The sequence below is a fragment of the Lytechinus variegatus genome, chromosome 4 (assembly GCF_018143015.1).
Source record: "Lytechinus variegatus isolate NC3 chromosome 4, Lvar_3.0, whole genome shotgun sequence".
NCBI classification, from domain to species: Eukaryota; Metazoa; Echinodermata; class Echinoidea; order Temnopleuroida; family Toxopneustidae; genus Lytechinus; species Lytechinus variegatus.
The window spans coordinates 12061948-12206126 of NC_054743.1; the positions used below are offsets into that span (position 1 = coordinate 12061948).

Sequence of the window (144179 nt, forward strand, 5' to 3'; positions counted from 1 at the left end):
CCATCCACAGTGTATGCATATTCATGACTATTTATGCATATTCATACACCAACTTTGGACGGTGATGATGTACAAGTCAATTAAGATGCGCATTAGTTCCCACTCCCCACGTCAGTCCCATCCACATATTCATGACTGCTTGTAGGTGATGATGCACAAGTCCATTTTGATGCGCAGATGTGCCCCCCCCCCCCCCCCCGGATCCACTAGTGACATACACACTTCATGAACGTGACTTGGTGCTTTCGATTCTCTTTCAAAAAGAGTTTCTAAATATTTACAATTTTATTTAATACAGGGCTTATTAATGATTGCATGATACAGGAACTTCAATGATTATCCACTTAATAGGAGGGATGTGAATGGGAGATTGGAAGTTCAGAAAACATTGATAAAATCCAGAGCAAAATTCATTTTGATGTCCACACTTCTTTATTTGAGTTTGTTTTCCCCGATCGCATATCATTAGATTGGAGACCGTCTTAGTAATATCATTTCTCAAATACACAGAAATAGAAATAGATTGTGCAGATTTGTCATCTGTTGTGATATGATGATGATACTAAGTTAGATGATACTGGAAAATATACAGGCACGTGTCTGTATTTCGATCTCACCAAGGAGATATCACCTCTATTACAGAGGTGATATCTCCTTGATCTCCTAGTAGTATTCAAATGAATCTTATTAGATCAGGCCAAGACAATGATTGTATGATCAAGATCATTTTTGAGATTATTCCTGTGACCCTCTTCTCCAGATGGCCTTTACAAGTATCCTTGTCTCCTAGATGAAGAGCTTATACATGCAACAGAATAGATCTAATCGCTGCACTGCCAAATAGATCAACACACAATATGAACTTTAACATTTCAGTTGTAGATGGATTGACCCATACCAAGCCAAACTACATGTACACTCAAGATGCATTACATTAGAATTGCCTGGGAGATATAAGTTCATATCTCAAAATAATCTTTGAGTTTTTTAATCTTATAATTATATCTATTTTAATTTTTATGCTGAATTTGATTTAAGATGACAAGCCAATCAAAGATACCCTTTCTGTGGAGTACATATCTTTCAGTTTTCTTTTAATGAGATCTTAATAAAACATTTCAAATCCAATCAATACAAAGTTATGGACAAATAAACTCCAAGCTGGAGTGATGAACTTCATTGAGGACATAAAGTTCAGTTTATTTCGCAATTCACGTATTCTATCAATTCATACCCTAATGAATGGTGGTCGTAAAAATAGAAACTCATTACTTCAGCTTCTCCCAACTAACATGCATTGTAAACAGAGGGAAAATTACTAATACAAGGCAGGTATACAGCAAGTATATTACCAATTTGTATTAATGATGGAATGGGCATACTACAGAATACAGATGGATGCTTCCAAAATGAAAATTTATATGTTTATAAGAAAAGGGCCTCCCATCGCAACGGTTTAAAGTAATGAGAGGCAATTTGCGAAATTTTGTAGAGGAATCTGTTTGTGGAGTACCAACATGTAGCTGCCATTCACCTGTCAGGAATAATCATTTTTTAATGTCATAGCAGTGAGGAAGAGATAAACAGCAGGTGTGATATGTTTTACTATTAAACCAAACCAAACATAATGGCTTCCTTAATTACACAAGCGTTGCATGTACTTTATAGCGCATACATTCGTAATTCTGAAGCTTCGTTATTCCAAGGGACCGTATATCCGAAGGTTCGTAAGTCTAAAAACAAAGTGAGGTTCGTAATTCCGAAGGTTCGTTAATCCGAAAACGATATGAGGTTCGTAATTCTGAAGGTTCGAAAACATAATGATTAACAAACCTTATTTCGTTTTCGGACTAACAAACCTTCGGAACGAACCTTATTTCGTTTTCGGATTAACGAACCTTCGGAAGAACAAACCTTATTTGGTTTCGGACTAACGAACCTTCAGAACATCGAACCTTATTTCGTGTTCGGATTATCAAACTTTCGGAATAACGGACCCTCGGAATAATGCCACAAATATTCAGATTAACGAATCCTTTTACGTTTTCGGATTAACGAACATCGAGGTATAAGCAATTTACCTGTTTCGGAATTACGAACCTTCGGAATAAAGAACCTTCGCAATTACCAAGTGTAACCCTTTATAGAATTACCATTAACAATACATGCAGGTATGTGGTCTATACATGTACAACAAAAATGCACAAGAGATTAAAAATCGGGGCTTTCACGACATGGTGTAGTCATCCCTTTGGATGAAACAAAAGTAGTTGATTGTACTTATGGCGTAATAAGTTATAATAAATACATACTATATTTATTATCAATATTTTTCAATATTCAATTGCACATTTACATCCAGGGTCCTTTTTAGCAATATTTTTTCCACAGAAATATGTAAAGCTCGTTCAATTCATTTTGTCAGAGAGTACTTTTTATTGTGATGGATGAAGCCTTCCCATTATCACTCAAGAGGAAAGTGATAAAGAAATTTTGGTATTCAGCCCTTGGGCATCAAGAGTCTTTTTGTGTGTTGTTCGTTTTTTGGCAATAATTCATCAAAAAAGGGGTCAGTTCAGATCAGTGTACATGTACATTCCTCCCTCTAAGCCATATTGCCATTCCTCCCTCTATTCCTCTCTCTTCCTTCCTCACCAATAACCTTTCACAGCCTCTCAGGGTATGCATTGCATTCTAAGCATCTCTGCTCAATTCATGATTTATCAACTGATTTCTGACAAAACTTTTCATTCACTCGATCATTATGACCAAACAACACTGTACTTTTATGTGCCATGAGCGGTCATCTCTCTCTTGCATTCTCTGTCTCTGACCTATTCAACCTACACATGTACTTGTATACATTCTTCTTCTACATGGCGTTCCTGATTATAGCTTGTTTCTTCACAATTTCTATTCAACTCTCTGATATTCCAAACATACAGTACATGAGCACAGCTACATGTACATGTACATGGAGAGTTAAGTACACCCTGTTTCTAGTTTGGACATATCATACCACAAAAATATTCCTTTTTAAAAGTTACTAAAATACAAAACTTTGTTCATTATGTATGGTTGATGAATACATCATGTATGGTAGGTTATATTCATGAAATATCGAACAAATGTCTGATATTCTTTATGAAAGTATTTTTGCAGTCGTTGTGTAAATGCATACTTGATTCAATAAGAAATCTTGCTCGAGGGACCCTTTCTTTTATTCACACAAAAATGATTAATTGGATTTATTCAGGAGTTACTTCAAATCAAAGCACATTTCTCATTTAATATAATGATCTTTCTTCACCCGCCCCCCTGAGTGCAATATCAGGAGATCACTCTTAAGGCCTGGCCACACCGCCCGAGCATTATTGGAGCGGTCGTGGAGCGGAAGGGAAAGAGAGTCGAATTTCGCTCACAAAATTGGGGGAAAAAATCGAAAACAAAAAACAAAAAATGGTGAATGGTAGCGAGCAGTGATGATTTTTTTCTCTCCGCTCCAACAACGCTCGGGCGGTGTGACCAGGCCTTTAGTTTCATCTTTTACTCCCCCATCTATGCCTATGCACCTGTTATAAACATCATACCCACTTGAGCCACATCAACACTGAATACAAGCTATTACCCACCACATCAGTTGCTAAATTGAATTTCCAAATCCTCAAATCTATCTCTGTCGAACCACACTGAGCTAGATATCCCATTGCCATTTACAGTTAATTTCTAAGAGTGCACTGGACATTACAAAAATACTTTGTGGCTGTACTTTACAAGACACAACAAGTCAGACCTAAAGGACCTGTCACATCTATGTTGTTCTGTTCAAGCTTTGCATGTGACTTGTTTTGTTACCCGCAGGTCGCCCGCAATGACAGTATCTCGCATGTATCCCACATGCAGTTACCCGCAGAAGCACACGCAAACTGTCTGATTAGCATGAAGAAAAGTTTTGAACATGCTCAAAACTTTCTTGTAAGTTGCAGGCAATCACCCACAGCTCATCCGCAAGACTTGCACAGAACAATCATGGAACTGGCCTCGAAGGATTATTCTTTTATTACTGGAGGTGCTGTTACAATGCTCAGCACTCCCAGTAACAATAGAATAATCCTCCATGGACAGGGCCAAGAAGACAATGAGACAGGGTCTTTACATTCAATATTTTTAGGGCAAGGCCATTTTTTCATGGAGCACACTGAATCTCCAAGACCAACGTGAGGGGTGTCAAGGCAGGTCAACAGGGCATCTACAGCCATAGCCTTTGATGGCCTTGGATGAATAAAAATCCTGCGGCCATTTAATGAAACTTATTATAATAACAAATTTTTTCCATGGAGCACACTAAATCTCCAAGACCGCCATGAGGGGTGTCAAGGCTGATCAACATGGCATCTACAGCCATAGCCTTTGATGGTCTTGGATGAATAAAAATCCTGGGGCCATTTAATGAAGTTTACTTATTATAATAACAAATTCGTTGCAACAGTTTTAAGCTTCTGAAATCTTACAATCTGATTGGCTGATACTTGTTATAGAAATTGTGAATTTGATAACAAGTAGATGAAACAGGACCCTGATGCAGATGGTTAATATATAAACTATACATAAACTATCTCATAGATATTTAATCAACAATATAACATCTACAGTAGATGTGAATGTATTTTCAAAATTTCTTCACCTCCACCCGCTCCCCCCCCCCCAACCCTTCAAAATTGCCCTGGATTCATTATCAGTGTGCTGAATTCATGAAAAAAAAAATATTAAACTTGACACAGTATGTTACAACAACTGTCAGCACTGATATGACTTGATATTGGACAGAGATTGACATGTACTCCAATAGGGGGAAGGGGGATGAATAGGGGAGGGGGTTCCCCTTGAAACCCCTGAAAAAAGAAGTCAAACTTGTGACAATGGTCAAATTATGAAACATGGATAATGGAATATAAAAAAAATGGATCTGCCAGTTTTTTATCTAAAGATTATTTAAACAGGATTTTGTATATGTTTGACTGGCAAGTATCCAGTGATGAATAAAAATATCAAACAAAAATAGCATACACAAAAAGTACTGACGATGAATGAATTAGGACAAAACCAGCATTAGTCTTGTACATGATAATGTGCAGTGCACCATGTTTTTTCATCATCTGAACTTAATTAAAAGGCTTTGAGTATATATTTACCTCTAATTAATAGAGCTCACTGGGGAAGTATACAGTACTCTAATTAATGAATGATGGGTGCAATTGAAGCATATCATGATTTACATTCTGCTTATAAGCCTACTTGGGCATTTAATAGTCTACAGGAACAGACCCAATTGAAACTTTGATCAACAAGTGGGTCTTCACAGAAGAATAGCACCAATACAACTTGCTGGACATCCTCCTGTACACAAGTTTATGGCAGGGACTTCATATTTACACCTCCTAGACTCGAGTGAAGGGTTGAACTGCTGATTAGATGTCCAAGGCCCAATAACACAGAGATTGGCAATTTATCTTTTATGACTTATTTGACAAAATAACCACTCTAATCACTCACTCTAATCATTTGCCAATGTCAGCTCTGTATTAATCAATTGTTACATTTGCATTTAAGTTTTGTGTTTACATGGCTCTAAGGATTGGTTTACACCTTTGCATCTTGGGCTAGCAATCAACAGCAGGGGCAGTGGAAACAAAGGGGGTGGGCCTACCCAAAACCATAAAACATAAAATTAACCATCTGATTTGGCCAGCCCCCACTTTCAAAACCATTCCGCTGCCCCTGAACTGCGCATTGCCTGAATGAAGACAATTTATGGATATCATTCATGTCTTCCAGCAAATAGCTTTGCTGCACTGAATGGCAAGAAGGGTGGCAATGTCTAAAGCTAATATTTAACAAATTATGTGTAATATCCAGCTCAGAATTTTGGATCATGGTTGAAGCTCTTATATCGGCAGTCAATTGCTCAAGCTCTCTAAACATGCTTCCTTGACTTCGTAAAATGATAAAAATACATGTAAATCTACAATTTGAACTTACATGTATTACCCTCAAAGGGTTTGAGCAATTGGATTTTTGTCACATTGAAACATCTAAAAGATGAAAACCATTGAGAATATTCAATCATGATTCGACACTTGTAGAAAATTTATAAAATTCTATCTTAAGGGGATTAGTACTAGAAGTCAACTTTCTAGTTTAACAACCATTTTAATACATCCATGTAACCTTCAGCACATGTATCTACACCTAATCTGACTGGGCTTTGCCGTTTACCCTGTAATTCACAGGCAACCATCTCTAATTCAAACATTAAAAAAAAGTTATAAAAATCTGACTGGGAGTGGCCGTTCACCTACAGTTTAGGGGGCAGGGCCCGGTAGGCACATAATTCACAAGCCACCATCTCCCAGCCACAATGTTCTTTAAATATGTAATAAAGTCTACAACTGCGCATGGCTTTTCACCAATAACTCAAGGGGCAAGGGCCTACACCTACATAATAAACAGGCCACGATCTCCCAGCGAAAAGCTACGTGTACCTTACTATGTAAACTACAAAAATATAACTTACTGGGCATGGCCATTCACCTAAAGTTTAAGGGGCAGGGCCCGGTAGGCACATAATTCACAGACCACCATCTCCCAGCCAGAATCTTCCTAAACTATGTAAACTATAAAAATACAATAACTTACTGGGCGTGGCCGTTCACCTACAGTTTAAGGGGCAGGGCCCGGTAGGCACATAATTCACAGGCCACCATCTCCCAGCCAAAGTGTTCTTGAAATAAAGCTACAACTGGGCGTGGCATTTCATAGTTCAAGGGCAAGGGCCTATACGAACATAATTAACAGGCCACCATCTGCCAGCCAGAAAGTTCTTAAATTATGTAATAAAGCTACAACTGGGCATGGCTTTTCACCAATAACTCAAGGGGCAAGGGCCTACACCTACATAATAAACAGGCCACGATCTCCAAGCGAAAAGCTTCCTTACTATGTAAACTACAAAAATATAATAACTTACTGGGCATGGCCATTCACCTAAAGTTTTAGGGCAGGGCCCGGTAGGCACATAATTCACAGACCACCATCTCCCAGCCAGAATCTTCCTAAACTATGTAAACTATAAAATACATAACTTACTGGGCATGGCCATTCACCTACAGTTTAAGGGGCAGGGCCCGGTAGGCACATAATTCACAGGCCACCATCTCCCAGCCAGAATCTTCCTAAACTATGTAAACTATAAAAATACATAACTTACTGGGCATGGCCGTTCACCTACAGTTTAAGGGGCAGGGCCCGGTAGGCACATAATTCACAGGCCACCATCTCCCAGCCAGAATCTTCCTAAACTATGTAAACAATAAAATACATAACTTCCTGGGCATGGTCGTTCACCTACAGTTTAAGGGGCAGGGCCCGGTAGGCACATAATTCACAGGGCACCATCTCTCAGCCAGAGTCTTCCTAAACTATGTAAACTATAAAAATACATAACTTACTGGGCGTGGCCGTTCACCTACAGTTTAAGATGCAGGGCTCGGTAGGTACATAATTCACAGGCCACCATCTCCCAGCCAAAGTGTTCTTGAAATAAAGCTACAACTGGGCGTGGCATTTCATAGTTCAAGGGCAAGGGCCTATACAAACATAATTAACAGGCCACCATCTGCCAGCCAGAGTGTTCTTAAATTATGTAGATGCCTATGCCCCTTGAACTATACGCAAAACGTCTCGCCCAGTTGTAGCTTTAAAGGCTACAATTGGGCGAGGCGTTTCACCTACATGTAATAATAGTTAAAGGGAAAAGGGCCTTTAGGCACATAATTAGTAGGCCACAATCTCCCAGCAAAAAGCTTCCTTACTATGTATATCATAAAATTCTAATTTAACTTATGGGGCAAGGCTGATTACCTACAGTTTAAGGGGCAGGGCCAGGTAGGCACATAATTCACAGGCCACCATCTCCCAGCCAGAATCTTCCTAAACGATGTGAACTATAAAATACAAAACTTACTGGGCATGGCCATTCACCTACAGTTTAAGGGGCAGGGCCCGGTAGGCACATAATCGCAGACCACCATCTCCCAGCCAGAATCTTCCTAAACTATGTAAACTATAAAAATACATAACTTACTGGGCATGGCCGTTCACCTACAGTTTAAGGGGCAGGGCCCGGTAGGCACATAATTCACAGGCCACCATCTCCCAGCCAGAATCTTCCTAAACTATGTAAACTATAAAATACATAACTTACTGGGCATGGCCGTTCACCTACAGTTTAAGGGGCAGGGCCCGGTAGGCACATAATTCACAGGCCACCATCTCCCAGCCAGAATCTTCCTAAACTATGTAAACTATAAAAATACATAACTTACTGGGCATGGCCGTTCACCTACAGTTTAAGGGGCAGGGCCCGGTAGGCACATAATTCACAGGCCACCATCTCCCAGCCAGAATCTTCCTAAACTATGTAAACTATAAAAATACATAACTTACTGGGCATGGCCGTTCACCTACAGTTTAAGGGGCAGGGCCCGGTAGGCACATAATTCACAGGCCACCATCTCCCATCCAGAATCTTCCTAAACTATGTAAACTATAAAATACATAACTTACTGGGCATGGCCATTCACCTACAGTTTAAGGGGCAGGGCCTGGTAGGCACATAATTCACAGGCCTCCATCTCCCAGCCAGAATCTTCCTAAACGATGTAAACTATAAAATACAAAACTTACTGGGCATGGCCATTCACCTACAGTTTAAGGGGCAGGGCCCGGTAGGCACATAATTCACAGGCCACCATCTCCCAGCCAGAATCTTCCTAAACTATGTAAACTATAAAAATACATAACTTACTGGGCATGGCCGTTCACCTACAGTTTAAGGGGCAGGGCCCGGTAGGCACATAATTCACAGGCCACCATCTCCCAGCCAGAATCTTCCTAAACTATGTAAACTATAAAAATACAATAACTTACTGGGCGTGGCCGTTCACCTACAGTTTAAGGGGCAGGGCCCGGTAGGCACATAATTCACAGGCCACCATCTCCCAGCCAAAGTGTTCTTGAAATAAAGCTACAACTGGGCGTGGCATTTCATAGTTCAAGGGCAAGGGCCTATACAAACATAATTAACAGGCCACCATCTGCCAGCCAGAGTGTTCTTAAATTATGTAAAGGCCCATGCCCCTTGAACTATACGCAAAACGTCTCGCCCAGTTGTAGCTTTATTTAAAGCTACAATTGGGCGAGGCATTTCACCTAATAATAGTTCAAGGGAAAAGGGCCTTTAGGCACATAATTAGTAGGCCACAATCTCCCAGCAAAAAGCTTCCTTACTATGTATATCATAAAATTCTAATTTAACTTATGGGGCAAGGCCGATTACCTACAGTTTAAGGGGCAGGGCCCGGTAGGCACATAATTCACAGGCCACCATCTCCCAGCTAGAATCTTCCTAAACTATGTAAACTATAAAATACATAACTTACTGGGCATGGCCATTCACTTAAAGTTTAAGGGGCAGGGCCTGGTAGGCACATAATTCACAGGCCACCATCTCCCAGCTAGAATCTTCCTAAACTATGTAAGCTATAAAAATACAACAACTTAATACTGGGCGTGGCCGTTCACCTACAGAAAAATCTAACAGGCCATTTACCATCAATTAAAAGGTACAAAGCCCAGTAGGCACATAATTACAGACTGCCATCTCTCAGCCAGACATAACTATAATGTATATTTAAAAAAAATCTGACTGGGTATGGCTGTTCACCAATAGGCAAATACATGTAATTCACAGGCCACCATCTCCCAGCCAGGATCTATACTATTATGCATACTATTATAAATATGACCGGGGGAGGCAGATCATCTACAGGGTAAGGGACAAGGCCTGGTAGGCACGTAATTCTCGGCCACCATCTCCAAGCCAGAATCAATTAGTACTTAAACTATGTTAACTACAAAAAAATACCCCGGTATATAAAAATTCGACTGGGCCTGGCCGTTCATCTACAGTTGGAGAGAGAAGGCCCAGTAGGATAATGTAAATGTCATGATCCCCGAGCCAGAATCTAGATAAATCATGTAAACTATAAATTTGTAAAAATACATAAATCTGAGCATGGTCATTCACCTACTGTTTAAGGGGAAAAGTGTTCCTACATGTAATTTTCTATAAAAACAACAAAGCCTATGGGAATGACAGAATTCGGTATATTGCATTTCCATTTTACTGAGAAGTACATGTAGCTGATAGGACTGTCCGCTTTCAAAACCTGGTGACTGTTTCATAAAGCTGTTCGTAAGTTAAGAGCGACTTTAAGAACGACTGGTGATCCTTTCTTGTGGTAAATGGTATATTCATTGGAGATGGTTACGCGCAAAAGAAAGGTTCACCAGTCGTTCTTAAAGTTGCTCTTAACTTACGAATAGCTTTATGAAACACCCACCAGGTAGTTCCTGTATTACACAGAATTCAGCAGCCGACAGTTTATCCTGTAAGCTGCACCAGACTTTTCAGCCAGTTCTTTCATCTGGGTGGCTCATAAATACCCCTGTGGCAGATCATTGCCACTCGATTAATCATTCCCTCCATTCCTTGCATAAAATCCTCATTCATCAATTCAGACAAGTTTTGATTTTTGCTATATTTGACGAAATGGGAAATTCATCTCTACTTAAAAACAAAAAAAGGGGAAGGGTATATACCAGACACTAGAGTTTGTCTGCCATAATAGTCCTCTCAACAAGCCACTTTAGTCACCAAAATATTATTCTTTTTTATATTTTGACCTTGTATCAGTATGCAATATTTCTGGGGAGCGTTTCATGATAAGACTTGTCAGACGTCTTATCCGACAAGTCCTGTTTTATCTGACAGATACCACATTCAATCATAATCAAGATAAGTTGTCAGATCTGACAACTTGTCAGACAAAAATGTTGATGAAATGCTCTCCTGATGACTGAATCCATGTATGAATTATTCATTCAAACCATGGACCTAACTAAGAACAGACTCATGTAGGTACACCTCTATCTTGCCTGATTGAAAATACAAACTGAAATTTCTCACTAAAATTGTACAGACTACTCGACAGGATATATCATTTTTGATTTCCCACTTGAATGCAGAACTACTCAAAACAAAATATAATATTAACAATTTGTAAAAAAAAATTGCACAAAAAATGATAACCATTGGACAATGACTCAAAATTGCCATTTCTTCAACGTCATGATTAATGAATCAAAATTATTTTGAAAAGAAAAATTAGCTTTGCTCTTGATTTTTCTGTGGTTCTCTTTATCATTTAATTAATCATACCTATCGTTTCGGGAGATCAGAGTGAGTGTACGGAGCTGCGGACGGGGCTGGTGAATGGACTGCGAATGCTAGTTGACCGAAAATCATTTGGATCGACTCTGCGTGATTCATGTCTTTATTATTGTTTCATTTTAAACTTATATGTTGTCATCTGCAAATATCATTGTTGAAGATATTTTGGGAAGAATTCTTCTTTGGTCCCCGGCCTTTTTTGTGTGTTTTGTGATCATGGAAAACGAACTTTGCTGTCATCTGCTTGTGCAACGCTCACCCGGCCAACGCCAGCGCATACCGTCAGTGCGTAGTGCATATGCAAAGCGCATCGCATCGACGCAAAAACAAAAGACTAAATTTTCCCCGCCTTCAATATTCGATGCATCGATGTTCGATCGAATTAGAGCTGTCGAACACCGGTTTTCAAAATAATCGATATGACTCAGGCTTACTTGAGCCGTTAGACCCTTTTCCAAAGTCTACCATGAAACAGATAATTCAAAAACTATATTATCTTTCTCAGTGATGTAAAAACTTAAGGTCTCTCAACTACAGCCTATCAATGACACTGGAAATATTATACATAAAAGAAATACATGTAAATGCAGCTTTACGACACCTCACTCTTTATCAATAAGAACAATAAGAACAATAAGTCAATAACCCTTGCTTTTATCAACAAATAACGATTAAACATTTACAAACACTATCACCAGCTTTCCCCAACAAGAAAACATCTACCTCTACACATGTACATGTAGGGGAGACCAGGGTTACCGTAGTTGGAACATGGGGTAAGTTGAAACATTGTAATTTTCTTGAACCCCTGTTAAATAAATTCATGCAATAATGCCCTCAATTTATTGCAATAATAATTCAACACTGTTGTATTATCAATGGCAATAAATTGAGGGCAGTATTGCATAAATTTATTTTACAGGCATTAAAGAAAATTATAATGTTTCAACTTACCCCATGTTCCAACTAACCCCGGTCTCCCCTACTGTACTACTGTGTGTATTGACATGTACATCACAGGTACACCAAATCTTAACCAAATAAATGAGCCCTATTTCATCTAAGTGCCTTTCAATTTCCAGGTAAGCTGCCAGTGACATCTTGCTAAATAAGCATTACTTCAAATGGACATGTCGGGAGTGAACTCATTTACTCCATTAACGACTTGATTCTGTTCATACAGCTTGCACTGTACACACGTGTGTTCACATTGCCAACAAGGTTCAGTCAAATTGAAGTGAAAACTAGTCTATTAAATCAGGGCACAGCACAGGTTCAGAAAAATAATATTCCAATAATAAAATTTGATGGATTCATGACTGCACTTTCATGTAGTAAAAATATATGCCTCTGTTTTTGCCGGATATAAAAAAAATAGTTTATTCCTTGTACATGTACAATGATCAATGTGACCTCATGAACCTAAAATCTGATTAAATCATTGTCACTCTCACTTTCAACTTAAATCAATATTACAAATAAAACTTCCCAGAGAATACAGTACCAAATTTTAATCACTTTGAAAATTAGAATCATTGTAAAATAATTTACTATTGATCAAAGCTGATTTTGAAAGGGTAAACATTGCTACTGATCTTCCAGATCTAAATCTGTGTACCTTGAAACAATCTATACATGCAGATCATAAATGATGAACAGGAATGGAGATTCTCTATGAAACAACAATGAGTACATTTCTTTTGTATTGTATTTTGCCAGAAACTTTCACACACAGAAACACATTTGCCCTTGTGTATTATTTACAGTCCTGTGAGAGGAGCTGTCCAACCCTGTATTCCAGTCCTAGAACCTTAATTGACTGGGGCAGACAGTTGGCTATGAGGCTGCTGGCTTAATTAGGAATCAAGCCAGGATTATAGATTAGACCGACTGGTTTGTTGGACAAGGAGTAACGGGGAGGGAGAAGGTCGAAAATGCTGCGTGTATAAGCGCTGTGACGCAAGTATCGGGTGGTATGTCAGCTATCTTACGAAGACAGCAATTAGTATGGAAAACCAAGGATGTGCCTACATGTATGTTTTGTATGTATGTGGGTGGGAGCGAAGGTGTACAGTCACGAAGGTTGGGCCTTCTTCTGTATAGTTCACACTGGTTGGGCAATATGATACTTGCCACTACACTGTAAAAGTATCAGAAATACTCATATAGTATATGACTTAATTTGATTCTTTAGTTGTTTTTTTTAGTGGCGAGTTCTTCTTTCTTTCTCTCTTTTTTTATTCACAGAGAGTCTGAGGCATCGAAGAATACAAACATTTGTCTTCTCAGTTCCATATATACGTATTAATGAAAAACGTTGATATAAATTATAAAATTGCTTTAATAAGTCTAGCCTTCTTTAAACATTTTCAAAATCTAAAACAGCATAAAATATATTTAAAGAAAATATGTATGAAAACAAGCAATCTTCAGTTTTTAAAAATGGTGAAAGTTTTTGAAGTTTTCTTATTTTCAAAAGATTCAACATACATGTATTTAAACCTGATCAATAAAAACAAATAGGGGACATTCTCATTTAAGTACATTTAAAGGTCAAGTCCACCCCAGAAAAAATGCTGATTTTGAATAAATAGAGAAAAATAAAACTAGTATAATGCTGAAAATTCAAAATCAAAATCAGATGAAAAATAAGAAACAATTATGACATTTTAATTAAAGTTTCACTTATTTTTTACAAAACAGTGATATGCAAATGAGACAGACAATGATGTCCCTCACTCACTATTTCTTTTGCATTGTTTATGAACCATAGTATTAAGCAATGCTAATTCCACATGTTCAGTGAAGAATTGTTCTTTCACTTTGGCAATTCATATTTCATATAATAAAATAAAAAAGAAATAGTGAGTGGATGACATCATCGGTCTCCTTTTTTGCATACCGACCAGGATGTGCATAACTGTTTTGTGAAATTAAGCAAAACTTTAAAATGTCATAACTTTCTTTTTTACATCTGATTTTGATGAAATTTTCACTGTTATACATGTACTTGCTGGATTTTTCTCTTCTTATTCAAATCAACTTTTCTTTGGGGTGGATTTATCCTTTAATAACTAGAGAAGCATTGGACATCTATGAACCCTCATTTGAAGGCTGAATAGTAGCACTCAGGAATCAGAAACAATATATTGTTTTGAAACAAAGACACTGTATTAATTAGCAAAATGAAGTTTGCTCAATGGTGTTGAAACTAATCCAAATGAGCAACACCATTTAGCAATTTGTATTATCCCTCTTTTAATACCATTAGCAGAGACTTCCAGAGAGGAAAGAGAGAATACACAATATCAAATGTGATTGCAAACACCACTGCATTAATCAGTATTGTTACCAGATACATGCATTTTCTAATAATGGAAATTAAACAGCATGATACCATGTCCAATATTTATCCTCCGAAAATCTGTAGGCATACAATTTGACTTTGTAGACTCAAAATAAGATAAGCTTATGTTGGTATCAAAATCTGGGCATATTGTTATGGTCTCATTGAGAAATCAAATACATGTACTGATCTGATTTTAAAAAGACAATTTGTGGTCATCCATAATAGTGCAAGAAACTGGCTCACAGTGATTGAAAAATTCATATTTAGTGTATATTGGACGATTTTTTAATCACCAAAATCATTTTCAAAAAAGCAAACCCTATTCTGTCATAAGCAGAGCAGTTCGTGCTTACAATGTTCAGTCCAAGAGGTTAAAAAAAAAGAATTACAATGTACCTTTTGCAGTAAACCTAATACTCACTCCCCTCCCCCAATTTTTCCCCACAACTTTATAATTCCCTGCACTTGAAAAATAGGCTTCTCTTCCTAACATTTTATCATGCATTTTCAAATGACTGCAGGTAAGGGTGATTTACACAGCAAACATTATCATAGTACATGCATCACACAAATAGTTTACATTGACATTAAACAGATGCTTTCTTCAATTCATAAAATATTAAACATCCAGTCAACTTTCACACAAACTTACATGTACTTGTTTATTAAATGGAAAATGAGTTACTGAATGGATCACTTTGGGTTTGAAACTATTCAAAGCAAAGTACCATCAGAAATAACCAAGAATATATGTAAAATGTGGTTTTTCCCCATTATTTTTCAAAGCTTTAGGTTTGGGCAATGTCCAACACCCCCCCCCCCCCCCCTCCTCAAAATTGCCACCAATTGGCCTCTTGGCCTTGGGTTACATTGCCAATCTCAAATAGCTATGTATGTGCCTCAAGCCCAGCAAAGGTTGACGTTTCTTACCCATCAGGTAGAATGCTCTTTGAATCTTTCCTCTCCAATGATTGATTTCCAGAAGTCGCTCCAGCACCAGCTGCAGCAGCCATGACTTACTAATCTGCTGACAGCGCAAATAAAGAAAAGTGCAACAAATACGTCGAAAATCAAAATTACCAGAGGCGCATGTGGCTTCTCCTCAGCAGTTCAAAGTGTGACCTTAAAAAGGTTGATGTAAATTTTAAAACAGTTCAACAGTCACAGAATGGCTGAGATTTGCCCGAGATTTGATGTTGAACTAAAAAAGCTGGCGCAGCCTTAGCCTAGCTAGAGTCGCTAGACTGTGACACTGACAGTAAGACGAGTCAAAGTTCAATTAGTCTAGATCTGCATCTGAAGATCTAACGTTAAACTTTAACTAAAAGTTAACTTAGCCTACTTAAAACGTTAGTGAGACTGGGGCCTGGGCACTGGCGGAGGACTCAGAATTTGTTTTGTTCCCTCTCTCCTAAAAAGGGTCGACTCAAGAAAAACAGTGAAACACAGTTTAACTTTGTTCAGACTTTACTTGTGTTGTGACTGTGATGAAGATCACATTTACAGGAATACCATACAGAGTCAGATGAAGTTGGACTTTGAAGAAGACGGGTTATTCTGGCTCACGCTGATCAGATTCAGCTTCCATTTCATCCAGGCCAGCGGCAGCAGTGCGCTGAAGCGTCGGAATAAGCCCGGCCCAGCCAGGTCTGTCGGAGTCCGGAGGCGGAGCGGAGAGCTGCACGTCCACTAATCCAAGAACCAGTGAGCGAACAGCTACGACTACGAGTACCGGGGTACGATGCGATTTCTGAAAATACTCTGTTCTGAGATTGAGAATCTGACTGTAGACAGTTGATGTGGCCACTCAACAAATGCAGCCTTCGTCTTCGATATGCAGGAAAACGGCGGACTAGGCTTGCCCGAGTTCGAAAATGACTGTGCAAATACCACACTGAACAAACGTCCCATTATCAACCATAAACCAAGCCGCGTCTATCTTTATGCTTCTACGTAGCTAATACAGCAGTAGCACGGTCGTTGGCAATCGCGCGTACCGGTACCGTACGCGTACGTACGGGAACGTTACGGCAGAGATGACATCTCATTCATGGGACGGCGAACCGAGTTGTTAGTAGGGATCACTGTCTGTGGTAGGGATATCACGGTACGGATAATGGGTGAAGTTAGTCGATCATTAAGCCATGCATACTGGCGTTGTCGTGGAGTCTTCGATATATCTGGTGTAAAAGAAAAAATATTTTATCAAGGCTGGAAGATATAGCATGTCATCTGAATTTTTCTAATTTGAACTGAAAGGGACATTTACAGACCTTTTGAAGGTACTTGTACTTTTAAATTTTACAAATTTAACAATTTAGATAATGCGAGTTAAATTTCTTTTATGTTCCTACCTGAAAACTTGACATTTTCATAGCAGGATATGTATGTCTAATTCTTTTATGCTGATCCGAAAGGGAAATGTTGATAATCATTTTCTCACTTGACTAAATAAATAATCGAGCATGAAACCTTAGCTCAGTTAGCTGATTTTATTAAATCAGATTTAGACCTTAACTAGGACTTTCTAAAAAGGTGTACTCTTGTTAGATACTATACATGGTCTGAAAAAAAAATCCCATTTGATTCTACTTTAATTGGCTAATTATACTTCCTATTACTATTGGAGTTGATTTTTATATGAATAGGTTAGGACATCGATGAAAACAGCTTTGAATGAATGAATAAATAAAAACATACATACATGAACAAATTAATAAATGAAAACACTTTTTGTAATCTTGAACGATAAAAATGCGAGTGCGATGCGCAAGTTGAAATCTTTGATACAAAAGAAACTGTTTTGATAACTGTTTGCAGCTGGTGGGCTATAAATTTATAAAATGAAACGGCCTATAAAGTGAAAGTAAATCATCAAATTTATTGCGAGCGCGAGATGTGCGAGCTGAATATTTTTCATATTCAATCCTCACAATTGGATATTAAGCAGTTTGTGCCAATATTTCTCCGTCCCTCGGATAGGATGTTAAATGGAGGCCCCGTGTAGAGGAGAGTCACCACCTTTGCACGTTAAGAACCCACTGCACTATTCGTATAAGAGTTGGGGGAAGCCCCGGTGTAGTGGTCCACCTGCATTCCCCCCAATCAGTTATATCGGGAGGAGAGACCTGCGGGTCACAGTGATTCAGTTCGCTTTTCGCCTCCCAGGCACAGGTGACGCCAAACAAATAATAATATTTTCTCGCTACTAAGTGAGATCAAGCACGGAGCACGAAGCCCAAACTGAAATTTATAATGTAGGCCTACTACTCTCCTGAAAGAACTGTTTGAATTTGCATTTCACCGCGGCCAAAACTGAATGCAAGCGCGAATAATGTGATCGAGAAGTGTAAATTGAAACTTGTTGGTATTTAGAATGCTTTCCTATTTTCAATTTTTCCTTCGCTTATTTTACCAAGACAAGTTTATTCTTCCTCATATTTTTATTGTATTCTCCCCTCGAACCGCAAGTTGGGGGACACAGACTCTAGATTGCTTCATCCGAACTTTTATGCTTATTTCAAATCGCATGTTTGCGTTCTTTCGGGTTTTGTTTTATTTGTCACCAAATTTAAAGCAAACTGAATGATGTCAAATTAAAGACTAATTAACTCTCTGATTCGCAAAGTATCGCCATAATATAAAAATAAACATCTGCCTTTTAAGCACTCACTGCAATGATATTTTGCCTTCATATAACAATGGCATGTAATCTCCATTATTTCAAATCTATACTGAAAATTTACTTTATTGCCATGGCAAAAGACCAATCTATCTATAAAAACATATCAAAACATATCCTTAAAAATATATCAACCATTCATTAGAAACGATTATACAGATTCCACTCATATGACGGCTCTCCCTGCTTATCGACAGGATTTACGTCACTATAGAGAAAATATAATGAAACTTTTTGGCCTTGCAAAAATGAAGACATGCTTTGAAATCATAGGTCCCGGAATTAGAACCCCTTAGTCGTCTCTATTTTAATGGATACTATATTTCTAAGCTTTGCAAATCACATCTACATGGTCTAAGATTATTTTCCAGTATTGTTGTAGAGTTGTATGTAAGCGTCTGGCTGGCTTCTTTACACTAAAGCGCCCAACTCCCGCCCCCCCCCCTATAACAACAAACAAACACAGACTCATATGTGTGGGTTGCATCATACTTTGCGGGGAAGGGGGGGGGGGAATGTGGGTTACTTTGCGGGAAAATAAAGCTGGTTTGTTAACATATCATGGAATACTGGGGAAAAAACTTTGTGAAAAAAATTATCACAGACACAGAGGACATAGAATTCTATTCTTTGATAAATGTACCATTATTAATGGTTGCCGTGATAATATAAAACTCATGATAAAACCAAAGAAGCTTCGAAGGACCATATTACAGATACCATACAAACGTTAATTAATCTAGGGCTAGGCCTACTGAAATAATGCGAAGGGAGCGGTTAGGTTAAAATTAAATGAAATTAGTAGTATCTAGGGGTATATGTTTGCACCCTTTCTTTCTCATAAGAAAATAGGATTTGATGGCGAATATGGAGTTGAAGACTGCCTATGGATTTAATGGAAACAATATATTATATAATGGTGAGCATGAACAATAGTCACGCATCGTTAACCGTACCGTATGTTTATGTAGTCCCACACGCTTCAAAATTTGTATTGCGTCTTGATTCTTGTAAGCTTCGTGATCGCACTTTGTTTTGAGGAGCATCTCGACTATTCTCAAGGTTCCAACTCGGGAGTAGTGTGCAGGAAAGTACAAGGCAAAGCACCTGCAAAACTAGTGGTACTATGATGTTTACTCCCAAACCCAAAGAATAAAGAAGAAAAGAAATACCTTTTCTTACAAATAAATAGAGTTTGAAATTATAATTTTTTCTAATGAAACGGGGGGAATCAAATGAATGAATAAAACTGAAAGCAATCACCATTAAAAGGGGAGGCCTTGTACATTGGATGAGTGGAGAAAGTAAGAGAGAATCTTGACTATTCTTGTTTCTTTCATTTTAGCTGTGGATCCTGATCTTGGATGTGTGTGGACTGATGGAGAACGTGTTTATCTCGGTACAATATCAGACAGTGAACCTGAGATAACGTCAATGCATGAGACAAAAACACTTGGAAAATTCAGGTAATTTTAAGAATGTTGAAAATGAAAAAATAAGACAAGGAAACATATTTGATGTCCCATAATTGGGTCAGACTGCTGCACATTATATTGATAGAAGAATAACAAGAATTTGATTTTCAATGCAAATTGATAGAACTACTGAATATGTCCATTTCTGTTTTTAGTTTAAATTGTTATATTTAAACTATTCAAAATTCATAGATCCAAGCATTCTTAGGGTGACCATAGTCTATAGTTTTTCCCTGTGAAATGGTCTTCTATCTCTCCGCCAGGCTTCCATCTCTTCTTTTAAACAATTACTTAAAACATGTCTTTTCTTCTTCACTTGTATGTAACTGTATTTTCTTTATCAAACTCTTGTAATTTTTTTTATTTAAGTCAGTCAAATTAATAACATTAAAAAAAATAAAAACGGACGGAATTCACGGAATTGGCTGTTTGAAACGGAAAGTGGCTTTTCAAACGGAAAACATGTTTTTTCTCAAAATGCACAAAAAAGCAACAGAAATTAATCCCAAATCCTCAACAAAATACGAATATCAACTGAAAAAACACGATCTCACTTTGCAACAACAATCATGACAATCAACACATCGTAACTACACTCGAGCCTCTCCATCACTCGATCGTATCCAAACTAGTTTACACTTACGTCCGCATAGAAGGCAGAATCCGGCCGTGTGTTGCTGCCCTCTACGTTCGGTCATAATATAATGATCACGGTGATTCATCAAATCCAAAATGGCGGATATTCGGAAGTCGTCGACTGATCAAAACGATGTCCGAAAAGTCCCCAAATCAGCGATAAAATCCCATTTAACAATAAAATAATGCTAATAATATGAAAGGTGAGAATATATTCATGTTGATTATGTTTCCCTAAATATTTTATGAGCTCGAATCTCTTCGATTAATATGGATTTTAAAGCGATGTTAGTACATTGGGAGATGCAAATTTTGAGCAGCGCTAGCATTTTGACATCGCTACTCGTTGCGTATTGGTTTTCTATGTAAACGGAATTGTCAATTTTCTTGTACACAAAGTCTATGGGGAAACGGAATTTCCGTTTTCAGACATGCTGAAACGGAATTTGAGATTTTCTGAAACGGAAAATCTCTGTCCCTACATATGTTTTGATATTTCATTAAAAAAAGAAATGTTTCTGTAAATCATTCTAAGTCATGTCTGTCTAAAATTTCCTCCAGTTTTTAACTCTGTATCATTATGTTTGAAAGTTTGTATGTACTTGAAATTATAAAATGTGAGACAATTTTTATTAATGTCATTGATTTTTATGATTGTATATAATACCCTGAACATCATGCCTGACAGATGTTTGCACTTTGAAAAGAATCCACCATTATTATTATTAATATTATTATTATTAATCGGCCTTATGTCTATTTTTTAACATCATAGAATTACTGTGAGCATATTTATTTATTTATTTTTTATCAAAGGTAAAAAAAAAACTAAGCTGTCTTTTCATATATTTTAATGACTCATTTCTTTCTTTAACCAGAATTGTAATTGAGTATGAGACATTGAAAGTAATACAGTACAAAATAAACCAATTTTTTCAAAAATAAAGTCTCAGGAAATTAAACTAAAGTAATTTTTTTATATACAAAACCTACCATGAGTCCATGTAAATCCAGTATGTTGTACAGGTGAATGACTACCAAGGTTCCAAATCCCACAATTTTCAGAACAATAGTTTTTTAGATTAAAATTGCTGCACTTTATATTTTATCCGTAAATATCTGAACAAGTTAAAGGACTGTTTTTTTTTTAATTCATTTAGAGGAGTAAATAGGTTTCGGTATTAAAACTCTCAATTTTGTTACATTTGTAGTGATGTTACAGGATGTTCATGGAGTCCATGTCAAACAATGGGAACACACTTCCTAGCTGTGCAGCATAAGACACATGCAGTCATCTGGGCAGTAGAATCAAGGTCTGTATGTGTTTCATATGTAATGTTTTATTTCAATTTATTTATTGAACCATCATCAGGTACAAAAAATTACACTAAGTACACAGGTGCAACAGCCAAAAAAGGGGGAGGGGGGCTTTTCATGAGATAAAAGCAAATAATTGACTGAAGGTTTTTTTTTAACACAGGTTAATAATTTTCTGATAAGTCTCTTGAACCTAGAAAGAGTTGAACTGGATTTTCATATCAGAGGGGAGATTATTCCATAACTTAGGAAAACAAGTTTTAAAGGAATTTAAGTGTAAGGGTTGATGAATCTGATTGCTTTGATATGTGATTCAATCATAGTTTAGGGAAGTGGTTGGGGGATTTCAAGTGCTGTGTTGACAGCAGGTGTATTCTGGCTGGTGGTGGTGTTTAGTGTACATGTAAGTCTGACTTTTTATGTGCTGTAACATTAAGTGCTGTGTTCAGAGCAGGTGTAGTCTGGCTGGTGGTGGTGTTTAGTGTTAGTCTGACTTTGTATGTGCTGTAACATCAAGTGCTGTGTTGACAGCAGGTGTATTCTGGCTAGTGGTGGTGTTTAGTGTTAGTCTGACTTTTTATGTGCTGTAACATTAAGTGCTGTGTTGTCAGCAGGTGTATTCTGGCTGGTGGTGGTGTTTAGTGTTAGTCTCACTTTTACACCAGCCACAGGACTCACTTGTCTCACCTGTACAAAGTTTGGCAGAGACCTACAATGTAGTAATCGCTTTTCCTGTTGGTTTGTTCGAACAATATTCAAGTTTTTGTTCAAATTGCGTTCATTTCTTTATTTCTGCATCACATATAGTTCAATCTGTGTATCTATTATGTACTGTTAATTTGATATGTATGCTTTTGAATTTCATTTCTTTTACATTGCATTCAGTTTTTCTTTTTCATTAATTCTGTAATTGTTCACCACCGCATCATGACTGTTATATGTATTTTTATATGTGCAGGGCCCTCTCAAAAAGCAGTTTTTATGCACTGAAGAGACCACCCTGTCTAAAGAAAGCAGAAATAAATTATAAAAATTAAATAAATATGTCCATGAGGATGATGGGGTCATACTCATAGGTCATCTAGAGGTCAAAAGATCATATTGCATGTTTTATTGATCTCAAAATTAGACAAGACTTGTGGTTTGCAAACCACCTTGTTAAATGCCACTGGTGGTGGAACTGATATTACTAGGTTTTTTTTTCACAATCAATGATGCACTTGGTATCTGTTATAGTAACCAACATTAAGTGCTTGAGCTAAGTTAAGCTGTCCGATTCATGCTCTCGACACCAAAATCCATCACCAAACTTGAAGTGAGACTGTTCCTAGAACTGACATCACTATGTGTGATATCATCGAATTGAATGATAGAATTTTTATAGTTTTATATTCAGTGTTGGAACTAGATTGATTCATGCTCTTAACACCAACATCAACTCTGAAGTTCAAATGAAACCGTTGGTGGAATTAATGAAGCCAGGTGTTGATACTGACAAACTAGTCAATCAATTTATATTCAATTACGAATTTTATACAACAGCAGTTTGCAGACGAAACGTCGCTTTCCTACTACGTTTATTAGAAAAATTACTGATCAGTATATTACAATTTGGAACTCTTTGATTTAAAATGAAGATAGTCAATACTAGAAATCAGGATATGGGCTACATAATTATCCTGGAAGTAACCACATCTAAGTGCACACGTATATTCCTATTACAGCTCCTATTTTAGGTTATACTTTTCTTTCATTTAGGACGTCTGTCAGCAATCCTGAGTTCAAGAAGCTACACACAATAGAGCACCGAGAGCATGGAAAAGGTAGGCTTTGATTACATTAAATATTTCTATTGTGGTTCTGATTGAGACAAGAGCATCTACCTCTAATTTCCACCTCTCATTTCCCCAAGCCTGGTGGGTGTTTCATAAAGCTGTTCTTAAAAAGCTATTAATGACTTTACACATTACTGAGGGTCTTGTGGTATTTGGGTGTAACTGGTGTGTGTATATGGGTTCCTGTACCTGGCTCTTACTCACTAATCTCTGTGCATCTCAGTCTACCAATCACACACCCACACCCAAATTGAGTGCGGGTGTGGGTGGTAGAAAAAGTTAGAGAAATGAAGAGAGATTGGGGAAATGAGAGAAGAAAGAAAGATTCGAAAGAGAGTTGGATAAAATTTTCAGCATTTTGCTCTGTTTACCAGCCCGGAATACCCCTTTACTTTAGCTGGAAAGCTAACCTTCTAAATCCAATTCATAAACCCCAATTCTTGTGTGTTAACTCCATGCAGGTTGTGTATGGCACCCAAATCTGCCACTCATTGTAGTCTTCACTAAGTCTCAGGTAATCCTCTTCAGCATCAAGAGTGGAAAGACCAGTACTGTTTTGGACGATGGACTGGACATTACTGCTGCATGCTGGACACTGGATGGACGTCACCTGATTCTGTCTAATGGTAATCAACTCAAAGTGAGTATCTTCATTTGGAGGCAATTTTGTTCCATTTTTTGGTGTTTGTTGGACATTCCATTCCCTAATGGGAATTTTTAAAGCTATTCTGTCTTCGAGTCCGTATGAAGCATCTTTTTCTATGGTCTCCCTTCCATATGTTTGTGGGCCTCCCACAAGGTTTCTTCTCGTGACTTTAATTACTGAAAACCTTTTTGTTCCTATCACGTATCCTCTCAATTCAATTCTTATCCATGATGAAGAATAATAGGTGATCTCAAATATTTTAGGGGCCTTTTTCCCAAAAAAAAATGCTTAATACTTTTAAATGATAGGAATCATCATTTTTATCTACCTGTGAAACCCCAATGATTTTTGTTGTCTCCTCATCCTGTCGACTGTTGTTTTCCATTGGCTTCATGTGTGGGATCACCTGGTTCCATGGATTCATTGCATCAAGTTCATTGTACCACTATCATACCTCATACAATACATCCATCTTATCTTTCACCCTTTTGGGAATTCGTAAAATTATATTATTTGATTTTCTTGCTTCCTGTTCTTACAGATATATGGAATGAATACTGAATCTGAGGCTGTCACAAGTATGGAGTCAGTCTTCATGGAAAGGTATGCTAATCTCAAATAAAACATACAATCATCCCTGTTTTCTGGTCAATGATATAAACATGTACAAGATCATAGAGTATTGTTTGATAGACCTCATAAAGCTCTTCTCAAAATTGTCAAATTTAAATTATTGCTGAAGCGAGTATACATAATTTGGTCGCCAATGTACATGTCTAAACCATTCACTAATTTACATGAAGAAATTAAGTCATGAAAGTTATTATATATTAGGATGATTGCATTGACCATAATCTACCATTATAACAACAAATGATAATGTAAAAATCAGATGTAAAGTTTTGTGTTACAGGATTGCTGATTCTTATTCAATTATCATCATCAAAATGAATTTGTCAATGAAGATGAATATTGTGCATAGATGATAATTTAAGCAAAATCTCTCGCTCATACAATTTGCATCTGTATCTTTTATCTTTGTCTTATTACAGAAACCCTGGTTCTGTGTGCTCTCTGATGCCCATCTCAAATCACATCATTGCCATAGCAACAGAACTACCACTGCAGAAGATAGTCACCGAGCTTTCCCCTGACCTGTTTTCACCAGAAATTTCCAGGAATGATTTCCAGGGGAAGGACATTCCTAAAACTTCTCATTCTGTGATTGGTGAGAACAGGTCCAGTTTGCCTCTTAGTCCCAGCCATTCCAATTTGGACTGTGAGGTAAAGAAACTGAATGCAAATGGTAACCTTGAATCCTCTCATACCAAAGGAAATAAAGTAGATTGTTCATCTTCCACTGAACTAGATACCCATGATAATTTATTGCAATCCCCTAATCATAGAGGTAGCCATGGCAACTGTTCTACAGAAGATGGCAAATCTCTTGCAAGCAGGATAGTGGAGGAAGCATTGAAAAAGAAGACAGGGCCGATAGACATGATGGACATTCTGGCCCTGACCAAAGAACGTGGAGTTGGTAATGTTGCCGATACTACAACTAGGAATGTTGAAAGGCACATGGAAAGCAACAGTACTACTCTCAACAGTACTAATTCGGATGAAACAAAGGATCGTCCAAAGCAAATGGCTCCTGCCATGAACATCCATCAGGTCAGGACTAGTATCTACCAGGCTGAATCCAGTGATGAAAAGCCACACTATCACTTAACCAAAGACTTGAAATCAGAAAGTACTAATGGATCTCATGTGATTACAAGAGAAGGTGTCAACATGAAAGGAAGCAAGATTCAGTTTTTGAATGGTAGGAAGGAAAACGTGTCTTCAAATGACAGTGGAAACAAAATGGTGGATCTGACTCACTTGAAATCACATGGTACATTCAGAGTTCCCCAGTTCAAGCAGACAAGAGAGGTAGGACTATTTCAACATCTTAAATTTTCTGTTAAGCTTTCATTTTTTTAAAAGAATAAAATCGTGTCTTTGTGGAAGGGTTGTCTTTACTGCAGTGTAATATGAATTTTTTTGGTATAGTAGATTAGTCTCAGGACTTTGAAACTTATGAAAAACATTGATGAATATTCAATGTCATTAAACATTGAGTTGAAGAATTTAAGATGATGACATACATTAAAAATACCCCCCCCCCCTTCCTTGAATTTACATTAACCACTGACTTTCTGGAACATGTAAAGAATGGGGAAAGAACGAACATGAAATTATATATTTAATAATTATCATGAATTGATATCATACTTATTGTCTCTTTTCATTTTATTTGAGCTAGCCTGGGGCAGACAGCTGTGCAAGATTAACATTACTTGATGTGAAGAGCAAGAAGTTTGTTTCTCATATTGATCTACATGGTATCATCACACCTTCTATCATACATTATCAGGTAAGTCTTCCTCTTAAAGGACAAGTCCACCTAAACAAAAAGTTGATTTAGGTAAAAAGAGAAAAATCCAACAAGCATAACACTGAAAATTTTATCAAAATTGGATGTAAAAAAGAAAGTTATGACATTGCAAAGTTTCAGGTATATGCACATCCTGGTCGGTATGCAAATGAGGAGACTGATGACGTCATCCACTCACTATTTCTTTTGTTAATTTATTACATGAAATATGAAATATTCTTATTTTCTCCTCATTGTCAAGTGAAAGAGCGATTATTTCTCCCTGAACATGTGGAATTAGCATTGTTTAATACTATATGATTTAGTCAACTTCGTCCTTATTGTCAAATCTGTAAAAAATGAAATATTGTATAATTCAAACAATAAAAAACAACAGAAACAGTGAGTGATGGACATCATCAACTGACTCACTTGCATGACACTGAATTTTGCATATCACTGTTTTGTGAAAAATAAGCGAAAATTTAAAATGCCATAACTTCTTATTTTACATCCGATTTTGATGAAATTTTCAGCATTATGCTAGTTTGATGTTTCTCTATTCATTTAAATCAACATTTTTCAGGGGTGGACTTGACCATTAAGAATGATGATCAGCCTCTCTTCACCTCCAAACCACCCTGCTGCACCCCACACATGGACTTTATGCATATGACATCATAATCTCATAGCGCCCTCCCTCAGAGGATATAGGAATACACATAAACACAGTAGTCAGAGATGCGCCAGCTGTAGATCAGCAATGCATGCAAGGCAATGGCTACAGTCTAAGATGGCAACTATGGCGGCTCGGCTATGATGTCAGTGCATAAGGCCTATCGCTGATTTTATTCAACGATTCAATCAATGCATCATCAAGGGGCATTAATTAAGTAAACCAAAACATTAATTCAACTCAATAGCACCTGTGTTTATTTTATTTTTCAATACATAAGACATTAAATTATGGTATCAGTAACATTGTTAGAATTTTTCTTTAGTATTGACACACCTATAGATGTCTCGCAGTGCTTAACCCAGTTTTGCAAATATATTTTCCTGTACTTTACAAACTTGTTGCCTTCTGAAACCAGATACTCCTGTACAAAGACAATGGAAATAATAGAAATCACTTGTCAACGAGTTAAGAAGAATGTACGTTAACAAACTTTTAATACAGCAATGTAAAATAACATTAATTGTTTGTGCAATTCAACATTCAGTTTAGATATCTATCTGATCTTTACTCACAGCCAAATAGAAGAGTAATAGTCATCGCTAGTCACAGCAAAAGAACACTCTCCCTGTATTCTTTCAATGAATCTACATTACAGAGGTTGCCACAAACAATTGTAAGTATAATGGTATCATTTTTAAAATTTTTTTGCGGGGGGGGGGTGTGGCAATTAAGGTAATTATACGATGATACTTTTCACTATTCAAGCAAGAATAACACAATTTATGATTCAAAGTCCAGTTATTGTGAAATATATCAATGATTCAATCTGTTGGTAGTCTCATTGCATTTATTGATTTTTTTTTAAGCCAAACATTGTGAAATAATGAAAACTGGCTGAAGTGAAAATAAAGAAATACTTAAAATGTGCTGAAAATCACCAACATGAATGAACACACGTCAGGATGTATTATGAAAAACCTTGGAAAAAAATGTAAACTTATTTTCTTCCTGAATCATTTGGCAAATATTATCCTATGTTTTACTAAAAAAAAACACCTCATGGTCATTTTCTTAGATTCTGTTCAAATTCATTCATGATCTTTTTTTTAAATTGGTATTTATCTTTTCAAAAATATCCCACAATCATTTTGTTGCATCTTCATGACTACCATAGACACCCCTTTTATATATACCAGGAGCTTGGTGAGACTGAGAGGCCTGTGGGAGTGTGTTCCATACCTGACATAGAGGGCAGTATTCTAGTCGCTGTGACAAAGCCTATTTCAGATGATGGTTCTTTCAGGGGTTTTCTTCCATCTTCTTCTCAGGAGAAAAGGCTTCTATCTCTCAAGATTCTTGATCTACCTACAGGCCAAACTACAAGTGCCAAAGGTATTACCAAGTCCTGAGTTTTCTGCAATACAGAAAAATCTTACAGTATTCAAGATCACATAAATCAAGAAGGTCGACAATCTGAATTACCATGATACAGGGCGCGTCGTGGTCTAGTGGTTCTGACACTCGCCTTTCAAACATGGTCGTGGGTTCGAATCCTAGCTGTGGCGTGTTTTCCTTCAGCAAGAAACTTATCCACACTGTGCTGCACTCGACCCAGGTGAGGTGAATGGGTACCCTGCAAGATTATTTCCTTGAATGCACTAAGCACCGGTGATGGTAGCTCGAGCTAAATCCAGGGTAGTAAAGCGCCAGCGCTTTGTATCCTCAGGCAAAAAGCGCTTTATAAGTCCAGCTATTATTATTATTACAGATAATTTTTTTTTTATAATAAAAAGCAATATCTGATAAAACAAAATAGTTCTTCAGTTAAGCATCTGCCAAACAAATTTGCATTTGTTTACCAAAATTTAACTGCATACAACAGTCCATGTATTCTATAACTTAAGATTTTCACTTCGTACAATTTCTCTATTGTTTGTTTTTTACATTTCACCAAAGAATACATAAATTGATGTTTAGAACACAGAAGAACACACAATGATGATGATGATTACTATTATGATTGCTATTATTTTGCAAGCTTTTGTTTTTATTTTTCATTTTACAAAAGCTGTTGATAGCACATCATCCTATGATGAAGGAGCAACCTCACATCCAGGAGATGCTGATGATGATGGTCTCCAAACACTGCTCCTACCTGGAGGATTGCCTTTCAATGCAAATGGAAAATTCCTGGGAAAGAGGTTGGGGATTGAAGTGCTAAAAGAGAATAATGAACATGATGATGTATCTAAAGACCCGTTAAGTGGGCGGAAGTTAGACGTGCCTACGAAAGAAACCCACAGTTGCTTGTATCCAACTCCTGAAAATGCTGGTATGTATTCACAGTTTCTTTTGTGTCTCATGATCTTATATTCTTTATCTTTCTGTTGTGCGTCTGCTTTTTATCACTTATATTCATTTCCTTTTTAATAGATCATCACTTTATCATTGGATGTTTCTTGTATGTGGGACTGATATTTAAACATGGAACCAATGGATTGCTTGATAAAGAATTTGTGAGGCAAATAATCAGATCTAACAAGATTCCTTGATTTCTGATCCATTGAAAAACACAGGTGTTGATTGTTACAAAGGTAACCATTGCATAAAACAAGCTTTGTCAGATATACATCCTATAATTCATTTCATGAAACGCTCCCCAATAAGAAAAGACTCAAGGCTCTGACGTTTGACTTTTGAATAACAATGATAATGTATAGAATTTATGAGGTGCCAATTTTCTAGCTGCCTATTCAATGGCACTCTATTTATTATCCTGCCTATAGCTTCAGCTGCTAAATGCACTTGGTGATTTCAAGGAATTAATCCTGTAGGGTTCCCATTTACCTCACCTCAGTTACTAACTTTTGATGTTCAACACATAAAAGCAGCACCAATTCAATTCAATTCAATTTATTGACCATTAAAAAGACATCAAAATATTTACAAAAATAACATGATACAACAAATTCAAAATATAACAGGTTACAAGTTTCTTAATGGTCAGGACCCCTAAGAAGCAAAGACTGCTTATAGCCGGGGCCCTACTTACTACTTACCCTACTTACTGTACAAACCTATCCTCCACAAAAAAATAATAATGAAGATATATGTATGTCCATAAGAGGAAGTGGTTGGAACTGTGGTTCCTGAAGTGACATTGGAATATTATCTTTGGTCACAAGACAGGTTTAGATCAATCACTTGTTCAGATTATCATTATGATGGATATAATACAGGATATCATAAGACCACTTTCTTATTTCTCACAGCATATGTTACACTCAGGTTAATCAGGGATAGTCAGGTCTTCCAGAAATGTTTCCTCCTTCAGTCCGGCTTGCTTCCTCTTCAACCAATACTTGATGTCTTCCACCTGAAACAGGCTGAGTTCAATGTTGGTGAGTAGTATTAGAGTTTCAGAGTAGAGTTACATCTGAGGTTACTATGCCATTATGGTAACTGTTGTGGTAAAAGGAATCATCAGCCAATCACAATTAAGGTTTCCATGGTAGTTACAATAATGGTTTAATTACTAAAGTTTTATGTCTTTCTGAAACAGACACCTGGGCCCCGTCTTACAAAGATTTGCGATTGATCCGATCAATCGCAACTATGGACGGCCAGCAATGTCAACATATAAAATGAATGTTTGTTCAAAAGATTTTCTAGATATGAATGTATATCCATGAATTCATTGATTTCTTGACAATTTGGTGTGTTCTCCTTGTTTACAAAGGACATTTTGCAAATTTCCTGTATAAAAATTTATGACACTAATGGATTTCAATAGAGTTACGATTGAGTGCATCAATCGTAACTCTTTGTTAGACGGGGCCCTGGTAATCAAAGCTTCATCCTATGTTTATCTCACGAAGATTTAATAAGTAAAATATTACCATTATGAGAGCTATTCTTCTTTTTAAAAAGGGAAGCAAGTAGTAAAAGAGTAACTTGCTTTGTCGTTACAAAAGAAGCAAGTATTAAAAGATGAATTTTCTGTGTCCTTAATTTACATAAAACGTAAACACTTGTATCTCATACATGTAGCAGGAACAGTATTTTATATGTAACCTGTACAATAAAATTATATGAAAACTCAAATTTCTATTCATATGCAACTTGCTTCCTTTTGTCAAAATAAAGGTCAGCTACAGTAATGGTTCAAGGTCGTTCTCTTTGGAAGGTCAACTCCTCCAGTAATTCAGAGTCATTTTGAATGAGTTATTGGTTAGATGACCTTGAGGAAGATATTCTCTTTGTGATACTGTCTTCCAATGTAGATAGATGTGCTCTTGGGAATTGAGAAGCTGTCCTTGATGTTATTAAATATACTGTCATTTGAGTCTTGCTATGGAGTTATTTCTAGAGGCAAACTGATATTCCCATTGGTCTTTAGGCAAAAATCTTAGGTGAGATCACACTTTATTGAGAAATATTAGTAAATTTAGATTGAATCAACAACTTGGTCAGATGAATAAAATTTACAAGATATTTCTTTCTTTTCTCTTGAGCTTTTTAAATATCTTCTTTTCATTTGCTTTCTTTGTTTTCACTCCAGGATCTCGCTGGATTGTGCTTTCAGCAGACAAAGAGGGTGTAGTTCCTCTTAGATTCAATGCAGGATCATCCTATGATATCCGTGAAGCTGCTCTGTCAAACTCATCAAGATAACACCATCTTTACCATAAAACAACATCATCTTTATCATTTCCCCCTTCTCGTTATAAGAATTGAGATATAAATGTGAATTATACATCACTGTATAACTTTACATCAGATTGAGGAATGCTATATTGAATGCAATTCGATTTCAGTGTGATAAATTTTTCCCTTCTGAAGAAAACGATTGGGATATACAAATAAACTGTACACTGGTGTATTTAACTACATCTACTTGTTGAGTGCTATGGGCTGTTTTCCCATTGAATTTCAGTACGATAATTTTTTCCATGATCAATATAGTGATGGTGATTTACAGATGAACCATATGCTGGTGCAAACACAAGCCTCTGTTACCCGCATCTTGTTCTATGCCTCAATGGGCTGATATGTAAAGATGACAAATCTCATATATGATAGGGTTTGGTTTAGTTTAACCAGACAGCCAGGAAATTGTAGCAGCTTGTATTAAAGTAAGCTAGCAACTAGAGTACTGACTGTTTTACATCATCTCCAAGGAACTATCTTACCAAACAGCACCAGTGCATAAACTTGGTGTCAAACTCAGAACATCAAATAATGAGAGCACTGAATAGTTTTCCTGTTATTGCATTGCGATTTTCTCCACAGTTTTATGACTTGCTACACAAAATTTCTTTTGTGTAGCAGTCATAATTTTACACAGATTTTTTCTTTTGTTGAGCAGGGTTTTATTTTTCTACATAGGACTGTACAAAACATTATTGAAAGCTCTTATCTTACAACCAGGTGGGTGTTTCATAAAGATAAGGAAAGGCTTTACACATGACTTGTGACCCTTTCTCATGCTAAATGATCTAGGTATCCCCTTGTAGCTGACTTATCACATGTCCCAGTTGTACGCAAAGTCATGCGTAACTTTATGATCAGCTTTATGAAACACCCACCAGATATGCTTATCAAATTTGAGAAGTAAAATTTTTCCCTGGACCATTACTCTACCTGATGGGCAATCCCCCCAAAAAATGTTCTTATAGTTAATTTTAACAGCCTATCTGATGGAATAATGAAATCTACATGATTGTATTCAGGTCAATGTTATTACATAATGTATCATGAAAGCATTTTCACAAAGCATCTTGACAGTGATTTCACTGATGATCTTGCTCTGAGCCTATCAGGTGCGAAGATTTCATGAGTTTGTAAAAGTTGTGGAAATCATCAAATTGCTTTATGCAATCCCCCCCTCGCTCAAAAATTTACAGTGTGTATAGTAAGATTATCACCATATGCAGGCCCGACGAATGGTTTTGAAAGGACAGGGGGCTGACCATGCAAAAAATCACAATTAGATGGTAATATTTACATTTTTGTACACGGTTTTGGAAGAAAGTGGGATGGGGGGGGGGCTGAAGCCTACCCAGCCCACCCCCTTCCCAGTTCCAGGGCCACTGCATAGTGTGTCCATGGGGCTCTTTCTCATGAAACTTGGAATGCTCAGATTCAATGTCAAATTTTCTCTCAGCCAATCAAGTATCTCCATTTCAGTAGTTTATAACAAAAGCTTGCTAAAGATGTTGCCACCAAGTTTTATTAAACCAGGATACAATGTCTGTTTAAAAATGAATCGTGATCCAGTTTTTTGAAGGTCACTTTTAACCACCAGTATTACTTTTTTATTTATTTAATTAAGAATAAAGTTAAGGGTTTTTTTTTTTTAATTCAGGTCACTCTTAAATCATAGGCGGATCCAGGGGGGGGGCCCGAGGGGCCCGGGCCCCCCCTATTGGCGGAGCTAAAAAAAGAAAAAAGAGAAAAAGAAAGGAAAAAAGAAAAGGAAGGGAAAAGAGAGGAGAAAAGAAGAAAGGCAAACATAAGAGGAGGAACATGATTGAATAAAATAACATGAGGGGAAGACTTTGAAAATAATTTTTTGAAAAATCTATTTGTTAGGATATAAAATTTTCGCTCGCGCTTCGGGCTCTTATTGTCTCTTAGAGTATTTGCATATCTTGCTCAATATGGAGCTTGAAATATCAAACTTTGAAGTCAATATACAAAACATATTTCAGCTGGGAAATTGAACTTTCATTATTTTGTTTGATTTACAAATTGATTTTAAAAAAGTGCTCTGTATTATGTCTGTGTTATGGTCTGAATATTATCATTTTCTGCTTGCGCTGCGCGCTCGCAAAATTTGATTTGTCAGGTACCTATTATTTTCCTGTATTCCATAAAGTTCTTAAAAAGTTCCCTATTCAGGTCAGATTGTCAAAACGTATCAACTAGCGCTGCAAGCTAGCATTTTGATTAGTGAGTTATGTATATCCCAATATTAATTCTAAATGAAACTACTTTGATGACAGTTTATAAAAAATCTTGGCTCGCGATTTCCGCTCGCATTGATAGATATCGTGCATTTTATGCATAATTACAAAAGTGCTTTAAATGTCCAGTTTTCAGGCCGTAATATTAACAGATGTCGCGCTCTCATGCTTAGGAAGAGAAATGGGAAGATAGTCATCATTTTCTTATGATGACATAATGCCCTTATAGAATGTCCCGGTCCTATGTAAAAACTCAAAGTAATAATAATAAAATACATCAACTCTTTTTTAACTGTCATCCATCACGATTCACAATTTTCTCACAAATTGTTTGCAATACAGAGCTTAAATTGACCCTTTGTTAGATCGGAATATCATGTTTTTAGCTCGCGCTTTGCGCTCACTTTATTGATTTTCATGATAAGAAAGGTACGTAGAATACCCAATTCTAGGTCGAAATCTAAAGCACACGTTAATTCAGATACGCAGATTGTTCTCTATTTAAATCATTATCCAGTTTCAGATCACAATATCAAAAAGTGTCTGCTCGCGGATAAATAGCTAATCCTTTTCATGATTTACAAAACATGAATAGAGTGTCCAGAATTTTTCCGCTCGCGCTTCGTGCTCGCATCAATAAAGTTTAGTTTATATACTTAGAGTCCTTCCAAGATTACGAAAAGTGCTTAGCATTTCCATTATTCAGGTAAAAAAGGTCAAAATTTTTCAGCTCGCGCTTCGCGCTCGCAATATTTGAATGTTGAAATATGTAACGTCTTCATGGCTAAATGCAAGCAGTCCATAACAGGTACAATTTCGAGCAGTTCAAAACGTATACAAAAATTTTCTGCTCGCGCCCTGCGCTCGCATTATTAATGTAAGGAAGATCCCCACTTACTCATCCTTTTCATGATTTACAAAACTAATTGAATAGAGTGTCTTGTTCAGTAGGTCTAAATCTCGAAATTTTTTGCTCACGCTTCGTGCTTGCATGTTTAATTATATACCTATTCTGTTAAACAAAAAGTGCTAAGAATTTTCATTCCTTAGTAAAAAATGTCAAAAAATTTCGGCTCGCGCTTCGCGCTCGCATTATTTGATTTTTGAAAATGTGTAACGTCTTCATGGCTAATTGCAAGCAAGTATTTAACAGTACCTTTTCCATCACTTCATTTCTGCTCACTCTTTACGTTCGTAGTAATTATTAACTTGCATACACATCTTTTTTTTTCAGGAAGACAAACATTTCCCAGAATGTTCAAAATTTTAGGAAAAAGTACATAAGATTTCCAAAAAATTTAGCTCGCGCTTCGCGCTCGCATTATATAAATAAGGGTTATGGTATTATACATTTATGTTTCATAAGAATAAAGCTAAAAAGTGACCATTAGGACTACCCCTTCAAAGAAACAAAAAATCATATTCGAGCGGCCGATCGGGGAAATATGGCTGAAAAAATTTCCGGGCCCCCCCTATTGGTGAAGGCTGGATCCGCCCCTGTTAAATGATTGCATATTTAAAGAGGAGATGAACAAAACTTGCCTGCTATCATCCAGCAATAAATTTGATTAGATTATGCAATAAATCTTTTCAATAATTGTTAATTCTGATAATACAGTAAAATTAGACACCAAACAATTTGATGCAGGTGGATGAAATCATAACAGGAATTTAACCAGGGAGTTTAGAGGAACTTTTGTTTACCGGTAAATTAAAATTGTTTCTTGAAATGATATGTGTTATGTTGGCAATGTGTTAATTCTCCTTAATTTTCCATACTGTTATGTGAGGAAGAATATCTCATTATTGCAATATGTTGCAATACAAGGGAGATGCTATTTCAACTTCAAATACTTGTACGTGTAATTAATATTTGAAATTTTTAATGTATGGAATGAGTGATAAAAATGTGAGAGAAAAAGTTACTCTGCAATGTCATTTTCTCACAGATTTACACAAAAAGCTCATGTTGTGCTAATGTTTCAAAAATTTTCCATCGAATATGAAATCATGTTTTATATGACTTTAATAGTAGTACTTTATGACAGAGAATAACCAGCTGAAATTGACTCGTGAGAAAGTCTGTATGTTCTAATAAAGTGCCAGAAATGGATAACTAAAATGTACAGGTTTTAATGTTTGTAGCTTTATATAGCTGATGGGTGGAAGGTTGGAGCAAAGGATAGGATAGATGAATGAAGGCCCAGAGTAAATATAAAGAGATCGGGAGAGAGAGGGAGGCAGGCGGGGGGGGGGGGGATGGAGAAAGTGGAGGGATTCTACAGCAAAATTTACAATATGTGTATTTAATTTCCAGAATTAATAGAGAGATTGATTGAGAGAAGGGAGAGAGAGGGTGGGGGGATGAGAGACAATAGAGAAGAGGGGATTTCAGTAGGAGTATTAAGAAAAGGAGATAGAAATTATGACAAGCAGAAACTTAGAAAGGGTAAGTCTATCCAGATTATTCCATTTAAAGGGGGAGAGAACTGTGTGTGGTCTCTCATTGACTGTGTGTTTTAAATACATTGTCTTAAAATATACTTTTTCAGATATCTACTAATACTACAGAGAATAAATTGACCTATAATTTTATTTGTATAGAGAAACAAAACGTTTTGAGAGAAAAAGTAATTGTTATGCTACTAGGTATAACATAATTATTGTGGTATATTGAGTTAAGTAGCATTTTATCATTCAAGTGGGTCTATGTTACTGGACTACACTAGCATTACGGGTCAGGAAACTGGCCAAGTATGATTAGGTGAGGACTCGAGATGGCACTATTGGTTTGTATCTGCTCTTATAACAAGCAATTAAATGGGGGGGGTTACAACTCACAGAGGCATTTCCATGTCAATCATATATCAATTTCTGGATTTTTTTTGTGTGTGTGGGTGTGTGACCGGGGGGGGGGGGGCACTCGACCAAAAAAGTGGTGGGGGTGTGCCGCGGGCGAGACAAAAAACGGGGGCCTTGGAGCGGGCTTATTGTAAAAAGGAGGGTCCTTGGAACGGGCTTCGGAACGACAAATGTTTGTGAAAACGGGGGTCCTTGGAACGGATCGCCAGCGTGTGAGCGCGTATGCATCCCTACGGAACGGTCATGCGTGCATGATGCAGCTAGCGCGGCCTCCGCCGGGGAGCTCTAGCCTGCGGCCGCTTTTCACCAAAATTGCAGCTCATTCAACGCGATCGGAGCGGCGTAACGAAAAATATGCGAAGCTTTGGAGCGGATTTCTCTCTTCTTTTTTCTCGATAAGAAGAAAATGCTATGCCTTGGAGCGGCTTTCTTTGTTCTTTTTCTCAACAAGGCAAAAATGCTATGCCTTGGAACGGAAATTTGAGTGTAAAAATGGGGGTCCCCTCCGCGGCACATACCCACTATGCGTTATATACTGAGTGCCCCCCCCCCCGGGGTGTGTGTTTGTAGTGTTACTTGATGTGCTCACACTATGATGGAGGTGCAAAAAATTATTTACAATCAATTATTGTAAATAAATCCATTGTACATTTGCTATATGTATGGTTCACTTTATTTTTCAATTTTTTGTTGCAAGAAGACCAGCAATCAATCGCAAATGCACCTTTCAATCAATTCCAAGGCTTTAATTGCAATAGACCTACTTATTTCATGATCTTTGTTTGGTGATCAATAACATTGAATTTAATCATTTGAAAGATATATTAGACCTGGGAATCAACTCACAGACCTAAGAATACTTTTTTCTTACTATACATGAACCTCACCACAAGGACACTTTTGGGGGCCGGGTTCAGTGGGATACTCATTTCTGTCTGAAAACACTGAATAATGAATTTCATCTCAACTTCGCATTTTATTACTTATCGTGTTCGAGATTCCGCTGGGGCAATAAACATGTCAAACAGTGGTCATTTGTCGGCTCGCACAGAGCACACAGCGGGGCAGCACACTCCCTGACTGAATTGGTACCTCTCTCTCCCCTCTCTTGTTGCCACTCTCCATCTAAAGAGGGATGAACATTAAAGGACAAGTCCACCCCTACAAAAAACTTAATTTGAATAAAAAGACAAAAATTCAACGAGCATAACACTGAAAATTTCATGAAAATCGGATGTAAAATAAGAAAGTTATGGCATTTTAAAGTTTCGCTTCATTTCACAAAACAGGTATATGCACATCTCGGTCAGTATGCAAATGAGGAACTGATGACATCACTCACCATTTCTTTTGTATTTTTATGATTTTTTTTCTCGTCATTGTCATTCATTCCTCCCTGAACACGTGGAATTCCATTATTTCAACATTTTGTGCTTCAGGCAAGGAGGTCCTATTCGTCAAAATCTTAAAAAATTGAAATATTGTATAATTCAAACGATAAAAAAAACAAAAGAAATAGTGAGTGAGTAACATCATCGACTCTTTCATTTGGGTGTAACTGGCTCGTTCATATAATTTTTTGCTAAAAATAAGCAAAACTTTGAAATGTCATAACTTTCTTATTTTACATCGGATTTTGATGAAATTTTCAGCTTTGTGCTTGTCTGATTTTTCTCTATTGATTCAAATCAACAATTTTCTAAGGTGGACTTGACTTTTAAGTTCTGTCAGAGACTTCTAACAGTTATCTATTCCGAATTTAATAGTTAACACGTGTTTAGGGGAACGTCGTCAGTTGAATTCATACATTTTGCTTCCATCATCATTCATCTCTCTTTTTGATCACCCGTCATATCCCAAGCTCACTTCATCTCATCTGAAGAGTATATCTTTTGTACAATCCATTTTGACTATAAGAGAAAAATAGCTAGCGCCTATGCATGCTCACCAAGTTAGTTTTGTGACTGATATCCTTTGGTGACTTTTGTGCAATAATGCCTATTAGGAACATTTTGATATAATGATTTCTGCACGGGATCTCTACACGCCTATAAAGTCGGTAAACATCATCCCATCATCCTACTTCATTTCTCATACTAGTCTATTGCATGTTTGAGAGGACAATACCGGAATACCCTTTGCTGCCAGTTACTCCCATTCCCGGGCAATAAACATGTCAAAAAGTGGTCAGCCCACTCTCACCTGTGACTCATAAATTCCCCGAATATACGCTCTTCTCCCCCTCCCCTCCCCTTCCCCTCCCTATCTCTCTTCCATCCTCCATCACAAGGGAGATGAAAACTACATCATTTATTTTTTTGTCGGCATGTTGTTGTAGTTCCATGCTGTCAAAGTTATAGCTCGTCAACTTAAAGGTATTGTTTAACTTTGTGAGCAGCCGATTTAAAAAATTCTCAAACCAAGATGAAACATGTGTCCAAGTGCATGTATTAGAACTAATAAACCCTGAAAACAACCATTATTGAGAATGAAAAGCTAAAACTACAAGGCAATTAAATCCCGATTTTGTAAATAGGCGTCTTATAGACACCTAAATGGTACACATAAGTGTATGGGATGAAATTAAGATGGTGTTTCCGGTCACTTTATAATTCAATTTATGAAGCACTAAATAATTATTTTCGAACGAAACTTTGGGCTTCATTTTTGTAACGTATCAAAGACACAGGTGACAAGTGTGACCTTCTAGCTCAATTTTTTTAAAAGTCAAACCAATGTTAACCAATCATTTTAATTCTTACATTTTGCTTCCATCAATTCGCTCAGAGAATGGAGGTAGTCTATGCCCGGAACAGACTCTTTTGGATCACCCGATATCAACAGGATATTCCAAGCCCCGTTCCATGCTCAATCCATACATTATTTTCCCTCCATCACCTCTGGAAAATATTCAAGCTTATGTATAACCTGCTTTATCTGTCAATTTCACCGACAATCTTGACAATAGCGCTTACGGCTAAGTTTTGTTTTGTGATATCTGTGGTAATTTTAAAATACATGGCATTTTGAGCAATAGATTTTTTTTTATTATTGGGGGACTTCTGCCGGGATCTCTACACGCTTAAAATCAGTGATGCTTGGCTATTCATCTCATCATAATAAACCCAGCTTTATAACTTAATTTTCAAAACGGGAAGTAATATTCGACAAATGAAGAGGTTTTGATTTTTGGGGGGCGTGGGGGAGGGTGTACAACTTCTGAGTGTTGCTCTCAAAATATTGTGCTTAAAAATAAGTCTGTAGTGACTTGAATATATATATATATATATATTCTTTCCTTGTACATAATTATTTTCAATTGTTTTTCATCATTTGCTTTCTCTTATTTCTAAGCCTTACTTATTTCCATATTTATTTCTCTTCCACATTTATTTGTTTGTGTCATGTGCAATTGCACTATACTTTACTGGTATAAATCTCTGACCTCAGATTTTTCGAACGGGATTATCGCGTTATGTAAGCGGGCTCTAACTTTCGCCTGGCGGCTCGCCGATTGATGTCAGATATCGTTCCTTTGCCCGAAGGAAGCGATAACGAAGGATTAACAGAGGAATGGGAAGATGGTTCTCCTTCCGTAATAGTTTCATGTAGACCTAATGTTCATGTACGGAATCTGCATGATTTTCTTTCTGAAATAGTGAGTGGAAAACACATTCTTACGTAATGGACTTTGAGAAAAACAACTGTTCGGCTTTGTTCCCGGATTAGCGGCAAACCACCTTGGGTTATACGTTGACCCTTGTTTATTGTCACGACCCTGTTCCAAATTAAGACCCGCATCACTACGCAGATGCTTGTTATGTAATTCTCTTCCTCTCCCCATGGACACATCATCCACGCTCTCTCCCTCCTCTTTCCCCTTCTCTCCCTCTTGTTCTTGCCTATATAGTATATTTTCTATTTTCTGATGCTGGTGAAAATTCTCTGGCGCGCATCACTCTCCTCTCTGCCTGAGACAGGCTCCTCTGTGTTTTTGTGGAGCACACGCCCTTCAGAGAATATCCCCTCTTATCATGTTCTTTACATCTCCTGAAGATTTCCTCTCTGCATTTATTGAGCTCATTTATTTTGCGAGTTACTACCATGATATAAGGAAAGTGATATCCAGGGATCGCGGAAGCGGGGGGGGGGGGGAGCTGAGAGAGCTCCAGCCCCCACTTTTTCCCCCCCAAAACTGTGTACAAAAACGTAAATAATGACATTTTCTTTGCATTGTCAGCCCCCCACTTTTGGCATCGCCCCCCCCCCCCAACGTGCACCGAGGCCAGCCGCTGCGAGTCGCGATCGCATGCATATCATATTAGGCCGGCCCGCGCGTTTCCGTTTTACACCCTGCATGCGCGCCTGGCGAAGGCATTTTCCGGAAAAGTAGCCAGATCAGTTACTGATCGATCAGAGCACAGAGTTCCTCGGTACTTCATGTACAGAGAGAGCGGCAGTCAGGAGTGAAATCCGAACATGCTTTTGCAGTCGCGTTGTTTATGATAGTTTTTTTTTCTAAAAATAAAGTATTAACTAAATGAATAGAATGACAGACAAAATCAAAATAAACAGATATTTATAATGGAAAGACAAATTGAAGTTTGATGGATTGATACACTTATAGCTGCCGAAAGATATAATATAGAAGACTGATAAATAGATAGAGACAAGATAGACAGACATATAGATAGATAGATAGAGAGGGAGAGAGAGAGAGAGAGGTGGATAGATAGATAGAAAGAGAGAGAAAGAGGGAGAGATGGATGGATAGATAAACAGAGAGAGGGGGAGAGACAGAGAGGTCGATATATAGAGGGAGAGGGGGAGAGAGAGAAAGAGAGAGAGAAGGATAGATAGATAGAGAGAGATGTTGTAGATAGAAATATGGATGGACAAAGAGAAAGAGAGAAAAAAGACAGACAGATGGATAGATAGATATATATATATATAGAGAGATATTAAATAGATAATTAAAGAATGAGAGAGACATAAAAGATTATTAACAAATTAACAGATAGATAGATACTCTAGTTAAAAAATAGATAAATAGAGAGAAATAGAGAAAGACAGACAGATGGATAGATAGATGGATAGAGAGATAGAGAATTTGAGAGAAAGATAGATGTCAGATAGATCAAGAATGAGAGAGAAGAGCGACAAATTAACAGATACATACTGTAGTTACATAGGTAGGTAGAGAGAGAGAAATAGAGAAAGACAGACAGATGGATGGATAGATAGAGATAGAGAATTTGAGATAGATAGATAGATGTTAGATAAAGAATGAGAGAGACAGAGAAGATTATTAGATATATAGATACTGCAGTTACATAGATAGATAGAGATAGAGAATTTGAGATAGATAGATGTTAGATAAAGAATGAGAGAGACAGAGAAGATTATTAGATATATAGATACTGCAGTTACATAGATAGATAGAGATAGAATTTGAGAGATAGATATATAGACAGATAGAGAGAAAGACAGACATCCAGCAAATCGGCAAGGCAAATGATCAAGGCAAACATTCGTATTGAACCTGGAAAGTATAAGCTCAGCTGCATTTGCAAGTATATGTTCTGCTGATAACTTCGGTGCGGACTTTGTTTGGATCGCGCGCCCAGCTGATAATGTAAACAAACGTAGACGTAGACTCTTCACTAGTCGCTTTTTGGCTACTTTTCCGGAAAATGCCTTCGCCCAGGGTGTAAAACGGAAAGGCGCGGCCGGCCCAGGCACCGGCATAGTGTTCTTCAGAATCGACTGGCGCTTCTTTTCAATTTGGCAATATCTGAATGGATCTCTGAACGAGATTTGACTATTTAAAATGCCGCTAGAATTCGATGCAAGGCACTTCATTCCCGATCAGGTGAAACAGTGCAAAAAGAAGTTGAGGGTAAATATTTCTTTTCCAGTTTTAATTTACCAATAATCCTGACTTGTCTTGACGTAAATTCTCCACCGCAGCGCAGGCGCAGGTGAGTCGGAAATATGTACCGTAACGTCTGCCACCGCTTGCCCTGGGCAGAGGCAGGGCCGACACCTAGCCCGCAGCTGCTCTCCTCAGCTCAGCTGCTCTCAATCTCACGCGGCCTGCCGATGGGCGCTTTATTACGAGTATTACCGAACACTTTTCATGAGTTTGATCATATCAAACACATTATTCCAATAAAATTCTACAAAATATAAATATGCAGAAATTTTGCCGTAGGCTAATTGTTTCTCATTTTTTACGACATCACGTCATCAGCTTCCAAGTTCCAATCAGACCTCTCTTCGCAAGTGAAATATTTTGGTCAATTGAAAAAGGTATTGTAAGTATTACCGAATGTGTGTTTTCTGTGGGAAAAGTTGGGAAAACAATGAAGTCATTGATGAGCTATTTTGACCATATTTGTTTTGAAGATATAAAGACTTCGAAATTATGTTTTTGATAATTTTTCATCATTTCTCTATTCAAGACATCAAGTTCCCTTTGAAAGGATGTTGCAAAGCCTGGTTTGAGCGTATTACTATTAGGCCTAGATTATTTTCTGACGCATATGATGCGTGCGTTTGGTAATACAATCACTCACTATACTATTAGTAATGAATTGTCTCCTTTCTTTTTCCTTCCTTGTCCTTTTTTTTTTTTTTTTTTTAATGTCTTTTTACGATTTATTTTGTTGGTTCAATTTATTTCATTTCTTTTTGTATGTGTTTATTAAAGGAGAATGAAACCATTGGCATTGGAACAAGATAGCTTGTGTGAAAACAGAAAAATCAAAGAAACAGATCAACAAAAGTTTAGGAAAAATCAGACAAATAATGAGAAAGTTATGAGCATTTTAATATTGCGATCACTAATGGCTATGGAGATAGCAAATTGGCAATGCGACATAGATGTGTGATGTCACTTGTGAACAACTCTCCCCATTACTTTAGTATATATTTCCTTTGAATTGCCTCTTTTATCACATCTATCCATAGATCATGTGTTCTTTCTACATGAGGGCATGTAATACATATTTTTTAAGAATACATCATGGATAAAGAGTTTGTATCATCATAAGAAAAAGCAAAAAGAGACATTTTTAGGGTATTTTATAGTCCACCAAAGGGAAAGTTGTTCATCAGTGACATCACACATCCTTATCGCATTGCCAATAGGAGGATCTCCATAGCATAGTGATTGCATTATTCAAATGCTCATAACTTTCTCATTATTTGTCCGGTTTTTCCCAAACTTTCTTTATTCTTATTCTTTGATTTTTCTGTTTCTACACAAGCCTATTTGTTCCAAAGGTTTCATTCCCCTTTAAATCTTGACAAGTTAAGCAAGGCCCTTTTTAAGACATTATTCCGAGCTCATTCAGGGGCCTGTTGCATGACGAGATGAGTGATATGTAGTCCACATCCTAGGAGTAGGACCATTCTTCCGAGATAGGATAAAATTGATTAAAAGTAATCTCAGCAAAAAAAAAAATAATGATAATAGAAATGAAATAAAAATAAATGATTTAGCATGTTTAGTAACAGCTTAGTTTTTTTTTGCTGAACGATATAAACTTGTTTTCTTTACATGTACCATGTTCACAATTTGTTTTTTAAGAATTGTTTTCATGTTGCTTATCTAATGATAAAGCATGAGGCAAAGAGATTGATGCCCATTGCGATATTTCAAGTTTGGTGGGGGAAAAACACTGGAAAAGGGTTGGGGAAAAAGGAAAAGAGGGAGAAAATGTGAGAAAATAAAAGAAAACAAAAAAATTATATGGGCCTGCATTATATACCCCAGAGAAGTTAAAATGACAACCGTTTTGGCCCGGGGGGGGGGGGGCACTCGACCAAAAAAGTGGTGGGGGTGTGCTGCATGTGAGACAAAAAACGTGGGCCTTGGAGCAGGCTTATTGTAAAAAGGAGGGTCCTCGGAACAGGCTTCGGAACTACAAATGTTTGTGAAAACGGGGGTCCTTGGAACGGATCGCCGGCGTGTGTGTGAGTGCGTATGCATCCCTATGGAACGGATATGAGTGTATGATGCAGCTAGCCTGGCGGATTGGCCGCCCGGTGCGTTCGCGCGGAGGCGATGGCCAGACAGTGGTCTACGGCCGCTTTTCATCAAAATTGCAGCTTATTGTAGCGAATCAATGCGACCGGAATGGCGTAACGAAAAATTTGCGAAGCTTTGGAGCGGATTTCTCTCTTTTTTTCTCGTTAAGAAGAAAATGCTATGCTTTGGAGCGGCTTTCTCTGTTCTTTTTCTCAATAGCACAAAAATGCTATGCCTTGGAACAGAAATTTGAGTGTAAAAATGGGGGTCCCCTCTGCAGCACATACCCACTATGCATTATATACTGAGTGCCCCTAGTATGCAGACACAGACCCTCATTGGAACTTTGATCAACAAGTGTGCCTCCACGCAAAGACTAGCTCAAACTTGCTGTTCGCGAGAGAGCCTTCAGTACACAGGGCATGAGTTGGCTGCACATTCAGACCCTTAACCTCGAGCGAAGGGTTTGCCCAGCAGACTAGAGTGCCCCCCCCCCGGACGTTTTGGGTCATCTTCACGTGCAAGACGATCTGAAATTTATGACAGTCCTCATATAAAATGTAACTTGGCACATCAAACAGATAAAATGCATCAGGGTGCAATCGCATGAACCCCAAAAATGTTTAAACGTGATATGTCAGTCAGTGTGGCTTTACGTATGGCATATTCTCTAAATGCCAACGGTGGTGGGCGGTGTGCAAAGAAGATCATGCCAACGTAGGACATGTCTGGATGTGTCTTTCCAAGGACTATTCTTTGTATCGCCCAATTCGCCTAAATCGGCTCTGTGAAACAGTTGAGCGATATATCTCGTTCTTACGTAGACCAGTTCTACGAATGACCATTTCATGCAACAGGACCCTGGAGTCTGGGATTCCATTGCAATCATTTATGATGATCAGGGGCCGATTGCACGAAAGGGTCTTTGCAAGGACCGTCTTTCGTGTCGCCCATCTTTTATGATGCGCCATGTGAAATGCATGTTAAATAAATCATCTGCAAATACATTTCATTCGTCCGCTATAATAAACAAAATATTTGTTTATAAAATGATGTGATATATCATGAAATTGTATAAAATTTGATTTAAAAGCAAGCTAAAGAATCTTATTCTTTATCATAAATTTCAGGAACACCCTGCTTATAGCGTATCATAAAAGATGGGCGACACGAAAGACGGTCCTTGGAAAGACCCTTTCATGCAATCGGCCCCTGTACTTCATAAATGAGAACATGTTCATTTTTTAAACCAACTTGACATGGTGAATTTCCTGTTTAGTATTCAACACTGATTATTGTGCCATTACATTGTAGGTTCAATACTCCAGCTGAGTTTTGCATTGATGGTGTAATACTCCGTAATTTTCTCTCTTTTAATTTCAGGAGAAAGATGAAAAGATTATATCTCTCGAGACTGAAAATGCAATTCTTCATCTCAAACTTGCACAGGTAAGTTAGTTTTGTCAAAAGTTAATTTGATATTAAGACCTTCCCATTTGGAAGGGGGTTTGAACTTGTTGAAGTGTTAATCCTCATGAGCTTTTTAAAACAATGGATGCCCCTTTTCATTTTTCATTATTATGGTTCTTAATCTCCCCATACATCTATATAATATCATACCTGTACATGTGTAAGCTTGAGAATTTTGGGGTTGCACTGTACATCATACATGCATCTTTTCCATAATGAGCTTATGTACTTCAAAATTACTTAGGCCGTGTTTATGCTTCCACTTTTTAGGCCAGAATCAGCGTTTCCAAACGTGATTAGTCTAAAACACGGTTGCGTCCATTCTTACTTTGATTTAAACGCTGTTTCAAAACGCCAATCGTAAACTCACAAAAAGGTACATGTACGTTTGTAAACGTCGTTTGACCAGAATTAGGCTTTCTGGGGAAGTATAAAAGAACCATGATCGTAAACATTTTGAAATGACGTCATTTCGTACATGCTTCCGGTGAGATGAAAATCTGTGGGCAAATACAGACGCATTGCTCCATGTAATCTCCACGTAATAACAACAGTCGGAAAAAAAACTTTCAAAAAAGGTGCGCCCAATTTGCCCTCGCTTTCCTGCGAAGCCAGCTGGAGATCGTGGTTTCGCCTCCAAAAATTAAAGCATAAACAGCACTCCCAGAACCACGTTTACGATTGGCGTTTTGAATCAGCATTTGAAAACGCTGATTCTGTCCTGGCAATGGAAGCATAAACACACCCTTATTTCATTCATGTCCCTTCCAAGCCAAGGCTTGTGGTTTTTATCAAAGGATCCGAGTCAGCCCGCAACACTGAGAAAAGTCCGCTATTTTATCGTACGCGTATGCAAGACTCTCGCCGGCTTGAATACGTAATGAGCTGGGAGACCGAATTTCTACTGCCCTTGTAAGACCCGAAACCATATCCCAATTACGTTGAGTTATATACCATTCGAAAGCTTAAGAGTTGTTCTTTCTCGTAAACCTAACCAATTTGAAGAATTAAACATTTAAAATATGATTAATTCGGATGAAAACCATCAAAAAATATGAATATTTTTCACCTTTAAACATGGGTAAAATAGACCAGCGTAATGACCCGAAAGCAAAATGTTTGAGGTACAAGTTGAAAGAATATAATCTTACCTTTAAGAATAATGTCTGATTATATCACAAAATTGTTTGCACGGGTCAGGTGAACGAATAAATCATTGCCTTGCATAGTTAATTTTGACGAATATGACAAGATTCCAGGTTTCGCGAAAATGCGATCACCTGATTGGTCAGAGCTCCGAGTGCGACGATGAGAACGAACTTTCTCGAAGGACGACACTTTTTCCGTCAGGATTATTCCATGAAAACAAATGTTTTGTGAATGTCCCGTGCTAATTATGAAAATAATTCTATCATTATTCAATTCAAGGGATAAAACTGTTCTTCTAAGACAAAATTAAGCTTTGGATTTTGGTTATTTAGCCCGTGATTAATTTCTTCGGTCCCACGTAACCAACTTAGTGTATGGATTTCGCAGCTGACCGGCCAGGCATACAGGCGTTGCCAGTAGATCTCTACCGCGGAGATCTATGCTTGGCCTGCAATCTAGTTTCCCAGAAACAAAACCACATTTCGTATAAATTCTTGGATCCAGATATGAATGATAACATATTTTAAAAACAAAATTTAACAAACTAATAAAACAGACTTCCTTCTTGGAATTTTAAACCGACTGTCGGATAGTTTCGTAGTAAACCCATGTTATCCATTGCAGTTGAAAAACAGGAGAAATCATATTTTAAACTAAGGGGGAGGGGTTCAGATTGATCGAGCCATAGTGTTACATAGTGTTGTGCCTTGGGATTTACACCGATTGGATCCATGCAATGCACTGAATGACATGCAAAATCAATTTAACAATTAAATTTTTTTGAAGTTCTAGCATAGAATGTTGGATGAGTCTACACTGCATTTTTTACATTGGGGGGGTTGAAGCCAAAATTATTTTGATAACTTATGTATACAATAACATGACTACCATTAAATGATTTTGTTCAGTTACATAGTCCCGAGTCCATTGCAGAAAGTTCTGATCAAACACAATTTGCTTTTTAACCAATGAATGCACATAATTATAAGGAACTTGCGCTTGAAATTTGAGTTGCGTATAAACTTGACTCTTTCTGCAACGGGCCCCAGGAGAGTTCTAATAAAGCTATTCATAAAGCTACGCACAACTTCATGCACAACAGGAGCATATTCTCAAGCTTAGACGGCAGGGGGGGGGACCCGTCCCCCCTAAATTTGAGGCGGGGGGACGACCCCCCCCCTAAATTTTTTGTTCATAACCTTTTTTTTGGGGGGGGGGGGGTGATTGTGGTTGATACCCTTCTTTTTTTTTGCTTTCACATTTTTTACCTGCATCCATCCCATAATTTCAGGTGGTCCCCCTAAATTGTTTGCTTCTGCTCCAATGTTCTCAGGTGCTAATCCAGTTACAAAGAAATATATCATTCAGCACAAGAAAGGGTCACCACTTGTGTGCAAAGTCATTTGTAACTTACTTTATGAAACATCCATCCGTTCTGAAAACTTGTGTCGATTATAAGTGTTTTCACATGGTATTCAGCACATACATCAACAACAACAAACAAAAACATATCTATTCACTTTCCCACTCTTACACAGCTTAAAACACTGAAGGTTCAAAGTCAAACATGCACACTTCATTTTATCTTATTACTCTGGAGGCTCACAAAAATAAAAGACAACTGCTCTATGAAATTTCCTGTTGATATAAAATGTTAACACAACTTTATATAGAATAAAATCTTGGACACAATATTGCTACATGTAGGCACACATGAAAAATAGTGTCTGTAAGAGATCCTTAAATGCAATGGTAACAAAATGACTGCATACTAAAACGTTTGTTAAAAGGTAAAATATAATAGTCTCAGTATTGAGTATCTTTTCACATTACACTATGGTTTTCAGCCGAGAAAGATATCAAACCGATTTTGATACCGTTTTATAACAAAAATAGTTTCTGCCATTTCTTCAAAGACCAAACTGTCAAGAAAAGTTTGGTTTGACTTCGTGCAAATCACGACACAGATAAATATATATGTACACATGTAGATCTCAGGTCTAACTCCAAGAAAAGAAAAAATCTTGATGAAACAAGGCATACTAACATACATGTGCATGTAGAAATAAGTTCTTTAATTGTCAAATTAGTTGACAGGTCTTATATTTGGAGACAGCAATTAGTACTGCAAACAAATTTGTGAGCTCTTGTAACAATAAAACTCCATATACATGTAACATACGATGCAAACACAGCACATTGTGTGTCTTTTTTCCCTCTCTTGAATCTAAAGTCGCTAATCTTCTACGCACTTTGGGTTTTCTTACCAAAGTGGCAGGCTGGGATTGATTCTCAATACTGAATGATGGTGATGGGTTGTCAATAGAGGATGTATCTGCCTGAACAGGACCTGCATATTGCACATCAAGTTGCTCATTTTTGTGTAAAATTTCAGATGTTGGTTTTGGTTGCTGAGCCATGATGGATGTCCCATGTCAACTTCTAGATTTATCAAAAGTAACAGCAGCATATGGAGTGACAACATCAACATTATCAATGGACACAATGGTAAATGCAGATGTTTCAATTTCAGAGAGGGGCCCAGCTTGTGCACGTTTATCATGAATATCCTGTAAGAATCGATCTAATGTACTTTCAGAGCAAGAAAATCCTATTTGATTTAAGATCTTTAACAACTTTGTTGAATGAGACATTTTCTTGACACAGTTGGCAACAATGACATGCAAAGGGTAGTTGTTCTCATCATTTATGATGAATTGCAACAAGAGTATTGTAGCAACTCTTCTCTGTTTCCTTCTGTGACTGGCCTGCCCTTTTTCAGATGGAAACTACATATTCTTTAACAATATTCATGTCAGATTGCTTGAAAAATTTGATCTCATCCTGAGTAGATGTTATGATACAAATAATGTTCCAAATAAGGGGGGTGAATAAATCAAAAGCAGTCTCAAATTTGAATTCAGCTAAGGACATTGGGTTCGCAATAAAATGAGCGGTTATGTCCCTTCCTTGTTTGCGTAATAATTCATTGCATTCCAGTGCAATTTTTCTGAACTGCATATTACAATCTGATTCGGTATTAGTGAAGGAAAAAGATTCATCATCCATCATCTCAATATCATCACTTGATTGATTACTTTGGACCTTGTTGAGTTTTGAGTGTGACAAATGCCAAGCGCATAGAATATCTTCATGTGATAAATGTGAAGGATAATAAAACAAACCATATTTGCGTGCAATTCTGTGCGTAGACAAAAGATCACCAAACTTATGAATTATCCTACCGTTAAGATATGAAGGGCTTTTCTTCATATGTTCATAATACATATCTTCCTTGCATATTATTCTCAGTTTTGAAACATAGTATTTGTATACAGTTAAAAGCAAAAAACATTTATCTTTTTCACATAATGTACATACATACAAATAAACATCATACAACACTTTGTCTGGTATTGTTTCCTGAGTTGTCTTGTTAATTTCATGTTGTGCAGCTTCAATTTTCAGCATTTTTTGTAGTTCATCAATTGATGAAGCTGGTTTATTCATTTGTTTCAAAGTGTATCTGTAACATGAACTGCATAATATACTCTCAGCATTAAGAGACAGATTTTCATTTATATTGTTAAGTCTCTCTTTATCTATGTCAACCATCGTTGCACATGAATACCTTCTGTCTTCCGTTTTAATATAATCTTCACAAACAGAACAGCATTCCCAATTCTGGAACCGTGACAGCTGTGTGCGGTGCTTTATACATAATGATAATGTTTCCGGGATTGAAATACATTTTAAGGAAAAACAATTATTGAATGATTCAAGAGTGCAATTACAATCTCTCTGAGATGTGTCAGTGCACATATCAAAAAACGATAAAAAACAAACACTCCTTTCTTTCTTCCTATGTTTTTGTGGAGTGTACATGGGATCCTTCAATTTTTTTGTATATTTTGCCATGCATTTAGCACAAATACAACTTTCCATATCTACATGACATAAATTCTTAATGAGTTCAACTAATTCAACTGATTTTACATTTAACAGATGGGAATATTTAACAGATTTACAATTACATATCTTGCAAGGACCACATTCCTGCTTCTGGCATGCAGGTAAAAGCCTTTTCTTTACCCCAACGATGGATTGGAAGTATTACATGTAACATCAGATCTCAGCAACAAGATTGGTTCAGGAGGCCTATCTGTTGGCTGGGTTGGTTGGCTGTCATTAAATGATGGCAAGCTTGATGGTGAGCATGGCAAAGATTGACTGGAGTGCAAGCCTGGCAAAGGTTGAGTGGATGGTAAGATAGATGGTGAGCATGGCAAAGGTTGGCTGGACGGCAAGCTTGGTGGTGAGCATGGCAAAGGTTGAGTGGACAGCAAGTCAGGTGGCCTTCCAGAGGGCTGACGAACAATGCTGTCCGTCATTTTGGAAGCAGGTGTAGGAAACAAGATGGTCACTCCAGTAGCCTGGAAGAGAAAGGGGGAAAAAATCATATTAACTCTTTTTAAAAAAAAATTCTTATTGTACATGTTATGTCATCTGCCCAGGTAATGATATTCTTGCAAAGCTCTGAGACATATATACATGTACATGGTACTACTAATACTACTACTAATAATAATATAGGATATTTATATTGCGCACATATCCACCTTATTAGGTGCTCAAGGCGCTCCTATATTACCCGGCTAAGCTAGGCGTTCATAGCGCACACAGCTTTCTAAGGTATTACTTCCTACTGGTACCCATGCTAACATGCGTACTAACATGCTTTCCTTTTTAACAAGGCATATAAGTATGACCATATACTGTTAAGATTATATTAATATTTTTGTTAAAATACACAAGCCTGAATTCTGCAATTGGTAATTTCTTCAGGGCAGTGTTTAGAGATAGAGACGGCCAAGATATAAAGTTCACAAAAACAGGGAATTCTTGATCCTTTTGGTTAAATATATTGAGCATGGGTAAGGGTAAGCTCTATCAACTTGGATGTACATGTACATATTTATTGTACAGCTACTTATATGATATCATTTTGTGACTAACTTACATTTAATGAACCATCACTTGGCCTAGAACATGGAAACGTTGATGGCAAAGCACTATTTGGTGAATTTTCGGCAGAAAATGGTGACAGCTGAGATGGACGAAAGTGGGACTGATCCGTGCTAGGGACAGCTGATGCCTGTCAAGAAACACAGAGTTATAGTGTGTTAATTCAAGATAAAAAAAGCCCCTGAATGCAGCAAATATGTCATTCACAGATAAAAGTTTACATGGAAATTAAATGTACATTATTTGGACGAGCCCATACATTAACTTCCAAACTCCCCAATGTGTGAAAAAAAATGTAGTAGGCCAATAGTGTTTGTAGTACCGAACAGTGTTGTATTAGTATATGTGCACATGTCATGGTATGCATCAGAAAGTAATTTCATAATCATACACACTCACAATTTTGCTACATCCGGGAAAAGGCAAAGCAAAGCCAGGGAACTTACAACAGTCAATAGAAAGCGAAAGATGATGAAAAATGTTTAAAAAAATATTTTCAGTCTTAATAATATTCCAAAAGTAATGAATGGTCAAAATAGCTCAACAGTGATTTTGTTTCCTAAAGTCTAACCAACACACATTTGGTAGGCCTAATACGATACATTTCATTTTCAAATTCAATCAAGTGACCAAGATTCGCAAGAAATATTTCACATGCATTTGCGAGGGGTCTGATAGGAAGCTACTAAAAAGAAAAAAAAATGGCAAAATGTCGTAGGCCTACTGTAGTCGATAATTTATGTACTTATGAAAGTCTGGTGAATTTTATGAGAATAATGTGTTCGATATGATTGAATTCATGAAAAGTGTGCGGTAATACGATCCACTGGCACTACTAGTCATACAGTTGTTATCTGTCCGGACGATCAATTTTAGAAAGTCATTTGGAAAAAATTACAAGTGAAGTTTCAATTTTTAGTACAAAATGTTAGGAAATATTGTAGAGAACAAAATAGAAGATGATTACAGCTATTGAATTGATATTTTTAGTGTAATCCAAAGACAAAAAAGAAGGCTTCAAAATTATAAAGTGTCCGGACACCCGACCCCCCATCTAGTAATACACTGCCACTGGCACATGCACTGGTGCAGCACACCGTACCGTATACGTGGGACTGACATAAGATTTCTGCAAAATACAAACACGCGCCAACTTACCTTCCGCTTTACAATATCCCGCGCCAATCTATCAGAATATTCCTCCAACTTCCGGTGAAAAAAAGAAGACGAGATTTGTGATTTTTTAATGTTTTCACGTCCGAAAGCAAAATACTTTAACCAGCACTCCAACTCAATTCTATTTTTCTCAAAGCATGTGCCAATCTGAAGTAATTTTTGTGAATGCACGGGTCAAGTGATCAAAAAACGTAAGTTGATGCAAATTTTACTTTAAAAAAAAAAGCTAAAAATATTTTGTTTCTTAATATATTTTTTAAATTCATTTTAAGGTGAAATGTAAAAATTCATACATCAAAAGATAGATAATTTTATACTGATCATGTTGAAAGATAAAGAGGATACAAATTATGGTGTCTAACTTCATTTATATCCCATACAGTATAAGTATGCATTTCTCGCTACGAATCTTTCAGACGAATCTCGCGACAAAACAGCGACGGTGCTGTCACGAGACCGTACGATAAATCCCGCTCAAATAGCTCATTACGTGCGGCGTTGCGGACTGACAGGATCAGAGGTTAAGGCTGATGCCCACTTTGACAGTAAATCTATCAGTGCTGTGCATTAATGCACAATGACCACTTTCTTCCTTACCCCTCTCCTCTCCTTTCTCTCTCTCCCCCTCTTGGATCCTTGTTTTTAGAGATACACTAGTGTCATACAGTTATTATGGGATGGATGCAGTGAATTATGGGATATCAGGGTTGGGGCTTGGACCACATGCTTTTTGGTAGTCAGTGGTAGTTTTGATCTTTAGTTGGGAAGGAGACATATCAAAGTGCAGTGCTGTATTGTTTTTGAGCTTCGTCTGTTCAATGGCGGTGGAGGAGAGAGTGGTGGTCATTGCAATGGGCAAGTACATAATGTAGATATGGCCTAGGGATGATAGGGTTCATATTTAGTTGATATTTAGTTAAACAATTCAATAAAATGATTGATAAAGATGATTTAAAATTACACTTTTGTTTTTTCTTCATTTCACAGTTTTGTTTATTGTCGGTGTGTACAGTGTACGTAGTGTGAGGGTGATATATGGCATTTCATAGCATTTCAGCATGTTTTTATTTCTTGTAAAACACCCCCACTCCCCAATCCAAACGAACATATGCCGCAGCAGACATGCCTTACACATATTGTTTTGAATAACTTGCATGGTATGTGTATTTCTATAAATCCTTTGCATGCTGGCCATGCCTCTGCATCTCGACTCGTGGCTGAATCCTCCTTGCGAAATCCGAGATTTTCTTTCTTTCTCGAAGAATTTACCTGTTTTAACCTCAAGTTAAATATATTATTGCACCATCAGTTAGAGTAAAAGTTTACTCTTTCATATTGGTCATTTATTTTGTATACAATATTTCGTTAAATAAGTAAATTTCTGGCCTGAAAGTGTGCCTCAAAACTGAATTTTCTTCAGTAGAGGCGCATGGCCAATATTGGAGACTGTCTCCAATGTGGGAAATCATCTCCAATATCAGAGACTTTTGTAAAGAATTTGGGTATCCAATTTCGGAGACAGTCTCCATTTTTGGAGACTAAATTCCTTTGTTTACATTTGCGGCAAAAGGATTACCTTGGCAAATAAAAATGTGATAAGCAGATTCCTCATGACAAATTTACCCCTTTTCACCATCTACATTAAAAATTCACTGTCTACTTTTGTTTTGATACGGATATTTTTTGTCAATCACACACAAAACAAAGGGGCTTCTGACCTCAGTGAGACAAAATTTTGGGTGGAAAAAATCATGCTTTTGTTGGTGTTGTTTCTTTTGTCCTTTTGCAAAGCAAGTCTCCAATGTGGGAGATTGTCTACCCTATTGGAGAGAGTCTCCCATATTGGCCGTGCGCCTCTACTGTTCTTCTTCTGTTTTCTTTTGCAAATTGTGCAAAACTTTTTATTTTGAGCCTCAATGATATCTATATATTCACCATAAAGCTGAACTTCTGTACTTTCTCACAATGCCACTCTTGATATGCGGCACCTTTTAATCGGGTCAAGATCACACTTTTCCCACCAAGGTACAAGACGAGATTTCTGAAATTTTGTACTTGCATGAAATCCAGAGTCCTGATTGGCTGGATAAGGTTCACGGAACAACAGGCGCGGAGTATTTGAGGAGATTACCACATGGGAAGTGTGACCTTCCCACAAACCCAGACACTGTATGGAACCATTGGAATTTGCCACTGGGTGGTCTCTTTGACCAATCAGAGTGCAGTATTCTTGTTTTCAAACTGCTTTATGCACTTGGCAAATGAAAAGTGTGATCTTGACCCGATTAAACCAATTCGTATTTTGAAACCTATATCATTTCAAAGCATACATATTCAGCTTCATCATGATATACAAATCATTTGGGCTCAAACATAAATAAAGTGTGAAAATAGCAGCTTTTGTCAGGTGAAAATATTTATTTTGTAGCATATTTTAGATCAAAATTTTAACCTATATTACAAAATCTTTGAATAAATCCAAACACATGACCTGAAAGAATGATTCTTCTTTGCAATGGTACCAAATTCATGAAATTCGATGTACAATTGAATGAAAAGAGGTGTTTTGGTCCGCATCAAGCTCATTAAATATATGCAAAACAACTCAAGTCATGAATATCACTTGGATGAAAGAAGCCACTTTCTTGGGACCTGCAGTCTGACTGATTTTCAGGGAGGGAAACGAAGGATTGTTTGAACATGAAATGCAAAGAGTGTGCATTGGTGCTAAGTATGCGTGGAAAGGATTAATGTGATTTTTTTTAAATGGAAATTAAATAATAAAAAAAAAAAATAATATTTGTGACAAATTGAATAACAGTGTACATCATGGTGTAGTAAAAAACTAGTGTGATTTCACTCATTACCTGATCGTTTTGTGTGAATATTTAGTTACTGTTTAGTCATTTAATACTTCTATAATAACCTGTTTATTGCTGATAATATGATGCAAATATTTACTGGATTTTGATATTAAAACAGCTCCAGACTGAGCTTGGGAAGGAAAGGCAGCATTCATCTTACATTGAGACATCACTCAGCACTGCACAGCAGAGAGGCCATGCAAATTCAGATGAACTCAGGAATGTTCTAAAAAAAATCAAGGTATCTGCATGATTTTTTTTCTTGCAAACATATATGCCCAATTCAATTGTATGTCCGGGTGAGTTGTTTGCCCAGATATGAGGGCAATTTTAAGAACTTTGCAAGCAATGTTTTCAAGAATTTAAAAGTAGAGACTAAATGTATAGGCCTACAGTATTACAAAGCACAGACCTTCACATTTATTTTTTCTACAGCGTCTCCCACAAAAAATGTTAATGGCACTTTAAATGAGCATAATGTGAAAATTACCAAATCATATTTTTAATGATTATAGAATTGCAAACTTATATTTGTTTTATACAACTAATAATTGGTATAAATTTCATGCAATATGGTCCATTGAACGCAGACTTGCAGAGATATGAGCCTTCTTTCAACACTCAAAAATCTCCCAATCCAAGTTTCTATATTAGTACATTTAATAAAATACATTAGGCCCGTTTTGAAAGTCCATTTTTGATGCACGTGTACACGGCGTGTTTTTCGGTCGTGTACACGTGTACACGTTGTAAACACTGTGAGAGCGAGTTCTGTTTTCATGTCGACACGGACCCGCATCAATATGTCATAAAAAGGGGTCTATATAGCCTAAGTCACGGTTTTAAAGCTTACCTGAGAAGTTTGAAGTATCAATCCACAAAAATTGGTGCAAATTAAAAGTTTACTCGGCTTAGCAGCGCATTAAATTAATAAAGAATGCAAAAGAAAATCAGTGCAGGGCCCTAGCTATCGCCGACGCTCGGTGGATGCGCATTTTGTATACTGTACCGTACATGCATGCACAGATCGCTGCAGAATAAGTGTAACTGAAGTTATCGATTAATTTTCATTATTATGTTGCCAATTTGAAGAGCGTTTGTAGGCTTGTGTGCGAGCGTATAACACGTAAGTTGTAGCGATGATCGCTATCGCAATTGGTGATTCTCAAATTGACTCTGAGTGTGATTGAGCAACGCTTTCGAGCTTTTGAGACCGGAGCAGACCCATTTCGTGCCGATTTCGTGGTACAAAAACGTGAGTCTCCAGAAAGAATGTGGATTAAATTGGCGATTTTGGAAGTGAACTCACTCTGGATAAATTGAAATATGTTGACATATTAAACATGTGCAGTGTCTGAGAACTAAGATTTAATGTGAGGCTGTGAGCTTGTTTATGCAGATGCTACCGTGTACACGGTGATGGAATTTAGTACACGTGCACTGACTTGACCGTGCGTGTACACGTGTACCCGAAACGGGCCTAAAATACATAGTCCAATTTTATCTTCATTCACTCTTATTTCCTTTTTGAGAGTTGAATTTTCAACCAACAACTTGTGGAATAAGTAGAATAAGAAAGTTATGACATTTTAAATCTTGCTTAATTTCACAAAATAGTTTATGCACATCCTAGTTGGTATGCAAATGAGCAGACTGATGAGTCATGACATCATCCACTCACTATTTCCTTTGTATTTTATTACATGAAATGTGAGGTATTCTAATTTTCCCCTCAATGTCATGTGAGAGAAAATGTTATTCCTCTGTAAATGTAAATTACCATTGTTTTAACATTTTATGGTTGAGTCAAGTTGGTCCCTATTGTCAAATTTGTAGAAATTGAAATATTGTTATTGTACGATTCCAAAAATAAAAAAAAAGAAATAGTGAGTGAATGACATCATCCACTCTCATTTTCATGTCACTGACTTGTTCATGTAACCATTTTGTGAAAAATAGGCGATACTTTAAAATGTCATAACTTTCTAGTATGCTTTTCACACTGCATTTCCTTAACCCCATACTATTCTTAACCCCGGACTATCCTTAACCCCATACTATCTTTTTTTGATTCACACTGTCTTTCTTAACCCCATACTATCTGCTCAACCGTGGTTAATGCCTTAACCCCGGACTATCCCACAGCTCATGGATACTGATGATTTTACCATATAGAGCGTGATTAACGTGCAATTCGACTTCTGTGGTTGGTTAATGCTTAACCCCATTTTCCTTAGCCCTGTTTCGTTTTTACACTGCATCTCTTAGCACCGCATTCGTGGTGCTAGCACCACAATAAGCCGGCTAACCCTGCTTTTTTGCAGGGCCAGATAGTACCGTACTATTTACTGTGCTAGCCCTCTTTGCTAAAACGTAGTGTGAAAACGAAGTGGGCTAAGCTTAACCCGGGAAATTGGTGGGGCTGAGACCCCCCCTTAGCCTCACCAATTTAGGACAAAAAGTGCAGTGTGAAAAGCGTCCTAGTTTACATCCAATTTTGATGAAATTTTCAGCATTATGGTTGTTAGATATTTTTTTAAATTTTGAAATCAACATTTTCAGGGGTGGAATTGACCTTTAACATATAAAGGGATCTCTTTGAAAGTTAACATTGCTAATTGTGAGTATGTCACTTGTGTAATAATACAGGGGGGGGGTTACACTGTACATGCAACTTTCATATGTGTTTAATTTGGGTAGTAGCACATGACACCTGTAGTTTTCTGGTCCCAAGTAAATCCTACATTTCAAAACCTGTCAGAATTATAAGTACATGGCTATGGCCATGGACACAGCTAGAACATGCATGTTACACATGTTCACATCTTATCCATCATGTTGTTTTCTGGTTAGAAGAAATGGCTGTCCGCATCTTTGGATTGGGATGAGTGAAACTTTCTGAGATATGTAAATATTTTATTGGTCAATTCCAGTTTCCAAGTGGAGGGCTTTCACCCTTATATAATTTTATGTTTTATATTATGTTGTTGCCATGAGTTGCAAGAGATCAATTTGCATAAATCTACACTGTAGATATGTAAGCTTGAGAATTTTTGGGTAATTCTGCCTTTTTTTTCATTCATAATTGTTATACTATCTTCAAAATTACTACTTTTCATTCATGTCCATTCCAAGGCTTCTGGTCTTTGATCAGGGGATCTTTATTGCTCCTTTGGACAATAAATCTATCAGTGTAGTGCATTAATGCACAATGACCACTTCCTTACTCCTCTCCTCTCTTTTCTCCCTCTCTCCCCCTCTCTCTCCCTCTCTTGTAGCTGTTATGGGATGGATGCAGTGAAAAACAAAGAAACTATTATGGGATATCAGGGTTTGGGGCATGGACCTCATGCTTTTTGGTAGTTGTGGGCAGTTCAGATTTGTAGTTTGAGGAGACATATCAAAATGTAGTGCGGTATTGTTTTTGAGCTTCGTCTATTCAAATGGTGGTGGAGGAGAGAGCGTTGGCCATTGCAATAGGCAAGTACATTACAATGTAGATGTGGCTTAAGGCTAGGGACGATAGGGTTAACATTTAGTTGATATTTAGTTAAACAATTTAATTAAATGATGATAATTTAAACATTAATTTTAGTTACACTTACATGTATGTCTCTTCATTTCAGTGTAGTTTATAATCAGTGTGTATGTGTTGTGAGGGATGAGAGATGACATTACATCAAACTTTTAGTATGTTTCTAATTCTTAAACACCCCCAGTTAACTACTGGCTAATCCAAACGAACATGCGCCGCAGCAGTCTTGGGCAAAACCACGCCTTACAGATATCATGTATATATGGGAAACTGGGGGAGAATAGTCAGTAATTCTTCAACCATCGACAGAACGCCGTCCTAACTCTTTGAGTGTTCATACATGTACAATGTAAGGTCACTTAACATTGTAACTTGGAACTTTGTGAAGTTTTGAAGAACCTGAATACATACTCAGTTGTACAAGATTGTCTCTTGAGCCGTTTTTTCAATGAGCCAGCTTCTGGGAATCAAAATTGAATTGAATACATCACGCTAATTAATAGCCTACATATTGATTTTTTAATGCAATGAAATTGTAGACAAAAGCTACTCTTTGAATAAAAATACATGTATAACTGCTAACAGATGTACTGTAACCGTCGATCCTTACATTTAGAAAACGCAAAGAGGACAATCAGAATAGTTCACTACATCGCTCATATAAACCTAAACTATTAATTTCTAATTAAAAGCTCCGAGCCGGTCAATGCCAACTCGGCAGGATTCAGCCCGGTAAACAATTCGAGCTACAGCACTACAATCCGGCATTCCAACAGAGCATAAAACATTTTACACGAAGGTCAATAAAAGAAGGAAACCTATCATGATGATTCAACTATAAAGTAAAGGCCTGGTCACACCACCCGAGCGTTGTTGGAGCGGTCGTGGAGCGGAGAGAAAAGAAATCATCACCGCTCGCTACCGTTCACCATTTTCGATTTCGATTGTTTTTTTTTTTTTTTTTTTTTTGTCGATTTTTTTCCCCAATTTTGTGTGAGCGAAATTCGACCCTCTCTCCCTACCGCTCCATGACCGCTCCAACAACGCTCGGGCGGTGAGACCAGGCCTTAAGATTAGTATTAATAAGGCTTATTTAGCATTTATTATTTTGTACTTCTAAGCTAGTTTTGCATTTTACCTGTATCAGGAAGCCAAAGATGATCTGAGGTCATTGAGGTCAACAATGGTTACCATGCCAACAAGAGTGACTCAGAGTGTGGAAGACTGGGCATTGTCAGAGGCTGAGAGACTAAAACAATCCATGCATGCCGAAACTACCGATTTCAACTGTAAGTTTTAAAAGCAGCCTTTTGAAACTTGTGTTTTGGATTGTAATTTTAAGTTTCTAATAGTGTATTCACCAAAGCAAAATATTAATGACTTTCCCAAGTTTAAATATTTTAATCACAGTTGTTTTCATTGTTTTACCCTTTCATATGAATTTCTAAAAAGTCAGTGATGTTGAAAAATAATTATAGAGAGAGAATGGGAGAAGGGGAATGAGAGGGAATGGGTGTGGGTTTGGTGGGGTGAGAATCCAGTCCGATTCTCCATAGGATTATGTCATGCCATTCAAATACTGAGTTCTTACATGTAAATCATTTATTTGTATTCATTTTATGATGTGTTCCCTGCACAACCTTTCTCTCATGAATATCTTTATTTCCACATTTCCAGTGTTGCAGCGTAAGGTTTACTCTTTGCAGAGTGAATTGGTGTCTGCACAAGATAAGTACATGACAGAGAAAAGTCGGAGGAGGGAGCTTCATAATACAGTAGTGGTATGTTATAAATTAGATATTAGTTGTGACGATATACATGAATTTCCACTTGGTCTAAAATTGTAGTTTTGAATATTCTGATCATTTTGTTTTAAAAATACAACATAGGTGTGTTGTAAGAAAATATATGTAATCAATTGCAACTATTCTTTTGCAATTTGAAAATTTAATAACTGTTGCAAATCAAATTAAACAGGACTTGTTTCAAGAAACAGATTAGCAATCAACCACAAATTTTCAATTAATTGCAAGAGATATGATTGAGTTCGGGACCGAAAGTAGACTTGCGTTGATCACAAGTTTCTTGCAATGCCCATTAATAATACGATTGACAGTGACACACCTTTTTAGTCACACTTTACTGCTTTTCTTTTACAATATACAAAGAATGTAAATAGTTCTGAAGGAGTAGAACTTGTTTGAATTTTATGTTCTTAATAATGCTAACCTGACAAGTGTTGCTTGTTCTAACAGACTTTTTCCTGAGTAAATTCCTTTTCCATATTTTCCCTTGTGTATTCAGGAGCTGCGAGGAAACATCCGAGTTCACTGTCGAGTGAGACCGGTTCTTGAGTATGATTCCACGGGCATTCAGACATCATCTAACAGGTACCATTCTAATCTTGTCTTTTCTAAGATATAGTTGATCGACATTCATATTATAACGTTATTCCAATTATAACAATAGTGTGGGTTGTTTATAGGGTTGCTGTTATCTATACATCAAATTGGAAAGCAACCCCCTAAGAATCAATATTTTAAAGTATGTTTTAGGGTTACTTGTGATGAGAGTTAAGTATTTTACGTGAAAATTGAATATTTGGATGCAATATAATAATAATAATAATAGCCAATTTTTGTAAAGCGCTTTTCCCAGAATGGCCCAAAGCGGGTTACAGCATATTATTACCCCGGTCATTGGATTCATTTCAATCCCGCTCGAAAAGTGCACAATTTCCACTCCCTGGGGAGCATTCCTTGCATTCATCGCAGCCTCATTATGGCGCTGGCAAAATCAAACATACAATATCTTTCGCATCCTACCGGGTATCATACTTTAATTTTTTTGTTTAAATAATGTGCAATATTATACCAATGTTGATGGCATATTCAGCATTGGGATGCTACTTTTACTAATCCCTCTTTGCTGTTAATGATTCGGCAATCAGCTTTATTGGGGGGAGGGGGCCTCAATGATATTCAATGATATATATTTTTTTTGGGGGGGAGTCAGTTTTTGTAATTTTCATCTTTGAAAAACTGCAATTTTTTTTTTATTTTCAGAAATTCTGAAAACCTAGAAGTGGTTCATGTTGTAGATGATGTAAGTATTTATTCCTTTTTGTTCTATTTCATTTACTTTGCTTTTCATAAAAAAGGAAATTGATTTAAAAGGGGCATATATATAGCACATGAGAGAATGAGGGTGGGGGAAAATAACATTAAATAAAAACGATTTATTAACTATATTTAGGGAGAAATAAGGAATAATTTTTTTTTTCATAACCAGCAAAAATACAGTATACAATATAAATTCGTACAACGTCTTTTAACTTAAAATTTGTAGTGAAAAGAGTATTAATTTCATCATTGTGCAGGAAACAGTCAATGTGGATTGTAACAGACCTGGTCATTCACAAACTAACCGCCAGTTTGAATTTGAAAGGTAAGAACGTAGTCACAGTGTTTTCACCTCATGAGGCAGATACATTCAACTTTGCCTATATCTCAGATTCAGTAGGACTTTCATAAACTTTCATGTAGACTATAAATTGGCAAAGAAGAAATGTGTTTGGTGATAAAGTCATGTAGTTTTGTTTATATAGAGTACTTGGCAAAATGTTTGAATATAATTGAGTATGTGGTTTAAGAATGCAGACCGCAAGAGTATATGTACAGAAAGTTAGACATGGTCAAATCCCTGTCCTTACAAGTTCATCTTTTATTTTTCTGAAAATAAGATTGCTAAAGTACCGGTACATGCAGATAATAGAACCCTTCCATTTAGATCCGATGCAGAATCAACTGTCAGTAGGGATCATGTACAAGGACAGATTGTGTGCAATTTAAAAAATGAGTTCGTTTTTGTAATGCAACAATAAATATAAGTGTTTTGTCAATAATTACACAATGTCTATGATAAAATTTAAGAAAATCTAAGATGTATTGATGTTGTTTAAATATATGTATTTCTTCCTTTTAAAAGAGTGTATAACCAGACTGAATCCCAAGATGAAGTATTCAATGAAGTCAAACCACTCCTCACATCTCTTCTTGATGGGTAAGTATATGATGAAGCACCTCACGACATATTTGTGCCATATCTTTCACCAGGAAATCTGTTGTATAGGTGCTATTCATCTCACAATGGCATTCTCTGTATTGTTTTGTCTGTGGTGAGGATAATTAGTGGAATGTCACCTAAAAGATTCCTGGATGAAAAAAAGGGGGTCTGAATTTTGGTAATATTTAACAACTATCTACATTGTGTGCACTCAACCCAGGTGAGGTGAATGGGTACCTTGCAGGATTAATTCCTTGAATGCACTGAGCGCTGAAAGGCGTCAATCTACGCTTTGCCACTCTCATCCAGGTGCTACTTGGATACCGGTAGGAAACAAGTGTAATTGCGGTTGGTTCAGCAATTAAGAAGTGCTCCCTAGTTAATGCTTACATCAGGATGATAAAGAAATGTACATGTATGTTTGATGGCCCACACGCTAATAGCTTTTTAGGTGTTTTTACACACTACCATTATGAATGTATCTACAACCAATTGACAAATAAATCCCCTCATTGTCATAAACATAATACATAACTGGCTTGTTCTTGTAGCCAATGTTTGAACTAATCTTATGTCTTCATGTAACCAGTGGATTCACTACTAAATCCTGTATGTCTTCTTGTAGCCAATGGATCAACTAATCCTATGTCTTGTTTTCAGGTATAATGTATGCATCATGGCATACGGTCAGACAGGAAGCGGGAAAACACACACCATGCTAGGAGGGCGCTATACTCAAGAACTGACTCAGACAAGAACCATTCTAGATGAGAATGAAGAGGATGGTGTGGTACCGAGGGCTGCTAGGGAATTATTCAGGTAAAGTAAAGAGATTAATCTTTTGACTCCTGGATTCTGAATGTCAATAGGCTTTGTATAGCGATTACCATGTTCTAATAGAGGATGGGTTAAGAATTGGCTAAGTTTGGAAGGATGGGTTAAGAATTGGCTAAGTTTGGAAAGGCCATGTGTTGTGATTGAGTTTACCCAGTTTGATCACTCTTTAACCCTGATTCTCCTTGTGTATTATGATTCTTGTCGTTCCTTGGGTATCTCAGCCTCGGATTGCGCGATCACCACCAAAACTTGCATGATGGTAGAGAATGACGTAATCTACGCAGTTGCATTGGTAAATTTCACTGAATTCATGTTTTATTTTATATGAATCAATTATGCTAATATATAACTTTTTGCTCGATTCACTAGAGCAATAAAGCTCCTAGAATGCTATTTTTTGGTGAAAATATTCTTTATGGCATTCCTAACAATTGTGAATGAAAAAAAATCTGGTTTTAAAGGGGAAGTTCACCCTGAAGAAAACTTTGTTGTAAAAATAGCAGAAAAAATAGTAAAAAATATTGGTGAAGGTTTGAGGAAAATCCGTTAAAGAATAAGAAAGTTATTAGAGTTCAAAGTTTTGGATTTGTGACGTCATAAACGAGCAGCTGCCCCATGTGTTATGTAATATAAAATGTATGAATTTCAAATTTTATATGGTTGCTGATGACATAATTTTGTTTTCTATTCATGATCGGGTGTGAAATGATTTGTCTATTGATATACAAAAAGTACAGTAAAAACCATTTTCAATTTTCTGAGAAAATGACATTTCATTGATTTTTTACCATTCGCTATGTAGGAATGCTGCTCGCATATGACGTCACAAATCAAATAATTGAAATTCTAGTAACTTTTTAATTATTTGATGATTTTTTTCTCAAACCTTCGTCAATATTTTTTATTATTTTTTCTGCTATTTTTACAATAAACTTTTTGTCAGGGTGAACTTCCCCTTTAAGACTGATTTCTTAGGTATTTTTTTGTTAGTTTCTTATGTATTTCTTAGTTTTTTTTACTTTTTATATTGTTTTTCGATGGAAATCGTTCCAGACTTAATTCTGATCATAAACAAGGCAAAATTGCAGATATATCATGAAAATTGTCAAGGGTGGCCATTATGGCCCCCCCCCTCTGAGAATTAGGGTTAAGCTGCGAATTACTGTGCAAAACATTGTATGCATAGTATGATTGCATTTTTACTGATTTGGTCATTTCTCTTTCATATTGAAAAGGTAGTTTTTGAAAGAAATGATGCTTTCTTAAAAGTACAAGCCTTGACAATTTCTTATGCGTCTGTATTATGTTTAAAGGTTGCTGAGAGAAAAGCCCAATACACATACGGTAGAAGTGTCTGTTGTTGAAGTCTACAATAATGAGATCCGTGACCTTCTGACCTTGAACCCTGCTAAATCACGTCATGATATCATCACAGGGGATGACGGTTCAATGGAGGTCACTTCTTTAACTCAACGGTAAGTCTACACTGTTATGTATAGAGCCTTTAAAGTGCCATGAACCTGACGTGACGACTTGACAAGATACTTTATCTTGCCATGTCTACATAATAACCTTATATCGACATAGCGAGATACATAATCTTGCCAAATGGACTTACAGAAATTTACATGTTGACATGGCAAGAATCGTTCACTCGCCAAGTTGACTTACAAAACATTATTTATCAACGTGGCGAGATATGAAGCGTCCAAGGCCTGGCGAGAGTCCAAATATCTCGCCAACTTTTTATTAGTCTACTTGGCTAGATAAAATATCTTGCCATGTTGACATGAAACTTTTCATAAGTCAACTTGGCAAGATAACGTATCTCGCCATGTCGACATAAAACCTTTTATTCGTCGACTTGGCGAGATAACATATCTCGCCATGTCGACAAGTCGATGGCACTTCACAGGCTTGGTAGTTATGTACTATATTGTGCCAGCTGTAATGTACATACCAATGTAATGTACATGTACATGCTCCCTAGTCCCTAGTAATATCTACATGCCATCCAATGACAATAGATGGATACCTGAATGGAATACCATTGACAATAGAAAGAATGTCTCTGCTCTGAACCTCTAAGCCACTTCACTACTTAGCAGCCAAGCAGAGAGCACCTCCCTAAAGTCTCAGGTAAAGCCTTCATGTTCATGTGTACTTTAGATATGACATACATGACCATAAATCTTAAAAGGAAATTTAGGTAAGTTCATTAGCAGAAAGTCTTCCTGCCCATTGATTGAGGTATGTGACCCTAGAATACATGTTACGGCATTCTCGTGATCGAAGCCACTAGTGGACTCTTTCCCCCGGACACTTTTGGTATTCAAATCATGTCCTACCTTTCGAAATTGAAAGTCTTTTTTTCAGCAAACTAGCCGTCCATCCAGAGATATCGTGCGCTTACATTGTACATCGTCGCGTCGCATCTGCTCGCTCGAGCTCTGCCCAATTCGTGTGCAACTGTCATGCGCAGACACAAGTCGTACACAATACTACTAGTGATCACCCGATGCATTTGATGACGATTGGGAGGCGGAGCCGGAGGCGGAGCTTGGAAATCTGTGACTTTGGGGGTGAAATATACCACGCGCATCAATTTCTTTCAAATTCTGTGGTTTATTTCGTTTTCCAACAGGTGGCTTGGATGTAATCTACTATGGGCTCAATCTATTTGGTCTCCTTCGAGGCCACTACTGTGTATAAACCTATGGTGTATTTTCCATAGACTTCTACACAATAGTGGCCTGGAAGGAGACCAAGTATAGTGAGCCGATATTTCCAAAAAGTTATTGTTCAAGCTATACTTGGTATCCTTCGAGGCCACTACTATGTATAAACCTATGGTATATTTTCCATAGACTTGTACACAATAGTGGCCTGGAAGGAGACCAAGTATAGTGAGCTGAAATTTCTTTAAAAAATTATTGTTCAAGCTATGCTTGGTCTCCTTCGAGGCCACTACTTTGTATAAACCTATGGTGTATTTTCCATAGACTTCTACACAATAGTGGCCTGGAAGGAGACCAAGTATAGTGAGCCGTTATTTCTAAAATCATATTATTCAAGCTATTCTTGGTCTCCTTCGAGGCCACTACTGTGTATAGTTTAACGGTGTATCTTCCATAGACTTGTACACGATAGTGGCCTCGAAGGAGACCAAATAAAGACAGATTTATATTGTATTTCATCAAATATTTTTTATATTAAAGCGTTCTTTTAAAAAAAGATAAGTTGTATAATTGTGTTTATTTTTATTTTCAGGAATAGGTAACTGTCTGAAAGTGGCAGAGTGGTCTTGAAGAGGAGGGAAATGAGGGGTAGATGGAATATACAGGTTAATAACCTTAATTCCCCTGTATTAGCAGTGGACAGTGCGAACAGTCCACATTTATGTGGACTGTTCGCACTATCCACTGCTAATACAGGGGATCTGCATTATTTTGTGTGCACACGCTCACAATTTTTGCTGTAAACGTGATCGTGAGTGCACACGGTACTCGGTGTCATCTCGCAGCTAATTTACCCTGCATGGGAGGCGGAGTCTGGAAATCCGTGCCTGCGCATTGGTGATCATAAGCTTATCGATTGGAAGAATGGGCCGCGGAGGCGGAGTCTAAAAATCCGTGCCGTGATGAAATTAGCGCATCTATGTCAAATTCTGTGGTTTATTTCGTTACTAAGCAACACATGTGGCTTTGATGTAATGTACTTTTAAAAGTGAATCAGCTTTAAAAATAGTCTCATTCGAAGCCATAATAAACTCTTGACGTATTTTTCTTATAGACTTTTGGTTCGAACAGACAATCATCTGAATATTTTTAAGGATGCAGGAATAACCGTCTGAAAGTGGCAGAGTGGTCTTAATTGAAGAGGAGGACTAAAGTGGACCTTCCTCATTTGATAGATTTAGGTTATCGTCAGATCTAATTCATTGTTTTACCTTTTTTCTTTAATAATTATTTTAACTAAATAAACTCAAGGGTATAATGAGTAGGCCAATAAACTCAAGTGTAATGAGTAGGCCCAATCTGTCGAAATACGCAGGTGACAACTTGGTTGATTTGATTACTTTTTATAACTTCATTTTATTTTCCAAATATCATGCAGTGCTAGAGGATTGCACTTCAAAACTGCGGACTAAATAAAGCCTACATGCCAGCTGCAGCCCGTCTCGATCGAGAAAAATTACATGCTTAACGCTCGCTAGCGCTGTGCTGCAAAGTCACGGACAATGTAATAAAAACTGAAGGCGGAGACTCGGGCATGAGCAAAACTTTTCGCCAATATGCACGTATACATGCACGTTGCACTGCCGAGTGTGGCGCCTCCCATGTAGTGATATCTGCAATCTCATTGGCCAAAAGTACATACATCCACGGCGACGTGCGCAGAGAATTGAAATATACATGTTTAGTTGACTGGACTATAAATTCTTGAGTACTTACGCCATGTACCAATATCTTGCGCATGCCTTCTTTCGGCCAATGACATTACAAATAGGTCACTACATGGGAGGCGCCACTCGACGGTACTCGATCGTGATTGGCGAAAAGTTAGCGCACGCCCTATAGCTACAGATTCTGCCAATTGGACTGCACGCATGCAGTAAACGGCAAGCTTTTATCAATTTGAGAAGACGGGTTGTTGAGCTGCATGGGCCAGCGCCACTACGATAGGCTTTATTTCGTACGTCCGTACAATTACAATAACAAAGCAACCCAGTCGTCATTTGCGTATTTCGTATATTGGGCCTAATTCGGGGCGGGCCTTAAATCAAAATCCTTGAGTTTATTTAGTCAGAATAATAATGTTCATATATCAGGGAAGACCAATGCAAATAAATTCGCGAGCTTGCTGTGACAAAGCAATTGAAAATAGCGGCCTAATTATAATAGTGAACATGGTGAACTTCCATAGATCTATAAACCAAATGAGGACGATAACGTTAGATCTATTATGTTTTGCTTTATTAAGTACATTAAGTATGTTAAAAATAGAATTGAAGTTACATGTTATATACTTTCAACGTTGTGGAATCAAATACTTTGATAACTCCCCCTTGCGGCAACTATCAAAGCTTTCAATTTGGGCAAAATGACTATTTTAAATGTCGAGTACCAATGTTTCATTAATTTTCATTATTTTGATTACTATTAATTGTGGACAGCTCGAACTGTCCACTGTTAATACGGAGAAAATTGGAAATTAGGGTAATTAACCTGTATATTCCATCTACCCCTCATTTCCCTCCTCTTCAAGACCACTCTGCCACTTTCAGACAGTACATTTCTTGAACAATCAACATAAAACACAATAAAACAAATTAATCTTTTTAAAAGAATGCTTTATATCAAAATATTTGATGAACACAAATCTGTCTTTACTTGGTCTCCTTCCAGGCCACTATTATCTACAAGTTTATGGAAAATACACCGTAGATTTATTCACAGTAGTGGCCTCGAAGGAGACCAAGTATAGCTTGAACATTAACATTTTGGAAACATGAGCTCTCTATACTTGGTCTCCTTCCAGGCCACTATTGTGTAAAAGTCTATAGGAAATACTTCATAGATTTATTCACAATAGTGGCCTCGAAGGAGACCAAGAATAGACAGCATTCATAAGAAATAATAGTTGATAATAGCATCTATTCTGTTAGTTTTGTGATAGACTTAATACTATTTTTTATACTATCGCTCATTCTATATTTGGTCTCCTTCCAAGCCACTACTGTGTACAAGTCTTTGGAGAGGGCTCCATAAAGTTGTACTCAATAGTGGCTTGGAAGGAGACCAAATGTAGAACGACAACTAAGAGTCAAATTATTATTATATTTATTGATTTATCTTATCGAGGAGAGGGTCGGGGATTGTCGAATGAAATAACGTCCTACTCAGAAATTATTGTATCAATGGGAAAATACGTGTTGTAGCAAGGTCACTATTTCGGTTCGTCTGTGGGGGAAGTTTCGCATCGAGAACAAAAAATTTCTTTTGAAAATCATTGAAGCCGTCATTTCATTGAATCGACCTGCAAATATTGGTAGGTGTTCGAAGAGGTCCTAAGTGGCTTATAACACGATACTCTGCTGGCCCATGTTACTGACATTGATATTACTAAGTAGAGGTTCTCTGTTTTATTTCAACAATCTGCAAAGTATCTCGTCCATTATATTCAGGTAGTCACTTTTCCACCTTATTAGGGTAAGTGTTCATTCATCGAATGATAACACAAGACATGATCATATGTCTCTTACTGTAAAAGTGGAAATTTTCACGGATTTCGTTGCAAGATCAGTGAGCACGAATTTAAAAACGTGAATTTATGAGCATCTATTTAAATGCAAGTTTTAGCACCACAGTCCAATTGCGTGCATCGTTTTGGCAAAGAGATTGCATAATTTGACCTATAGAGGGAGACATTTGAGCAAGCAAGCTTGAGCTCCAAAATCATATGCATCGTGAGAATTTGTTCCAAAGCAATGCGATCATTTTTTTAACAGTTGCAGATCGGTATTTAAATTATGATTTTGGTTGAAATATAAATTGCTTTTGCTGTTTGATTGGTGAGTGTTTAGTTTTTTAGAAGACGTTGGGTCGATCCCCAAGGTTTGTTGATCGATTCCATGCACTTTAAATAGCCGTAATCTCCCGGTCCTAACCCAGTGCTCAACCATCCATACCAAGTCTCCAAGCAGCGCCTCTGTTTTGCCTTCCCTAATGTCCGCCCCGCAACTAAAAGTTGCGCTAAATGTCACAAAAGCTCATGATTGGATCAAAACAATGCTGAATTACGCCGATTGAGAGCTAGAAGTATGATCAGACAATAAATGTCGTCGCTGAAATGTTTAAATAAAACCATTCACAGGTGGGGAAAAAGGAAGTGACTTTGTGATTATGGAGTATGCAGCACGAATTCAAGAACCCGCGAATATATTTTGAAGCCGCGAAGCTAAAAAAATTCATCCCGTGAAAATAAGGGCGTTTACAGTAGGTCTGTTTCTTTGACTGTAAGTGTGGTACGTTTACTAACTTACATTTAGTTTTTTTTGTTGATTCTTTAATTGGTCCCCTTAATGTCTGTGAATGAAATGATAAGATTGTATCAATACAATTTTTAAACTTTTGTTCATTTTATACTTATTTTAGAAGTGTAACGACAGCAGTAGAGATTGTTGATTTAGTCCGTCATGGTATGATGTATCGTCATGAGGATGCTACTCAGGTTCATGCCCATTCCAGTCGCTCTCATCTTGTGGTTACGTTGACTGTCACTCTCATCCAATCACCAACTCGCAGGTAAATTGTTTTGACTCTCATGAATGTGCACATCTATAGGAATTACTGTATATTAAATGCAAGAATATATTGTGAAAATTTATGATTTTGAACCCGTTTCATTCTTGTGAAAATTTATGATTTTGAACCAGTTTCATACTGGACTCTGAAAGATAATATGATAGATTGTCTACTCTTTATTGTCCATATCTTATTTGGTTCAATCCCTCATGGCCTAGACCTATTGTATGTTTCAACAATTTCATCAAGTAATGGCTGATTTAGTTGCCATGTTGCCTTCTTGACTCTAGAAAGTTGGTGTAACAATCCTTATAGTACCTATTTCATTAGGGTATGGCGTTAAAGTTCTTAAGATGGAGTAGACAAAATAGCAATAATAAAGTTTGATAAATTCAATTCCAATTTAGGTTAAAATTCAATTCACTGTTTTGTTTAAACATTTTTATAATAGTAAGCAAATTGCAGCATCTATATGAAATCGCCTATGAATTCCACTGTAATGGATTTTGGGAAGAATGATACAAAGATGTTTGACATATCCAGAGAGCATTCTCGTATCATAATTCAAGTATAACATTATTTTTTCCTCTTGTGATTGTAATAGACCTTCATCAAGGGCCAGAAGTCAGTCTCCATCCCGGTCTTTATCTATGAGGGATGAACAGGAGGTCATCAGAACAAAACTACAACTGGTTGATCTAGCTGGCAGTGAATGTGTTGGTGAGAACCCCCCTGATCTTGTGTGATATGACCCATGTTCTGTCTATTTATGCCTCCGCCTACCGTAGGTGGTTGGCAGAGGCATGTTGTCAGGTCATCCATCCGTTGGTCCATCCCATTTTTGTTCTCAGGATAAATAAACAATCTTAAAAAAACAGTTTACAAGCAACTTCGTACTAAGTCCGAGTGAGTTTTGTTTAGGGTCACAGAGGTCATTACATACCTGAAAATATATTACTTGCAACAAATTAAGGGTTTAACTTAACAATCTGGCCAATTTTAACGTATGGGATTGATAATGATCCGATTAGAATGTGGGGTCACAATGTCAAAGTTCACTCAGGGCATTATTTCAAAAGTCTGGAAGTTAGATCGATGTTCAATATATTCTTAATCTGGCAATGGAAGATGCATAAATTTGACCTTCTGCAGTTGAGAATCCATCTGTTGAGATTTTTTGCATTGGCACATTGGTTGCTGCTGTTAAATATACTGGGTGATTTCAAGTTTGGTGTCGGCCTTGGTGTTGGTGTAAGTGTTGGAATTTGGATTGCTTCCCCTAGCTCCAAAACTTATTCTGAGTTTGTAAAACTGATCCAGATCACATTATTGACACCTTAAAAACTAGTGAGTGACTTTTCTGGACCACCTTCATTTTATGTTCAGTGTTATAATTGTGTAAAATTGACCAAACACCAACACCAAAAGGTCAACACTGAACTTGAAATCACCCAATGTATGACAATCCTGTGCAGGTATGTCCGGTGTTATAATTGTGTAAAATTGACCAAACACCAACACCAAAAGGTCAACACTGAACTTGAAATCACCCAATGTATGACAATCCTGTGCAGGTATGTCCGGTGTTATAATTGTGTAAAATTGACCAAACACCAACACCAAAAGGTCAACACTGAACTTGAAATCACCCAATGTATGACAATCCTGTGCAGGTATGTCCGGTGTGACTGGATCTGCTCTACGGGAGACATCTCACATCAACAGGAGTCTGTCAGCTTTAGCTGATGTCCTCGGTGCTCTGGCTGAGGGTAGAGGTCATGTGCCTTACAGAAACTCCAGACTTACTCACCTTATGAAAGATTCTATTGGTAAGTCATATAGATGATAATTTCAACCTTTATATGAAAGATTTGGCAGGAATTTATTGTGATAATTTCTTTTCCTTTATTTAAAGGCTTGTTTTTCCACCCTCCTAAAAAGTCTGTGCCATCTCATTCTGACCTCTCTCACCCTTATTATTTATGACATCCACCCCTAACTCCCTTCCTGGTGGGTGTTCCATAAAGCTGTTCGTAAAATACGAATGACTTCACACACGACTGATGACCCCTTCTTGTGCTAAATGATACATCCCTATGTCATTCATGTAGAACACAAGAACATGTTACAGTCAATGCGTAAAGTTGTGATCAACTTTGCGAACAGCTTTATGAAACACATACCAGATTTTCTCACTTTTCTCTCTGTTTTTCAGTATTCCTCAAGTTTATCTCCTCAACATCCTCATCTCGTTGCCTCCAGAATCCCTTGTGTATGAAGGCATTGGGAGAAGAGCCAAAAGTATTAAAATCAATTCAAAAGCCTTAAGCCTTACAATCTGTTGCAATTTTTATTTAGCACCAGTCTTTTACTTGCAAAATAAAATTGCTGATTGATTATTGCAGTGTGATATACCAGTTGCAAATTTGCAGTATGATTTGAAACTCAATATCCATAGTCACTTTTTCCCTTTCTTGCGTTATTATTTTATTTTTTTCTCTTTCCTTGTAAACTGTGTAAGCCTTTTCCTGTTGTACGGTAATCAGGGGGATAGACCTCGATAGGCCAATACATCCGCTGTACAGCGGAAATCATTTTTGTCTCACCTGCATAGCAGAGTGAGACTATAGGCGCCGCTTTTCCGACGGCGGCGGCGTCAACATCAAATCTTAACGTAAGGTTAAGTTTTTGAAATGACATCATAACTTAGAAAGTATATGGACCTAGTTCATGAAACTTGGCCATAAGGTTAATCAAGTATTACTGAACATCCTTATAGAGTTTCATGTCACATGACCAAGGTCAAAGGTCATTTAGGGTCAATGAACTTAGACCATGTTGGAGGAATCAACATCAAAATCTTAACCCGAGGTTAAGTTTTTGAAATATCATAACTTAGAAAATATATGGACCTAGTTCATGAAACTTGGACGTAAGGTTAATCAAGTATCACTGAACATCCTGCATGAGTTTTATGTCACATGACCAAGGTCAAAGGTCATTTAGGGTCAATGAACTTTGGCAGAATTGGGGGTATCTGTTGAATTCCCATCATAACTTTGAAAGTTTATGGATCTGATTCATGAAACTTAGACATTAGAGTAATCAAGTATCACTGAACATCCTGTGCGCATTTCAGGTCTCAAGATTAAGGTCAAAGGTCATTTAGGGTCAATGAACTTTTGCCGAATTGGGGGTATCTGTTGAATTACCATCATAACTTTGAATGTTTATGGATCTGATTCATGAAACTTGGACATAAGAGTAATCAAGTATCACTGAACATCCTTCGCGAGTTTCAGGTCACATGATCAAGGTCAAAGGTCATGTAAGGTCAATGAACTTTGGCCATGTTGGGGTTTTTTGTTGAATAACCATCATATCTCTGTAAGTTTATTGGTCTAGTTCATTAAAAGTGGACATTAGAGTAACCATGTATCACTGAACATCTTGTGTGAGTTATTTTTCAAAGTCAGCACTGCTGCTATATTGAACCGCGTGATGCAGGTGAGACGGCCAGAGGCATTCCACTTGTTATTTACTGTGTTTATGACTACTTATAAGTTATACTTGTCAATATCTGTTCTGCTGTATAAGAATTTACTTGTATTTATGTATTAATGTAGTTTTGTGTAATTAAAGATGTGTTTGAATCTGATCGAAATACGTTATTCTTTTATACATATCAAGGTGGAGATGCGAAGCTCCTTGTTGTGTGTTGTGTGTCTCCAACCCAACGTTTCCTGACTGAGACACTCCAGTGCCTTGGGTTTGGGTCAAGAGCTAGGCAGATCCAGAGAGGACCAGTCAAAAAGAGACAAGCAGCAACTCTTACAGGTAAGTGAAGGACAAGTGCTTCTCGGTCCACTCCCACTTTGTCTAGTTTCCGTTTGGTGTCATCCCGAAGGCCTGAATTAACGAAGGTTGATTTGAAAACCCACAGCTGAGTCCATGAATGAATTAATTCCTGCCAGGTACCCATTCACCTCACCTGGGTTGAGTGCAGCACAATGTGGATTAATTTCTTGCTGAAGGATACTACGCCATGGCTGGGATTTAAACCCAGGACCCTCTGCTTCAAAGTCCGGAGACTAATCCTCTGGGCCACAACGTTCCACATGATTACATGAACTGTTTATGAATCTAATTGTCATATTGATGACAGAGTGCAAAAATGTAGAGTGAGTGAAATTAAGAATGTCTTAGCAAAATGATAAAAGCCCAAGTTAGAATTAGACTAAGTGATGGTTAGTCCAAACATCAAATGGACCACATTGATATTAGACCAAATTGGATTAGCCATGATGGTGTTGGTGGTTCTGAGAATTAGGTCATCAGCTAGTAGAACTAGTAGATACATCTGAGTCTTGCTGATATTGTCTTGTAGAATCACTAACAGCTTTTCTTCAAACTGACATAAACCCTGTACATTCACTCAAGTGGCAGCTCAAAGAAAGTTTTGTGTTTCGTATGGTGTCAAAGTGGCATGTCATCAATGAAGTTGATCTTGAGACCATGACGGGCAATAAGTGGGTTTCGGGTTGGCATGGCCAGGACACCAAGTATTTCTTTAAGAATTTTCTTGTATCTTTCATTCTGTGTGTCTTCTATAGGTGCAGGGGACCAGTCTCCTGTAGTAGGAGCCAGAGGAAGACAAGGAAAACGACATAGTATACCAGGTAAGATAAAGCATAAATGCATAAATTACTTGTCTTATCTACAATACATGGGTTTGTACTAGAATGCAAAATAATGTGCTAGTTTAATAAATTGTGAATTTCCAGTAAGATGTTATTCCCATTTTTAAAGCAAAGAATGATTAAAGATACCTTGTGAGACTCTTTATGTGGCATTAGTATAAATAATGATATTTTGAGAGTGAAATGAAATAAATGACTATCCCTGTTTTCTGTTTTTATAGCCCCAGAGACATCATCCATACCGGTTCCCAAGTTCAGAAGCTCACCTATGATGCAAAGAAGTAAGTGCAACTTCTTCATTGATAACTTGACCTTTTACATGAACACAGTTTAATGTTAGTGCTGGTGTTAGTGTTGGAAGCACAATTCATATTGCATTTCTTAGCTCCAACACCTAAGTTTACAAAACTGATCCAATTCACAACACCTAATTAGATCAGCTGGTAACCAGATTCATGTTAATCTCGGGATGTGAGAATCATACCAACGTCACCAAAAAACGTCAACAGAATTCTGTCATTTCCATAGACATTACGTAGGGATTACCCAGTTCTTTGGATATATTGTTGGCAGTTCCGTGGTTTATTGTTATTTTGTCTCGTATGATATAATGAATCGATTTCGATAAGATGGCATAAATTGTGCTATTGACCTCTTGACCCCTAGGAAGCAGCAGTCTGGACACTGGTTCATCTCACCTTAGAATTGGAAGGTCATCTTCACCAGCTAAACCAAGATAGATCTACCAGTAGTCTGGACACTGTTTCATCTCACCATAGAATTGGAAGGTCATCTTCACCAGCTAAACCAAGATAGATCTACCAGTAGTCTGGACACTGGTTCTTCTCACCTTAGAATTGGAAGGTCATCTTCACCAGCTAAACCAAGATAGATCTACCAGTAGTCTGGACACTGGTTCATCTCACCTTAGAATTGGAAGGTCATCTTCACCAGCTAAACCAAGATAGATCTACCAGCAGTCTGGACACTGGTTCATCTCACCTTAGAATTGGAAGGTCATCTTCACCAGCTAAACCAAGATAGATCTACCAGCAGTCTGGACACTGGTTCATCTCACCTTAGAATTGGAAGGTCATCTTCACCAGCTAAACCAAGGTAGATCTACCAGCAGTCTGGACACTGGTTCATGTCACCTTAGAATTGGAAGGTCATCTTCACCAGCTAAACCAAGATAGATCTACCAGCAGTCTGGACACTGGTTCCTCTCACCTTAGAATTGGAAGGTCATCTTCACCAGCTAAACCAAGGTAGATCTATCAGTAGTCTGGACACTGGTCCATCTCACCATGGAACAGGAAGGTCAGCTCAACCAATTAACCCTATCTAGGCCGGGGTATTTTGGGAGTTCCTATGGCCGGGGGGGGGCCTCCCAGGCCCCCCCCTAAGATCTCGGCCGTCGACCGCGCGATCGCGGCGAAAATTGGCACACGGGTTGCCTGGGACATAATCTACAAGATTGTATAGTAATTTATTTCATGCGAATTGCTATTAAGTGATTATGCTAATTTATGCGTAATTAGTATGCGAAATCATACTTTTTCCTCTAACTCCCTAAATAAAGCTCCAAATGTACTAATTTTTGGTATAGAAACTCTTTGTGGTGTCCTAAGCAAGAGTACATGAAAAAAAATGTGATATCAAATCATTTTCTTATGTATTATATTGTTTTTTGCAATTTCTTATGTATTTCTTTGTTTTTTGACCTTTTGTTTTTCATTGTTTTTTTCAATGAAATTTGTTGGGGACTCTTCTGTGATCATAAAAAGCATAAAATGAATACATTTAGACTAGCAAAACTAAAAATAATCATACATTTATGAAATTTGGTTGAAAACACAATTTGCATTGACTTTGTACACGAAATCACGTTTTTGAGCAATTTTCGGTCTGACATGCACTTACATAATGTTGCGTAATTTCGGAACCACATACCCGGGTGACGCAAAATTGGTCTCAAAAGTTGCGCAAGACTTGAAAGTAAAAACTCAGTGAGCGGCGCGGTCAAAAAATTTCGCACAGCGAAAATATCGCGCGATTCGTTGAGGGGGGGGCCTCCGAGGCCCCCCCCCCCCGGCCTAGATAGGGTTAAACCAAGACACCGGTCATTCCTGAAAGAATATCACCTTGATCATCAATCCTACAATGCCTCATAGCTACTGGAATGGTGACATAAATGTTTGAATTGAATATGTGCCAAAAATAATTCTTTGTATGTATTTATATATTAATATATATATTGTCATTTATAACCTTTAAAAATGACTGGAATGAATTAACTGCCAAAGAAATGAAATAGTCAAATTAATAAGTATTGATACTTGATACTGTATTCCAGCTGTAATTTGAACAGGTGGGATGAAAGATATTCGCAATCGGCAAGTATGAAAGATACAGACTAACAGTTAATGTCTGTGATAAGCTGGTGTTGTGAGCTTCCTGATTGTGGCATTTGTTCACATTCATAGTGCAGGAACTTTGGTGGGGCATCCATTTCCTCTATCAAAAGTCTTCTTTTCAAACCTACCATTTTCAATTTTCTTCACATTTATTTCTCCAACACGTCAATATCTTTCAATGTTTTCCTTGGAAATATACTATCCTCGTTTTAAACTAGCATTTCCACAATCTGTTTTTTCTTTCAATCTGAAAGTTTTTCTTTTTGAGCATCATACCATTCTCACTTGAAAACTCAGCATCTCCACAATCTATATCTTTCAATTCAAAAGATTTTTCTTTGAACGTTATGCCGTTCTTAGCACATTTTAAACCACAGATACCCTGATTGAAATTTTAGACCGTGAATACAGGCCAATGTCTCCAGTGTATTTTTTTTCAATTTTTTTTAAACTCCACATCTCCAGTATATCCATTGCACACACAGCCAATGTTTGGATATCCTTATTTCCAAACATTATTGCACTAATATTGCAATAACATTCCCTGGTGAACCTACACTAATCAAATTACCTTCCTTTATTACTCTGTCATTTGCTTCGTCTATATTATTATTCATGTTGTTAAAGGAGAAAGAAACATTTGGAACAAGATAGCTTGTGTAAAAACAGAAAAATCAAAGAAAAAGATTGACAAAAGTTTGAAAAAAATTGGACAAATAATGAGAAAGTTATGAGCATTTGAATATGACAATCACTAATGCTATGGAGATCCTCACATTGACAATGTGACAAAGATGTGTGATGTCACTTGTGAACAACTCTCCCCATAACTTTAGTATATATTTCATTTAAAATGCCACTTTTTTCACATCTATCAGTAGATCATGTGTAATTTCTATAGGAGTGCATGTAATACATATTTTTAAAGAATACATCATGGATTAAGAGTTTGTATCACCATAAGAAAAAGCAAAAAGAGACATTTTTTGCGTATTTTATAGTCATCAAAGGGAAAGTTGTTCACATGTGACATCACACATCCTTGTCGCATTGCCAATGGGAGGATCTCCATGGCATTAATGATTGCAAGATTCAAATGCTCATAACTTTCTCATTATTTGTCTGATTTTTCTGCAAGTTTATTCTTATTCCTTGATTTTTCTGTTTTGACACAAGCCTACTTGTTCCAAGGTCTCATTCTCCTATAACTCCTTCCTCATCTCCCCATACATCTTTGACAGGTTGAGTAGCACCGATCGTGCATTAACCACACGACATGTTCTCTGAGGGCTGAATGAGAGTCCTTTGCTGAGTTAGGAACTATTTATTTTTTTAAGCTGCCCGCCCATTCACCTGCTCAATTCTGGATCATATCAGGCAGTCTGCCCTGTAATGATGATGAATCATGTCCTCTGAACTTTTTTCTTGAAATGTTTTATCATTCTCACTTTGGAAATTATATGTCTCCATCAAGGTTCTCATCGGAGTGAAATTCACAGGTGTTTCAACTCCGGCGGACCGTACATTGTTGTTGAAATATGGGCCTGTTCGTAGTTCCACTTTGCGCAAGATCAGAAGCGTCTATGCATGGACGGGGGAAGGTCATTGGTATCAAAATGACATGGTGGTTTAAATTTAATGAGATAAGAACTGAATTTTGATGACTTGGTTATTCATATATTCTATGGTGTTTTTTATGTAAATCCACAAACAAAAAAAGAACAATGTGTCCAAGAACGACTGGTATTTCACAGTTTTCCTTGAGGCCTACATTGTACAACATTTAATAATATGCATTCATAGTATAATGCATCTAATACCTTCATACTCCTTATTGGTGTGCTATTCTAGTCACCTGGTCTATTTAAATTTCTTCATCCTTCTATGTAAGGCACTATTCTTAACTGCACTGAAATATGCTTGTCATAATTAAAGAAATGGAAGGTTAGTTGATCAAAGTTATCCAATAAGTAAATACGAAGTGGTATAGTGTCATTGAACGGCGTATAATGAGGACGGCCAAATTAATGTCGCGGTTCAAAGTAACAAGAGTCTTTATGATTTCCTTATGGGATGCAAATTCTAGACAGAGGGACTAGAGTCAACATGTCCAACATCATCATTGGTACATATTGCTAACCATACAGACACGCCAATACGCCACAACTAATTGAATCTGATTGGGTTGGACAATCTACGGCATTAATTGGAAAGTCCCATCACTGTTTCTTGGAAATATCGGTTGCTGTTGCCAGTGACCATGTCTTATTCCTGATCGGAAGACTTCATCCATCGTGGATACAAGTCTACAATCGTTAATATGAACCCCCTGAACTACTGTGCCGTACAAACGTTTAGTAGAATTCTGATTGTCAAGTACAAGTAATCTGAAGTGGGAATCGTCATTTAAAGGCAACTCCGCCAGCCGTAAACACGCACTCCCTCGAAATTCGATAGTGAAAATGTTCGATAGCCGTTGGTTTTCCATGCGTTCTACCTAAGGTATTAATGGAGGATGGATAGATTCCGAACTTAGTGCCTAGTACCTCATTGTTCCTAATGTTGACCATTATGGACAAGTAAATATCTATCATTAGATAAGACATCAAACCATCAGGTTTTCTATGTAGGAATTGGAGAATTCCTGGTCTTGGTTCAGCAAGTATACAAATCAAATCACTGCCACTAACATTCGGCAGATCAGGCTATTCAAAGAACAAAGTGATGTTATTGAAAAAGTTCACATCACTCACTGTCAACAATATATCCGCTACAATTTTATCTGTAGAGGTATTAATCCAGTAGATACACCCGGAGCTGGAGAGGTGCATGAATGGGTATTTGGACATTGGGTATGTTCTGCCCCTTCGTTTGTTTTACTGTAAAATATGACATACGCATTATGATTGACACGGTTTCGGAAGGTGTGTAAGAGCAAATGACTGACATTACTGTCATTAAGTTCTATCAAGTTGTCTCTGTTGTATGCCATATAATGACCGCATGCCATCGAGCCACCGGTATGAACTATCACACTTCTTAACTTATATTGTGCACTCTGTTGGTGGACATGAATGGTGCAGTATTTCTCCTATATCTAAGAAGTCTTCTACATCAACTAAATCCAAAGGTCTGTCGGTATGTGCATCGGTGCTGTAACGATTCGCATGAATAACAGGCACTTCGGGAAGTGAAGCAAATGCAACTGTCTGTACACGTGAGCCTTTGCATTTTGCACATATTTCCAAATGTCTGTAGTCAGAATATGCGCGAATTGTGCAAGTTAGCAAATTGCGGTGATAATTGTATTGTCCTTGCTGATCAACGGTTGCCCACGATACACCATTTTTCGGTGCCTTGACTGTTGACACATGGAAACATGTTTGGTATGTTTTGGTCTTAATGAGATTACAGTGAGGGAAATATTTATCGAAGTTAGTTAGGAATGGGACTAGGACGATTAGGATTAATTCAGAGGCATCTTCTTGCCTACCACGTCTGCTACCCATCCTCTCCCGACAAGCAAGACAGTGCTTCGTCTACATCACCTTCCAAAAGTGCATGCAAGGCAGCAGGGTCCTTCAAATTACGTAGTAGTCGCACAATTTTTCCATTTAAGGTATTGTCAGGAAATCTCAGAATAGGCAAGTCATGCATATCTATGAACACTGCTATGGCCTGCATACTGGCAATAAACCAACAGTCGGCTCCACTATTATGAATGCCCCTGCCGATGGTATGAGGGTGACGAAAACGACCCTGTCCTTCCCAGTTCCTTTGGTTGTTGGTGTTTTGGTGCCTTTGGAAAATTTTTCCCCTAAGGGCATTTGTTTTTTTAGAGGACTGATATATTCACCCGCGATATTTGAATTATTTTTCCTGTTACGTTTTGCCCATGTTTTTGTTAGAATGTCGCTACAATTAGTCTTTCTCTTATCTGGACTGCCCTTCATCTTTAAATTATCATGAAATTCCCTCTGAAGAGGCACAACATCTTGTTTGTACAAACTTGTAATCTCATCGAGTCTTTTCACCCTCTTACCGTTGAGGAGAATCTTTTGAGTTTCTTGCATATTTATTTCGATTGTTCCCTGCGTTCTATTGTCTTTGTAGATATTTTGGGCATCTTTTGTCTGATTCAATACTTTCAAATGGAATGATTTGTAGTGGTAATAGAACAGAAGGGAATCACTGGTATCTCCATGATGGGATAAATCGCCTAGCATGAGGCTTGACCACAAACATACTTTGATCAGTAACTGATGTTTCATGCTTGTACTTTAAACAATAATTGATGTTTCATGCTTTTGAAAATGGTGCAGCTATAATACTGATTTCGGAAGGTGTGTAAGAGCAAATGACTGACATAACTGTCATTAAGTTCTATCAAGTTGTCTCTGTTGTATGCCATATAATGACCGTGTGCCATCGAGCCACCGGTATGAACTATCACTTCTTAACTTATATTGTGCACTCTGTTGGTGGACATGAATAGTGCAGTATTTCTCCTACATCTAAGAAGTCTTCTACATCAACTAAATCCAAAGGTCTGTCGGTATGTGCATCGGCGCTGTAATGATTCGCATGAATAACAGGCACTTCGGGAAGTGAAGCAAATGCAACGGTCTGTACACGTGAGCCTTTGCATTTTGCACATATTTCCAAATGTCTGTAGTCAGAATATGCGCGAATTCGCAGAATATGCCCATTCGCTCTCGTATCGTGGCACCACTCATCTACAACTTTCTCGAGCCGTGATCGAATGTTGTCCGCCGTTGCAGCCTGGCTAAATTCTTGAAAACCCAATAAAGCGCTTCTTAGTTGTGGTATCTGTCAAATTTATGAAACAAAATATATTCTAATTCTCGAATTTTCTACAATTCCTATTTAACATTAAAAAAGTGAACATACATGTATGGCTTGTAGGGAGATTTAGAGAAACTTTTATGCACTAAAAGTTTCATACTGATACGATAGAATTATTGAACCTTGGGAGCCATATGAATTTTGGGAAAATGTAAGGAAATAATTGACTGCTTATATTCAATACCGTCCTTCATGATTATGAAAAACAATTATACTCCAAAGTTAAACCATTTTTAAGTCACCGTATAGTTACGGATTAAGGAAGATGAAAACAATAATGGGTGGCCATCACGATACCCAATCAGTTTTTTATGTTTTGCGTATTTTGAAATGGGTAATTGAGTGTGTTTATGGGATTAATATTGATAAAGCGAAATTCTAAGATTAACATTGACACCGAAATCATTATTAATCTGTTAAGATAACATCATTGCAACAATAATCAGAAAGGTTTTGTAATTGGAATAGACTCGTATGAATAAAATATAATGAATAAAATACGGAGTAATTACATTCAGGAGATGAAATAAAACTTCTTTATTTTTTTCTCTCAAAATATTAGGGAGAAAATCAAAGAGTAAAAGGTGCATATTAGAACATAGAACAAAATAATAAAATAGATTACTTACTCTTTCTTCATTCGTCACCAACCAATGTAGTGTAACACACATGTACTCAGTGCTTTGGCCTCTCCACATATCGGTGGTAAAGCTAAATGGTACAACCGTCCTCCTCAGATCTTTTTGAAGTGCCATCTTCACCTCACAATAGACAGCAGGTACTAAATTCATAGAAAATACTGGTCTGGAAGGCATTCTATAGCGAGGGTCCATGTATTGCACAAGGTTTCGAAAACCTTCGTTCTCGACGATGTTAAATGGGCGAAAATCGAGGGCCATCATCAATGCTATTTTCCGAGATATTGCAACTTGTCTAGGGTGGTTGTGGGGGTATGTCGACTCGACAGACATAAACGATGTCTGCTGCTCCCTTCCTCTAGGCCTCGGCTGGCTTGATGTCGATGACAGAGATGTCGATGACGAAGTTGTCGATGAAGAGGATGATGGTGCGTTTGGCTGTGGGCGGCGTCGTGGTATATAAAGACAAACTTGCACATGCCTTGCTAAGTTTGTTGTATTAAACTTTCTTTTGCAGAAAGTTGCACTCGTCATTTTCATCAATTCGAAAATGCTCCCAAACTAGTTTCTTGCATATTTATTTAGATCGTGCCCTATGGTCTATTATCTCTGTAGGTATTTTGGGCATCTTTTATCAGATTCAATACTTTCAAATGGAATGATTTGTAGTTGTAATAGAACAGAAGGGAATCACTCGTATCTCCATGGTGGGATAAATCGCCTAGCATGAGGCTTGACCACAGTACTTTGATCAGTAACAGACGATTCATGCTTGTACTTTAAACAGTAATTGATGTTTCATACTTTTGAAAAAGGTGCAGCTATAATACTGATTTCGGAAGGTGTGTAAGAGCAAATGACTGACATTACTGTCATTAAGTTCTATCAAGTTGTCTCTGTTGTATGCCATATAATGACCACGTGCCATCGAGCCACCGGTATGAACTATCACACTTCTTAACTTATATTGTGCACTCTGTTGGTGGACATGAATGGTGCAGTATTTCTCCTATATCTAAGAAGTCTTCTACATCAACTAAATCCAAAGGTCTGTCGGTATGTGCATCGGCGCTGTAATGATTCGCATGAATAACAGGCACTTCGGGAAGTGAAGCAAATGCAACGGTCTGTACACGTGAGCCTTTGCATTTTGCACATATTTCCAAATGTCTGTAGTCAGAATATGCACGAATTATGCAAGTTAGCAAATTGCTGTGATAATTGTGATGTATTTGCGGATCAACGGTCGCCCACAATACATAATTTGTCGGTGCCTCCACTGTTGACACATGGAAACATGTTTGGCATGTTTTGGTATTTATGAGATTACAGTGTGGGGGAATATTTATCAAAGTTAGTTAGGAATGGGACTAGGACGATTAGGATCAATTCAGAGGCATCTTCTTGCCTACCACGTCTGCTACCCATCCTCTCCCGACAAGCAGACAGTGCTTCGTCTACATCACCTTCCAAAAGTGCATGCAAGGCAGCAGGGTCCTTCAAATTACGTAGTAGTCGCACTATTTTTCCAATCTCGGAATAGGCCTATAAACACTGCTATGGCCTGCATACTGGCAATAAATCAACAGTCGGCTCCACTATTATGAATGCCCCTGCCGATGGTATGAGGGTGACGAAAACGAGCCTGTCCTTCCAAGTTCCTTCGGTTGTTGGTGTTTTGGTGCCTTTTGAATATTTTTCCCGTAAGGGCATTTGTGTTTTTAGAGGACTGATATATTCACCCGTGATATTTGAATTATTTTTTCTGTTACGTTTTGCCCATGTTTTTGTTAGAATGTCGCTACAATTAGTCTTTCTCTTATCTGGACTGCCCTTCATCTTGAAATTATGAAATTCCCGATGAAGGGGCACAACATCTTGTTTGTACAAACTTGTAATCTCATCAAGTCTTTTCACCCTCTTTCCATTGAGGAGAATCTTTTTAGTTTCTTGCATATTATTTTCGATTGTGCCCTGCGTTCGATTGTCTTTGTAGATATTTTGGGCATCTTTTGTCTGATTCAATACTTTCAAATGGAATGATTTGTAGTGGTAATAGAACAGAAGGGAATCACTCGTATCTCCATGGTGGGATAAATCGCCTAGCATGAGGCTTGACCACAAACGTACTTTGATCAGTAACTGACGTTTCATGCTTGTACTTTAAACAGTAATTGATGTTTCATGCTTTTGAAAAAGGTGCAGCTATAATACTGATTTCAGAAGGTGTGTAAGAGCAAATGACTGACATAACTGTCATTAAGTTCTATCAAGTTGTCTCTGTTGTATGCCATATAATGACCACGTGCCATCGAGCCACCGGTATGAACTATCACACTTCTTAACTTATATTGTGCACTCTGTTGGTGGACATGAATGGTGCAGTATTTCTCCTATATCTAAGAAGTCTTCTACATCAACTAAATCCAAAGGTCTGTCGGTATGTGCATCGGCGCTGTAATGATTCGCATGAATAACAGGCACTTCGGGAAGTGAAGCAAATGCAACGGTCTGTACACGTGAGCCTTTGCATTTTGCACATATTTCCAAATGTCTGTAGTCAGAATATGCACGAATTGTGCAAGTTAGCAAATTGCGGTGATAATTGTGATGTCTTTGCTGATCAACGGTCGCCCACAATACATAATTTGTCGGTGCCTCCACTGTTGACACATGGAAACATGTTTGGCATGTTTTGGTCTTTATGAGATTACAGTGTGGGGAATATTTATCAAAGTCAGTTAGGAATGGGACCAGGACGATAAGGATCAATTCAGAGGCATCTTCTTGCCTACCACGTCTGCTACCCATCCTCTCCCGACAAGCAGACAGTGCTTCGTCTACATCACCTTTCAAAAGTGCATGCAAGGCAGCAGGGTCCTTCAAATTACGTAGTAGTTGCACTTTTTTCCCAATCTTGGAATAGGCAAGTCATGCATATGGTCAATTCCAGCGTAACGGACATGACGTTCAGACAAATTTTTGTAATTCAAAGAGTTATACAGTAGAATTAGCAGTCTTTTGATAATTGTTACTAAGCTTATCAGACACATTTAAGTATCTGTTACATACACATAAAATTTCAAATCGTTTCGTTGAACAGTTGCGGAGAAATTGCACTCTTCGTGAGCGTAACGGACATGACACGAAATGGACGAAGCATTTTTACCTCCTATTGCTTATCAAAATTCCTGTGAATTCTTAGATTGCATGCACCTGACGTTGGTGTTAATTTAATCTTAAGATCATGCTCTATCCATAAAATGGTGTTTAACAACAGTTTTGCAGTGCATTCTGTATTCCTAGCTCAAAATGTAGCGTAACGGACATGACACACGAAGCGTAACGGACATGACAGTTTCGTCCACTTTTTGTAAGCGAATATAATTATTTTATTACAAGATATGGTACAAGTCTAATTGTTTACATGTTAAGGCTAGAGGTTAGAGAGACATATCATAACTGGTAATCTGTAATATCTCCTATTATTTTGCAATTTGAGAGGGGGTCTTTTTGTACAATATTTATAAAACAAAAAAATATTTAGAAAAATTAATTTTACACCGGTTAACAACAGTTAATGAGTATTTTCAAGTTACTACCATCCACCACACCTAATTAAAGGAGAAAAAGTTGATAGAAAAGATTATTTTTTATTCACGCCTTAATATTTGATAATATACTAGCGTAACGGACATGACACCCTTATGAAGTGAACTTCATCAGCACTTCTTAGTTTGAAAATGAAAGAAATATGAATAATGAAAGTAATTATGTAACAGCAAAGTACCTTTACTAACACTAAAGAAAAATATGTAGATATTATTAGCAGGTATCATTAATTTAATAGCTATAGCCTAAGTGATAATTTTATATTGAATACAATGTTTATCATACCACTACTGCACACTGAGCAGACCAAATCTCATTTTTTGTGAGAAGAAAACAAAATATACCAGACCTGTATAAATCCAAGATGAACATATTATGGAATGTATTGTATGATAAAGAACATGTACTCGTATTAATGTCAGTTTTAAGATTACAAAAAATGGTATTAAAAAGTATTTTAATAAAAATTTAATAGCAGTACCTGGAAACCGGTTTTTCATTATCGATTATGTATGAGTTGAAAGGTAATCAGAATGTTTGTAAATAGCTTCTGAGATTTTTTTTTCATTCAAAATAACTATCATCCTGAGTATAATCATCCTTTCATCAAATCTTGGATGTTCTAAATCTTACGATCTTGCTTGCTGACAAATGTGGCTGTATCTAATTTTGTTGTATTGTCCGCGCTGCTTGTGTACAATTGAAGATACATCATTCAAATCATGATTATGGCTGACCAAAATACTATGATGACATAATTTATTGATCGCGCCACATTCTTTCCACGGCCCCTTTGCTTTGTGATACTGCAAAGAAGTGCCACTGTAGATTCATGGATTCATAGAGCTACATCATGTAACACAGATATCCGAATACAAACTTGCTTTTAAATGTGAGCCCATGCCATCACTGAAGAAGTATGTAGAGGTTGGTGAAAGTCAGATACTTTGAAGTAATATCATCAATGATCATGAATTCACAAGTTGGAGTTTTATAATGCTCCAAACTGTCAGTGCAAAAACCTAAGATAATCAAATGTTTGTTCAAACACAAATGATGCAGATTGTGATCTGAGTATGTTGCCAGATCTAGCTGCATCTTATCCTAATATTATGTGGCATACCGTTAATTCTCAGAAAAATCTACCAGAACAAGAGCTGAACTTTCATCATTCACCAACTTCTAAAAATAGCTTGAATGACATGCAGATTCTAGGAAATATTACATTCAGCTATCCTCAAACAATTGAGGCTGACCTCAGTCTGTGACACTGAGCCTAATATTTTGTTTTTGTGAATGCTGCCTTTTGCCATATATAAAGCGTCATGTCCGTTACGCGAATTGTCATGTCCGTTACGCCATTTTTATGAAAATGAGAAGTGGTAAGGGAAAATGATTGCTACACATGGTAGGGGGTTTAATTCTAACATAGAATCTGAATCTGCAGTACCTTTAGACAAATTTCCTGTAAGCTGTGAAAACTTTAAGTGAAAAACGTAACGGACATGACACTGATAATGGTAAAGAAATCACACAAATCTGAAGACAGATTTCTCTAAAATTGATGAATGGCATAAAATTTAACGATTATTTTGTTGATTTAAACATTAATTAACTATTCAAAAGTTAAAAGAGACCTCTGGGACCTTGTTTGCTTTTAGTAAAGACAGGAAAGATGAATTGTTTAAAAATAGCCACATTTTTTACATTTTGCAATTTACTATTCTATTTTTTTGATGATGGAAAAAACTACAAAATTTTATCAATATCGCGATTTTTCTATTGGAAATTGAGACCTTATAGATTACTTTTTAAGAAAATTTGACTGCTGAAGTGAAATCTTAAACTTCATTTTTTCTCTAAAGTGAACATTTTCCATGGAATTGCCCATATCTATAAACACTGCTATGGCCTGCATACTGGCAATAAACCAACAGTCGGCTCCACTATTATGAATGCCCCTGCCGATGGTATGAGGGTGACGAAAACGACCCTGTCCTTCCCAGTTCCTTCGGTTGTTGGTGTTTTGGTGCCTTTGGAAAATTTTTCCCCTAAGGGCATTTGTGTTTTTAGAGGACTGATATATTCACCCGTGATATTTGAATTATTTTTCCTGTTACGTTTTGCCCATGTTTTTGTTAGAATGTCGCTACAATTAGTCTTTCTCTTATCTGGACTGCCCTTCATCTTGAAATTATGAAATTCCCGATGAAGGGGCACAACATCTTGTTTGTACAAACTTGTAATCTCATCAAGTCTTTTCACCCTCTTTCCATTGAGGAGAATCTTTTTAGTTTCTTGCATATTATTTTCGATTGTGCCCTGCGTTCGATTGTCTTTGTAGATATTTTGGGCATCTTTTGTCTGATTCAATACTTTCAAATGGAATGATTTGTAGTGGTAATAGAACAGAAGGGAATCACTCGTATCTCCATGGTGGGATAAATCGCCTAGCATGAGGCTTGACCACAAACATACTTTGATCAGTAACTGACGTTTCATGCTTGTACTTTAAACAGTAATTGATGTTTCATGCTTTTGAAAAAGGTGCAGCTATAATACTGATTTCGGAAGGTGTGTAAGAGCAAATGACTGACATTACTGCCATTAAGTTCTATCAAGTTGTCCCTGTTGTATGCCATATAATGACCACGTGCCATCGAGCCACTGGTATGAACTATCACACTTCTTAACTTATATTGTGCACTCTGTTGGTGGACATGAATGGTGCAGTATTTCTCCTATATCTAAGAAGTCTTCTACATCAACTAAATCCAAAGGTCTGTCGGTATGTGCATCGGCGCTGTAATGATTCGCATGAATAACAGGCACTTCGGGAAGTGAAGCAAATGCAACGGTCTGTACACGTGAGCCTTTGCATTTTGCACATATTTCCAAATGTCTGTAGTCAGAATATGCACGAATTGTGCAAGTTAGCAAATTGCGGTGATAATTGTGATGTCTTTGCTGATCAACGGTCGCCCACAATACATCATTTGTCGGTGCCTCCACTGTTGACACATGGAAACATGTTTGGCATGTTTTGGTCTTCTTGAGATTACAGTGTGGGGAATATTTATCAAAGTCAGTTAGGAATGGGACCAGGACGATAAGGATCAATTCAGAGGCATTTGGGTTGGGATAAAATTTGATAACACATAGCCGTGGCTAAATATTCTTCCAATAACTTGCCAGGTATCACTGAGAAGATTGTTCGATAGAGAAATTCTTGGTGACAACCGCCTAATACCAGTAAAATAAGATCTGTATACTGACTCCCAGAAAAGGGTAAACATTTCTGACATTAAGCCATCAAAGTCTTCTCCATTAAAAACTACATGTAATGAAAAACAAGGCAATGTCTTGTTTTCCCTGTATAGCCGCAATACTGATGTCTCTTTATTTGACCGGCTAACTATGAATTTCCTGAACTGTTCTGAAGTTTTAGTATTAAGGGATTGTCAGCTTGGCGAAGCTGTAGCTCCGTAATGAGATAAAACTGAAATTAAATTTGATTGGAACGGTTCCTGTAACCTTGGGACTGAATGGTTTTAACGCATCGCCCGATTTAATAGAGTTTCATTCCTCTCGGACAATGTGTTTAAAAAGCTGGACATGTATTCACGGGTAGTCGGTTCATTACCCATAAATAAATAATACAGAGTAGAGTAGGTAATTTGGGTGGGGATTAAATTCGATAACACGTAGCCGTGGCTAAGTATTCTTCCAATAACTTGCCAGGTATCACTGAGAAGATCGTTTGATGGGGAAATTCTTGGTGACAACCGCCAATTACTATATTCAACGTCAAAATGATCTATTACATTATCAGGAGTGGGGTGAAACAAATGAAATAGGTGAAAAATACTGTAATTGGATGGACATGGGTTCCAAATTGAATCGTGGCTTCTTAGCGTGCCGGTTCGAATATTATGTGAGGCGTAAAAGGGTTGTAAATGTAAGTGATAACGCGCAATTTGACTTATTATTGTATTGATTGACCGCGGGATTGGTAAGGCCGTAGCTCCGTAATGTGAGAGAATTGCAACTAAATTTGATTGGAACGGTTCCTGAAACCTGGGGACTGAAGGGTTTGAACGCATTGCGCGATTCAAAAGAGTTTCATTCCTCTTGGACAATGTGTTTAAAAAGCTAGATTCGTATTCCCTTGTAGCGGGTTCATTACCCATGAATAAATAATACAGAGTTGAGTACGTGATTTGGGTCGGGATGAAATTAGATAACACGTAGCCATGGCTAAATATTCTTCCAATAACTTGCCAGGTATCACTGAGAAGATTGTTCGATAGAGAAATTCTTGGTGACAACTGCCTAATACCAGTAAAATAAGATCTGTATACTGACTCCCAGAAAAGGGTAAACATTTCTGACATTAAGCCATCAAAGTCTTCTCCATTAAAAACTACATGTAATGAAAAACAAGGCAATGTCTTGTTTTCCGTGTATAGTCGCAAGACTGATGTCTCGATGTTTGATCGGCTCACGGTTACATCCCTGAACTATCAAAATCTTCTCTTATCCATATAAGGTTACATGTATTGTTCGATACGAAAATTCTTGGTGACAACCACGGAATACCCATGAAAAGTGAAACGTAACCTATGTTCCTTATTCCAAGAAAAGGGTAATTTTTTCCGACATAATGCCATCAAATTCTTCTCCATTAAAAGCTACATGTAATGAAAAACAAGGCAATGTCTGTTTTTTCCTGTATAGCCGCAATACTGATGTCTCTTTATTTGACTGGCTAACTATGAATTTCCTGAACTGTTCTGAAGTTTTAGTATTAAGGGATTGTCAGCTTGGCGAAGCTGTAGCTCCGTAATGAGATAAAACAGAAATTAAATTTGATTGGAACGGTTCCTGTAACCTTGGGACTGAATGGTTTGAACGCATCGCCCGATTTAATAGAGTTTCATTCCTCTCGGAAAATGTGTTTAAAAAGCTGGACACGTATTCACGGGTAGTCGGTTCATTACCCGTGAATAAATAGAACACACTTGAGTAGGTAATTTGGGTGGGGATTAAATTCGATAACACGTAGCCGTGGCTAAGTATTCTTCCAATAACTTGCCAGGTATCACTGAGAAGATCGTTTGATGGGGAAATTCTTGGTGACAACCGCCAATTACTATATTCAACGTCAAAATGATCTATTACATTATCAGGAGTGGGGTGAAACAAATGAAATAGGTGAAAAATACTGTAATTGGATGGACGTGGGTTCCAAATTGAATCGTGGCTTCTTTGCGTGCCGGTTCGAATATTATGTGAGGCGTAAAAGGGTTGTAAATGTAAGTGATAAAGCGCAATTTGACTTATTATTGTATTGATTGACCGCGGGATTGGTAAGGCCGTAGCTCCGTAATGTGAGAGAATTGCAACTAAATTTGATTGGAACGGTTCCTGAAACCTGGGGACTGAAGGGTTTGAACGCATTGCGCGATTCAAAAGAGTTTCATTCCTCTCCGACAAGGTGTTAAAAAAGCTAGATACGTATTCACGGGTAGTGGGTTCATTACCCGTGAATAAATAAAACACACTTGAGTAGGTAATTTGGGTGGGGATAAAATTCGATAACACGTAGCCGTGGCTAAGTATTCTTCCAATAACTTGCCAGGTATCACTGAGAAGATCGTTTGATGGTGAAATTCTTGGTGACAACTGCCCATTGTACCAATTCCCAGAAAAGGGTAAACATTTCTGACATTAAGCCATCAAAGTCTTCTCCATTAAAAGCTACATGTAATGAAAAACAAGGCAATGTCTTGTTTTCCGTGTATAGTCGCAAGACTGATGTCTCGATGTTTGATCGGCTCACGGTTACATCCCTGAACTATCAAAATCTTCTCTTATCCATATAAGGTTACATGTATTGTTCGATACGAAAATTCTTGGTGACAACCACGGAATACCCATGAAAAGTGAAACGTAACCTATGTTCCTTATTCCAAGAAAAGGGTAATTTTTTCCGACATTATGCCATCAAATTCTTCTCCATTAAAAGCTACATGTAATGAAAAACAAGGCAATGTCTGTTTTTTCCTGTATAGCCGCAATACTGATGTCTCTTTATTTGACCGGCTAACTATGAATTTCCTGAACTGTTCTGAAGTTTTAGTATTAAGGGATTGTCAGCTTGGCGAAGCTGTAGCTCCGTAATGAGATAAAACTGAAATTAACTTTGATTGGAACGGTTCCTGTAACCTTGGGACTGAATGGTTTGAACGCATCGCCCGATTTAATAGAGTTTCATTCCTCTCCGACAAGGTGTTAAAAAAGCTAGATACGTATTCACGGGTAGTGGGTTCATTACCCGTGAATAAATAGAACACACTTGAGTAGGTAATTTGGGTGGGGATTAAATTCGGTAACACGTAGCCATGGCTAAGTATTCTTCCAATAACTTGCCAGGTATCACTGAGAAGATCGTTTGATGGGGAAATTCTTGGTGACAACCGCCAATTACTATATTCAACGTCAAAATGATCTATTACATTATCAGGAGTGGGGTGAAACAAATGAAATAGGTGAAAAATACTGTAATTGGATGGACGTGGGTTCCAAATTGAATCGTGGCTTCTTTGCGTGCCGGTTCGAATATTATGTGAGGCGTAAAAGGGTTGTAAATGTAAGTGATAACGCGCAATTTGACTTATTATTGTATTGATTGACCGCGGGATTGGTAAGGCCGTAGCTCCGTAATGTGAGAGAATTGCAACTAAATTTGATTGGAACGGTTCCTGAAACCTGGGGACTGAAGGGTTTGAACGCATTGCGCGATTCAAAAGAGTTTCATTCCTCTCCGACAAGGTGTTAAAAAAGCTAGATACGTATTCACGGGTAGTGGGTTCATTACCCGTGAATAAATAAAACACACTTGAGTAGGTAATTTGGGTGGGGATAAAATTCGATAACACGTAGCCGTGGCTAAGTATTCTTCCAATAACTTGCCAGGTATCACTGAGAAGATCGTTTGATGGGGAAATTCTTGGTGAAAAATGCCCATTGTACCAATTCCCAGAAAAGTGTAAACACTTCCAACATTAAGCCATCAAAGTCTTCTCCATTAAAAGCTACATGTTATGAAAAACAAGGCAATGTCTTGTTTTCCGTGTATAGTCGCAAGACTGATGTCTCGATATTTGATTGGCTCACGGTTACATCCCTGAACCATCAAAATCTTCTCTTTTATCCATTTAAGGTTACACGTAAGATCGTTCGATACGAAAATTCTTGGTGACAACCACGGAATACCAATGAAAAGTGAAACGTGACCTATATACTGATTCCCAGAAAAGAGTAATTTTTTGTGACATAATGCCATCAAATTCTTCTCCGTCATCCATTAAAGGCAACACGCAAAGAAAAGCGAGGCAATGTCTGGTTTTTTCCTGTATAGCCACAATACCAATGTCTATTTTTGACTGGCTAACTATGACTTTCCTGAACTGTTCTGAAGTTATAGTATTAAGGGATCGTCAGCTTGGCGAAGTTGTAGCTCCGTTGTGAGAGAGAACTGAAATTTAATTCGATTGGAATGTTTCCTGAAACCTGGGGACTGAATGGTTTGAACGCATCGCTCAATTTGATAGTCTCATTCCTCTCCGACAATGTGTTCAAGAAGCTAGATATGTATTCATGGATAGTGAAAAACAAGGCAATGTCTGGTTTTCCTTGTATAGCCGCAAGACTGATGTCTCAATGTCGTACCTTATTAACTTTTACTTGGTCAAGGTGGTTCTTCCAAAGTTGGTAGAACATTGACTGAAGGTTCCCACCTATCTGTCATGTCTTCCAAATACAACTGGTAGATATCGTACTTGGTTAAAAATTCTGTAAGGAAGGCGGACCTTGTCTCTATGCTATCACCCCTTTTTGTCACATATTCCTCCAACCAATTTATACATATGATGGAAGCAGCTGATTTAGTTCATTGCTTGGACAAGGAGATGCTCAGACATTACTTAATTTAGAGACAAAAGACTTCATTTTGAAGAATGTACATCTACTCATCCCTAAAACAAATGGAAAAAACAGCTGCACAGACCATGGGCCCATTAGGTACACCATTTTTTCTTACAAAGTCTTGATGAGCGAAACTGTGTGTGGAACCATTGCTTCCTTTCTTGTGATGTTTTACTCCAAAACATCCTACGCTCAGCTTTGACTTCAGCACTGGATACCTTTTTCATGCATGACGTGGAGCATTTGCTCTTGAAGTGCATTTTTAATTTTTTATTTCTGACCTCCTAATTTCGTGGAAATAAAGTCTCTTGTTTTTCTTCCTTTGCTCAAATTGTCATTAGCTAGGCGAGCTTTGACGTTGCAATATGGCATAGCAATCTCATCTTGCTGGATATCATCATCGCTAGAAGTTATGGTTAGACCATGAGAATCACTGCTGCAGTCTGGGCCGTTTTCAGATTCGCTGAGGATAAGTGGTGATAGCTAAGCCAGATTCGAAGGTGCAGAATTTGTCGAAGAAAATGATTTTAGTCAGAGAAAACCTCCGACTAAATTTTTCACAAAATGCTCCCTGGGTCTTGCAAAAGCTTGTTTCACCTTTCATAAAGTGTCTTGCACATATATGAATGGCTGACAAACCAAAATCTAACAGAGTTGGCACTCCTGTCAAAATTCTAAAACAGCGAAAGGTATGAATTGAATTGAAAAGGTTTTATTCAAAATCATTGCACGTTGCAGCCAAAAGGCTGAATTGTGTACAATTTACAGGTATATACATGTATAAATAGGTGATTTAAAAACATCAAAACTTGAAATGATTAAGAGAATATAATGCAACTTAACAAAAGAACAGATAGAAGACTGAAAGGTGGTGGTGGTGGAAGAATGCTTATTGACAAACATCGCCACTCGAATTCAAACAATAAAAACATAGATTTAAGCAAGTAACAAAAGAACTAAAGACAGGAGGGTGTCTGGGGACGAGCGAGCAGTCAAGTTCAATGCGCAGCTCCAGCCAGGGAATGTCAACCCCTCAACAACACAATTCAACCTGGGCAATGGAATTGGTTATTCAAATCCATCGCTCAGGCGGAACTTAGGGTCAGCTAACCCCACTGGAGCTATGCATTAATAGGGCCGACAAACAATCTCTTACAAAAAAAAAAAAAAAAAAACATTCACATTCACATTCATAGCACACTCCTCATTCATCCAACAACCATAAGCACGTTAAATCAAACAACTGCACCCACCAACCTAGCAGTCACACCTTGCACTCATTAAGCATACAGATTATAAAAAAAAGAAGAAGAACCAAGGGGGGGGGGTGGGTGGTCGCCCGTCCCAAGAAACCGTCCTGCTCAATCCTGAGAACGATTACTTAAAATTTGAAGAATGACGCAGTTTGTAAAATAACACATCTTCCACCACATGAGAAATCTTAATAAAAATGAGTAAAATATTGGCATAAAAAACATTGTTTCCCTTTAGTTGTTACAATGTGAAATACATGCATTAAAATCATGACTAATAAAAACCTGTAAACCTATTCAATTGTGTTTGAGTTTAAAAAGTTCTAAAAATTGTAAAATTTTCATCTGAAGCTTGTGAGCTAATAATAAAAAATTAGTATTAGGCGCGATATATTAGCAAAACACAACTTGCACAGTAGATGTTTGTAGACCTATGTATATCAACCGGGTAACTATATCAAGGAACACAAACTTATTTCAGGTTAGCATTTAATAAATTTATAAAGTAAGGTAATGGGCTGTTTTGGAAACGTTTGGTTTTACAATGAAACTGACGATATTTAAGTCTTTTCCTCAATGAGTAATCAACATCGTTGTTCATAGGTAGCCAATGGTTACAAAGTGGGCTGTTGGCAAGGGATACAGCAAAGTTCATACACAATTGTTTTCGTCTTTCAGATAAAGATTGTAAAGAACACACTTCTAAAGCATCGGTATAATTAGTGTATTTTTCACCGAGCATAATTTTGCATGCTCTTGACTGAATACGTTCTAAACAGGAAACTTGGTTTTGTGTTAGGTTTCCGTTAAAAACTGGTACTCCGTAATCCAAAATTGGCCTAATGTAACCCTTATATACTGTTATTAAATCGCAAAGTGGTAATTTATACGTTTTGAGACAACGAAGCATATAGAGCTTTTTATTACTACGACATAAAAGGTCTGATATATGACTTTCCCATTTCAAGTCAGACTGAACAATTATACCTAGTATTTTAGCTTTATGCACTGTTCTCAAGCATTCATTTCCAATAAAAATACGATTTTGATCAACAATATTTCTAGAGAAAACTATATGCATGCACTGACATTTAGATGGATTAAGTGTCATATTATTGCTAACGGACCACTGGTCGAATTCAGAGAGCACGTTTGGTAATTTGGATGGTTGAAATTGTTTGCGACTTTCAACTAGTGTGAGGTCATCAACATATTTAAAATATGGAACTTGAGATTTTATACATGCATCGTTTATCATTATTAGAAAGAGAATAGGCCCAAGTTTTGTACCTTGAGCTACACCTGCATGTGATGCCGACCAATTTGAAAACTGACCAAGGTATTTGACTCGTTGTTGTCGATTTTCGAGGAAGTCCAAAATCCAAGAAATAAGACATGGTCTAACTTCGAGGTTAAGTAATTTTTTTGCAAGGATATTGTGATCAATTCTGTCGAAAGCTTTTGAGAAGTCTGTAAATATGAGAGTTGATATAGATTGGGATTTTTCAGCATTTTCATACAATTGGTGAAGCAATCGAACTAGGTAATGATTTGTTGATAGGCCTTTTCGGTTTCCAAATTGGTTAACATCAATGTGATCGGATATATCTTCTATTAACCATTTACATATGAACGATTCTGCTATTTTTGCAAAATAGCTAGTTAATGCTATTGGTCTTAAGTTCTGCACTGTTACTGGTAACATTTAGGAATGGGTATAATCTCGGAGCGTTTCCACTGACATGGTACAACAGACTGGTAAAAGGAATTGTTCAAGATATCAGTTAGTGGCGAACACAATTCCAAAGCAAACTCACGAATGATTCTGACTGGTAAGTCTTCACTAATACCAGATTTTTGTTGGTTCAAAGTTTTCAATTGTTTATATACTTCGTAAGGTTGTACAATAGGGCAGGTTTTCTGGGATGGTAAGTAAACAGGTAATTCATTTCTATTTAAACTTTGTAGATCACTTGCCACGTTCAAGAAATGCTGATTAATATAATTAGCAACGTTTTTATCATGATTAGAATCATTTGGGTCTATATTCGGAATATGGATTGGGCTATGTTTTTTGTGAGTATTTGTTAGAATCCGAATCTGTTTGTACCATGCTGCTGGATTACTAGTTTTTAAATTTCTAACTCTGGTATTATAATATGCAACTTTCCTTAGTCTGATTAAGCGTATGACTTTGTTTCTTAAGTAACGCCACAGACTTTGGGAGTTGTTACTGAAAGCTTGCTGTCTTTGATGTATAACATCTTTGACTTCCGCATTGATCCAAGGTTTATCTCTACAATGCATTCGAATCTCTTTTGTCGGAATGTGAATATCTAAGTGAGTCATCATAGTATCCAATAACATTTGACACTTCAAAGATGGATCATCTTCTCTATACATTTCTTCCCAAGTAAACTTAGTTAACCAAGTACCAAAAGCTCTTTTGCCACTGTCAGGAATCGGGCGAACAATTCTTTTCTTAACTCGATTAATACGATGAGACTTTTCTTTGGGTATCCAAAGGATACAATTATGATCGCTCATGCCAACAGGGGCTAATATTTTGGTTTCTTGGTACAATTGGTCTATAGTAGTTACAATCATATCAAGAATATTGCCCTCTCGGGTTGGTTGAGTAACAATTTGTTTAAATTTGTCATTTTCAAGTAAGAAATTAATATCTAAATCATTGAAATCAATAAATTTGTGGAGTTGCTGTAATAAACACTTTCTGGACTGCTAAAAGTAATGACTTCCATGTGTGGTAATGAGTGCAGGATTTGTTTGTATATATACCAAAACTGCCTTCCTTCTGCGTGACGTAATTGACTTTAAAAAGTCGTGTTGCCACAGCTACAGGTGTACTACTTTATTTGGATGTCGGATCACTATATAGTAAATGTTGTTTCTTATTTGTGAGCTTTTTGTTTTCTGTTAGAAGAGATCCCGTAGCATCGAGAAAAACCACATCGGTAGTACTTATGTTATGAAAAATGGTCAAAGACCAATGTGTCCATAACATGACAAATGGTTACAATGAATGTAGGACACCCTCTTCACTTCATTTGGAAGAAAGATTGTTTTGAATTTCTGCCAATTTTCGTAATCCTGCAAATTCACAACTTCCTGGTCTCTTCGTGTCTTGATATTCAGATTAAATTTTCTGTTACTCTTTTTATCACGACTAGGGTGCTTTGTCTCGCACATCACTTTGGAATTTGTCATGAGTGAGATCCCTCAGGTTGTCAAGATATTGACGTGAAGGCTTGTAGTGTAACTCGTGCCCCATACTGACCCTATCCCTGTTTCAAAAATATTTGGCCCTCATTTCACGCTTGGTATGATGTGGATCCTCAACAAAACTAACCTAGGCTAATGTAACACTAAAGGTTTTATGATGGTTGATAATATATATTTGTATTTGCGGTAGCGTTCGATGGCGTATGTAGGCCAGTGTTACAATCGAAGAAAGATGACAAGAAGACGATGCTCATTCAGTTCCAATAATTGTAATATATTTATTTACCCTTTCTTGATGGTAGAAAGGATGTAATGATGAAGTACAAAAGGAATATCGATGGAAGTATACAAATGAAGAAATATCAATAACAGTATGAACGCTGTAGGACTCCTTTGTTTACGGCCATGGGATGGGCCAGGAGAACAAACTGATTTTATGCGGGGTGGAATGGTACTTCAATAACCCCAAATTCTATCTCTGTATATTTTGTACTCTGTATTTATCCTCTGGACTTGATATGGCCATGTGTTTTGAGTTGGGCCCATTTTCTTTGTAGGAGAACCCTTGGCTTCTGCCAAAGAGACCACAGGAGGGTGTATATACGTGGCGATTGCAGCGTTGTCCACCTTAAATGGTCGGACCTTTGTCATTACCTAATAGGAAAAATTGACATTTTAGGAAAGCACACGTCAGAGAAAGTGATTTGCCTGGAGGTTCTGGGTCACTCTTATACCTGCATAGTGTGCATGGGTTCTATTGGAGCGGCAACATTCTCATAATATGGAGCTCAGGAAGCTTTTCCTTTTCTCCCTTTGTTTTTGAAGAGCTGTAACCTCGGTCCGGTTTCCTAGAGCATCTTCAATACTTGCTTCAGCTTCCAACTTTTCCTTCATGTCTTTTCTTTTTGGTGGAGGATTTGTTCTCACCGGCATCACTGAATCCGGACACCATCATTGAGAACTTTCAGCTCTTCTTCCATTCGTTGGACCGAAGATATCAAGCCACGATGCCAGTGGACTGAGGGACTTCGCAGATTTTCTTCAGAAAGTTGTGACAGCCAATGGATTTGTCTTTGGGAGCTGCTTTCTCTTTGGTAAAATTATTCTGCTTGTTTAAAATCTGACAGACTATTACTAAATCATTACAGAGGATTTTTTTCCACCGACTCTTTTACTTTGGCTCTTCCTGGATTATCGTAGATGCCTACGATTAACTTCCCTTTCAAAGTCACTTGGTTACTTTCTTTTTCAACAATCAAGATACCATCATTGAGAAATTTCAGCTCTTCGACATGTACCATTCGTTGGAGATATGGATTCATGTCTTCGATGGTGGTTGTAGTACCAATAAATGTTTGTTATGCATTCACGGTAAAAAGGTCAAATATTTCTTTGCGATAATAGTACAAAGTTCTACATTCCTTCTTGGTCACACTGCCAACATGCATGTTTTTTTGAATTTCCTCCAACTGCTTTTGTTACTTGTGCTCTTCCTGGTATGTCGTAGATGCCTACGATTAACCTCCCTTTCAAAGTCGTTTCTTCTTTGTCAACAATCAGGATACCATCATTGAGAACTTTCAGCTCTTCTACCATTCGTTGGAGATGTGGATTCATGTCTTTAGGAGCTGCTTTCCCTTTGGTAAAATTATTTTGCTTGTTTAAAAAATGGCAGACTGTTACTAAACCATTACAGAAGAATTTTTATTTCCACCGACTCCGTTTGTTACTTTTGCTCTTCCTGGAGTATCATAGATGCCTACCATTAACTTCCCTTTCAAAGTCATTTGGTTACTTTCTTCTTTGTCATCAATCAAGATACCATCATTGAGAATTTTCAGCTCTTCTACATGTACCATTCGCAGGTGCCTGTTACAAAAATAAGCTTTTAGACATAGCATCTACAACCACTGAGAAAGTTCATCATCATACTATCATCATTACTATAATTAACATTATTATTATGATCACTCACAATACATTCTTACATACAATTAAGTTGCATAAAACTATCATACATTTTTACATTCAACTAATTCGCATATTACCACCAATGTTAAACACAATAATAAAACAAATTTTGTACAATGTGAAACGTCATAATTTGATTTAAGTTGTAAATTTTAATACCAAGAAAAATAGACAAAGGATATGAGTTGTGGAAATGCACTATAACTTTGTGATTATAATGTTAACATTATCATTACAAGCGTTTTCGTAGATACCATGTCACTTTTTACTTATATCAATCTCATAAGCAAATGGCTATTTTTAGACTGTTATAATTTTTCATATTTTCTATGAAATATGATATTATGACCGTAAACAATTGTAGTTTATTGATTACATTATATGGATTCATGTCTTCGATGGTTGTAGTGCCAACAAATGTTTGTAATGCATTCACAGTAAAAAGGTCAACCAAGTGGTAATCTCGTACCGCCTTTGAGTTTTTCCCAAACCAGCTTCCTTCTCTGACCATTATCAAGGTTTATCTGTTGTTTGTTCTCCTTGATTACATGTGGGAAAATGTGTTGACCTTTCACAATTATTTCTTCACGATAATAGTACAAAGTTCTTCTTTTACATTCCTTCTTGGTCACACTGCCAACACGCATGTTTTCTGATAAGGAACCCAATACGCTCATGCATCGCTTTGTAGGAGAACCCTTGGCTTCTGCCAAAGAGACCACAGGAGGGTGTATATACGTGGCGATTGCAGCGTTGTCCACCTTAAATGGTCGGACCTTTGTCATTACCTAATAGGAAAAATTGACATTTTAGGAAAGCACACGTCAGAGAAAGTGATTTGCCTGGAGGTTCTGGGTTACTCTTATACCTGAATGGTGTGCATGGGTTCTATTGGAGCGGCAACATTCTCATAATATGGAGCTCAGGAAGATTTCCTTTTCTCCGTTTGTTTTTGAAGAGCTGTAACCTCGGTCCGGTTTCCTAGAGCACCTTCAATACTTGCTTCAGCTTTCAACACTTCCTTCATGTCTTTTTCTTTTTGGTGGAGGATTTGTTCTCACCGGCATCAGTGAATCCGGACACCATCATTGAGAACTTTCAGCTCTTCTACCATTCGTTGGAGATATGGATTTATGTCTTTGGGAGCTGCTTTCTCTTTGGTAAAATTATTCTCCTTGTTTAAAATCTGACAGACTATTACTAAATCATTAGAGAGGAATTTTTATTTCCACAGACTCCTTTTGTCACGTTAGCTCTTCCTGGAGTATCGTAGATGCCTACCATTAACTTCCCTTTCAAAGTCATTTGGTTATTTTCTTCTTTGTCATCAATCAAGATACCATCATTGAGAATTTTCAGCTCTTCTACATGTACCATTAGCAGGTGCCTGTTACAAAAATAAGCTTTTAGACATAGCATCTACAACCACTGAGAAAGTTCATCATCATGCTATCATTATTACTACAATTAACATTATTATGATCACTCACAATACATTCTTACATACAATTAAGTTGCATAAAACTATCATACATTTTTACATTCAACTAATTCGCATATTACCACCAATGTTAAACACATTAATAAAACAAATTTTGTACAATGTGAAACCTCATAATTTGATTTAAGTTGTAAATTTTAATACCAAGAAAAATAAAGGATATGAGTTGTGGAAATGCACTATAACTTTGTGATTATAATGTTAACAATATCATTACGAGTTAAACGTTTTCGTAGATACCATGTCACTTTTTACTTATATCAATCTCATAAGCAAATGGCTATTTTTAGACTGTTATAATTTTTCATATTTTCTATGAAATATGATATTATGACCGTAAACAATTGTAGTTTATTGATTACATTATATGGATTCATGTCTTCGATGGTTGTAGTGCCAACAAATGTTTGTAATGCATTCACAGTAAAAAGGTCAACCAAGTGGTAATCTCGTACCGCCTTTGAGTTTTTCCCAAACCAGCTTCCTTCTCTGACCATTATCAAGGTTTATCTGTTGTTTGTTCTCCTTGATTACATGTGGGAAAATGTGTTGACCTTTCACAATTATTTCTTCACGATAATAGTACAAAGTTCTTCTACATTCCTTCTTGGTCACACTGCCAACACGCATGTTTTCTGATAAGGAACCCAATACGCTCATGCATCGCTTTGTAGGAGAACCCTTGGCTTCTGCCAAAGAGACCATAGGAGGGTGTGTATACGTGGCGATGGCAGCGTTGTCCACCTTAAATGGTCGGACCTTTGTTATTACCTAATAGGAAAAATTGACATTTTAGGAAAGCACACGTCAGAGAAAGTGATTTGCCTGGAGGTTCTGGGTTACTCTTGTACCTGAATAGTGTGCATGGGTTCTATTGGAGCGGCAACATTCTCATAAATATGGAGCTCAGGAAGATTTCCTTTTCTCCGTTTGTTTTTGAAGAGCTGTAACCTTGGTCCGGTTTCTTACAGCATCTTCAATACTTGCTTCAGCTTTCAACACTTCCTTCATGTCTTTTCTTTTTGGTGGAGGATTTGTTCTCACCGGCATCAGTGAATCCGGACACCATCATTGAGAACTTTCAGCTCTTCTACCATTCGTTGGAGATATGGATTTATGTCTTTGGGAGCTGCTTTCTCTTTGGTAAAATTATTCTGCTTGTGTAAAATCTGACAGACTATTACTAAATCGTTAGAGAGGAATTTTTATTTCCACAGACTCCTTTTGTCACGTTAGCTCTTCCTGGAGTATCGTAGATGCCTACCATTAACTTCCCTTTCAAAGTCATTTGGTTATTTTCTTCTTTGTCATCAATCAAGATACCATCATTGAGAATTTTCAGCTCTTCTACATGTACCATTAGCAGGTGCCTGTTACAAAAATAAGCTTTTAGACATAGCATCTACAACCACTGAGAAAGTTCATCATCATACTATCATCATTACTATAATTAACATTATTATTATGATCACTCACAATACATTCTTACATACAATTAAGTTGCATAAAACTATCATACATTTTTACATTCAATTAATTCGCATATTACCACCAATGTTAAACACAATAATCAAACAAATTTTGTACAATGTGAAACGTCATAATTTGATTTAAGTTGTAAATTTTAATACCAAGAAAAATAAACAAAGGATATGAGTTGTGGAAATGCACTATAACTTTGTGATTATAACGTTAACAATATCATTACGAGTTAAGCGTTTTCGTAGATACCATGTCACTTTTTACTTATATCAATCTCATAAGCAAATGGCTATTTTTAGACTGTTATAATTTTTCATATTTTCTATGAAATATGATATTATGACCGTAAACAATTGTAGTTTATTGATTACATTATATGGATTCATGTCTTCGATGGTTGTAGTGCCAACAAATGTTTGTAATGCATTCACAGTAAAAAGGTCAACCAAGTGGTAATCTCGTACCGCCTTTGAGTTTTTCCCAAACCAGCTTCCTTCTCTGACCATTATCAAGGTTTATCTGTTGTTTGTTCTCCTTGATTACATGTGGGAAAATGTGTTGACCTTTCACAATTATTTCTTCACGATAATAGTACAAAGTTCTTCTACATTCCTTCTTGGTCACACTGCCAACACGCATGTTTTCTGATAAGGAACCCAATACGCTCATGCATCGCTTTGTAGGAGAACCCTTGGCTTCTGCCAAAGAGACCATAGGAGGGTGTGTATACGTGGCGATGGCAGCGTTGTCCACCTTAAATGGTCGGACCTTTGTTATTACCTAATAGGAAAAATTGACATTTTAGGAAAGCACTCGTCAGAGAAAGTGATTTGCCTGGAGGTTCTGGGTTACTCTTGTACCTGAATAGTGTGCATGGGTTCTATTGGAGCGGCAACATTCTCATAAATATGGAGCTCAGGAAGATTTCCTTTTCTCCGTTTGTTTTTGAAGAGCTGTAACCTTGGTCCGGTTTCCTACAGCATCTTCAATACTTGCTTCAGCTTCCAACACTTCCTTCATGTCTTTTCTTTTTGGTGGAGGATTTGTTCTCACCGGCATCACTGAATCCGGACACCATCATTGAGAACTTGCAGCTTTTCCACCATTCGTTGGAGATATGGATTTATATCTTTGGGAGCTGCTTTCTCTTTGGTAAAATTATTCTGCTTGTTTAAAATCTGACAGACTTACTAAATCATTACAGAGGATTTTTTTTTCCACCGACTCTTTTACTTTGGCTCTTCCTGGATTATCGTAGATGCCTACGATTAACTTCCCTTTAAAAGTCATTTGGTTACTTTCTTTTTCAACAATCAAGATACCATCATTGAGAAATTTCAGCTCTTCTACATGTAGTCGTACCAGGACCATTGGAGAGATGTCGCAATAATGTGTGAACAGCCAATTATTCGTTCTCAACAGTAACACCGCTATAAAGGCACTGTCCGGATTTTGTTGTCATTGATCTTTTTGTATGAGTAACTGTTTGATTATTTGAACATATTGTGTTTTTTACAAGAACAATAAAGAGACATTAAGCTTCTACAGCTCCCATGTTTTGAAGGAAGATGTAGGGAAGGTAACCTGCTTTGTTCTTCGGGCTTACACATGCCCCATCCGCGGGGCCAATGGTGACAATGCTCATATAATCAAGTACTGCTGCATGGAATTGGACAAGTTGAGGAGCAGAAGTGCTTACACTTGTCCGGTCTGTGGCACCAACTTGAGGAGGCCTTCGCCCTGCAGTGGGCTGAACATTTCTGATATGATGATGATGATGAAATGTTTGTTATGCATTCACGGTAAAAAGGTCAAATATTTCTTCGCGATAATAGTACAAAGTTCTTCTACATTCCTTCTTGGTCACACTGCCAACATGCATGTTTTTTGGAATTTCCTCCAACTGCTTTTGTTACTTTTGCTCTTCCTGGTATATCGTAGATGCCTACGATTAACCTCCTTTCAAAGTCGTTTCTTCTTTGTCAACAATCAGGATACCGTCATTGAGAACTTTCAGCTCTTCTACCATTCGTTGGAGATATGGATTCATGTCTTTAGGAGCTGCTTTCCCTTTGGTAAAATTATTTTGCTTGTTTAAAATCTGGCAGACTATTACAAAATCATTACAGAGGATTTTTTATTTCCACCGACTCTTTTACTTTGCTCTTCCTGGAGTATCGTAGATGCCTACCATTAACTTCCCTTTCATTTGGTTACTTTCTTCTTTGTCATCAATCAAGATACCATCATTGAGAATTTTCAGCTCTTCTACATGTACCATTAGCAGGTGCCTGTTACAAAAATAAGCTTTTAGACATAGCATCTACAACCACTGAGAAAGTTCATCATCATACTATCATCATTACTATAATTAACATTATTATTATGATCACTCACAATACATTCTTACATACAATTAAGTTGCATAAAACTATCATACATTTTTACATTCAATTAATTCGCATATTACCACCAATGTTAAACACAATAATAAAACAAATTTTGTACAATGTGAAACGTCATAATTTGATTTAAGTTGTAAATTTTAATAGCAAGAAAAATAGACAAAGGATATGAGTTGTGGAAATGCACTATAACTTTGTGATTATTATGTTAACATTATCATTACAAGCGTTTTCGTAGATACCATGTCACTTTTTACTTATATCAATCTCATAAGCAAATGGCTATTTTTAGACTGTTATGATTTTTCATATTTTCTATGAAATATGATATTATGACCGTAAACAATTGTAGTTTGATTACATTATATGGATTCATGTCTTCGATGGTGGCTGTAGTGCCAACTCATGTTCTCTGTGCATTCATGGTAAAAAGGTCAACCAAGAGGTAATCTCGTACCGCCTTTGAGTTATTCCCAAACCGGCTTCCTTCTCTGACCATTATCAAGGTTTATCTGTTATGAGTTCTCCTTGATTATATTTGGGAAAATGTGTTGACCTTTCACAAATATTTCTTCGCCTTATAGTACAAAGTGCTTCTTTTACATACCGTCTTGGTCACACTGCCAACATGCATGTTTTTTGGAATTTCCTCCGACTGCTTTTGTTACTTTTGCTCTTCCTGGTATATCGTAGATGCCTACGATTAACCTCCCTTTCAAAGTCGTTTCTTCTTTGTCAACAATCAGGATACCATCATTGAGAACTTTCAGCTCTTCTACCATTCGTTGGAGATATGGATTAATGTCTTCGATGGTGGTTGTTATGCATTCACGGTAAAAAGGTCAAATTTTTCTTCGCGATAATAGTACAAAATTCTTCTACATTCCTTCTTGGTCACACTGCCAACATGCATGTTTTTTTTTAATTTCCTCCAACTGCTTTTGTTACTTTTGCTCTTCCTGGTATATTGTAGATGCCTACGATTAACCTCCCTTTCAAAGTCGTTTCTTCTTTGTCAACAATCAGGATACCATCATTGAGAACTTTCAGCTCTTCTACCATTCGTTGGAGATATGGATTCATGTCTTCGATGATGGCTGTAGTGCCAACTCATGTTCTCTGTGCATCCATGGTAAAAAGGTCAACCAAGAGGTAATCTCGTACCGCCTTTGAGTTATCCCCAAACCGGCTTCCTTTTCTGACCGTTATCAAGGTTTATCTGTTCTCCTTGATTATATTTGGGAAAATGTGTTGACCTTTCACAAATATTTCTTCGCCATAATAGTACATTTGTGCTTCTTTTACATACCTTCTTGGTCACACTGCCAACACGCATGTTTTTTTTTAATTTCCTCCAACTGCTTTTGTGACTTTTGCTCTTCCTGGTATATCGTAGATGCCTACGATTTAGTTCTCTTTCAAAGTGGTTGCTTCTTTGTCATCAATGAGGATGCCCTCATCGAGAACTTGCAGCTCTTCTACCATTCATTGGAGGTATGGATTCATGTCTTCGGTTTTTGCCGAAGTTCCAACACGTTCTCTGTGCATCCACAGTATAAAGGTCAACCAAGAGGTAATCTCTTACCGCCTTCCAAATTGCCTTCCTTTTCTGACCTTCAAACTTTATCTGTTCTTTATTTAACTTGATAGTGGTTGTAGTGCCAATTCACGTTTGTTATGCATTCAAGGTAAAAAGTTCAACCAACTTAGAGGTTATCTCTCACTGCCTTTGAGTTATTTCAGTTGTGGCTCCCCTCTTTGCATGTGTGGTCTGTATTAAAATGGTTGGTCTAATTCTCAGATGGCCTAAACCACTAGGTCTAAATGCCACTTGGTATTAACCGTCATCTGGTCTAATGTCAAGATGGTCCAATTACCGGTACTAACTTTTTCACACTTTATATTGAATGAACATATGATTCAAGAACAAAGTGAATATTAGACTAAATGACTAAAGGCTACATGTAACTAGAAATGAGACAGAATGATTAATGGGCTTAATGGCAATCTGACCAAATGATTAGGAGATGAGTTTGGATTAGACAGGGATGGAAACCAATGGAAAGTAATCATAGTAGGTGTGACCAAGTGGCAATAGACCAGTTCGTGGTTACTTCATGGTCAAATGACCTTTCATTTCTTTCATTGAGATAGGCAGATTTCAAAGCAAGATATTATGTAAGGATGCCTTACATAGCAGGATGAAGAAATTTAATAGACTAGGTGACTAGAATAGCACACCATTGAACACTCTATGAAGGTATTTGTTGCATTCCTACTTTGAATACATATTAGAGCATGTTGTACAATGTACTTGGCAAACTGTGAGGTACATGTACCAGTCATTCGTGGACGCATTGTTTTTTGTGGATGTAAATGAAAAACACATTTCAAAGGAATATATGAATAATCAAGACATCAAAGATGGTGCTTATCTCATTAAATTGGAAACCACCGTGTCACTTTAGTACAAATGACCTTCTGCTGATCATGCGCAGAGTGGAACTATGAACTTGCTTATTTACTTGTATTGTACTGTATGTAGCTGAGATTGTTATTAAATGTGAAGCCTTTTTTAGAATGTTTTATTATAATAGCCCATGCAAAGCATGCCAGGGAGGTACATGCTAAAAATGGTGCATTCTGACAGACAACCATCTACAGTATGCTTTGAAGACTATCCTTGTACAGTTCAAACTTGCTCTGAAGCACCTCAAGCATCTAAGATGGAGAGTGCACCAGACAAATTTTATGTATTATGATTATTATTAATAAATTGATTTTTAAAATGTTAACGATTATGGTGCTTGTATTTGTTATGTTGTACGGTGAAGAGAAAGAGTGTAAGTTATAGAACAAGAAATACAGTATTCCCAAAAGGGAATGCCAAGTCTATATGACACCTATATGGATCCTTGTTATTTGATTGGTTGTTTGATATCGTTCATTCAGCCCATTTTTCAATGACGTCATCAACCGTGCAATTTTGGATCTATACGATTTTGTCCATTGCACGCGCAAACCGAGACCGCAGCTGCAGGCACCAGCAGTGTGCATGTTGTAATGACGTAACAATCAACAGACTAAACTCTCACTGCACAGGCATGTTTTGCATCGAAATTCATAAATTCTATCTGAAAAAAAAAACAATTTTTAGGTGTCATATAAACCAAATAATGAATGTTTTTTTCATTCATGCAATGAACAGAATACTTCATTCGGTGAAAGATGAAATAATGATCCTTCAACTCCACTGCCTCGTTGAATGGATCATTCATCTTTCACCTCAAAGTATTCTGTCCACTGCACCCCCGAATCATTCATTATTTGTATAATACACACCCAGATTAAATGAATATTATGAAAAAAAATGAAATAGAATCAACTTCCAGGAAAAGAGGCAAATTAATTCTAACAGAAAACCTTGAAAAATAAATATATTTAAAAAGAAATAATACAGTTCTACTCCAGTTAGTGAACCTCACCACAAAATGAAATCCTTCATGCTGAGTGTTGAAAGTAGACAAGACAACAGCTGTACTATGTTTTTTTAAGATATTTATTTTTCAAGGTTTTGTTAGAAACCAACTGTCTTGAATGTAATATTTATCACCTGATGTATACCTAAAACATGGTAGAACTTGAAAACTTTGAATACATGTAGTTCATTTTCTGGTGGCTTCACGAACGTTGGAGCACCTTTGAAGATCTAGGGTCTGCAACTACGGTAACTACTGTTACGATATCAGTATGGATATCTAAGCACTCCATACACCTCCCGCAACATGGATACCATGCCTGTTGATTGACCTGCCTAGCTGGCCTGTATAATAAACCTGTATATACGTTCATACCAAAGTCTCCACCAGAGTCCTTTGTATTGGATCATGGTGGCAGCTGAAACCAGTGATCGCCTTTGAAATGACAGGGATCAAGTAACCAGATACTGTAGTGTTGGGAAGTAAACTGCATGTCTTTTTTTACCGAAATTCGCATGCTTCATAACCTACTTACTAACCCAACGGGTGCCCGCTAGCCCCGGCTATCGCATCGCTACTGTACCGTACCGTACTGTGCATACCCAATGCACTGTCACAGCAAATCACACAGTGTTGTGAGAAGGAGCGAGATGCTAACGGTAACTGTAAACAATCAAATATAGCCTAAATAAGTTATAACTGTGTTCAATCACTGGCACAGAGGTCTGCATCATAAGATCAACATACACTAAAAGTTGATAAAACCTAAATTACTTAATTTTCTGGACTAGAGTGTGAACAATGAATTAATATTTTCCTAATATTAATTGTAAATCTGGAGTGTGAGAAGTGAGTGGGAGTGACCAGCATTTTCACTGCATGAAACACCTAATGACATTCACACAGGGCTGTGAGTGCGTTACAGGTATCATCACCAGTCGACCTGTGACTGTAAGGAGCGTTCACACGTGGATATAAACAGACATTAATATCTACACTCATTCATTTAAATACCTAATACGTACAGCGAACATACACAATGAGTAGTGGAAAATATCCAGAAATGAACTGGGAGGCAACAGACCTACCCGAAGAGTTCCAGCTTTTCAGACAAAGAATGGAGCTGATTCTAGCAGACCAAGACATAACTGATCAGAGAAAAGTGGCTATAAAAATCAAGATTGCTGTAGGCAATGAAGGCTTGCGTCGAATCAATGCATCGGGGCTATCAGAGACCGATAAAGAAAAACCGCAAGAGCTATGGAGACTATTAGAGGCACAGTTAAAGGTCAATATCAATTTTCGCATACACCGCTTAGAGCTAATGCGGTACAGGCAGAAACCAGATGAAACGATCGATGAATTCGTAACCAGGTGTAGGGACAAAGCCAAAAATTGCGATTTCGAGGAAGCTGAGTTACATGAGCGAATCATGGAGCTAGTGATTGCGTCAACTCCAAGTCTCGAATTCCAAAAGTCATTGCTAGATCAACCGAAAGGTTACAAGGTCGAACAAATTTTGGTAGAAGGTCGTAAATACGAGGCAGTTGCTGCGAGCCGACAATGTCTTGAGACACTAGACCCTAAACAGAATATCGATTCGTTCAAGCGTAACCAGGGACGAAAAGCATGTGGTAACTGCGGACGTTTCCACAAACCTCGTCAGTGCCCTGCGTATGACGATGAGTGCCGTGCCTGTGGCACCAAGGGCCATTGGGCCAAATTCTGTCGTAAATCGAAAAATGATCGTAGTCGTAAACAGAATCGTAGATCAGATGACCAAAAATCAGACACGGTATCTGATGACCGGAAACCAAGACAAAACAAATCACGATCAAAGTCGAAAAGTCGAAGGAGTGAACCAATAAGCGAAATGGACATAACACATGATACTACCACAGATCATGATCATTATCAATCTACAGATAGTCCATTCAACGTAGCACAATTCGACACCATACACACTAATGGACCACACACAGTTGTAAATCCAGAAGGTACTGTAGCATTTGCTAACATTGACATAATATGCCCACAGAGAGTAGGTCAACATAAGCTTTACCTAAAAGTGGACTCGGGGGCAAGTGCTAACACTATCACAGTACGTACCGCCAAAGCAATATACGGTCCAAAGTGGGAATCAGTAGTGAAACAAACAACGATAAAACTTATAGCTTACGGAGAGACACAAATTCCATGTAAGGGTACACTAGACATAAAGTGTAGATACAAGAGTACAAAATGGTCAACACATACATTCTATGTAGCAGATGTCAAGGGTCCAGCGATCCTAGGGTTGTTAGGTTGCACTGACCTTGGAATTATCACAATTCACTCAATGGACAACAAAACACCTACAACCAATCCTAAACCTAAACAAACACCTATCACAAGTGTAAGGGATCTCAAACAAGCATATCCGAATCAGTTTGACGCTATTGGTAGTTTCCGAGGGAAGGCAATGCTTCATGTCAAGGATGATGCTAAACCTACCATAGACGCACCCCGCAAGTGCAGCGTACACTTGAAAGACAAAATCAAGGCGGAACTGGACAAAATGGAGCAGCAAGGAGTCATCAGAAAAATTGAGTACCACACCGATTGGTGCAGCTCCATGACCACTGTTGTGAAGAAAGATGGATCCATCAGGATTTGTCTTGACCCCAGGAGGTTAAATGATGCCTTGAAGAGATGCCCGCACAAGGTACCAACCTTGGAAGAGGTCCAACCTGTCTTCGCAGGAGCTCAGTACTTCTCTAAGTTAGACGCGAAGGCTGGTTACTGGTCGGTTCACCTAGCAGAGGAGTGCCAGGATCTCACCACATTCCGTACACCATTTGGAAGGTACTGCTTCCAAAGACTACCATTTGGGTTATGTACTAGTCAGGATATCTTCCAGCAGCATATGGATAGAATCGTCCAAAATGTGCCAGGCTGCATATGCATCGCAGATGACATAGCGATCGTAGGAAGAACGGAGGAGGAACACGATAGGAATCTCTACTTACTCATGGAGACGGCAAAGCAAGAAGGCTTAGTGTTCAACAGCTCCAAATGTACTATCAAGAAGGAAGCCATCAACTTCTTCGGTTCCAAGTACACTAGATCAGGTATCTACCCAGATCCGAGCAAGGTAGAAGCTATCACATCAATGCCATCACCCAAGGACAAAGAAGATGTTCAGAGATGCCTAGGATTATTCACATACCTAGCAGCATACATTCCTAACTTCTCAGAGAAGTCAGCGCCACTTCGAGAACTTCTACACAAGGAAGTACCATTCGTCTGGAACGATGATCATGAACATTCCTTGAACAGCCTGAAAAGTGCAGTATCATCAGGTGCATGTCTACAATTCTATGACCCAAAGAAAGAGACCACTCTTGAATTAGATGCATCGATGAGAGGGCTAGGAGCTTGCCTGCTCCAGCAAGGCAAACCAGTTGCATTTGCATCCAAAAGTCTTTCCACTGCACAATCCAACTATTCCAACATAGAGAGGGAAACCTTAGCCCTAGTGTTTGGTATCAACCGCTTCCATACATATCTGTTCGGGAAGGAATTCACCGTCATAACAGATCACAGACCATTGGAGATGATATGGAAGAAACCTCTTAGAAGTGCACCACCACGTCTACAGAGATTGCTTATCAAAGTCCAAGGATACCGATGTCAAGTCAAGTATCGACCAGGAAAAGACATGATTCTTTCCGATACCTTGAGCCGACTTCCTAATCCCAAGGAAGCACGCGATGTTCCGCTAGATGTCAGAGTGGAATCCATCTGCTCTGAAGCCGAAGATTCGCACCAGATTGACTTGATATACTTCGGACAACACAAGAGAACAGAGCTTCAGAGAGAAACAGCTAATGATCCTGTTCTCAGATCACTATGGCAAATAGTCACTCAGGGATGGCCTGAGACCATCCAAGAATTGCCGACATCCCTTCGTCAATTTTGGTCTTACAGAGATGAAATTGGAGTATCACACGGAGTTCTCTTCAAGGGAAGTCAAGTCATCATACCGAAGACACTTAGGAATGACATCCTTAGACAGCTTCATCTAGGACACATGGGAATCGAAAGCACGAGGCGACTTGCTCGTGAGACAGTGTTCTGGCCAAACATCAACAAGGACATTGATCAGCTGATAAAGCAGTGTGAAACATGCCAGAAACACCAAGCAAGACAGCAGAAAGAGCCACTGCATCCCCATGATGTACCACCAGCACCATGGACCAGACTGGGAAGTGACTTGTTCATGCTCAATAGACAAGAGTATCTACTCGTTACTGATTACTATTCCAAGTATCCGATCATTGCTAAGCTAACCGATACATCCAGTGCAGCTATAGCAAGACAGATGACGGGAATCTTCAGTCTGTTCGGTCCACCAGAAGAGATTGTGTCCGACAACGGTCCACAATTTGTCGGGAAACCATTCCAAGACATGTGCAAGAAGTGGAATATCAAGCACATCACTTCTTCACCACACTATCCAAGATCCAACGGATTAGCTGAGAGAATGGTTCGTACAATCAAGAATCTGTTGACGAAGTGTTCTCAAACTAGCCAAGACAGTCAACTAGCCATGATGCACCTGAGAGCAACACCAGTTGACAATAACTTGAGATCACCAGCAGAGATGTTGTTTGGAAGACCCATCCGAACCACATTGCCAAGTCACTATCTTTCGAGAGATTCTACTGCCACCGAGTTTCTCTTGAATAGGCAAGACAAGATGAAGGAAGTGCATGATCGACATGCAAGTTCTGATCTGCCACCACTGCATGTAGGACAGCCTGTGAGAGTTCTGCATCCAAGAGACAACACTTGGATACCAGCCAAAGTATCCAAAATCTGTGAAGAACCTCGATCCTATGAAGTTTCAACGCCGAATGGAGGAATCTTGAGGAGAAATAGATCTCACTTGAGGGAAGTTCCATCCACCAACCCAACTCCGAAGCGTGTGAGGTTCGACGAAGACCATTCCACAGAAACTCAACCAGAGGAAGACAACGTCCAACGAACACCAATGTCCAACTCTAATCAATCTCAACAGACATACTCACAAACCACGAGGTCTGGACGCACTATTCGCAAACCAGAGAGATTCATGTTTGAAGATTGAACATTATGAACACTCTAAACTCTCAAACAAAGAAGAGAAAGAGAAGAAAGAAGACAACACTGAAGACATTAGTGTAGTTTTAAGTTTATTATATGCATGTATAAACATTGTACATTATTTTTGGTATGTCAAGATAGTGTTCACGAAATTATCAAAAAGACACTATAACCAAAACTTATTGTTTGGAAATATTGATTTCAGGATCAATCCGGTTATCCAAATTATTTTCAGTTTTGCACAAGATTGAAGTTATGTAAAATTGAAGATGCATACAGTTTATCACAAATTGATATTCTCACAAACCAAACAATTTCTATATTATTATCTGATAAATCATAACCAAGCCAAATTACCAAAATTTGCAGACTACCAAAAGTATTGTTTGAAAACAATATCTTTGAAATTTGAAATTCTCAATCTTATCAGAAGAAGGGGGATGTTACGATATCAGTATGGATATCTAAGCACTCCATACACCTCCCGCAACATGGATACCATGCCTGTTGATTGACCTGCCTAGCTGGCCTGTATAATAAACCTGTATATACGTTCATACCAAAGTCTCCACCAGAGTCCTTTGTATTGGATCAACTACCATGGAACCCTTGATTATGATTGGCTGCTGAGCCCTGTTACCATGGTAGTTGCCATAATGGCAAAGTTAAAACAGTTGTAAGTCCTTTAAGAAACAGGCCCCTGCAGTTATAGTGATATTCACTGACAACTGTTATAAGCTGCTGAAATCGACTGGCTGAATGATGACTAGAAAATCTCAGATTATTATAACAAAATACATAAAAATGCAGTGTGGTTTCCTTTAGTTCGGCTTTGCCTTTAATTACATGTTTTTCTCTGATACAATTATATTTTGAACAAGTTCTTTCACAAATTAATGTGAACAAGGCATGAACATTCTTAATGGAATATACACTAGGTTTGGGAAATTTCTGATAGCAAAAGATAGTACTGAAAATGAAGACTAAAAATGAAGAAAAATAGACAAAGAGTTGCAACCTACTTACATATGGAAGACGATGAGTAATGACTAAAGCAACAGAATAAAGAAACTAGATGGATTTGTGACAGTGTACAGTCAAGATGTGTGTCTCTGTAATATCTGGAATATATAGCGCACTGGATGAAAGTAATATATTTGGCAAGAATAAAAAAAGTGCTTTAGATACATAATTCCCCTAAATTACAATGTATGCACAAATTAAACAATTCGTTTGCAGTGATAAGTAATCACATGTGCCTCTAATCAAAAGCTATTTTAACCAACTACACTATGTATTATTTTTTGTCAATATAAATTTGAGGCATAGGCATGAATAGTATGAACGAATAATAAACTGTTAAATCTGTCCAAAGAATGTCTCACAAACTTTCTCTTTCTTTCCAAACACAAAAACTTTTTATGACAGCTGCACATGGTAATCATCCTTATGTATATATACAGATGTATTCTGACAAAATCAATTGACCCCATACTGGGTATTCCCTATATTAAAGACACCTAATTCTTGGCTTTTATGGAGAGATTATAATATGTTGACTCAAAGATTGTAAAACAAACAGACTGAAAGCAAACTAATGAAGTTACATCAGAGGAGCCAGCTAACTGGCTGAACCAGGAAGACATTCTCTATCTCGGCCTCAGGCACTCTTCAGCCAGTGCAACGCCACGTTGAGGTGTATTATGGAATATACAGTGGATAAACTGGCTCCATAAAGCATCCCAATATTGCTTTAGCCTTACATGTACAAGGAATATAACATTAGCAAAATTGTGTCATCAACCCTGTAAATGTTGTAATACTATCTATCAAGTTACATTAACAAGAGAACTAAATACTCCCCCCCCCCACCCCTGCCCCCAATATCCACTCAGGAGGCCATTACGATTACCACCATGAACCAAATCACCTGCTATAGAGTACCTTAGTGTGACGTCAGTTGCCATGGCGTCCTGATTTTAAACATTCGCAGCTGACGATCGTCTGTACACATTTGTATTTGCAAATGACTCAGGCTCATCTGTAAAATAGGTTGCAAATTCCGATAGCAGCCATTTTCTCCTACGAGAATCACACTCGGCGGATTCATTTGTTAAGAACTAGGATGCCATGACACCATGGCATCTGACATCTTCGCTTCGGTACTTAAAGATAAATTCCAGTTTTGGTAATGATCTCAAAATGACTTTTTACAGAATCTAATATAATGGCCACCCAAATGTCTGTTTGTATGAATAAAAAATGTGTGCCAAAGGATTCTGGAAGAAATTGTGTAATTGCTGAGAAATAAGCAAAATAAGAGCGGATTCGGTCACTCCCGTCAGGTCTTTATTCCAGCAATAATAATACACTGTCCCACGTGTGCCCCTCTGTGTTGGTCATCTTCAGAGTTAACGTCTTTCAGCGTAGATTTCAAGATTTCACAAAGCTCAGTTTATGTAACTGTGTACCAGATCTAGATCCTCGATGATATTCTGACAATTAAGCCTGGTTTTACAGACTTTCTCATGAAATCAGTGTTTACTGCAACTACTGGCATTTCTCTTTAAAAGCACATTCATTGTGTGGAGGTTGAGTCAACCAATCTCTTAATAAAGGTCAGTGCTCAATATCAGACATATCACAATAGAAACTAATCAATGTAAACCCTTTGCATCACGGAACTGAGTTGGGTATGTTTCATAGAGCTCTTATACAAAGATACACATGACTTGAAGTTGGCAAAAGGAATAAAGTTCCCAATATTTTTATCACACCAACTTCAATGCAAAGTTCACATATATGTTTCATTTGAAATACAAAGCAGAAAAATTCTGGGCACCTGTTATTCACTCCAAATTTGCATCATTCCTAAAGTATAATATTATTGATGACTTTATGAAATGTATTCTGAGTTTCCTTATATGTAATAGTAAAAAATGCAGAGTTCATTAAATATCTACAGCTTTTAAGCTCAATCACATTCTCATGAGCTGCATGAATATATTACTGTTTTCTATTTTAACTGGTTACTTGTTTGTTTCTTCATAATACATTGCAAATTTCCAATCAGATTTTCAACTTCAATTTCTCTACTATAGTAAACAATGTAATATCAATTACCTTACACATTTCAACATTATGTTGGAATGTAAGATGATGAACAATTCAACTACGTACATGCAAGTTACAGGTGCAATTTATTGTAAAAACTTTGAAATTTTCTCAAAGCAAGATGAAACATAGCTAAATCATTAACAGCTTGAATTTTCTTTACTTATAAACCTCCAAAACTTTTGAAGAAATAGCATTGGCATTTGTGCCAATGATAGAATACTGAATGAACCGATTCTGTGCATGACATTTCGCAACACACAAGCAACACATTGTTTCTTGACTCTGGTCCTCATTCATATAAAAGAGAACCCAGTTCGTCACACTGATATCATTTCAAGCAAAAAAAAAAAAAATTATAATAAAATGCAAGATTAGGTTGTACCATTTTAGTAATGGAAAGTGCTGTTAATCCCTTCAATATTTTGGGATATTAAACAGGATTTCAAACAATTCAGCTTCAAAATTACAAACTTAATTTGAAGGGCTCTGGATAATATTTAGGTCTGCTTATGAATATTGCAAAGGATCCATTTAAATGTATCAGTGGAAGTTGTACTATCTCAACTTCAGATTAATATTTTCTTCTTTAACTGCATAGCCGATATTATAATTATTGTGATTTCTAAGGCACCTAATACATTTTAATTAGAAATGTTCAAGGCGCAAAGGTCAATATTAATTGCAAGTTGAGAATACACATAGCTGGAATCAATTGGCATAAATCTGTTTAAGAATAGGGCTATACCCATCTAACTTCAAACCCCCCAAGAAGTGTAACACATGAGAACAAAAGCTGAAAATACAGACATTTCAGACTTTACTATATATTAGTAAAGACAGATATTTCTTTTCACAAAAAATAGGTACACGGTGCTTTAGTGGCTCTCGTTTCACCCCTAATTGGGACCATTCCTATAAAATAGGGACAGTCAATATAATATAGGGGCAGTTAGCAAGTTTCAACGCCTAAAGATATATTTTTTAGTCCCAGTGAATAATTTCTGCTATAGTTTGCTGTCGAAATAGACAGAAAATACAGGATCTTCATGAAATCACTTATGGAGTGTCGCAAGAAATATTTGCCATCAATTGCCAATTCTGTTGCAAATTTACGATTGATCAATTCTGACTGTAGCAAATCAATATGAATGTCTTTTTTCAAAACGCAGACCAGCAATTGAGTCCAAATTTACACTTGATTCTAAGATTTGTGAACGATTTTGAGACCCAAAATTGACTTGCAATTGAGTATAAGTTGTCTTTGATATCAGACTGATCCATCAAGCAGGATTATACCCATGCCTGCCAACCTGCAAACAGTCTGGAGAGATTCACAGGGTCTCTGGCCTCTTGGATGAGTAGACTAACTTGACCTGCAACGCTCAGCGTCACTCCATCTTCAACCCCACCAAGTTTCTGCCTCAGTCGGAGAAGCACCCGCTCTGCAACCTGGATAGACGGTGAAGAGATAAACAATCATGAATCATAAAGCAATATAGATTATCATCCAACTACTGGAAAATGGAGTTTAGCTATCATGTGACAACCGGAAGTCTATAAAAAGAGTTGGCCACCCAGAAGAATCTGAAACCCAATGCTGACAAGTTCAGGGGGATGTTTCACAAATTTTTTTTAGTGTTATTATTATAACTACACAGTTCTTAATTTCTCTTCCTTTTATTCATCAAGGAGGCGAGTTTCCTGTAATTTTATTATTTGTTGTCACTATGATTGTTATGTATTAGGTCCTGGAGCCTGGCGAGTACACATGTCGTTAATAGGAATGTGGAGGCATGCTCTTGCTGTTGTTTAGGGCATTCCTCCTTATTTCATTTCATTGTTGCTCTTCAGGGTCTAGTACCTCACACAAATCTAAGTTATTTTTGTTCTACATGTATGTTATGTTAAAGGACAAGTCCACCCCAACAAAAACTTGATTTCAATAAAAAGAGAAAAATTCAACAAGCATAACACTGAAAATTTCATCAAAATCGGATGTAAAATAAGAAAGTTATGGCATTTTAAAGTTTGGCTTATTTTCAACAAAATAGTCGTATGAACGAGCCAATTACATCCAAATGAGAGAATTGATGACATCACTCACTCACTATTTCTTTTGTATTTTATTATATGAAATATGAAATATTTTTATTTTCTCGTCATTGTCATGTAAAATGAAGTTTCATTCCTCCCTGAACACGTGGAATTCCATTATTTCAACATTTTGTGCTTCAGGCAATGAGGTCCTAATCATCAAATTCGTAAAAATAGAAATATTGTATAATTCAAACAATAAAAAACAAAAGAAATAGTGAGTGAGTGACGTCATCGACTCTCTCATTTAGATGTAACTGGCTCGTTCATATAACTATTTTGTTGAAAATAAGCGAAACTTTGATATGTCATAACTTTCTTATTTTACATCCGATTTTGATGAAATTTTCAGCATTGTGCTTGTCTGATTTTTCTCTATTGATTTAAATCAACATTTTTCTGAGGTGGACTTGACCTTTAAGCATTGCACACATTCTTTAATCAGTCCGGCATGGGTATTCAAATTCTTCTGAATACCTCTCTTTATTTCTTTTATCTTGCCTGGCGCTACATACTTTTTTCAATAATGTTTGTCAATGTTTTTTATTTGAATTTTAATAATGTGCAATTTCATATATTGAATGTGCCATATTCTCTCAACGGTTTTTCCATGAGGGCTCGCATGGCTCTGGGCAATAGTACTGAATTTCACTTTTGTGAGCCCTGGCCCATGGAAAAACCGTTTTCTTTTTCTTTTCTTCTCTTTCATTTCTACTTTATCCATATTTAATATTTCAAATTGTATTTATGTAATTACATTGTACAATTTTTTCATGTTTTTTATGGACAAATAAATAAGAGTCGCACCTAAATGCTAATGTGTATGTGATATGCAATGCGCAATAGTGCACATTCTCTTGGCATGATCTGACCGAAGCGGTCATGCCTTTTATACCGCACGCAACTCAGCATTAAAGTGCAACTCTAAGTCATACTTAAATCTTTGTGAAACACCCCTAGTTCATTGATTCATAATTTTCCAGTTAATTGCTTAACATAAACAGGTATTTGATAGGAATAAACTAAGAGCACATGTGTGTACATTCTGGGCCCTGTCTTACAAAGAGTTACGATTGATCCAATCGATTGTAACTCTATCAAAATCCATCAGTGTCATAATTTTTTCTAGGAAAATTGCAAAATTGTAAACAAAAGCAAACACACCAAATTGTCAAGAGAATAATAATGGCTTTATGAATATACATCTAGAAAACATTTTGAACATGTAATTTAAAATGTTGATGTTGCTTGCTTTCCATTGTTGCCATTGATTGGATTAATCGTAACTGTCGCACGGATCAAAATACAAGTCAGGGCTTAAACTTGAGGCATCACTAGGGATTCAAATGCCCCCCCCCCACTTTCCTTCTTCCAAGAGGATACCACAATAAAATCAAGTAAAATCAAATAAACAAACCTGGTTGACCTCCTCTCTAGAGGTTGTAGGACTAGTAGCCCCATTGGTAGGAGTAGGCATGATGTCTTGATGACCGTCTGTAGTGGTATTCAGCTCGGACTGATCTCCTAGCTCTGTTCGGTCTAATTCCTGTATTTGCAGAGCTCTCGCTGGTGACATGGTCCAGGTGTATAGAGGATCATAGAGAAGGACCTTGGGAAAGGGGAGAATTGATATGAATGCTGTGAAGTGCTTCCAATAAGGGGTAAATCAAGAGAAGATATTTTGTGACAGCTACTTGATCAATTTTCATGCATCTTGGAAGAATAAATATTCATGAAAGTGAATAACATTACACACAGTTCTTAAAAGAAGACACAATATTACGCCTTTGAAAGGAAAATAAATGCTTGTTGCTCACTTACCTCGACAACTGTAAGAAGAGCTTCTCTAGAGTTATGCATCACTTCCATAGTCTTCTCACTACACCTACAAAATGACAACCCCCAAATAATTACTCTTAAAAAAAACTTCAATATATTGATTTGGTTTGAAAGGATAAAAAAAGCTGATTTGTTTGAAATCACATTTCTTGGGACCACATACATCCGTTTGTTTTAAACCAATTTTGACTTAGAATATGTAAACAACAAACATTTTGTATATTCTGGACTTAAAAAATGCTTCTACTTCTGAAAAGGTCGACTTGTAGTAGTCTGCATTAGATTTTCTTAATTATGATACAGTGGCCCACATCTTTAAAAATTTTGTAGCCCCACCCAAGACCCGAAATGACACAAAAACAGACGAAGTAAAAATGTGTAGTTCTAACCTTCTGAAGACTCCTTCTACACCAGCTACACCCATAGCATCCACAAGATCTCTGGTCAAACGGAATGGTACTGTCTCAGGGGTCGGGAGATTACGACCCTGCTCAAAGGCAATACCTGGTTAATATAAGACAGTGTTTATGTGGAAATTATTACACATAGTATGGAACAGTCTCAGGCATTGGAAGATAATAATCCTGCTCAAAGTCAATACCTGTACATTGTTCTATGGAAGTCATTTCACATCATGGTGGAAAAAAGGTTAAAAACCCAACAAAAACACTCACAAACAAGCAAGTTAAAGTCATGAGTGAAAGTAAATAATAGACACAATGATCTTAGTTCTTGAAGCAGGGCAGTAATTTGACAATCCCATAAAATTCATACTTCACTTTATAAACTGCTGAAGTTGAGATAATTTGAGAGCATTAAAACCTTTCGTAGGAAAACCTAAAAATATAGAAATAATATTTCAGGAAGTTTCCACATTAAGAAGGTAGGACAATTACTTCATGTAATTGCCCAGCAGCTAATGAATGGAGCTTTGAAGCAAGACACAAAAGCACCTTTGATTCTAAGGGTTTGTTTATGCTTCCATTGCAGAACAGAAGGACAGAATCAGCGTTTTCAAACATCGATTCAAAACGCCGATCGTAAACGTGGTTCTGGGAGTGCTATTTATGCTTAACTTTTCAGAGGGGAAATCACGATCTCCAGCTGGCTTTGTATCGTTATTCAAACACGTTTTCGATCGTGGTTCTGATTATACTTCCCCAGAAAGCCTGATTCTGGTCAAACGACGTTTACAAACGCACCTTTTTTTCGAGTTTAAATGAAAGTAAGCATGGATGCAACCGTGTTTTCGACTAATCACGTTTGGAAACGCTGATACTGGCCTGAAAAGTGGAAGCATAAACACGTCCAAAAACATGTTCTCACTCAAGTTTCACTGCAGGGATACACATTTTCTGGAGAAAAGCAATATTTTGGTAGAAATTGAAGGATTGATGAACACTTACCAAGATCAATGTGAACCAGCTCTGCAGAGTTGCAGTCGATTAAGATGTTCTGAACATGCCTGTCACCAAGACCAACTACATAACCAACTATATATTCAAGAACCAGAGGAGTGGAAAAGAAATACTGAATTAGCGAATAATGTGAACCAAATTTTCAAAGTAATTTTCATCAACATTTATGAGTTATTTACTGCATACTTACATGGGAGAACATGTTTTACAGTCTCATAAAATGTTTAAAAGGACTATAAAACAGCTTGGAAAGTAAAGAAAGGTAAAGGAAAACGAAATAGATGGATTTTAGAATGTGCACAGGCAAATTTGTGCATTCACCACTGTCAGATCTGAAATATAGCGCACACCGACTTCTAAGAAACACTAAATGCATTAATAATCTCATCAGATCGCCACTCCAATATTCATGAACGAATAATTGAAGTACATTGTTTACCCTAATCAGATATTTTTACAAGAAGTCCAAATCACACAAAAATATTACTTATACATTTCTTCAGTTCTCAAGAAACTTGAGTGGCAAATCTGACTTTTATGACAGTGCTATTTTCTAAGTATTCTGTCAAGATATGTCGCATTGCAACATGTAAGATCTAAAGCAAGATTCATAGCAATGTGGAAAAAAGGAGAAATAATTAGGGGAGAGAGATCCAGCATCACGGGTGAGGTTATGAAATCCAAAGCTCCAACTATCTTCCACCATGTAGTACGAGTCAATTCTTATTCTAGGATCATTTTCAAAGTTAAGATCCACTCTCCTTACCAATGGATCCTGTGGCGACGCTACGAGTATAGCTGAGTCGTTTCTCAAACCAATCAGCAGGATCAAGGAACCTCTCTAAGAAGAAATGATGAAAGACGGGTTGAAAGTTCTTACAGACGTTGCTGAAGGCTTTGATCTTCTGATTGTTGTCGCCTGTCTGATGGGAAGCCTGGAAATTGAATAATAATTTCTTTCATAAGAATAATATCGGGCTTCAAAAATTGAGAGGAAAAAACATCATGGATAGTGGTCTTTGAGTGGTTTAGTGACTCATATTAATTGATATAAAATGTAAATGCCAATTGTGGAAGTGATAATAATAATAATAGGCACTTATATAACACCATTTTAGAAATATTGTATCCAAGGGTGTACAAAAAAAAAGAGAAAGAATAAGAAAGTTTGGATGAGTGCCAAAAATTAATACTGCTGGAAAAGATATAACTTCAGTTCAGATTTGAAAGTCTCTAATGATATGATTGTATGTGATCTCAAAATAAATTTGAATAGAACCCAACAATATGGCCACCTATGTGTTTGTTTGTATTAATGAAAAATATGTGCACAATGATTCTGGAAGGAAATGTATGATTGCCATGAATAAGTCTACTCACCGCCATCTTAGCCCTGCATTGTTTGGCCTTCCAATCTCCTGGGCGATAGCGTACATGGGCACCAAGATCATTCTTACCATCTCCTATGAGATAGAGACCTAAAGGCATCGTTCCTTCACACCATTCTAACAAACCACTCTTCTGACAGAGAGGTACAACCTAGTATCAAACACAACAAATATTAGTAGTAGTAGTGGTAGCATTTGTTTTGGCATAACGTGTGCCTTTATCAGAAGTCTCTAAGCGCTCGGCAATGATGTCACATAATTACACTGGCTTTAGCAGAGCTGCTGTTATGTGCTCTGAATTTCAAGGGTAAATTCCTGAATACAACACAATATGGATAAACTTTCAAGACAGAAATCAATGTCCGGAGTAAGATATGACCCTCTGATTAAAGATCCAGTCCCACTGCTAGGAGAATTAATCATGCATAAATCGTATATGCAAATTTCTGCACTCATTTTCGTACGCCAAAAATTGACCCAAAATGATAAATTTCCTTGTATAAAGTACAGATGTTCAGCAGATGCTCATCCACAATCAATTTTGTGCTGCTAAAAAAATCCTGGGAAAGAAAAAAACTTGCCTTTTCGGGTTATTGCGAATGTTTCACAAATATTGCAGATGTTTAACGAATATAAACCAATTTTGTTGGCAATACATATGTAAATATTCCTAAATGCCATTGGGACCAGGGCTTGAGGGATGGGAGTTGAAACTATTCCACCATGACGCTTACATAGAATAATTACCTTGTATCTCCTGATCTGAAGTTTTCTTCTCTTTGTATCTGTATTCTTGTTGAGTAGTTGGTTCACTAGACCAAAAACTTGCTGCATAACAGCATCTTGCCTCAGGTCATCATTCCCCTACAAATAAATAGAATCACGATCAACCCATTTCAATATACATGTAAGATATGATAAAACAACTCTATAACAGATTGTATAACATTCCTCAAATGATCATAATCCAAGCATTTCAGGAAGTGAAATAAGAATGGAGAAAATGGTGGGGGGGATACTTTATACATTTCCAATAGAGAAATGTCAACGTGTTTACTGAACATGAACATCAGGATATCTAGTGATGAGATGATGTTGGGTGGGATAACTGCAAGGAAATGATGTGGAAGATGACATCCAATCCAGGGCCCCGTCTTACAAAGTGTTACGATTGATCTGATCAATCACAACTATGGACGGCCAGCAACGTCAACATATACCATTCATGTTTGCTCAAAATATTTTCCAATTATGATGTATATTCATGCATTCATTGTTTTCTTGAAAATTCACTGTGCTTCTTTTTTTTTACAAAGAACATAATGCGAATTTCCTGTAGAAAAAATATGACACTGATGGATTTCCATAGAGTTATGATCGATTGGATCAATCGTAACTCTTTGTAAGATGGGGCCCTGATGGACCTCACAATAAACAATGCATTGTTTGTAACACTTGTACAAGCATGCATTTTATCCAGAATAACAAAGTGGTTCATTCTCTAACATCTAATTTCAATCTCTAGATTCCACCGTCCAATCAGGAAGTGTATCATTTATGTTACAAAAAATATGAAAGTGATTTTAGCTCCCTGTCAATTACTAGTATCCCGCAACATTAGATCTAAAAGGAATATGAACTATTGATCTTTGAGGGTGATTTGTACCTTGACAAGCTGTCTCCGTTTGACCCCATCTGATCCTCTGCATGTAAGGATCTTAGGAAGGTTGATACCACCAGCGAGCTTGAAGGTCGGCTCAAAACCTTCAACGTAAACAATGTCATCATAGCAACAGGATGCTTTGACGTCAAGCTCCAGGGTTGGCACGGCAACATGATGGAGGGATCTCAGATGGAGAAGAGGCTGGTTGGATGCGATAGAAATGGCCTCTGAAATACAAGAGGAACAATAACAAGGTAGTTCACTAACCACGTGTCTCGCCTGATTTTGCCTGGTCAATGAAATATGCAACATAATCTTTCGACCCTGAGATGACCTTTGACATTATCATCTTCATGGACACACATGTTGCATTACCAAAGGATCATATGTAGCAAGTATGAACATAACTGAGGCAGAAATAACGAAATGAGAGCAGTTATAACATTTTCGTAACAGATCAACGGAGCAACAGGAAAAGTGATTACTAGGTCTTGGCCAAACTTTGTTCAGGCAAGACAAAAATTATATGAAGGAGGGAGGGAGGGGTAAAGGCGATCACTGCAAGTAAGAAGTAAGTCCATGTGACTAAGATCATTTTTATCTTCGGATGACTACTCCACTTGGATTGCTTTTCACTAAATACAAAATACTGTCTCTGAGCATTTTATTTGTCATTCTTCGTCTTCTGTAACAGTGTAATGATACACTGCAGAGTGGTATACATGCAGTTGATGAGGCACAAACTTGAAGTGTGACTTTACTTTAAAGTGAACAATTTCTCATGTAATAATCTACATGTGAAGTACAGATAAAAAGTAAAACGTCTCGTCAAATGACACTACCAACCTTGGCTCTGATTTTGTAAGGTGACTAAGGACCACTAAACTTACTTGTTTGTGTTTTCATAGAAGATACATCCCAATAGGCCATTCTAATATAAGCCTCAGATAGTTTGTTCATGGCTGGTATGATGTCACAACAAGGTTTCTTGGTCATTAGTTTGTTGCTTAGATCAACGGCTGCTTGCATTCGATCCTGGATTTCAAAGAAACACAATATTTAAAAAAAAATAATAATTTGTTTAAAAAACAGTAATGGTAATATTAGAAGACATTTGCATCTGTGTTGATTCTCTGAACATATAAACTTGGGTTGCAATTGTGATAAGATCTTGCTTTATATTTGGCTCAATGAGCATATTTTGCTGAAGAAGAAGTATCACTGGAGGAAATGTCATGCCATTTTGATGAGTATGATAATAGTGATAATTATAGTACGCTCACATTGTCCAAAGATGCTCATGGTGCTGGCTATTTAAAAAAAAATGAGAATTTAAATCACAACCTAATGATGATCTTTGGCTATGTTTTTTGCTGCTTGCCTGTTATTAATTGGGATTAGACTTGATCAGCAGCTTGTAAATAGAACACTCTTTCTATTGCATACAGATAATCTTCAGATAATCATGCAATTGCAGTGGAGCGTAGTGGCCCACTGGATTAGTCTTCGGACTTTGAAAAAAAAGGGTCGTGGGTTCGAATCCCAGCCATGGCGCAATTTCCTTCAGCAAGAAATTTATCCACATTGTGCTGCACTCGACCCAGGTGAGGTGAATGGGTACCCGGTAGGAAAAAATTCCTCGAATGCTCGAGCGCCCGATCAAGGTAGCCGTGCAAAAGCCGGGGTAATAATAGCAGGGCCCGCTAGAACAGTTTTTGGAACTGAAGTGGCTACCCTGGGTAAATATGCCGCTATTATTATTATTGCCATCTTCTATCATGATAAAAATGGTGCTAAGTAAACTGGACACATAACTCACTTTATCTGTATGTGAGAGGTCTCCACCGCCACTGCCCCTACCAAGCTTTGTCTTCTTAGAGTTGACGATCGAGTCCAGGTTAGCATTGGCCAGAGCCAAGATGACCGGTAGCGCATGGTGAGGATGGTCCACTGCAACTCTCTCTATCAAGTTATTCAAATTGGTGTAGAACTCCTCCTTGCCCTGGACCTTGGTGGTCATCCTAGCGGCCAGTTGGTACATCATCGGAAGGAACTTCCTGCTCTCGATCTTCCCAATGGAATCTTCTAGGAGGAGGTTGATCTGGGTGACTGTAGCGTTGTCGAACCAGAGAGAGCAGAGGCGGAAGACGCGGGTGTCCTGGGACTGGTCTGAAGCCTCTAGACAGTGCAGGTAGCACTCCATGGCTCGAACAAGAAAGTTTCTACAGTCTTCTTGCATTGACTCTACCTCTTTCTGGTCAATAGCTAGCTGCTTTGCTTGGATCCGATAGTACCTACAATTTAAACAAAAACACCAAGACATTGAGAAATAAGTTGCACAAGATTATACTTGCTGGTGGGTGGAAAAATTTTGTCTCTGCTATAAATCCTGCAATTGACATCATGGCTCCTAAAACCACAGGAAATCATGGTAAGCCAAAAGCTCTAGCACTGGGATATTTATCCCTTCCTGGCTCAATACATACAGAATCGTCATCATAATCATCACTGTCAGAGGCATGAATATCTCCATCATCGTTATAAACATCATTATCACTATGCTCCCACTCCTTATCATCGTTGTTCTGGCCACCATTGTCATGATTATCATAAGCATCATCGCCACCATCATCATCATCACAGTCAGCGTCATTATCATCATCACCATCATCATCATCACCATCATCACCATCATCACCATCATCATCATCACCATCATCATCATCATCATCACCATCATCACCATCATCATCACCATCATCATCGCCATCATCACCATCATCATCATCACCATCATCACCATCATCACCATCATCAACATCTTCATCACCACCACCATCATCACCATCATCATCATCATCATCACCATCATCATCATCACCATCATCACCATCATCGTCATCATCATCATCATCATCACCACCACCACCATCACCATCATCATCATCACCATCATCATCATCATCATTAACACCATCATCATCATCAACATCATCATCATCACCTGGATCAACTTCATCATCATCACACCGTCATCATCAACATCATCATCATCATCATCAACATCATCATCACCATCAGCATCATCACCACCCTCCTCCTTACCATCTTCATCATACTCCTAATCATCATCTTCTAATCTTATCTTACCTATCGTTACTGTTAATTCCAATGCTCCTCATCTTCTCAACATTTTCCATAGAAGTCTTCATGAGCTTCCTCTTGTTTTCATAGTCTTTAGATTTCATGTACTCGACTAAACTCTGATACTGAGCATCAGCAAACCTTGCCAGGGAATGATAGGCATGTACGGCTTCTTGACTCGTATCACTCGCATCAATGAAGATGGTCACTGCCTGGAAAACAATATCATTATTTTTCAATTGGATACTGAATTCTATGGTTATGAAAATAAAAAAAATGATGATAATGATGTTATATTTACTCAGGGTAGCCACTTCAGTTAGTAAAACTACATGTATCATATTCTAAGCTACATGTAAAAGTCCATATCAGGTACATGTACAGTTGAAATTTAAAAAAGATTTATTATCATAATTCTGTGAAGCAAAAATGGATATGATTTTTTTCCAATACACAATCATCAGAATCCCATGCTAGTATTATCTACTGAAATCTCACTTATGCATGACTCAATCAACCAACTGTTTCTCATTTAAATGTGAATAATTTTTTTAAGTGTGTATACAATCTTCAAATGGAAATAATATTTAATGTAAACATTGTGCAATTAGTCTTCGGACTACAGCATTTTATTCTGTTTTATATCTAAGAAACTGAATTGAAGACTTTTCACATTATGCACATTATGGAGCTAAAATGTAATTTAAAAGAAATGTATTTCATATTATTAAAGGACATAAACAGGTATTTTAACAAAGATCATACCTTTTCCATGTAATCCTCCATAATGACGTTAGGACTTTGTGAACGAGTTTCTGCAAGCCAGTTGCCATAGATACTGAGCATTGTGGCATAAGTCTTGTAGTTACTTGGATCTGGAGACTGTGTAAAGAAGAGAATAAATCAACTTTATTCATGTTGATACATTTGTATAGTGAAATACACATTTTGATTTTCATTAAAGGTCAAGTCCACCTCAGAAAAATGTTGATTTGAATCAATAGAGAAAAATCAGACAAGCAAAATGCTGAAGATTTCATCAAAATCGGATGTAAAATAAGAAAGTTATGACGTTTCAAAGTTTCGCTTATTTTTAACAAAATAGTTATATGAACGAGCCAGTTACATCCAAATGAGAGAGTTGATGGTGTCACTCACTCACTATTTCTTTTGTTTTGTATTATTTGAATTATACAATATTTCAATTTTTACGAATTTAACGATTAGGACCTCCTTGCCTGAAGCACAAAATGTTAAAATAATGGAATTCCATGTGTTCAGGGAGGAATGAACCTTCATTTCACATGACAATGAAGAGAAAATAAAAATATTTCATATTTCAAACAATAAAAAACAAAAGAAATAGTGAGTGAATGACATCATCAACTCTCTCATTTGGATGTAGCTGGCTCGTTCATATAACTGTTTTTGTGAAATGAAGCGAAACTTTGATATGTCATAACTTTTCAGTGTTATTGAATTTTTCTCTTTTTATTCAAATCAAGTTTTTGTTAGGGTGGACTTGTCCTTTAATAATGACTAACTTCTACGACAAATCTCTCAAAAGAATAAATTATGGAAAACAAATAATTTTGGTGACTTGACAAGAAACTTGACCTTGACAAAAATTTGACAAAAATACTAACAGGAAGAAAAAAATCAACAAGAATTTCATTCTTCAAATATTGTATTTCCCATTTAGCTGATGGGTAATAATAATATAGGATATTTACATTGTGCACATATCAGTATGCTCAGTAGTGAGCATATTATTTACTAACAAGCTATACTTACCTATACCATCTCATCAAATTGCTATTCGTTACCCTGACTCGAATAGCCACCGGTAAAAAACTCCCTGAAAGAGGCTAACTGCAATCAGATAGCCTGGGAAACCCGTCACGGGACGAGACCTATAAGACCCCCTCGCCACATATAAGCCTCCTCTTTCGTTGCCAAGGAGGGGCGAGGTCTGCTGGGGAGGACGGGTGGGGAGCTATAGGTAAGTATAGCTTGTTAGTAAATAATATGCTCACTACTGAGCATTCTGATTTACTACACTGCGCTATACTTACCTATACCATCTCATCAAATTGCTAGAATAGCACGGAAAAACTGGAGGAGGGGCAGAAACGAGACCCTTTCCAGACAAGTAGGCATAACAATGATAAAGAAACTGATTTACTATAAAATGGAGTAGTCTCCCAACTGGAGAAGCTACTCTTGTAATAAAGGGATAAGAATCATCAACCACGTTAATGAAATATATCAACTGGAAATAGCCTAGGAAAAATTAGGACAAGACAAGAACCGCCAAGGCAAAACCTGTGTCTTGGCTATTACATCAAATAAGTAATAAGATACAAAGGTATTGAATAGGTCCAATAGGATGCCTGGAGGATCTCCTCCAAAGAGATACCCTGAAAAGCGCCCAAGATGCTGCTATGCCCCGTGAATCGTGGGCTCTAAAGGATCCTGATAAAATGGCATTTTCTCCATCTGACCTGATCCCCTGCACTAACCTTCGAGAAATTGTAATTGGATTAACAGGGCTGTGAGGTTCTATTGAACTAATGAACAGTTGGTGGGAAGTGCGAATGTACTTTAATCAATGTACCACTTTAAGGCACGTACGGGACAACATAACCTATCTTCGGAAACTGACGAGAGACTGTAAAATCACATTGTTCACCCCAGGACTTGAACCTGGGACTCCAAGGACGCTAGTCAAGTGCAATATCCATTCAGCCATGATATCCCCCTAATGGTTGGAAGAACATCACAGGATTTAGGTGTTTCTTTTTCTTAGCTAGGAAATCAGGTCTAGGGATCAAGCGGACTCTGTCCTTCTCCCAACGAATATGACCCGGTCTCACCGTGGTGCATGAAGCAAACTACGTCTTAGACTTGAAGCTATAGTCAACAAGAAGGCTGTCTTAATGGAAAGATCAAGAAGGGAGCAATTATGTATGGGTTTAAAGGGGGATTTGGCTAGGGCACCGAAGGACTCTTGGCAGGTTCCAATTGGGGAAGAGTCTTCGGCTGGGAGGAATCTGTTAAGAAGAAGGATCTTGTTAGTCTGGTAAGGACAGCTGAATTGAGGTAGTTTCCCTATTATAGAAGCCTGTATGAATGGCTGCTATGGTTGACCAGTAACCCCTTATAAAAGAGACTGATAAACCTTCGTCAAATAATAAAGGAAATAAATCTGCTATCTGACTTAAAGAGGCAGAAATTGGATCAATTTGTAAACTGCCACATCATCTGAAGTATCTCTGGAGTCTAGAATCATGAGTGTTCTAATTATGATGTATATTCATGCATTCATTGTTTTCTTAAAATTTCAGTGAGCTTCTCTTGTTTACAAATGACATTATGCAAATTTCCTGTAGAAAAAATTTTATGACACTGATGGATTTCAATATAGTTACGATTAATTGGACGATTGATTGGATCAATCGTAACTCTTTGTAAGACAGGGCCCTGGTTTGAGAACAAACCTGTCATATCATAAGATATAACCTTTCTGGTGGAATCCCCAACAAATCTAGAATTGTCTTTTCTATCCTTTTCAAATAGTTATTTTGGATGGAAACCTCTTTACACAGCACTTGCTCAACCCTTTTGATAGTTGTTGGATTGCTGCAAGGTCCATAGCGACTTTTTGATATCATACGAGGGCTTCATGATCAAACCAATGACATTTGCATAGTAATGAATATCGTACAGATGATGTGGAGCGTTGTGGCCCTGTGGATTAGTCTTCCAACTTTGTAACAGAGGGTCGTGGGCTCGTATCCCAGTCATGGCATAATTACCTTTTTTTTTTATCCACATTGCGCAGCACTCAATCCAAGAGAGATGAATGGGTACCTGGCAGGACTTTATTCCTCGAAAACCCAGGGTAATAATATCCAGGTCTTTGGACATAATGTGATATGTGCTAAACAAGAACTGATTTATTATCATTAACCAATTCCTAATGAAAGTTGCAGGCAAAATATATGAGATACCATATTGGCCTTCAATTTGATGTAGGCAAAAAATTGACCACCCCTTGTACACTTTCAGAACCAGTTAGTTGGATCAGTTGGTAGAATGTACTTCTCACAAACAGGTGTGGGGGGGGTATTTGCTACCACCCTGTTCGGCGTTCAACATTTAGAGTATAGAGCCTCATCGGTCTGGAGCTGCACAGTGGCTGCCGGGCTCACAATAAATTGGGTAAAAAGAATTTTGGAATATTTCTAAACTCAGATTTCTATTACGAACATTAAAATATTATCTTAATCACAATCCCTGATTGAGAACTCTGGGATTGTATGGGAATCTTTATCATTGGAACACACAGTAGATTTATGTCCTAAATATTTCCAAGGAGAAGCTGATATCATTGTGGCAAGTGTGGTAGAAACTGATGGACAATAGCAGCAATTCTTAAGGGTTCACCACCCTCAGGCCTTGGTTTGAGATCTCAAGACTGTCTGAGCATCCAAAGACCACTCCATAAACCACATCTACAAGTTACTTCTGTCATTGCTTTATAAGCCAAAAATAGTGTAGATATATACCTCAGAATTATCCACAAAACCACAAAATTATCAAGAATATTACTAGGTCTACATTCTATACAAGTGAACGCAACTTTGTAAGTAACCCAAGTTTGGCAAGTTTTACCATTATGCCTGTATGATTTGCCTGGTATGATTTTGACAACCTCATCCATCACCACTATTTCCTCCTTTCTATGTTCTTCTGATATGAAAGGGTTGTTTTTTTTTTTTTAGCACATGAACACATATTGCTGTGGACTTGGAACAGATTTCAAATAATGAAAAGTAAAGGCAAAGAAATAGTCTTCTCCCTACTGCTTGTGGGGAAGGGTTAGTGTTAGATTGTCATAAGTCCCAGTTATGAGTGGGGGCCCTGAATTTGGTGCATTGAAAGAACGCCTGGCGGCCTCGTCCCCCACCATGAGGATTCCTATGACTTTCCCAGCGGCCCCTTTCATTCCTGGCGTCGCTACCAGAGCGAGGGAAGAGGGGGATGACCCTTTATGTTCATTATAGGTCTAGGGTATGGAGCTAGAGCTAGTGTATGGAGGTCTCTGGTCTGGGCCTGGCCCTGGACTAGGGCCTGGCGGACTAGGTCTACTCGAGGAGAGCTTATAAAATGTCTTGTCAGCTGTGGTGCTGGCTGAAAAAGACTTGTCCAATACTTCTTGAAAGTGTCCATGAAACAAGTCCTTACCTTCGCAAGGAAGCTTATTGAGAATGAGAAGTCCAGCTCAGTAGCTACCCCTTCTCAATCATCTTGAGAGCATCTAGTCTTTAGCCCTCCTTGCCCTTGTGCATAGCAGTGTTGATTGTTGCTTGCTCATACTGGAGATCAGCGATTTTGTGACTCTAGCAATAAGTTCTTGTCATTGGTAGAGACTCAGTCCAAGCCGCTCAGCCTCACTACGAGCGGATATCAGATACCCCTAGTACATCGCGAAAACCATACCGCTCCGGGCGGCCACGTCCAGCGCTGCAACTGTAAGCTGATAGTCGGCTGAGTGGTAACCAGTGCCGCGGCGAGGGTTACGGCCCGATCTAGTCTTCCTCGCTCCCGCATCCCCGACACGGAAAGCAACGTCCGGGGTTGAAGGGATGCACAAAAAATCCTCAAAGTCTTGAGCGGCAAACCGATAATAGTTCGAGACTTCTTTACTGATGGGTATAAGCCGAGAGTGTTGCTTATCTGGGAGCGGACGTCCCGAAAGCAGGATCTATATACGGAGCGTCCATCTTGATCGCAGACGGACGAGTTCAGGCGGAAGATTGACTTCTCTCTCGCTCATTATTCGCTACGCTACTGGTATACTGTTTTCGGCCCGAAGATGAGGGCAGTATTTAGAATGCATGTTCCCACTAGTCGGAGTATCGCGTTTGAGTAAGCCAGAACTCTCTCGTACCCCTAATGGTGAATCTCTTCGATTGAATCCCATTTGCTGGGCAGCTTTCAGGGAGTGCAAGGAGCTGCTATAAGAATTTGATGGGGGGAAATCGCCCCCAATCTCTTCTAATGAATTGGGTCGGTGGTAATCGAATTCCGAATCAGATTCTCCCACGATAGAAAACTCCTATTATCTACGGCTAGTACGAGGCGAGTTATCATTAGCCCCAACTCCGCGATCTGTGTGAGGCGATCTAGGCCTCTCTCTCTACGTCTAGAGCATTGAATTATGGTCTAGAATGAGTCGAGTTTTCATTAGCCCATTGTCTCGGGCGGCTCGGGGTCGGGATGGGTCGATTGCAGCACCCGATGGGGGAGGATCGCCTGCAAGGCTTCCAAGATCCAACTACTACAATTGTTAATAATTCCTCTTTATTATTATTTTAAACCGCATGTACGTAGAATAGATCTTAATTCCACAGCACTGTATGAACTCCTGCACAATTCTACAAGTACGATGATACACCAACCTGGTGGACTGTACTATAGATAACTGATGATGACCCGTCTCGGTGGGGTCTGGCAATGAATGGACTGACCGGTCACAATCCCGGGCCAGTCGAAGCTTCTTATAAAATATAGGGGTTGTAGTGGGTCGTTAACTCGAGCCTGATTGTCATTAGAACACGAGTGGTCATCGCGAGGCTTCTTCTTGCCCGCCCTACTCTTTGATGAGGAGCTACCCCAATCGGAATGAGTGTAAACAGCCTCTTCCGATTTATCCGTACCCTTGTCTACCTCCCGCCTAAGGGGCTGGGTGTCTGATTGTGTAGTGTCATTAGCCGGCGTTGTCTTGGCCGGGTTATAAGTGTTAGACTTCTTATTCTTCGGCTTTATCTTGGCCGCCTTATCATCGTGCTGTACTGTACTATTATTTCTCGGCTTTGTCTTGACCGAGATAATGGCCCTCAGCTTTATCTTGACCGAGTTGATCTCCCCTTTTTATTGAGATCTTTTGGGTTGGGGGAGGCTTGGGAATTAATAATGTTTATTTCAGTTATTTCTTCAGACATCGTGATTCATAAAAAAAAATTGCGCGATGGCTAAACGTTTCGAGTGTACTCAACGACGTCGCGGTAACGAAAGAGGAGGCTTATATGTGGCGAGGGGGTTTTATGGGTCTCGTCCCGTGACGGGTTTCCCAGGCTATCTGATTGCAGTTAGCCTCTTTCGGGGAGTTTTTTACCGGTGGCTATTCGAGTCAGGGTAACGAATAGCAATTTGATGAGATGGTATAGGTAAGTATAGCGCAGTGTAGTAAATCCACCTTGTTAGGTGCTCAAGGCGCTCCTATATTACCCGGCTAAGCTATGCGTTCAGAGCGCACACAGCTTCTTAAGGAATTACTTGCTACCGGTACCCATTTACCTCACCTGGGTTGAGTGCAGCACTTTGTGGATCAGTAAATTAATGGTTGAGAATCTTATCTAGCACCTACGAGCAATTTCTAGTCTTCGGTAAAGTCTTCTTTTTGTAATTTGTGCATAAAATTATGAGCTTTGTGGAACCTTCCCCAATGATCTAACCTTTGATAACCGATCAATCTGAGCCTTCATGAGATGTAATGCTGTGGTCCTCTCATTTTTAGCCCAGAATAGGAGAGCCTCTTCAAGAGAGCTTGACCACCCCTCTACGATATTAGTATGGCCCCGCTTCTTCTCCAGTTCCTTCAGATGTACCAAAGCTCTTTCAGCTACCTGTGTAAAGAAAATCAAATATTACAAGAATTCTTTGATATTGCATTTGCACTGTGCACTTCTATTACAATAAGCAACAACTCGTGTCAATTAAAAGTCAAAGTTCTGAAAATTGTGTATAATAATAATAATTTAGGGTATTTATATTGCGCACATATCCACCTTGTTAGGTGCTCAAGGCACTCCTATATTACCCAGCTATTAAGCTAGGCGTTCATAGCGCACACAGCTTTTTAAGGAATTACTTCCTACCGGAACCCATTTACCTCACCTGGGTTGAGTGCAGCACACTGTGGATCAGTTTCTTGCTGAAGGAAATTACGCCATGGCTGGGATTTGAACCCACAACCCTCTGTTTCAAAGTCCGAAGACTAATCCACTGGGCCACAACGCTCCACTACAAGACTTCATAATTCTTACCTGAAACCTTCCAGCATCTCTTGCCCACTGAACCTGTGTCTTGAGGTGACTTGCAATCCCATCATGCAACTCTCTACGCTGTTCTTCACCTATCCCATCATGCACTAGTTGAGATAAGGTGGATCTGAGGGCAAGGGTCGGCTCATTGAACTCAAAGCTGTTATTCATCAGGGGGAGCTGTGAGGTCCATGTGTCAAACAGAGGCTCGCTCTCCATACTGCGTCTGCTGATGACAGTATCACGGCAATACATTAAAACAGTTGACTACTGAACTTTCAATTTCCATAGGTGATGGTTTAAATCTCAGGGGGTGAAAATATTAGCAACTGATTGCAAATATCTGAGACAAATTTACAATTTCTATATCAATTGTAACTGGAGTCATGAAGAAAATTGATATTCACTACTCGTTTCAAGGAGATCAGCGAAGTGATTATTGCCATAATTTGCCAAGTTTATGACCGATTTATCACCAGAAATAAATTACAATCGAGTGCAAGTCTCTTGCAACACCCAAATAATGTATTTTGTTTTCCATAGAGCAATAAAATACTGATTAATGGATAATCATAGAATGTTGGCAAATTAAGATTACTTTGGGTAACTATTTAATACATTCTACTTGATTCCCATCTTAAGAAGACAAGAGTTTTAACTTTCCCTTGAAGCAATTGCCCTTACCCCCCCTACTCTGGTTGTGTCAATACATCATTTCAATTCATTAGACCCTTCACAAAAGTTTACAATGCTGCCCAACTTTGGCAAAAGGAAGCAAGTGACACGTCAGTCAACTTTGAGATATTGTTCTTGCTGAAACACACTTTGCATGTTGCATGTTCAGGCAAAATTTGGGGAAGAAATCATCGTTCTACGGAAAGATATTGAAGAAAATATGCTGTTAAATTGCATTGACGCCTACGTCATTGCTCATTTTCAACAAATGATACTTTTGTTTTTGAAACTTGCTTCCTTTTGCCAAAGTACGGCAGAATAGTTCCAAGCTGTTTCTTTTAACCAAGAATTAAAATCTTTAAAGGACAAGTCCACCCTAACAAAAAGCTGCTTTGGATAGAAAGAGAAAAATCAGACAAGCATAATGCTGAAAATTTCATCAAAATCCGATCTAAAATAAGTAATGACATTTTTAAGTTTTGCTGAATTTCACAAAACAGTTATATGCACATCCTGGTCGGTATGCAATGAGGGGACCGATGACATCACTCACTCACTATTTCTTTTGTATTTTATTATGTGAAATATGAAATATTTTAATTTTCTCCTTATTGCCATGTGAAAAAAAATCATTCCTCCATGAACATGTGGGATTTCATTGTTTTAACATTTTGAGGTTCAAACAAGAGGATACTATTTGTCAAATTTGTAAAAATTGAAATATTGTATAAATCGAACAATAAAAAACAAAAGAAATAGTGAGTGGGTGACATCATCGACTCTCTCATTGCATAACACTGAATTGTGCATATACCTGTTTTCTGAAAAATAAGAAAAACTTTAAAATGTCATAACTTTCTTATTTTGCATCCGATTTTGATGAATTTTTCAGCGTTATTCTTGTTTGATTTTTCTCTATTTATTCAAATAAACTTTTTCTGGGGTGGACTTGACCTTTAAACAAGATTCCTTATAAATCTTACTTGAGTATGAAAGGAGCTACAACACTGATCTCCTGTAGTCCCCTGAGACTAGTCATGAGAGGGTATATCCTTTGAACACTCTCCAGACTGACATGGGCTAGAAGATGGGTCAATCCTGTCATGGCTCTCTCTATGGCTGACTGGTAGAAGGATTGGTCCTTAGACTTGAGACTACACAGAGCCCTGAACACATTCTCATGGTAGCCAAATGAACCCTCAACAGAGCTGTGGAATGGAAGTTGTGGTTTGTATGAAGAGAATGTGAGATAAGGCATGACCAGTCTTTGATCTTCATTTGAGGGAAAGTTACTGATTTTTCTCTGAGTCATTTGATAATACAAACATGCTTACTATGGCATTGTGTTTAGATATTAAGATAAACAATATACAAGGTTGATTCCAAATTAAACTCAAGCAGATTGTATGAACTTTTGCATTAAGATTAGTCATGGTCTTTTGTGAATGTATGAAAACTATCAATGTTCTCATCAGTGCATAAATTATTCCAAGACCATTGCAGGCCATGATCCTAGATGCCCAATCAACTTGCCTCAAAGCCATCTCATTGGCATTAGAGATTGCTTGGGTCCTTTATACCACTTTGTAATAATATAGAAATGTGCCCTGTAGATGGTTTAAAATTAGATATGAGATTTCACTCTTGCCATGGGTGTCAAATTTATAGTAACAAGTGGAATGCCTCTGGCGGTCTCACCTTCATCACGCAATTCAATATAGCAGCAGTGCTGACTTTGAAAACTACTATAACTCGCACAAGATGTTCAGTGATACTTGATTACTCATATTTTCCAGATTTAATGAACTAGACCAACATACTTTCAAAGTTATGATGGTAATTTAACAAATACCCCCAAGTTGGCCAAAGTTCATTGACCCTAAATGACCTTGATCATGTGACCTGGAACTTGCACAGGATGTTCAGTGATACTTGATTACTATTATGTCCAAGTTTCATGAATCGAATCCATAAACTTTCAAAGTTATGATGGTAATTCAACAGATACCCCCAATTTGGCCAAGTTCATTGACCCTAAATGACCTTTGACCTTGGTCATGTGACATGAAACTCAGGCAAGATGTTCAGTAATACTTGATTAATCTTACGTCCAAATTTCATGAACTAGGTCCATATATTTTATAAGTTACGCTGTCATTTAAAAAAACTTAACCTTTGGTGTTGACACCGCCACCGTCGGAAAAGCGGTGCCTATAGTCTCACTCTGCTGTGCAGGTGAGACAAAAACACATTCAATAATTGTGAAATCAACTCTGAAAACGGGTTTCCTTTTTTGTGGGACACACTGTATAGTAGTTAAACACACCTCTCTTCTAGATCCAGGTCCCACAATCCATTCCTCCAAGCTGCTTCATACTGGTATTCCAGTAGACCCTGGCCTCCCTCACACTGTTGGCCTTGGGCCTTCTGTCCAGCTAAGTAGGTCTGGAGGATTCCTGATAGACCAAAGTTCTGCATAGCCTGTTTTTAAAAATAACATGGCAAGATAAATCAACCATTTTCTTGCTTTCCCACTGCTCTTTGCCTTATTTTATTATGTTCTCAGCTCAATTGTTAATCTTTTTTATCTTCTGCGATGTTTTTTTTTTGGGGGGGGGGTCTTTCATATGTTCAGTTCCCATTTCAGTTCCATTTTGGGGGATTATTCTCTGGACTTTGAAACAGAGGGTCGTGGGTTCAAATCCCAGCCGTGGCGTGTTTTCCTTCACATCCACATTATGCTGCACTCAACCGAAGTGAGGTGAATGGGTACCTGGCAGGAATTTGAGCTACAGCCGGGGCAATAATATCCAAGTCCTTTGGAAGCACATAGAGACGTTATTCATAATGTGCTATGCGCAATACAAGAACTATTATTATTTTTGGTATGTATATTGAGATTAATATTTTAAAAGTTTATCTGAATGGCATCTCTTTCTACATCTGAAAAAAATATTCTTTGCTGATATTTCTAAATAGTCCTTATTCCTCCTTACAAAGTATATAGAATGATTGGTATAATTGTGGAAACATTTTCTCCATTAAGTACATTTTGAGAGACATAACATTTAAAACAACAACCATAAAATCAAATGGATATTTTAAATTTCTTTCAAAGATGTAATCAACCAATAAATTGATCTAGATGATATTATTTAAGAATGACAAGATTTCTTCAAGATACCTGTAGAAGACCGAGTTGTGTTGCCCCAGAAGTAGAGGACTGCATCTGAAGATCATAAGCAGCTAGAGCCTTACCCCATTCACCTTCATGTTCATATGTATGGATCCTGTATCAAGAAACCAAAGACCACATATTTACCTTGGTTACCTTGGAAAAACACTGAAATCAAATATTCATAC

At 37.6% G+C, this 144179-nt stretch overlaps 5 protein-coding genes across 5 annotated transcripts in view; 2 read left to right on the forward strand and 3 right to left on the reverse strand.

The window, feature by feature from the left end:
- Positions 1-19194: 19194 nt before the first annotated feature.
- LOC121413399 lies at positions 19195-32253 on the forward strand. Its single transcript, XM_041606204.1, has 13 exons — positions 19195-19303; positions 19730-19850; positions 21707-21808; positions 23571-23635; positions 24109-24287; positions 24835-24896; positions 25346-26228; positions 26602-26712; positions 27966-28064; positions 28588-28783; positions 29460-29723; positions 30664-30792; positions 31953-32253. Exons 1-13 carry the CDS (start codon positions 19243-19245, stop codon positions 32063-32065), a joined length of 2385 nt encoding a protein of 794 aa, XP_041462138.1. The 5' UTR covers positions 19195-19242; the 3' UTR covers positions 32066-32253.
- Positions 32254-42966: 10713 nt separating this feature from the next.
- LOC121413400 (kinesin-like protein KIF25) lies at positions 42967-78152 on the forward strand. The gene is made up of 18 exons (XM_041606205.1): positions 42967-43120; positions 46640-46705; positions 57059-57181; positions 61623-61764; positions 62153-62256; positions 62780-62865; positions 63541-63580; positions 63855-63922; positions 64463-64537; positions 65201-65359; positions 66691-66852; positions 72535-72684; positions 73289-73404; positions 74358-74513; positions 76375-76521; positions 77298-77363; positions 77606-77665; positions 78051-78152. The coding sequence occupies exons 1-18, from the start codon at positions 43052-43054 to the stop codon at positions 78122-78124; spliced, it is 1863 nt and encodes a 620-aa protein (XP_041462139.1). The 5' UTR covers positions 42967-43051; the 3' UTR covers positions 78125-78152.
- Positions 49755-54573, reverse strand: LOC121413401. The gene is made up of 3 exons (XM_041606206.1): positions 54059-54573; positions 52896-53030; positions 49755-52308 (listed from the first exon to the last, which is right to left on the reverse strand). Exon 3 carries the CDS (start codon positions 51818-51820, stop codon positions 50654-50656), a length of 1167 nt encoding a protein of 388 aa, XP_041462140.1. The 5' UTR covers positions 51821-52308; positions 52896-53030; positions 54059-54573; the 3' UTR covers positions 49755-50653.
- A 14316-nt stretch (positions 78153-92468) lies between the features above and the next one.
- LOC121412485 lies at positions 92469-93588 on the reverse strand. The gene has a single exon (XM_041605299.1). It carries the CDS (start codon positions 93309-93311, stop codon positions 92469-92471), a length of 843 nt encoding a protein of 280 aa, XP_041461233.1. The 5' UTR covers positions 93312-93588.
- Positions 93589-121747: 28159 nt separating this feature from the next.
- The window catches only part of LOC121413403 (serine-protein kinase ATM-like), a 61900-nt gene continuing 39468 nt past the window's right edge, over positions 121748-144179 (reverse strand). The window contains exons 41-58 of the mRNA XM_041606207.1: positions 144001-144106; positions 143143-143297; positions 141800-142024; positions 140145-140367; positions 139554-139724; positions 132796-132912; positions 132037-132242; positions 130706-131180; positions 129777-129921; positions 128890-129113; positions 127971-128087; positions 127216-127374; positions 126602-126770; positions 125824-125910; positions 124807-124921; positions 124400-124463; positions 123996-124187; positions 121748-121933 (exon numbers count right to left, since the gene is read on the reverse strand). Of these exons, the coding sequence (XP_041462141.1) occupies positions 121775-121933; positions 123996-124187; positions 124400-124463; positions 124807-124921; positions 125824-125910; positions 126602-126770; positions 127216-127374; positions 127971-128087; positions 128890-129113; positions 129777-129921; positions 130706-131180; positions 132037-132242; positions 132796-132912; positions 139554-139724; positions 140145-140367; positions 141800-142024; positions 143143-143297; positions 144001-144106 (3109 nt within the window). The 3' untranslated portion in view covers positions 121748-121774. The remainder of the gene's footprint in view (positions 121934-123995; positions 124188-124399; positions 124464-124806; positions 124922-125823; positions 125911-126601; positions 126771-127215; positions 127375-127970; positions 128088-128889; positions 129114-129776; positions 129922-130705; positions 131181-132036; positions 132243-132795; positions 132913-139553; positions 139725-140144; positions 140368-141799; positions 142025-143142; positions 143298-144000; positions 144107-144179) is intronic.

Excerpts from the sequence above, each read along its gene's own strand:
- LOC121413399 (XM_041606204.1), top strand. The coding sequence starts at position 19,243 with ATGGCGAATATGGAGTTGAAGACTGCCTATGGATTTAATGGAAACAAT. Across the intron at positions 21,809-23,570 it reads ATCTGGGCAGTAGAATCAAG|GACGTCTGTCAGCAATCCTG; the intron begins GTCTGTATGTGT and ends TCTTTCATTTAG. Across the intron at positions 28,065-28,587 it reads AGAGGTTGCCACAAACAATT|GAGCTTGGTGAGACTGAGAG; the intron begins GTAAGTATAATG and ends TATATATACCAG.
- LOC121413400 (XM_041606205.1), top strand. The coding sequence starts at position 43,052 with ATGCCGCTAGAATTCGATGCAAGGCACTTCATTCCCGATCAGGTGAAA. Across the intron at positions 73,405-74,357 it reads AGCTGGCAGTGAATGTGTTG|GTATGTCCGGTGTGACTGGA; the intron begins GTGAGAACCCCC and ends AATCCTGTGCAG. Across the intron at positions 77,364-77,605 it reads AAAACGACATAGTATACCAG|CCCCAGAGACATCATCCATA; the intron begins GTAAGATAAAGC and ends CTGTTTTTATAG.
- LOC121413401 (XM_041606206.1), bottom strand. The coding sequence starts at position 51,820 with ATGGAAAGTTGTATTTGTGCTAAATGCATGGCAAAATATACAAAAAAA.
- LOC121412485 (XM_041605299.1), bottom strand. The coding sequence starts at position 93,311 with ATGTCAGAAATGTTTACCCTTTTCTGGGAGTCAGTATACAGATCTTAT.